The following is a 141637-nucleotide window of genomic DNA, read 5'->3' on the forward strand; positions in this document are numbered from 1 at the left end:
ACCCCATTAGGTAATTAAAAGTAACTCTTGTTAAGACACCTTTTCTTTCATAATTTAAATACTTATTTCTATCTTTGCCAAACCTGCCACTAGGGTTCATTAAAGAGCTTGACAAACTCTTATTCAGTTTTTTGTGGAGAGGAAAATCTGATCGTATCAAAATAAGTCAGATGTGTAACTCATATATGGATGGAGGTGTGAAGATGGTTACTACGGAATGTTTCTTTACTTCGCTAAAAATAACTTGGATATGAAGAATGTATAACAGATTTATTGACGGTGTGTGTTTTAACTATTCTGAGCTGTGCTCCATTCTCAGATTGGATTTTTTTTAGTTATTTATAAAAGCATATTGATTTGATAACGAATCCTTTTTGTAAGGATGTAGTTTCTTCGTGGTGTGCTTTTGGAAGAGCAAATAGATGCTCCAGCAAAGAAGAGTTTTGCTCTGAATTCCTTTGCCACAATGAAGACATTGTAATAAATAAAAACCTTGTTAATTTAAAACAATGGAACCAGAAGGGTGTAAGATTTATAAATGACTTAATTGGGGCAGATGGTCAGGTTTTAAGCAGACACAACATTATTGAAACTTACAATATTTTTATTGACTACCTAACATATTTCATTATAAAAGGGGAGATTGAATTTGATGAAAAGTTCGAAAGTTTTTCACAACTATATCAATACGTCTATGAAGTTGACCAACCCACTTAGACCATATATTCTTAGTATTTTGATGAAACAAATACAAGGATGTAAAAATATTTACGTTTCAATGGTAAAAGGAAGGGTATCAGCTAATGTAAACAGGAAAGAAAGATGGGAATTGGGCAAAAAATTTCATTAAAGAAATGGCGTTATTTTAATTCTGTACCATACCAAACAATACAAAATGTTATACTCAGATGGTTCCAATATTGCTTGATTAATTGCATTACTCCAACAAACTCTTATTTGTGTAAAATACAAGTTAAATCAAGCAGCACATGTACATTCTGTTTATTGCATGAAGAAACCATTGAACACCTATTTTTTAATGTCACATAGTGAGGAAGGTATGGGAATATTTCGAAAAGATATACGAAAGATGTAAACTTGTGTTGAAATTAACAGTCGAAAATGTTCTTTTTGGAATCACACCCAATAAATGTAACAAAACTTTAAATTCACTTATCATTTGGTTAAAATGGATAATTTATAAAAACAAAACAAATTGGGTTTCCTCTCTTCAAATTCATTTTAATCACTATGCATCATATAAATGGCATCAAATGAAAGAGGAGGATCTAAGCTTTCCAGACATGTGTCATTTCTTAATTATAAATGTGAATAAGTTATGACAAAACATCGATAATTCTCGGTTTCGTTTTTTCTGGGACGCACTGTATATTATACACACACACACACACACACACACACACATGCACTCACACATATATGTACCTCTATAATATACGCATACACTGTAATGAAGTACTAGGAATGACTGTTAAATGATGCAATGTGAGCTGTATACAAGGTATGATTATAACCTTTCACTAGCGCTTCATATTTTCTCACTTTTTAAGTCAACAAATTGATATGTGTTTAATTTATATCCTGAATATCAGGGGATAAGTGCACTCCTATGCATGAAGTTTATATTAAAGCATACATGACAGAAGTCATTCTAGCATTAAGCTTATTCGTGGTTGTTGTGTTCTCTGATTAAAATCATAAATTAGATGTCGGTACGTTGTGCTCAACAATTACCAGGTTCACCACACTTTAAAGTTGGATAAATGTATTCCCATTATCTTGTAAAAAAGGGTAACAAAAAATTAATGTAGTAGGTAGTATTTCACACAATTAACATGCTTGTTCCCTTTTTACATATTTCCCCCACCTTTATGGGGTGCATTTATCAGAGCATGATTTTTGGCAAGTCATTGTGGGTGATCAACAGGCTTGACCTTTTAAGATTATACTTTAGACCTTGTTCAGATATGCGGTGATTTTAAAATCATTTTTATGGTGACTTTATCTGTAAGGCGCTTCACATTTCAGTAAATGTCAACACAGAGCTCAGTGGATCAGTATAGGACTTTTTTGCTCGTAGTTGCCATTTATTTATTTTTTTGTGTTTTTCGGAAGTGGTTTACCGCGTCATATTGAAATGCCTTAAGCCTAACCCACACCCGCAACATACATGTGTCGAATAATAAAGTTTTATCAGAATAAAACTGAAGAGAATGTGACGGCCTTTTGTTCAGCTAATTCATTACAAAAACATAAGTCGTTGTATTTGTGACACACTGTTGTATTAAGCACGGTTTTACTAATAAAAGCAAGACTTTTACATATTCCAATTTTGATTGTGTTTCATATGTTTCCATAGTTCAAAGTAAACGGAAGGCACCATCACCAGTTCGTACAAGTATATTTAAAAGTGTAGACATGCGATGATATCACAGTCACTTTGTAAATCCACGTGTAATATTGATGTTCGGATACAATAGTTGTGAGCTTCGATATAGGTTGGTCACGTGGCGGAGAGTGGACCAATCCGCGTAAAGCTGATTACTATCCGAAGCAGATTTAAATGTGACCGCCACCATGCAGAAACGTGTCTTGTATGGGTGGAATAAAGAAAAACACAAACAAAACTCAATACATGTAAATATATGAATGCTTCAATGGGTGCGTAGTAGCTATAAATAGGCCTAATCGATTTTTGATCTCACAATTGACTTTAAAATCAAAATTAGTTTAAGCATTAAGTTGATCCGAGAAAGCTGTTTCACGAAGAAAAGAAATCTGTTTTGAGGCAAAATTATATTTAATTAATGTGAAAAGTCTAGAGACGTACTTGGAAATCTACGGAATTTATAATTAAACGTCTTGTTCATTTGCAACTCCCCCCCCCCCCCTATAATTCATGCACACTTGTGAATTGGGTATCGAGCTTAAAGCTCCTCTAAAATGTTGGGAGCCCCACAAATTTAATGGCAAGATTTCATTTAAATTGTATTATAATGTAAAATGATGTCATTTCTAACACATTTCTGCACGGATTTTAAAAACAAATGTGTTTGAAGTGGAATATTGATGAAAGAATACAAATTTAGGTTTAAAGCGTACAACAGAAAATCCAAATCGCATATTTTTTTAAACAATATTGGTCTTCAAAAACATATTTCTTTTGATGAAATCTTTGCAGAAGTGTGTCTTCAATGACATTCTTTGACACATTATTATATAATTTAAGGAAATTTTGCCATCAAATTTTCGGCGAATTCGGGGCTTTCCCGAATTTGATTCACACACTTTACCAAATGCCATTGCATGCCATCACCTTGCATACATTAGTTGTTGCTACGTCGGGCAATAGACTTACAAGTTTTTCAGTCATCAAGAGAACTTTTTGTTAAAAAAATATGGGCAAAATAAGTAAACTGGTTTATTATTTTGTGTCGTTATTTGGGCATAAGAAATAGATTTTGAGTATGTAGGTATGTGCGTATATGTTTGCGTACGTGAGGTTGTTTATGTTTTTTAAATGCAGCATATTAGATTACAAGGGGCCTATAACTACCGCGGCCTTTACAAGGACATTAATGCCCGTCTATGCTCACGCCATTTAGTTTTTGAACACTCATAATTTTGTATAAAACACAAATTTGGAGAAGAAAAAAAGTCTCGCAGCTCCTGTATCTTGTATGATTAGAGCCCCGTGTTTTTTTTTAAAACACTTTTCCCCTTTATCTTCCCCCTTCCACTAACACACACACGCACACATACACACACTCACGCGTGCTCTCTCTCTCTCTCTCTCTCTCTTTCATGTCTTACCCCATCAGCACCACGTTGTGTCTTCTCAGACGATGCCTTCCCCTTTTGTCACTCTCGCCCACAAAAAGTTATTGGTAGCAATTTTCAAGAGAATCTTTAATTATTCAAAGTTTAGAGAATCAGCATTTTTTCTGAATTAATCACCAGTTTCTGATTTCACCACATCTCGGCAAAAGTAAAAATGAAATAAAAGAAACTGCGATCTTAAAGTTATTTAGGAAACCATGTTAGATAAAAAAAAGAAAGAAAAAAGAGACACAATAAAGAGTACAAAACATTTTACAGCAACGAAACGTACCATTATATGAGTTGGTAGGGCAACAGGTGTTACTTCTTTCTTCTGAAATGAGGGTTTGGGGTTGGACGTGTTCTAAACACTTGCAACTTGATGTATAACAATTTAAATCTTGAAATTTAATCAGAAAGTTGAATTAAAGACAAACTATATATTTAAATTTATTTAATAAACAGATATGAATTTTCTAAAGAGAAAAACATGAAAAATATAAATGTTATAGTCATAAATCCATAATCTAAATCCGTCACCGTCCCAGCCCTTCTCTCTCTCTCTCTCTCTCTCTCCTCTCACCCTCTCTCTGTCTCTCTCTTCCTCCCCCTTTCTCTCCCCTCTTTCTCTCTATTCCCCTCCCCTCTCTCATTCTCTCTCTCTCTTTATCTCTCCCCTTTTCCCATTCCATCGATATTATTTTATGTCTCACTCCCTCACTATCCTTTCTCTGTCTCTTCGTCTCTCCCCCACCCTCTACGATGCGAAAAGAAATGAAAGAATCATGGTTCCGTAGCTTACATCTACATTCCACAATATTGTCCTCCCCTTTGAAATTTGTTGTTAAAAGTTGAACCAATGTCGCTACAGGCGACACCATACTCAACAGACCATTGTAACCTGATATGATGCACATGTCTTTGTGAATGCCTCGATATAAATAGTTCATTCATCTGTAATGAATAATTGTATTTCAATAGATAGAGTCCAAAATGCTTATATTACGCGTTATTAGGTAGGGCAAGCGATAATAGGGACTTTTAGATGCGCACGAAGACAATAGGTCTATGCTACGATCGACGTCCTTTTAATGCACTGCCTTGAACGGACGTCACACGTATCAGTCCACGCAAATCTAAAAGTCCCTAATGTTTATCCTACACGGCAAACACTTATTTCGCATTCTGAATATCGAAATACAATTATTCGTAAAATGAATAAAGTAATTCGTATCGAAGCAATTTTATAAAGACGTATGCGTTAGATTTGGTTATATTGCTTTGTTGTTGTTGTTCTTGGGTTTTAAGGCTGACCAATCTAAACAGATTATTTCTGCCTGGCTTTGCGGTATTTTTTTTAGTTGTTCATCACTGTTGATTAGATGGCGCTGTTTCTTTTCCTCTTCAGTGAGTGTCATGTACTGTGCAGCTTCCGTTTATTCGATGGTGCGGGCAATAATTTTAGGTGTTGTAATGGTACGATCATTTGGGCATCCCATTTAAACTAAAGGGGGCGCTAGAGCCATAGAAGAGCCGGGCTGGGTTGATTAATTGTATTTACCTAAAAGTTAAATAGCATTAATTATGTTTCCAATAGTATGCCGGGAACGGGTAAACAACCACTGGTTTTGAATTCTTGCATTAGATTAAAGTGTTCATTTCGATACGCACATTGGAAATGAATTCCTGCATCAAGATGTACAGGTGTTCATTTCCAATAACATATGGAAACGTTTGCTTGTATTTGTCTCATAAAAGAATCTGACCACGAACTGACTCCCACACGGTGTTGAGTGCTCAGGGGTCACAGGCCACTTTCTTCATCGGGCAGGTAGTTCCATTATGTGAATGGGTAAATTAACTATTACAAAATGAGGGGACTCATTACGTTGTACAATAGGGACACACATTGTTTTTATTGTGCAGAACATACTCTAACTCTAACAATAAAGTACAAAGAATAATAACAGGTGAATTAAATGCATAAACACCACAACACACCTGGGGAGGAAGCATTCATAAATTTGAATACATATAGTTGATAAACGACTCCGATGAAACTAGAAAACCAAAATGAAATTTGCGTTCTGGCAATTGGACTACAAAGAATGATATCAGGTGAATGAAATGCTTCAACAGCAACACAAACACCTGGGAAGCTAGGAAGCATCCATAAATTTGAATAATTTAGTTGATAAACCACTCTACATGTGGACGTTTGTTGGAGCAGAAAGCAGCGGATTCTTAACAACACGAACCCATTTAACAGAATGTCGGAACGTAAATTAAATTTGGCGCGGTTGGAAAATGCATCTTTCTACCCTGCGAATCTAATGGTACGATCCAGTAAATTAAAACAGTAAAATGGGTCTTATTTTAAAATTACTCATTAAATAAAACCCAAAACTTCAGTGATATCAGAAAAAAATATGTTTTATCGTATTAATAATTAAAAAAAGATGTATAAACATTGTGAAAGTGTCGCATTTTACGATAAAAGACACCGATTTAGCAAAGATGACGTCATTAGTGCGCTTACATCAGGGAATTCAAGGTCAAAAGGTCAATTCAGACCCTGATAAGTTATTGGTCGAGCCTTTTTGTTTCCTTTATTCCGACAAAATTATACAATCAATCAAAACAAGTTTGATACCAGAAGAAAGCTAACGATTAGTATTTTCATTAACCGCTTGCCCCAAAGTCTCTTGACCACAGTGAAACGAGTGAGAGCTTGCGAGAGCGGCCAAAGTGTGATTTAAAACTCGCTATTTGCTCTTCTCCAACGCAAAAAGAGACGACATTGTGCTGGATAAATGTATTTATTCCGACCAAAGTACAGAAAATTTGCATATGGTCTTTTTATATTATACTTAATGAAATGTTACCTGAGTGATTTCCGGGCGCCCCAATGCTGGAAAGAAACGCACATTTTAGAAAACTTCACTTTTTCATGGAAAAATGCTTATTTGTTCTATGCACGCAAGTCAGATTGAGCGGATGATACAACGTTTCCATATGACGTTAGACAATAGACTGTTTTGCCGGGGACGCGACATTCTCACAAAGAGATAGACTCCTCCCATTTTTGTCGGTGACTAGTTCAAATCACTCTTATCTATGATGCTTTGTCATTGGTTATAATTAATTAAATGACCTAAGGGTAATTTAATATATCCCGTCTTGTAATTGATTGTCTGCGTAAGGGTCCCCCTGGTTGGCTGGGTATATCATGTGATATCTAAGCCTCGTCGGGTGCCGCAGTATTTAAAGATGAAGTTGAGTTCTGGTCATGCGATTGCATTGTGAAAGAAACGGTGTGGAATCGGCCAGAAAAGGTTGATCATCTAGCAAATAAGAATTTGTGTGTATTGCAAGGTTCTGGAATCATCAAAATGAAAAGAAATTTGGCCAAGTCTTGGTAAAGTTACAAATACAGTACACAGAAAGATGTATATGGGACTACACGAACACGTGGCGTAAAAATCCTACCCCCGAGTTTTACGATGTTACATGACATATTTAGAATATAAAGGCAGTTGAAGAGCCATGCTTTTCAGGGAACATGTCTTATCTGATGTTTTTCCACACTTGCATAATAAGAATGAACACGCTCACAAATTATTTTTCACCTCTTCCCAGAACTCAACCTCTTTAAAATGCCATGTGCGGGATTTTGTGGACAGTTTATTTCATTCCTTTAACATGTTTAGTAGGATGTGCTGCTAGTTACTATCAATATGGCCGCCCAGCCTCTGAGAGAAGCAGCTTATTTAAAATGTTTATACAATAATTACTCTTCGTTTGTAACGATTGGAGCTTCGGCTGACTTATATAATTAATAAAGTGGACTTCAACTGTAATTCCGAGCTTCTTTTGTTTTCATTTATATTTGAACTTGTCGTCTCCAACTCATGAACTGGCCCACCAAAATGTTGACCATGAACAAGGTGCGAGTATTTTCTTTTTAATAATAGGGGTTAACTGTGCAGTGCTAAACTATACTTTCCCTTTCCTTCCTCTCCAAGAGAGTTAGTTATAACTCGTTAGCTATAATGATTGGTATCTACCTGTAGCTTTTATGAAAGCCAGCAGAGTGTGCAGATGATCTTCATTCCCCAGTAAATTCTTTAAACTCTTATCTTTAATTTTCAACCGAGAAAACAACCTTTTCCTCTCTCGTACATATTTCTTACACACCAATAAATAATGTTCGATTGTTTCAGTTTCATAACAAAAATCACAAAGGCCATTTTCATGTTTATTGATAATGAATTTGTAAAAGTTTAATTTGCATTTTCCCATTCTCATTTGATGTAATAATCTTTCATCTTTTCCACAAAAACCAGATACGTTAATAAGTCTCGTTATATATGGATGGATCTGAAATAAGAATCTACCTTTGTTTATTGTTTCCCACTGATTTTGCCATAAATGCTGATAAAAATGACGCACGTGGTTAGTTAATTCAGACCTATTGCGTGGAACAGTTACATCATTGTTCTTTTTGTGTTGCATTTTTAGCCACTTTAGCGAAAATGGTCTATTGACACACGTTGGTCTCTTTGCCAATCCGCTGGGATAGAGATGTCTATCCTCCACAGGGGCCCCACTCACAAGCATTGCTTTTTAGGGTCTCAATTTGGATCATGTTTGTTCGTCATCATGATTACTATGCCATGTGTTTTTTAATAAACTGAACTGAACTGAACTGAACTATTGACCGACACATTGACAAATTTTTAACCCTCATCCATTATTTCTTTAGTCGGGGGCAGATTAGTGTTGTAAATTGACAATCAGCATGCTTCAGCTGGATCCAGCTAATGCTTTGAAGCACTTGTACAGTGCGTCCCAGAAAAAACGAACCCGAGAGTTATAGATGTTTTATCATAACTTAATCACAATTATAACTAATAAATGACATATATTCGTAAAGCTTAGATCAACCTCTTTCATTTGATGGCTAGATTTCTAAAGAGAGATATATAAATATATATGCAATTCATATATATAAATATGTAAGTACTTATGTACATGTGTGTGTTGGACATCATTTTAAACACGCCCACGGCATTAAAGGGACCAGATAATATTGTTCAGATGACAGAAAAGGGTGCTGAGGGGCAGATGTACAATTAAATATAATCTGAAAATTTGAGTGAAAACATACCATTGTAAAACTGATCTGATCGATCCCCTAATTCTAACTATAGTATTACAATTTAATTACATTTTAGGTGAATGAAAATCGGCATAAAGCAATGAATTGGCTCTTTGTACTATTCCAGACATTCATGTGTTGAAGTATTTTTAAGAGCCTGTTTTATGTCCTTTTTTCATGGAAAAACGGTTGGGAAATTTCAAAAACGGATGGAAGCATTTAATAATAATAATATATATGTTTGCTTATATAGCACCTAACACTTACTTTATCAGAAGTCTTTAAGCGCTCTACAATAATGCAGCATAATTACCCTGGCTTTAGCAATGCAGCTGTTACGCGCGCTGCGTTTCAAGGAATGAATTCCTACCAGGTACCCATTTACTTCAATTCAATTCAGTTTATTTAACCATAAAAATGCAACATGTACATACAAATGAGTAACATAGTAAACATAATACGGTAAAGGACACCCTTAGAAGCAAATTGCTTGTGGTGGGGCCTTAAAAAGAAAAACAAACTTCACATAAATTATACAGTTTAAAAACTTTAAAATAACATGATACAAACACACATGCACGCTCACACATATAAATACACACATACATTCAAAATATCCTCCTCAGCTCAAACTTGTTTACATAAATCATTAAATAATAACTGTGTACATCGTAATTTAAATCGAGCTAGAGTTGTACTTTCCTTAATATCATTACTCAAATTATTCCATTCCTTAATGCCATTTAAATAGAAAGAATTTTGTGCATTTGTCGTACGAACTTTAAATAAATGTAAATCATTTTTCTGACGAGTATAATACGAGTGAATATCGCTATTAATAACAAAGTTTATATTAGGAATTTCTGGCAATAGGCGATTTTGAAATTTAAACATAAATATGCGAGTATTAAATTGAATCAATTCAAAAATTGGGACTACGTGTGTTTTAACAAAAAGTGGCCGTGATGGGGCTAAATAATCAGATTTAGTAATAATACGCACGGCTCGTTTCTGTAACAAATAAATCTTAGTCATATATGATGCATAAGTATTTCCCCAAATAATATTACAATAATTTACATGTGGAAAAATCATACTATTATACAACATTAGCAAAATATTTGATGGTAAAACATGGTTTAGCTTTGACCTGGGTGGAGTGTGGCAAATGTAGGTCAATGTCTTGCCAAAGGACATTAGTGCGGCGGCGGGACTCGAACTACGGACCTTGTCATCGACAGTCCGGCGACGTATCCCCTCGGCCTCAACACCTCTACAATTTACTGTTAGAGGGTGTCGCACAGTGACACATTCAAAGAAAACCATAAAATTCTTTGTAGTTTGAGAATTTTTTTCAGGATTTATCTGCATTTTAGAAGGTTAATACAGTAGAAGGAATATGATAAGTAACATTTAATACAAAAATTACGCAGTTTTGTCATCAATTTTCAATATTGTTACCGAGTCATTTTAAGAAAGTTTGATTTCTATTTTCCCAAAGCGCGTGCTCCAGAAGATTTTTTGTTTTGTTATATCGACACATCTAAAGTGCCTGTCTATAGTATGTTTACTCAAATATACTTGAACTATTTTGATTTCAAATGTTGTTTATGTTTTAAACTGGAAACAAATTCAAGACAGTGCAATACGTAGGCCTAGTCCTACAACAATAAGGGTCATAACAATCGAAGTGGCATAGGGCTAGTCATTTGAAAAATGTAATTACACCAATATTCAGCTTAAGTTACGTTGTTGTTGATGTGTTTTTTGGTTGATGTGGTTATATATGTTCATACGTTATCCTTATACATTGAAGCCTGGAGATACCCCCATGCAGACACCGGTAGCATTGCCATTCCTAAAACAAGCGAGCAAGGATACGTTCCTTACGCATTGATTAGTGTGCCCCCTGTTGGTTAAGTCTATATACGTACACCACTGTTGAAGGACGTAATACACGTTGTCAATCCTGTCAACACATTGTCAATACTGTGCATAGAAAGGACAATTTTGTATCATTGTATACGAATGAGATGAATACAATAGCGCGCAGTCTAATTGACGTCAGAGATCGAGGTAAAAGGTTAAAATTGCAATCTCCGGGAAAACCCACCAGCTAGTACTACTAGTATCAATTCAGGGCGCGGCACTTATTTGCATAGAAGGCACCATATACACGTCGTGTACGTTTACCTATTGGTATAGGAGGACTGATGTTATTGTGACGTACACGTATTCCGTAATAATCAGTACAGATATATAGTTAGACCTGCAGATATTGATTGTAGCAGATCTACATATACTTTTCAGGTATAAAACAGACTCTTCATATAAAAGTGGACCGCGTTCGAAACATTTATGCAGGATTTTGTGCAGGCTGAATTGCTTTCTCTTATTTGTCACCCATTCGCGCATCACATCCATGGCCGAGAAACAGGAAGAAGTGGACGTTCCGGTCTCTTCACAAGGCTTAACATGTCCACTGTGTCTTGGTATCTTCGACGATGCAACCCTCTTGACCTGCGGACATACCTTCTGTCGACCCTGTCTCAGGAAATACGACCTATCCCGCCAGGATCTTGATCACATGGTCTGCCCTCTCTGCAGGACGGTGACGAAGTTGTCCGCAAACCGGGTCGACGATCTCCTCCCCAATGTGACGGTCAACGGACTAGTGGACGACCACCGTGCCAGGTCTGGAGGGGCTAGTGCCATCCTGGAGATGCGGCAAAAGTGCACTGTCTGCAACCTTCAGGTAGAGGTCATCGCTTTCTGCAGTACATGTGATGCATACATGTGTGATCAATGCCGCGTTGGCCACAAACAACTGAAGCTCTTCTTCGAAGGACATGAGATCGTATCTATCCAGGATATCGTTGAGGGAAATTTCAAACCTGGTAGTCGCTCCGAGAAATGTTCCGCCCACAGACAAGAGAACAAAGATATGTTCTGTCAGGATTGTAAGATACGCGTCTGTTTCAAGTGCGTCATCATTGATCATCGAGATCACAAGATACAATCACATCAGGACTTCGAAAAGGAAATGCAGGTTAAGGTACGTAGTCCAATGGAAGGTCATTCATGAACGGTCTTAAATATCTTGTTCACTCGAATATTTATTATTGTTAACATACATCCCAAATGTACACCGTTGCCAAATGAATTTATAATAATTTTGTCTTACCTATTATAGTGACAAAACGATAAATGAACATAACATCTCCTCAGAATTGTATTGATCATAGAGATTGATCTATAAAGGTTTCGGGTAATATAAACTTTATCATAAATAAATCATATTATCTCAATAATTGCATGAAAAGGATTAGAAGAAAACAATTCCACCTGATATGAGTAACGGTGTATGCTGTTTAAAACCATGCTCCATAATGGTTTATGGTCACGAATCAGAAAATTCAGTGACAAAACCCTCACTGGTAAATGCTACAACATTCTCTGACAACTAAAATAACATAACAGTCATCAGCCAATGCGTCTCCGCCCCCACCACACCTCGGCAAAGCGACAATATACCCCAGTGTACAAAGAAGACGAAAGACTTGTTGCGTGGCTGTTCGTCAACGAAACGGAATCTTTTGTCAACTCTGTTTGTCGCTACAGCAGGCAGCCAGTGAAAACAAATTCGTTCAATCAAATTATAGAAATGCAAGCATTTTTTCCCTCTTATCCTCAGGCGAGGTTTTTATTTCCATAATAGTAATACATATTTACGTTAATAACTCAATGATTGAGTGAAACATAACAGGCTAAAAATTAAAGTATATTCAACAATTCTTCCAGCTTAGTATTATTTTCTTTGCTAACACATTCATATCTTAAAAATAATAGCAACGACTTGAATTTAAAAAAAAGTATATGGGTAGTAAACAGAACCATTAACAATCTTCTTAACGTAACATTAATAAATTACATATTGCGCATAATTTAAAATAATATTCAGAAGTGAATATTTCTGTTTCCAATATCCTTACCTACAGCTATAATCTTCTGGTCTATTTGTATTTCTTTTTGGAATAGATTATATATCAAATTATTACATATTATTTTCCAAAACAAAGTCACATCCTTGCAATATAACATAAAATGAAAAGTTGAGTCAACTTGTCCACAAGAGTTGCATAAATTATTATTAACAATTTGCCATTTATATAAGTTTTCTTTTGAGGCAATAAACCTGTGAATCATCTTGAAATTAAATTGTTTAACTTTATTATTACGAATTTGCTTAAATTTAAATAAAAATACATCCTTCTATTAAACAAAGTCATTATCCAAATCTAAAAAGGAATTCCAAAAGTAAATGATATTTGGTTCTTTTGATTTTTTACGTATTAACAAACGATAGTAATCTTTCACTTTCTTAACAAAAACATTCACTTTATCCACCGTTTCTATTTCTATAATATTCGAAATATCACATTCTTTTTAAAATTCATAGTTTAATCTATCCATCCAACACTGTGGAAATGCTTTCTTTAATTGTGTATATTTAAAATCAAATAAGAGCTTTTGTGCTTTCACTTTTGTATTTGGTATTGTAGAGTCATTCCAAATACCATTTGTAATCAAATTATGAATTTTCAATAAACCGGCCTCTTTCCATTCTCGATAAAACAATATTTTTTTTCTTAAAAATAATGTTACTATTTTTCCAAATAATTTCATTTGGAATATTTCTTACTTTAAATATATCAATGAATTTTAGTTCTGACTAAGTACAACAAAGATCTACATAGAACTCTGGCAAATTATGTTTAGAGCATAATAAATTCATATCCTTTATGTTAGAATTGAAATGTAAACGAAGTGGCAAACCCCCTATTTTGTCGGACCAGTATCTAAACATATTTTTTCCATTAAAAAAACGAGTTGTCCGTGCCAAACGAAGTGAAGATATTTTACTAGCAATATCAATCATATTCAATCCACCATTTTCAATATCACTTATAATTACATTACGTTTAATTTTGTCTTTTTTGGAGTTCCATAAGAAACAAAATATTCTGCCCTAAAAAGTAAGATCTCTCATTTTCCACATATTTAATACATTTCGAATTTTATCTATTTTTACATTCCAGTTTAAATCTGGTAACAATTTCTTATTTTCGGCTACATATACTCCTAGATATTTTACAGGTTGATCAGTATATATGATGGCATTATCATGAAAAATAATTATCTACAGTATTCAGTTTCATAACTTCTGTCTTATTCGAATTTATTTTCGGACCTGCATAGTCTCCAAAATCGTTTATTTCATTCATAATATATTGTATATCATTAACAGATTCCACAAATAATGTTGTGTTATCTGCATATTGGGACATTTTTAAACTATCAATAACTAAATCAACACTGAATGTATATATCTATCCCTTTAATGTTTTTATTTTGTCTTATTTTGCATGCTAATATTTCCACTACTATGTTAAAATAAAAAGTAATGCCGATAATGAGCAACCGTGGCGAACTCCTCTTTCAATAAAGCAACTTTTTTGAAATCCATCCATTATTCATCACACGACCGATGGCAACAGTATAAAAGGTCTTTATTCAGGATATAAAAGATTCTTCAAAATTGAATTTAGGTAGTAAATAAAATACACCCACAACAAAAAGTGAGTCACCCTTACTCAAATTGATGAGTCACTGGTTTGTCCGTACAGTGAAACACTTGAAGGATCGTGTGAGTCACTATGACTCGATACAAGACTCATTTGTATCGAGTCATAGTGACTCACACGATCCTTCAAGTGTTTCGCTGTACGGACAAACCAGTGACTCATCAATTTGAGTAAGGGTGACTCACTTTTTGTTGTGGGTGCATCATGACATAGACCCCCCTACTCCCTAGGCCTATCACACACATACCATACCATGCCAGAGTCACTGTCCACATTTGCAATGGAAAATATATCCTAAAATATCACATTTTAGCGATGTAATCGGTGGTCCCGCTACCCGAATCTGAAAAATCTACTTTGTACGCACTAAATTAAGCCTTAACTTGAGATTTATTTGTCACCCATACTGTCACGAAACAATCTTGAATTGATTCGTTTTACATCAAATAACAAGGATCTAGGAGTTTCGTTGTATAAAACAATGATGCAAGATCATGCATGTTTTCATTCGACACGGCTTCGTGCGATACAGTAGAATCTATACACTATGAACATGACTGACAATGAGAGCGATTCTCCGTAATCAGCTAAAATGTCAATTTAGGTGAAAAAAATAGATTTTGTTTTTTTGCATTTTCTGAAAGAGTGGTCTTTTTTGTACCTAGTATCAAAATTTGGAAGTCTAAAACATAGTAGAAGATGTGTTTTAAACGGTTTTTCTAGACCAGTTTTTTTCGCACAGCGTTCGGTCTCTTCCAAAATTTGATCACTTTTCCCGAGCGAAATTATCGTAGTCCGGAAATGGTCGGTCGTTGCTAACGGGTCGTGCTACGCGGGCTGTGATTGGTCCGTTATAGCAATCAGTGCGGCGCGCCATTTTTTTTGTATCCGCTTTCACATCCGAGTTCCAGATTTGCGTTCGTCTTATATTCTCCGTTAACGACTTCGAGTAGCTTGAGTTGTTGCATTTTCAAACTTGTGATACAGGATGAGAAAGAGTTGTTGCATTTTCAAACTTGTGATAAAGGATGAGAAAGAGTTGTTGCATTTTTAAACTTGTGATAAAGGATGAGAAAGAGTTGTTGCATTTTAAACTTGTGATACAGGATGAGAAAGAGTTGTTGCATTTTCAAACTTGTGATAAAGGATGAGAAAGAGTTGTTGCATTTTCAAACTTGTGATAAAGGATGAGAAAGAGTTGTTGCATTTTTAAACTTGTGATAAAGGATGAGAAAGAGTTGTTGCATTTTAAACTTGTAATACAGGATGAGAAAGAGTTGTTGCATTTTCAAACTTGTGATAAAGGATGAGAGAGAGTTGTTGCATTTTTAAACTTGTGATACAGGATGAGATAGAGTTTTGACATTCCCTAAATAATTTTGTTTTTATTTCTGTGCTTCCAAATTTATTCTCCCATAAGAGTTTTGAAATCAAGTTCTTATTGCAAACACACATTCACACTCTTGATATCATCATTTTGTTTACAGCTATCATAATTCTCCCCCTTCTTTTCCCTCTCTGTCTCTCTCTCTCATTCTTTCTATTTTTCGTTATTCTATGTTGGTGTCTTTACTGTGTGTCTCCTGCCTTTCTTTATTTTTATACCACTTTCTGGCTGGTATCTATGAATTGCTTCCATTAATTATCATCAGGATGGCTACTGGAAATGAAAGAGCAAGTCATAGTAAAAATACTTTGAACCTCCTGTGAGAAAGAAAACAGTATGGGAATTAAGTATAAAGCAAGTTCATAATGTGGTTACAAATAATTGCCCAGATGTATACAAAACAAGATAGGTGACAAGCAGTGTTATGTAAGGGGGAACAAAAATACTCCGGGTCCACCATGAATAGGCATTGTCTAGTGCAGGTGTCTCGGCACTATGTTGCAGTTCACTTAATCTGTCCAATTACAACTCTATACATTTACAACATAATAACTTTTGAAAGACTTAAGTCCACACGTTGAAACCTCAGAAACATAATGAACAGACTATGTTTGACCATCAGGCCAAGTTTCAGCCTAATCTGAAAATCTCTTCATAGTGGTTGCTATGGTCTTTTGATTCACCCTTCTATTGATTTCCCTGTGGTTTGCTTGCTCCGCATGCTTGAATAGCCCCAAACTTTAAAGCTCTTTTTCTCACAATTTAATACCAGTAACCTCCCTCACCAGCTCTTTTCATTCACTAAATTGAAAGGGTTAGGAAGCTTCAATTTGGACAAGTAATATACCATTTTAATGAGGAGAACTTCTTCTTTCATAATCAGATGAAATCAGGAAAATAATTTTTTGCGACTTTTTGTTGGTTTTGTGGTGCCGGGTCACATATACAGTTCCTCAGGTAGACAAAGGAACATCCCTTCACAGCTATTATGTAAAAAGGTGAATATGCATGTGACACCTGTTCTACACATTTTTACATAATAGCAGTGAAGGGATGTTCCTTTGTCTACCTGAGGAACTGTATATTTTGTCCGCTCTCATTGTCAGTCATGTTCATAGTGATAGTTAAGTTACACACAGCCTCATCAACTCGAGTGCGGATATCGTAAAATGAACGCATGCATCATTTGTATAATAAGCCCACGAATCCAGTCATAAAAAGCATCGTTTAAAACCATATGAATAATTATGCGTACCAATTTTTAACTAGCTGCAGTCAAAACTCTTCTGAATCCAAGATATAAGATGGCGACGTTGCGTCGTCGATCGGGAATTCAAATATGGCTCGAGAATGCGCATTTTGGATGACGTAACGAAAGCATGCGCGCGCATGCATACAGCCTCACTTTCAAGTTGACTCACTTTTTTCTTCTAAAATGCTCTTATGTCGATCTTGACTCATTTTTTACGACCATGTGAGTCAGTCGAAGCATTTTGCAAATGCGTCAGCTCATGATTGACACACCATATCAATTCCTTTCATAGCAAAAGCGCTCCTCACAATTTCTGTAAATTTGGCAGTTTAACGCTACGCGTACCGCCTTGACCGGACTGTGCGGTATCTGTGCAGTTCTGTGTGTAGAGAGGTCGGGCTGTATTCATTATTTCTTGGGGGTGCATAAATTGCTCTAATTATATACGTACGCGTGTAATGCGCAAGTTTATTGTGACGGCACTAAACCCATCCCACTCATTGTTCCCCTATTTTCATAATGGTACTGACCCAATGAAATGTAGTGCAGTGCGCTCGTACGCGCTGCGCTGCGTGTGTACATGTACTGTACTTATGCATGTTCAGTTATATGTGTATGCATAGCATTACGTACATGCATACAGGGCTAGCTGGCACAAAACACTGGGTCGGGCTTCTAAAATGGGACATGAAGCATGATTTGACATGAAAATTGACGGAGCTAAAAATGAATCAATCAAAAATAAATTTATATGTATGAAAAGCTTACGTATCATATGTCATTGTCTGTGATTGAGGATTTACAAATTTGACGCAAAACGCGTTGCTGCAAAGTTAAAGATTGGTTTATTGAAAGGCAATCGAGCACAGTGCGACCGATCCATTGACATTGTGAATGAGAGAGTGATTTTTTTAAATGGATTGTAAAGTTCAACGTCAAAGTGACGGAGGTTTTTTTCAAGTAAGGGCATGGTTTTACATGGAATGTAAAGGAAATGTTTCCTTCTTCTCATATCTCGATTGAGGATATTATTCTCAATTTCGATTTTTAATGGTAAAGAAAAGTGTAAAAAGATGTCGAGAATTTTACCATATGTCATGTAATATAAAATGCGCGCGGGTCGGTTGATCTCCCAAAAGGAGCGCGAAGGAATTGATATGTGGTGAAATATAAATGAGTCAATAGAGATTCATTGGTTGTTACTAATGAGTCAATTTACACCTGACTCACGAAAATTATGCTTAAATGTGTCAAATGACTCACTTTTTGTTGTGGGTGTAGGACAAAATAGGATACATTGTCGAATGCTTTTTAAAAATCCAATTGAATGTCTTTAATTAGTCGATTACATTTTTGTACTAAATGTATGTTTTCTGCTGCGGATCTTTTCTTTATAAAACCTCTTTGATCAGTTTAAATGATACTTGATAAAACGCGTTGAAGTCTTTTAGACAGTACTGAAATTCAGATACCGTCCGCCAAATTAAATTTTTTGTTCCCTCTCTTCAAAATCACTCATGTGTGAAAAATGCATCATATGATTTGCATCAAATGAAGCTTTACAAATATGTGTCATTTATTCATTATAATTGAGATTGAGTTATGATAAAACATCGATAATTCCCTGTTTCGTTTTTTCCGGGACGCACTGTACAAGCATTGTGTTGTAAGATACAGCAAAGTGGAGCGTATTACACTTTACGTCATCATAAAAAACTACCGCGGTTTTACCACGTCATATCTGAACGAGCCTTCACAGTGGTGATTAAAGAATGCGATAGTAATTCCACATTCAAGTGAGAATTATTCTTTTTGCTTCCCTTTTACTTTCGTTCTTCAGGTGAGGGATCTTCTCCATCGATGTAAAGCAAAGAAATCAGAACTGAAGAAGAACATTCAGACTTTGGAGACGCATCGTCATGAAGCACACACTGCTCTTCAGCTACTACGTAAAGATGTCGGTCAAGCCTGTCGTACCAAGGTCAAGCTACTAGAAGACAACAGAGGTGCACTCGTTGAGAAGATCGAAGCTCTAGAACGTAGTTTTGATGAAGCCCTCAACGGTGTCAAATCGAAGGACAAACAGATGATCAAGAGCATTTGTAGTTTGGAAGATCTGGTGGCTAATGACAGACTAGGATGTCTTGAGGCGGACAGTCTGGTTGTTCACACATTTCTTTGCGAAGAGATCGACGGCTTGCTAAAGGAGATTATTGATCAAACCTCTGCAGCATCCATAGAAGAGAAGGCACGGAAGCAGAGGTTCAAGCCTGCAGATGACACCAGCCTTGACCTCGGGAATATCTCAGAAACAGAGACTGAGGCTGCACTGGATGACATGGTGAAGGGGGCTTCTAATGACACTTCTGCAGCAACCAAAGTGGAGGAAGCCGAGAAGAAGAGGTTTGGCAGAGGTTGTCAGCGGATGCCAAGCTATGATGACTACACGATTGGATTAATCGTTTGGTCCAAAGATCGACCGAAACTCCGTATTATTAAGTGTGCATTTTTAGTTGGCGAAGTTATAGCGATGACAAAATACACCAACAACTCAGTGGCAATCGCATATCGTGGTGGTTATGTCACTGATATCGTTAGTTTAAATGAAGAAGTACCGTTAAACATTCCAAAAGGTATGAGATGTTATGATCTTGTGTTCCAAAGTGACATGACTCTATGGGTATCTGCAGGTTATAAACAGGTACAGAGGTATTATTCCAATGGCATTCCTAAATATACCAAAGTGAAAAGTAATGGAAGTCTTTTAAGGCTGAGTAGGAGTCAATCAGATGAAATTCTAATAACCCAATATTCAAATCATGTCTCCATCTACGACCCCTCGGGAACCACACTCAAACACGATGTGCGAACAAGACACATAATCACTGAGCATGCATTTGCGACCAAGTCGGGTTTAATCGTCACAAGTTCTTGTTACGGCAACGAATTTGAGAATCCAAGGATGGTGACGGTCTATGACAGGGATGGGAATGCCGGGAGGCATCTAGAAGCTCCACCTGGGGTCTACCTGTATCTAGCCTTAGACGAGCAGGACAGGGTGTATGTAGCGCATGTTGATCACAATACCGTGCTGATCAAACTATATGACCTTGATGGTCTGAACCTGAAAGACATTGGTCAGTTTAATTGTCTGAACTTGGCAATAAGTGATACACGTTGTCTCATGATTTCTCTCACTCCAGAACTACTTATGTTTGCTAATATCAATCAAGTCTTTTTCTTAGAAGTTAGATGGTTTGTTTCCTAAGTATCTTTCAGTACAGGACCCTTTTGGATGTTACTGTAAGTCACGCGTTGAATGTCAAGAGCGTCGAACATAATCATGCCAATAACGACTCTCTTCACGCATTTCTGAAGATAGTTATATTACGATTGATTGACCTAATATAATTGTAAAAATAAATAATAATGATAATTACAAAAAGAAATAACAATAGTTGGTTCTTATACTGCACTCAACCCCTTCAAATCTGACCCTCTTGGCGTTCTACAATTATTACCGCGGCTCGGGCTTGGCTGCCATCATGGCACTCTAGCATTTCAAATAACTAATTCCTGCCTGGTACCCATTTACCTCACCTGGGTCGAGTGAGGCATATATTGATAAAATTCTTACCAAATGCAATTAGTGACGTAGCGGGACTCGAACCTCGAGATGCACAGACTGGTAACTTATCCACTAGACCACGACACCTCGAAGTGCAATAGAGGTACAATAGTTGGCAGTCGATGATTAAACATTTACGACACTAACACGTGGAGAGTTGTGAAATATATTTGCCATAATTGAGAATCAAGATTTAAATATATGTTTTAAAAGATGTTCTGAAATACATGTGTGCCAGGAGGCATACGGATATGCCCGGAGGAACACGCATGGCATCTTTTTGTTGGGCACCTGCCCCTTTGTACCCCCGTGGATCTAGCACTTCCATTGCAAACAAGATAATATGATATTGAACATGAAATATGATTATGTAAATGTATGTGTGTAAATATATGAGGTAGAAAATGAAACAAATTCACACCAGTTGTTAGTGTTCCGGATATGAATTTTAACGTCACCGCCTTACAGTCATGCCATGATGATGTTTGAAAGTGTAAGCAAACGTATATAAATACGACCTTTGTATAGGCAGCTGAAGGATTTGTAAACATGTTCAATTATCTTACAATAAACCGAGTCTTTGATTGAAAATATATGCAAATCTGTAGATATATATATATATATTCATATATTTTCCATATGTATATATATATTTCATGTAATATAGCAGTAATATGAATGACTGTCAAATAATTTATGAGGATTCGGTACTTTTTGCTCACCATTACCAACGTTACCATACTTTAAAAACAGCTTGGTAAATTTCTTCCCAATATTGTTTACAAAAAAGAACATGTTTGTTGGGCAAGATATGTGATATAAGTACGACTTTTGTATAGGCAGCTAAAGGATTTGTATACGTGTACAAAATATTGTACAATTAGCCTAGTGTTTGCTTCAAATTATATGCATATCTGTATAAATATCTATCTATCTCATATATATATGTATATATATATATATATGTATAATTGTGTTAACTTATTGTGGGCGTTCCCAACTCAAGCTATGCTTTTGGGGTTTTCGTCTCCTTCTGTTATCTGAATTATTTACTGTATACTCTATGTTGAAATCATTGTTACATAAATAATTGATATATACATTGTGTTTCATATTGTAGTGTTAAGAAGGAAATAATAATTATAAATTTATTATATTTACATACATTTCCCATTTGTATATATATTTCAGGTAATATTTTAAGTAAATTAGGAATGACTGCCAAATAATGCCATGTGAGCTGTATTCAAGATTGTATCGTTTTACGAACACATCATATTTTCTCACTTCAGTTTTAAGCCCCTAAATTGATATGTGTTTAATTTCTATATAAGTGCCCTTCTAATTTGTACGAAGTTTTTATTTTATTTACAACGCTAAAATTACAAAAGTTATGTATATGCATTCAGCCTATTCGTGGTTGTTGTTTTTCTGATTAAAATCATATATGAGGATTCGGTACTTTATGCTCAACCATTACCAACGTTACCATACTTTTAAAACAGCTGGGTAAATTTCTTCCCAATATTGTTTACAAAATGGAACATGTTTGCTTGGTAAAAAATGTACTGGGTAGTATTTCACACATAAACATGCTTGGTCCCTTGTTCACATACTTCCCCCAACTGTATGGAGTGCATTAATATTTATTTTTGCAAGTCATGGAGGGTGATCAACAGACATGACCTTTTAAGATTATACTTTGTTCAGATATGCGGTGTTTTTAAAATCATGTTTATGGTGACTTTGTCTGTATAAAGACGCTTCACATTCTTTTCAGTACCTGTCAACACGGAGCTCAGTGGATACGTATAGGACTTTGTTGCGTAGTTGCCATTTATTTATTTTTTGTATTTTTTTCGGAAGAGGTTTACCGCGTCATATTGAAATGCCTTAAGCCTAACCCACACACGCAACACACATGTGTCAAATAAGAAAGTTTCATCAGAATAAAACTGAAGAGAATGTGAAGACCTTTTGTTCAGCTAATTCATTACAAAAACATAAGTCGTTGTATTTGTGACACACTGTTGTATTAAGCACGGTTTTACTAATAAAAGCAAGACTTTTACATATTCCAATTTTGATTGTGTTTCATATGTTTCCATATTTCAAAGTTGACGGGAGGCACCATCACCAGTTCGTACAAGTATATTTAAATGTGTAAACATGCGATGATATCACAGTCACTTTGTGAATCCGCCTGTAATATTGATAGTCAGATAGCTGTGAAACGTTGGTCACGTGGTGGAGAGTTGACCAATCGGCGTAACGCTGATTACTATCCGAGGCAGATTTCAGTGTAACCGCCACCAGGAACGTGTTTTGTATGGGTGGAACAAGGAAGAAAAAAAACAAAAACACAAACAAAACATAATGCATGTAAATATATGAATGTTTCAGTGTGTGCTTATTAATTTTTTAAAAAAATAGATTTCAAGATCAAAATCAGTTTAAGCTTCAAGTTGATCCGTGAGGGCTGTTTCATGAAGAAAAGAAATCCATTTGAGGCAAGCTTATATTTAATCTATGTGAAAAGCTTATACAAGAGACGCTCTTGGAAATCTGCGGAATTTATCATAAACCGTTTTGTTTATATACACACTGAAACCTATATTCCATGCCTACCCCTTATCACACTTGTGAATTGGAAAATCGAACTTAAAGCCCCTCCAAAATGTTGGGAGCCCCACAAATTTGATGGAAAGATTTCATTTCAATGTTATCATAATGTGAAAGAGGATGTCACTTCAACTACATTTCTGCAAGAATTTTCAAAACAAATGTGTTTGAAGTAGGATATTGATGAAAGAATACAAATTTAGGTTTTTAACGTACAACAGAAAATCCAAATTACATATTTTTAAAATCAATATTTGTCTTCAAAAACACCTTTCTTTTGATGAAATCTTTTCAGAAGTGAGTCTTCAATAACATTCTCTTACACATTATTATATAACTTGAGGATATTTTGCCATCAAGTTTTCGGCCAATTTGGGGCTTCCAACACTTTAGTGGGGCTTCAATAGACCTGTTTAATAATGTTCACTTGATACACGTTTATTCCCCGAATTTGATAAGCATGTTTTACAAAAGGCCATTGCTTGCCATCACCTAACACATATTAGTTGTTGCTACGTCGGGCAATATTATTGCAAGCTTTTCAGTCATCAAGAGAATTTTTTGTTAAAAAGGTATGCGTAAAATAAGTAAACTGGTCTATTATTTTGTGTCGTTATTTGGGCTTAAGAAATAGATTTTGAGTATGTAGGTGTGTGCGTATAGGTGTGCGTACGTGAGGTTGAGTATGTGTATCACAAAACGTCTCGCAGCTCCTGTATCCTGTATGATTAGAGCCCCCCCCCCCCGTGTTTTTTCTGGATGTATTCCCTTTAGCTTTACCCCCTTCCACACACACAAACACTCTCTCTCTCTCTATCTCTCTCTATTCATTCTTCTCTTTATCTTGTCTTACCCCATCAGCACCACGTGGTGGGTTTTCAGAGAATCAGCATTCCTTTCTGAAATAATCAGCAATTTCCGAATTAACCATGATATCATGGAAAAAAATAAAGATTAAATAAAAGAAACAGCGATTTAAAGTTAATGGGGGGGGGGGTGATAATGTTATAGTTAAAAATCAATAATTTGCATTTTACACCGTCCCACTCCCCCCCCCCCCCACGTCTCTCTCTCTCTCTCTTTCTCTCTCTCCTTTCTTTCTCTCTCTCTCTCCCTCCCTTCCTCTCCAGCTCTCTCTTTCCCTTCCATTCTCTCTCTCTCTATATACATACATATTTCTCTCCCCTCTCTCTCTTCTCTCTACCCCTCTCTCGATCTATATCTCGGACTCCCCCATTCCCTACAATAAGACTATCGAAATACAATTATTCGTATCGAATTTTTTTACAAAGACGTATGCTTTAGATTTGGTTGCATTACAAAAGTGGTCTTTTGACCGACGGATTGACAAGTTTCCAACCCTCTTTAGTTATTTCTTTAGTCGGGGGCAGATGAGTTTTGTATAGTGACATTCAGCATGCTTCAGCTGAATCCAACGAATGCTTTGAGATACTTGTATAAGTTAGAATAATTATAACCAAATGTAAGGAATTTCCTCGAGAGTTGTATAGTTTATTTCCTTACATTTGTGTAGTACCACAATGATCCGTCATATAAAATATTAAAAGAAAGATACGTATTAGATGTTAAATTGACACTTAAATGAAACGAACATACAATGAAAAAGAACACCCTTTTCTTTTGCTGAATGTACTTTATTGAGTTATCTCGATATTCATATAAATTTTCGGGGCGTCATATATATGTAAAACATTGCATCGTACATGCATATTTGAAGCATATGTATGGAAATAAAAAACGTGATATAAATCACTGGATCGTTCGAAATTACTCAAAACTCTCGTACTCCCGAAATATTTTACTTTTTGACATCTAGTATGTTATATTTTCTCTTTTATCAAAACATTAATGGACTTCGAGCTTTACCAGAAAATCGCAATGATGACAATTATAATGAGAATGCATATACAAATAAAATAATAATAATGATTATTATGATGATAACGATAAGAATACAAGTTATTATAGTGATAAAAATGATAATTGTAATGAGAAAAATTATAATGTAAATGAAAGTATAACTTTTATTCGTTTACTCACTTATTAACATAGACATGACTTTTAAAACCCAATATGGTATTATGATTAAAGTAATCATATAATAAAATGTGAATACCCAACACCATGTACACATATGTAAATTATTGTCACAGGTTTAAGCCTATAAGAAGGGAAATATAAATTTCGTTAAGTTAATCACTCCTGAAACTTAGAAATAAAACAAACAAAAAACTAAATGCAGAAAGACAGTTTGATCAGGTATCTGGCTGAAACTGTGAAAACAAAGAAAACAATTTTTGACTAATGAGGGTAAGCAAATTATGAATTCACAGTTTGATTGTCTGTGTATACATATATAAGTCATATATTTCCAGGCATTCTAAATAGTTCTCTATTTCCTACACCTATATAATTACATTTTGATACATAAAACTGTTATTGCTTAGGGGTAATCATAAAGTCATGAACTCTAGGCTTCTATCAACCTAAACTTTAGTGGCATATGCTGATTCCATCCACTCCGATATACTTTCTCAAGCAAAGTGATTCACAGTTTTTAGGGGGTGCTGTCTGCTGCCTGAAATATACATAATATGATCGAACCCTTAATTTAGCCAATGCACACAGAAACTACTTCGAAATATCAAAGTATAAAAGCCTTGTTCAGATCGATATGACACGACAAAACCATAGCGGTTTTTTTACGATGACGTAAAGTGAGACACGTTTCTTATTGCTGTGTCTTATAACACAGAGATCAGTTGCCATTCATGTACACATATGATAACCGTAGCAGGATTTTTGTGGCGCTATACCGCGTTATTTACTGAACGAGCCTTTATACTTTGTTATGAATTACACTTTGAAAATACATTTTTTTTTTCTGAATAAGAATCAGTACTTGGAACGTGACTTAAATCACTCTCTATCTCTCGGTAAGCTAGTAACATTGATGAATGTCATCTTCGGAAGATGGTCACATGATGGAGAACAGACCAATCAGCGTGAAGCTGATTAATAACCGAGGCAGATTTCAGTGTAATCCTGACCGGCGATATGACCTGTTGGCGCAGAACAGGCAAGAAACAAAATAGTTCCGGGTTACATAATTGCGAACTGGGCGGGACTTGTGGAATAATACCTTCCAGCTCTCTCTCTCTCTCTCTCTCTCTCTTTCCTGAAATCCACTATTTTACTTATTTCTTACACTCTCTTTATCTCTCTCTCTCTCTCTCTCTCTCTCTCTCGTTCACTCATTCCCTCAGTCTTTCTCATCTCCATGTATCATTTTTCAAGTGGCAGTAAAGTTTCCTGCTCCCTCCCGTGACGCTGAATTGCTGACTATGGTGAGCAATCGATGCCTTTCATTATTCAAGGTATTTCAAAAGCTAAATATTGATCGCTGGTCATTAAGGCATTTTTTTGTTGGTGGGGGTGAATATAATTTACAAAAAGGCACCAAGTCTGAACGATTCAAAGTTAATGAAATAAAATCAGACTAGAAGACACAACATTATGATGGGTGTGCATTATCAAACAATTAAATAACGACGAAACTTCTTTGGAAACCTACTAAAGACGGAATAAGCCGGCGTCGTTTCATCGTCATAGTTCTAATGGGATGTCGGACAACATCTGCACACCACTTGAAATAATTTAGATTTTAAAAATATATATATCGATAACAGAGAACATTATTGGATTTTTAGACAGAGATCTTGGACTAAAGCATAGTAAACTATTCAAAATTTAAACTTGGGATATTTTTTTTGATCAGCGAGGGAAAGAGGGAGATAGAAAGAGAGAGAGAGAGAGAGAGAGAGAGAGAGAGACGGAAGGGAGGGGGTAGAGAGAGGGGGAGACAGACAGAGAGAGGGGGGAGTATTTAAAGCATTGCTTTCATGACGCTATAACTACTCACCGTGGCGCTCAGGAATTGCCTCGCAGATTTCATTATAGCGCCCTCTGTCCCTGAGACGCTGGAAGGCGTCATTCCACCAATTCACCAGGTCACGGTTGGTGTGTCGTGTCATGATCGAGGCACCGCCAGCCAGACAGTTGTTATCGAAGTTTGGCGGTGAAATGAGTTTCAGCGAGCTCGTGAACTGACTCAAAAATTCACCGAATGCCACGTCAATCTTTGAAAAAGATAGGGAGGAAGGATAATTTTTAAAAGTATTCATAACATTGCTCAGTAGAACAAAAACGACGTTTTGAAAGGGAGAGGGATTTTACTTCGCATAAGATTAAAATGGATTTTCTACATGCAAGCCAAGGCCTACCAGGCCTCATCGTGCAGTTCTTTTTCATTGGTAAGTTTTCGAAAAGAGGAAAAGAAGAAAAGGGAGATGAAGGGAGAGAAAGGGAAGACGTAGAGGTAGAGGGATAATATGAGAACAAAAAGAAGAAAAATAAAAAGAAAGACCTGAGTACAAGAAGGAGAAGAAGGAGTAGGAGGATATCTGATATGTTACAATGATGGGGATGAAAGTGATGAACATGACGCCGTCGACAATGAGGACGATGATAATGGCAATGATTATAATCACCGAAACGTCACGAGTTACATGTCAAACTATGCAGTATACGCTATGGCTTTGAAAATTAAAAAAGTTTAACTTGTATCATGTATAACTTTAAAGTAATAGGCTGCATTATGTAGTACTTTAGATTTATCATAATTCTTATTCGAACAAGTAGGTTTTCGATTGTTTATCATGCATAATTTCTCGTATTATTGAAAACGAATAATATGATGTAAAATGGCTGTGTACATGTTATTCCCTTTTAAGGTGACTGTCCCCATGGTCTGAGTCTGAGCTGCTGGTCACTCTAGTTAAAACACCAAATAAATACATTTTTAGAAAAGGAAATAATCACCTGTTCATTCAGGATTGCGTTGATCAAGAGCTCAGCTGATTGGTAGTGGAATATCTGGTTGGCACTGAGCGTAGAACCCTGTATGGGGGATGAAAGAACAGTAGAGAGGCATACAAACAGGAGGACAGACAGAGGGGGAGCAGAAAAAGAGGAGGTGGAATCGAGAGAAGGGAACGAGGAGGGGGAAATAGAGTAAAGAAGACGAGGAAGGGGGAAAGAGATAAGGAAACGAAGAAGGGAAATAGAGTAAGGAAGACGAGGAAGGGGGAAAGGGATAAAGGAAACGAAGAAGGGAAATAGAGTAAGGAAGACGAGGAAGGGGGAAAGAGATAAGGAAACGAAGAAGGGAAATAGAGTAAGGAAGACAAGGAAGGGGGAAAGAGATAAGGAAACGAAGAAGGGAAATAGAGTAAAGAAGACGAGGAAGGGGGGAAGAGATAAGGAAACGAAGAAGGGAAATAGAGTAAGGAAGACGAGGAAGGGGGAAAGAGATAAGGAAACGAAAAAGGGAAATAGAGTAAGGCAGACGAGGAAGGGGGAAAGAGATAAGGAAACGAAGAAGGGAAATAGAGTAAAGAAGACGAGGAAGGGGGAAAGAGATAAGGAAACGAAGAAGGGAAATAGAGTAAGGAAGACGAGGAAGGGGGAAAGAGATAAGGAAACAAAGAAGGGAAAAAGAGTAAGGAAGACGGGGAAGGGGGGAAAGAGATAAGGAAGCGAAGAAGGAAAATAGAGTAAGGAAGACGAGGAAGGGGGAAAGAGATAAGGAAACGAAGAAGGGAAATAGAGTAAAGAAGACGAGGAAGGGGGAAAAGATAAGGAAACGAAGAAGGGAAATAGAGTAAAGAAGACGAGGAAGGGGGAAAGAGATAAGGAAACGAAGAAGGGAAATAGAGTAAGGAAGACGAGGAAGGGGGAAAGAGATAAGATGTACTCGTAAACTCTTCACTCGACCCGAACCAAGTAAGTTTTGAGATTGATTTAAAACAAATATTGAAAATCATGAGGATAATGGGAAAAGGCAGCATAAAACAGGCTTTAACAAGATTTGATTTGACGTGGTCAACAAAAGATCTTCTCTTGAAAAGCTTGCCATGATATAGTGCTTTTAAGTCCTAGAAGGACAAAACAGTTACCACCAGTTGAAATTTCCAACTGGTTCCAGTTCAAGTTAACTGGAACCAGTTAGATTCAACTGGAACCAGATAAATTCAACTGGTTCCAGTTGACTCTAACTGGTCCATGATGCACATCAAGCGGATATATGGTGCGACTGCATTTCATTTAACTGGAACCAGTCCTTAATGACCAGTTACACCAGTTGATAACTGCAGGTTTGTTTGCAAACTTCCAGTTGCACCAGTTGATAACTGGTCTGTGCATGGCATATCTCAGTTGCGCCAGTTAATAACTGGCCGTCTGTGTGCCCCGCTGTGGGCATATTTCCAGTTGCGCCAGTTGATAACAGGTCTGTGGGCATATTTCCAGTTGCAACAGTTGATAACTGGCCGTCTGTGTGCCCCGCTGTGGGCATATTTCCAGTTGCACCAGTTGATAACTGGCCGTCTGTGTGCCCCGCTGTGGGCATATTTTCAGTTGCACCAGTTGATAACTGGCCGTCTTTGTGCCCAGCTGTGGGCATATTTTCAGTTGCACCAGTTGACTGGTCCGTGGGCATATTTCCAGTTGGCCAGTTGATAACTGGTCTGTGAATTTCAACTTGACCAGTTAGAATTTGACCAGTTGAATTCCAACTGGACCAGTTAGAATGTGACCAGTTGAATTTCAACTGGACCAGTCAGAATTTGACCAGTTGAACTCCAACTGGACCAGTTAGAACTTCAACTGGTCAAATTCTAACAGGTCCTTGGGCAAATTTCCAGTTGACACCAGCTAATTTGCAAAATGGATATGGGGTGCGTGTACATCTATGTTTCAAAACAATTTATCTGAATTTACAGCACATTTCAATATGCAGGGTTATCAGTTGGCTTCAACTGGTTCAACTGGATTTTTCTTCTGGGGTGAAAAGAAAATATCAGTAAATTTGATGACGAATAACCTTTCTTTACAACAATAAATTATAATGTTGTGCTCTACAGAACATCATAACTCTATGTATTTTACATCAGCATTTAATACATTGACATTTATTTGGTCATTTTATTTACCGCGATGTTTGTGTAGCGGGCGAGGCAAAATTCGTCCGCATTCCAGCCATCCAGAAATCCAACTTTCAGATTGGTCAAATTGTTATACGTCACTGTGCTGTCATTCTTGGCGTAGAGGGCGACAGAGCCTCCTTTGTTGTATGGCACTGTGAAATAATACGTCAGCAGGCGATCGAAAGTTTGGACCCAACCTGAAACAAAATATGTAGGATGCTAAAATAAGTTGAGAAAATAAATCATTTTTGTTTTACATGACGATTAAGATAATAACGTCAGAAGAGTAGGTTTTGATTGAAATCATAAATTCAAAAATTTCATTTCCAATTTATTTAAAGCTACGCATTTTCAGATGTAGTCTCATTTTCCACTCAAGAATATTTTTTGATAATTAAAATTTGCTATTTTTCCCCCCGAAAGGCAAGAAACTACAGGATACAGTGAAATAAAGATTAAACAAGTAATTTGTTGTTGATAGGTGATGTCACAAGACGAATGAGATCAGGAGCAATTTTTTCAGGGTGGAGCTTAGCAGGTCTGAAACAATTATTTAAAAACATATCTAAAAATCTATGAAATATATTTAGATGTTTGAATAACATAATATGAGTTGTATGCAGCCCTGCACATCAACAGGAATCAACTTATATTTAGCTCTCACCCGACCTTTAATGAGAGTTTAAATATAAGAGAAAGACACATGTATCATGGTAGCATTCATAATTATAATATTATTGGATATTTATATAGCGCACATATAGATCAAGACGCACCAACATTGCCCCGGTTCTGCTAGGCAGCCGATTTCGGCGCTCACAGCATTTAAGGAATTCCTTCCTACCGGTACCCATTTGATACATGGGTGGGGAGTGGCACATTGTAGGTGAATATCTTGTCAAATGGCATTAGTGCCGTGGCGGGGGTCGAAACGCGGACTCTGTGATTCACTGTCCGACGACTTATCCACTAGAACACAACATCTCTAGGTTTATTATCATTTTCTATGTTATTCAAGAAAATTAGTTCTAATCAATTGAAGGCAAAGATAATATATGTCCAAATATCAAAATACGGTAGATATATAAATGAATAAATGAATAGATAAATGAATAGCTTAATGAATTAATAAATAATTCAATTAATCAATAAATCAATAAATAAGAATAATAACTCACCTGTACACCCATCGTACCATCCGCCCATGAGCCCTGGGCCACCCCTGGGCCGCTCACCCGCTTGGCTGTCCCAACAATGTTCGTAGACGTCATAAACCAGTTGACAGTTCTTGTTCGCTATCGAACACACTGAAAAAAATAAAGTAATAATGGAGCATTACATGTAATTCAAAAGAACCTTAATAGTGGTGGTTATTTTACCTGACAGCTAAGACAGCTAAGAAAGCAATTGCATAAAGATGATTAAAATTGTTTATAATATGATGAAGCAGATCCTAATCAAATAATTGGTTGAGAGCGTACACGTGACCAGGCATTTATTTTGCCTAACACGTAATTTTACTAATGACCGGTCATTAGTAAAATCATGTTTTAAAACATCCTTTCATAAAACAATAAAACATCATCTTATAAAACTTTGTCTATATCCCCTCTTATTCTCCCCTTACTATATCCCCCTCACTCTGTGTTCCGTTTGTTCTCTTTCTTTCTTTAACACAATCACAACTTTTTTTCGAAAAAATCAACTTAAGATCAATCTCGATAGCCTATTGTATGCCGCAAAGATATCATGTTCGGATTGTGTTATACGTCATTGTCATTGTCGCAATGATCAATAGGCTACGCACAAAGCCATTACAATTGCCTGAGGTTGTTCTTTCTTTACATCCATCCCTCTTCTTACCTGCATCCACCATGTCTGGGCCAAATCCCTTGATTGTGTATGTCGTCTCATCCCTGTAACCATGTAAACGGTGACATGGATTAGATTAGCATGACCACTCAACTATTTAACCTATTTCTAAAAATTAGCAATATGCTCTCACATACACTCTCACACACACACACACACACACACAAACATATTGACATTATATACGCCCACAGTTACTCACGACCTCGAATACATCAGTGATCCGATGAGATCGGTTATCAACAAATCATATCGCCACTATCACTATTACAAACATCATTAATATCATTTCATCACATCGCAATCATCAGTATCAACATTTTCATCATAAATGTTTTTTATGAAAAAGCAGCACTAAGCAAAACTACCACCGCCTACTCCACTAACACCATCATCGATATCATCATCATCATCATCATTTCCATGCATGATCATCACCAGCACCAGCACCACCACCACCACCACCATCATCATCATCATTATCATCATCATCATCATCATTTCCATGCATGATCATCACCACCACCACCATCATCATCATCATTATCATAATCTCATAACCATCATTATCGCTAACATGCTCTAGCTACGTACGCCCACTCAAGGTACACTTACAAATATTCCAAGATATCATCATAGTGACCGATGGCAAAGAGCCAGACCTTGTCATCACTGCTGCCTAATTCATGAAAGAAAATGAAAACAAAATGAAATGCTTACTCAATCGACAGTAAAGTTATAAGACCGAGAAAACAAAGACCTTATGCCTTAAGCCCCTGGCACACTATACGACCCGACTCCGATCCGATTTTGGAAGAATTTGCATTAGGATTTGATACAAACATTTATACATGTAAAAGATTTATGACCTAGGATCTGACTATTCATATGATTAAGAAAATCATATCGACATCAGGTTGACACCAGATAGACATTAGACCGACACCAGACCAACATTAGACATACAGGCCTGAATTCACAAAGGAGGTTTCTCGACAAACCTAGGTTTATGTGCGTCATGTGACGCGTTTTGACGCGTTTTGACAAACCTAGGTCTGTAAAAACGCGTCAAAACGCGTCATAATGACGCACATAAACCTAGGTTCGTCGACAAATTGAATTCGGGCCACACAGTCCAAAATCAGACCAACAAAAATGTATTATTTAGGCTATAAGGAGTCACAGACGGCATGCAGTCTAAAATGGAGTCGGTTAGGCAGTGTGACTGAGGTGCAGAACCCCATTCCCACAAAGGGACCGACACGAGACTGAAACCTGATCGAACAAAAAGATACATGAGACTGAAAGGCCAAGAATCAGTCGGTTTGGGAGTCGGTTTTGCGGTGTGGCTGGGGTGTAAGACCCCATTCCCACCAAAGGAACCGACACGGAACTGATACCAGATCGAACAAAAAGATACATGAGACTGAAAGGCCAAGAATCAGTCGGTTTGGGAGTCGGTTTTGCGGTGTGGCTGGGGTGTAAGACCCCATTCCCACCAAAGGAACCGACACGGGATTGATACCAGATCGAACAAAAAGATACATGAGACTGAAAGGCCAAGAATCAGTCAGTTTGGGAGTCGGTTTTGTGGTGTGACTGAGATGTAAGACCCCATTCCAACCAAAGGAACCGACACGGGATTGATACCAGATCGAACAAAAAGATACATGAGACTGAAAGACCAAGAATCAGTCAGTTTGGGAGTCGGTTTTGTGGTGTGACTGAGATGTAAGACCCCATTTCCACCAAAGGAACCGACACGGGATTGATACCAGATCGAACAAAAAGATACATGAGACTGAAAGACCAAGAATCAGTCAGTTTGGGAGTCGGTTTTGTGGTGTGACTGAGATGTAAGACCCCATTTTCACCAAAGGAACCGACACGAGACTGATACCAGATGGAACAAAAAGATACATGAGACTGAAAGACCAAGAATCAGTCAGTTTGGGAGTCGGTTTTGCGGTGTTACTGGGGTGTAAGACCCCATTCCCACCAAAGGAACCGATACGGGATTGATACCAGATCGAACATAAAGATACATAGGACTGAAAGGCCAAGAATCAGTCGGTTTGGGAGTCGGTTTTGCGGTGTGGCTGGGGTGTAAGACCCCCTTCCCACCAAAGGAACCGACACGAGACTGATACCAGATGGAACAAAAAGATACATGAGACTGAAAGGCCAAGAATCAGTCGGTTTGGGAGTCGGTTTTGCGGTGTGGCTGGGGTGTAAGACCCCATTCCCACCAAAGGAACCGACACGGGATTGATACCAGATCGAACAAAAAGATACATGAGACTGAAAGGCCAAGAATCAGTCGGTTTGGGAGTCGGTTTTGCGGTGTGGCTGGGGTATAAGACCCCATTTCCACCAAAGGGAACGACACCAGTCTGACACCAGATCGAACAAAAAGATACATGAGACTAAAAGGCCAAGAATCAGTCGGTTTGGGAGTCGGTTCTGCGGTGTGGCTGGGGTAAAACTTCTAGGTCTATTGTCTATTTTCCAGACTGGTTCTTTTGAACCATAAACAAGTGAATTGCCTTTAACGTTGTATAGAGCCAGTTTCATTATTCCATTCCCTTTATAAAGATGAATTGGAAAGCATTAGAGTGTACAAATGTAGGGGCGTGTACTTCACCGCTGAATCACTTTGAACTTTATCACAAATAACTACAATAAAATAATTTTAACCCACATACAACATAATGCGCAGTGTCAACAACATACATAGAGGCCTGGTAGTGACGTACATGTATATCAAATACTTCACCAAATCTGCCTTCGCAATGATGATTATATATTGATCGACACAGACTTACTTAAAGGGATCCGGTAACTTTGTCTTAGATCCTTTAAAAAAAATGTGTGTTCACTGCATGCATATACATGTACGTGCTTTTGTGTGATGTGTTAGGTGTGTTAAAATCGGATTTTAAAACACCTCTTGAAACCTCTTATCAACATGGATTTGGTAATAAAATGATGGATAATTTAAAAAAATCAAGTTGATATCAAATTCATTGAATTATGTAGCATGTAAAATATAAATTTTGAGCCGAAAATTTGTTTTGGGGGATAACTTTTCCCCTAAGTTTGGCCAGTATCTCGGACCTTGATTGGGCATCACCAAGTATTGCAGAAAGATCAAAGGATTAGGGGTGTTCATTGCAATTGATAAGCACTTCTTCTATGCTCTGTGATTTTTCAGGAAATGTGGGCATGGGCAGTCGCCCCTCCCCCCCATTCCGCCCCTTCCAGCCGCTTGTTTTATAATCGTGCCCACGACTTTCCAAGAGCCGTTCTTTTTTTTTGCCGGATCAAGGTCCTGTCGAGTTGTGGTCTAATGGCTACTTCATGTATGCATCTTATTGAGAGGGCTGGTCGCACCAAACTTTCAAAAAAAAAATTCAGTCCCAGTCCACCCCCGGAAACATCAAGTGAATTTTGTGTCAAAGACATGATGTAGAAAAATATAGAGGCATATTTGGACACCGTAGTCCTGTTGTTATCTGGTTATTTGATGTTTCAATAGAGCTGTAATAGTTTTAATTGCTTTAGGACCTAGTGGATAGCCATTTGTTTCTGTTTGATTTTACCACATTGAAATGACATCCAAAGACATAATAGATTAATTTCTATAGTCAACTTGTGATAGGAAGGCGAGGTAAAGCATTTTTATAATGTCACGCCTTTCTGCTTAGGCGAATACGAGGTAAACAAAATGGTCACGGTCCCCCTCGTAGAGAAAGAAAAAAAATAATGAAAATAATGACATTTTTAAAAAAAATCTAGGGATAAAACACTGGCCTGCGAACCCCTCCGTTTCAGAACCAAGGTGTTTAGTCCACTCCCTCTATACCCAGGTGTCAACGGGTACCTCGCAATGCTGGGTCAATCGTACTCGTTAGGACACCGGAAGAGCAGGTGGTACCGTGGGTAAATAAAACCCAATTATTGTATACATGAATAAAGATATAAATCTCCCCAATAAGCCCATTGCACACAAGGCTTCATTTTGGTTCTGCTATTCCCTGCTATTAATCAAGACTGTTAATGCAATAAACCCCATACGCCAGCTATTAAAGGAATTTTGCTTTTTTAGTGGGGGCGAGGGCAATAATTTCTGCACGGTGTCATTCTCATATGACCACATCAGTCAATGGCGGCGTGATACATCAAGAAATTAATTGACGCATCATATGTATCTTTGACACCTTTATTAAAGCGAATGTGTAATGATCAGCGCAAACGTTGCTTTGAATTTGCTTTCACATGTGTCGTTCGGGACTTTTAGATTTGCACGTCGACATAGTGGACTGCTACGTGTGACGTCCTTTTAAGGCAATGTGACGTGCACACCTTTAAGGCACTGCCAGTGCTTTAAAAGATGTCACACGTAGCAGTCAACTTTGTCGACGTGCAAATCTAAAAGTCCCTATACTGACGCAGGGATGACGCACATAATAACGCAATCAAAATGATGCCCCGTGAGCAAGACGACTGGCATAAATTCATACTTACTACTGCTCGCCAATGACGATCCACTAGATGATGACTGGCCAGACTGGGTATAGATGTTTATCGGCTGCCCAGATCCAGTCTCGCCCCCTGATTGATTCAAGCTGATTATGCCGAGAACCAAAGCGACGATGCTCACGACAGTCAAACAGCAGACCAGTATCACGGTCAAGAGGTTCCTATCCTGGGCCATAATAGTTAGATTTATGCGAACTTCAAGATCAGGGCCAAAAGAAATCCGGTTGTGTCCTAGCTAGCGAGCTGCAATCTAGGTTGCTCAACACTCAAGTGCCGAACAGGTACGCCAGTGCAGCAAGATAAATCGTTCATATTCTTGCATTAATATTATCGGCTTCATCATCTCATTTTATTGTCTTTCCAGGCCAGTAGCTCAGAATAGATTTTTTTCGGAGAAAGGTACCCGTTGGTAAACACGTTTTGCTTTGATGATTTATTATGCATTTGGTTGGGATGATATGCCAGACGTCGCGTCGTCTCTCCTATAGGTTGAGTCCGCCACCACAGCTTTATGTCATTGAGTCGTCATCTTCCACTCAACGCACAGTCAGCGGCTTTGACGCACCACAATGACATCGTACCCAACGTTTACCGATAGAAAATAGATCTGCCTTGATTTATCTAGGCATGCGATAATCACCTTCATAGGTTTTTTCAGTTTAGAATATGTTGGTCCATTAGATATTTTCTTCTTTATGGGTTTCTGTTGGTCCATTAGATTTTTTCTATAGGTTCCTGTTGGTCCATTAGAGATCTTCCTATGGGTTTCTAATGGTCCCACATTCTGAATTCCCTATTGAAACCAATATAGGCATATTGGTTTATAGTGGTTCAATATTACGTTGGCTTCTATTGGTAAATCAATAATGATAAATCAAAAATCGAATTTAGCAACTGTACACCAAAAAGGTATATTCAAGTGTCAATTGCATTAACTCCATCACAAAGATCATTTGAAGTGAGTTTAAGAATATCCTTTATTTAACTAATGGCTTGTACTATTCTATATAATAAACATACATGTAGTTTCTTGGTTAGTAATCATTATAATCAATATATCTATTGCTAGAACGTGAATGTACTTGTAACATGGTCAGACAAATCATCTATTGGTCATTAGTTGCCGAGAGAAAATAAAAATCACAAAATTGATGTGCATTGTCATCAGTTACTTAACAATAAGTAGATAAGTTTAGCTGTTGGTTTCTATTGGTTTATATAGACCTATTGGTTTCTATATTTCTTAATTATATTGGTCATATTGGTTTATATTGGTCCCATTGGGTTATATTGGTCTCATTGGTTTTCTATTGGTCCTATTGGTCCTATCTGTCATATTGGTTTCTATTGGTCCTATTGGTTTATATTGGTCTTATTGGTTTCTATCGGTCCCTTTGGGTTCTATTGGTCTCATTGGTTTTCTATTGATCCTATTGATCTTATTGGTTTCTATTGGTCCTATTGGTTTCTATTGGTCCTATCGGGAACATTTTTAGCGTTTACTAGAACGACGTCTATGGGCTTGACGAGACCGAAGGCTCACTAAAATGGCGTCAGTCTCGCAAGCCTTCTGGTCCCTTTTCACAGACTTCATTATAACGACGCCCTGAGATGCCTACAGCCGACTAGAACAAATAGTCGGCCTCGCGAGCCTTCTAGCCACTTTCCAATTCGGGTTCACTACAACGACTGCCTATACAGGACCGATATTTTCTGTGTTTTCTTATGTATTTCCTTGTTTTTGTCGGTCCTGTGGGCTGTCTTCTCATGGGCTATTATGTCGAGGATCATTGGAAATTATTTTAATTCCTTGTCTGTCTCATTGGCTGTCCGTCTAGTACGGGTGTAAGTCTAGTGCACATGCTTGTCTTGTGTTCTGTTGAACTACTGGGATGACATAGCAGTCCCCAATCCACTGCATCGCAAGCCTGTTTAATAGAAGCACAAATGTAAACATGTTTTTGACAAACAGCCCGAACTGAAATGCCTATCTTCCCCATAAAGAGACAAACCTAACCCTTTTCATTTCATTTATTCATCATTGATAACAAGAATGAATAGAGCTAGCTCAAAAGGGAAGGTTCCCATGGATGTTTGTCTCTAACCCGCTGTTTCTATTCACCCCATTAGGTATACGGTGCGTTAAGAAAAAGTGTATACAAAGTTAAGACATATGTGACTTTGAAATCTATTTCATGAAGAAAAGTGAATTGTTTTCTCTTAAATGTTATTCATAATGATTTTGCTACGGGTGACTGGTGAGCAACAAAATCTTTAAAAATTGTTCTCAAAATTGCTTGTATTTGGTATTTGATACCTGATGATTTTGATAATACTTTTTTATAGTCATAGTACACGACAGCACAATTATGAACATGGTATTTTTAGACAGGGTATTAGTTACTCTTTAACATGAAATAGATTTCAAAGTCATATTGATTACGACCTTTTAATTAGGAGCTACCAAAGTTGGGTTCACTTTTTTGTTTACGCACTGTATACCTGTTTTACCCAGGCACCTGCTGCAAAATTCATGAAAAGCATAATTCGGTCATGATAATCATGGTTTCTCAGCCATTGAGGCTTTGGTTTCACGCCTCATATCTGCTTTTGTATCGGTAGACAAAGAAAGAAAATTGGAATCTGTTATTGTCAAGCACAGTCGACTTGCTAAACGTAGAAGGAATACAGAAAAAAAAAAGTTGACATTCAAAGACATGCTCCCCAAGGCCTCTGCACACAATAGGAGATGAGTTTGCAAATTTGTTTGAGAATTTGAAGGTACCTGGAATCAAAAGTACTATCTGACCTTTATTGTGCAAAGACAGGAAATTATTGAAGTTCGTATACAAAATAATGTAAAAAAAGCATCGACATTTGGAGAAGTAGATTACCAAGTGCATGTATATGAAGGAAATAAGTTTTGCTTCTTTCTTTTCTTCTGCTTTTTGTTGTTGTTTGTTTGGTTTGGTTTGGTAAGTGTGTGTGTGTGTGTGTGTGTGTGTGTTTGTGTGTGTGCGTGTGCGTGTGTGTGTGTGTGTGGGAAAGATCGAATTAAGAGATTAATATTGTATCAAGGTTATAATGAAGGAGGGTTACGAATGACTAATTTTGACTCGTTTGTAAAAACCCAACGGGTAATGTGGGTGAAAAGACTATTGTACGGAGAGAAATCTATGAGATGGAAGCTATACTGATTTCTACTGCAAGATGGTAGGGGCCAGGGGGTAGAATTATTTGTTTGTGTAACTATGATTCCAGGTTATTAAGTTTCTCATCTCCTCTCCCTACAATGATAAATAAACTGACAGAATTAGGTTACTAAGCTTACATCAAAATTCCACATAACTGTCCTCCATTTTGCATTGGTTGTAAAGGTTGAAAATATGTCGCCACTAGCTACACCAGATCCAATAAACCATTTCGTAATGCAACCTGATGTAATGCACACGTCTTTTGTGAAGTGCCACAATACAAGTAGTTTATTCGTCTGTGATTTATAATTGTATTTCAATAGTTAGAGTGCAAATTGCATATATTACGTGTTGCTAGGTAGGGCAAGCAATAATGTTTGTCCTATATGGCTTCAACCAATGTATGCTGTTCATATTCTGACTATCGAAATACAATTATTCGTAACATGAATGAGATAATTCGTATCGAAGCATTTTACAAAGACGTTTGCATTAGATTTGGTGACATTATGAAAATTGCTTTTGACCGACAGATTGACAAGTTTTCAACCATCATTACTTAATTCTTTAGTCGGGGGCAGACATTCTTCAGCTGGATCCAACGAATGCTTTGAGATACTTGCATAAGTTAGAATAATTGTAAACAAAATGTCAGGAATTTCCTTGAGAGTTGTCAAAAGCTGTTGTATAGGTTATTTCTTAAGACTTCAGCATAAGTCCGGTGTGTATTAAAGTCAATACGGGCAGATCTTTTTCTTAGTTACGAGCTGGAGATTTTGGGAACATGCATGCGGTCCCTCCGTTCCCGGAGTGGGGGGGGGGGGCACAAGGATCCGTCATATTTAAAGTAGATATTCATTGATTTTAAAAACTAACTTTATTTTCATTATTGCAAAGTTGAAACTTTAATTCGAGAAGGTTATCAAAATTCAATGCTTGGAAACATTCGAAGTAATGATTATTATAAATTACAAAACGCTTAAATACAGTCCCGGCATATCACCTGAAGAGCTCTCCGAACGCTGCTGAGATGTGTGAGATCACAGTATGGACACGACTTGCACAAGCAGACGATATCCCATGACATCTCACACATTTTCAGTGCCTGTGTTTTCATCTTCTCTCGAGTTCTTTCTCTTACTTCACTACCGTCAGGCTAAATTATAATCTATTACCTCACTCTAATCCCCGCGCATAGTTTTATTTTGATGACAAAATTAACGCAGCGATACAAAAATAAAGGAATCTGTCGCCTGTAAACAAAATAAGACGCCATTGTATATTCAGCTGCACACACCGGGGTATGTTCGGCGTTTCAAGAGGGAACAAATGCCGTCCTTAATATCATTCCGGGGGTTTTCAATTTGAAAGTCTGGTTTCTTTGATTGTTAATTAACCCCTATCTTGTGTATTTACAAGCAAAAGATTTTAGTTATCAGAATCGGGTCATATCCCCCTTTGAATGGTTTGACATGCCATTACATTTATATACACTAAACTCATTATAATTTGAGAAATAATAGCTTTGCAATTATGTTCATTCTCTATGGGATGTCGTCTGCTTGGGCTGTGTTGGTCCATATAGTGACGTCATTAAAACATCGTTATTTTTCCGGCAAATCTCTCGTATATCCCAGCTGCTATGGAGGTGGCTGCATTTGTATTTTTCTTAATCACCCGATATGTAGTTGACCTAAGCCTTGTACGATGGCCATCTGTTACCTTACCAGTTTCTAATGATACATTAGTTGACATATTTGTGATCTTCTTTGAATTTCACCTTTAAAGTATTCAAAGAAAGACGCGATGTAGACGAAACTTGGCACATAACTGAGACGAATATACATTGAGAAAGAACACCCTTTCCTTTTGGTGACACTATTTTATTGAGTTATCCCGATATTCATAAGAATTTTAAACATTTCATCGTACATGCACATATGACGCATGTGTATGCACATCAAAACGCGGTAAAAAAATAACTGGATCGTCCCAAATTACTCTAAATTTTGGTATTCCCGAAATATTCTACTTTTCGATATCTAATATGTTATATTTTCTCTTTATTCGAAATATTATGGACTTAGAGCTTTACCAGAGAATTACATTGATGACATTTATTATAAGAATGAATATAAAATAAAATAAGTAGAGGTGTCGTGATCGAGTGGATATGTCGCCGGACTGTCGATCGCAAGGTCCGCGGTTCGAGTCCCGCCGCGGACCTTTGGCAAGACATTGATCTACATTTGCCACACTCAACCCAGGTGATGTAAATAGGTACCTGGCAGGAATTAATTTCTTGAAATGCTGGAGCACTGTATAAACGGCAGCTAGGCTAAATCCGGGGTAATATTTAAATGCGCCTCGGAATAGCATTATCTAGATAGACGGGCAATAAAAATGCCTATTATTATTATTATAATAAGAATGAGGACAATTATGATGATATCAATTTCAACGATATTAAAAAGAAGAATAACAAATATGATATATTGATGATGATGACAATAGTAATAATAAAAATAGTCATTATAAAAATAATCATTATAATAATACAAATGATAATTATAATGTAAATGATAGTAGGTCTATCATTATTCCTTTACTCCCTTATTCACATAGAATAATTATAATTATTACAGTAATCAAAACATGTGAATACCCCACACCATGCAAATTTGTGTAACTATATTCACTCTTGTAACCTAAAAATAAAACAAAACAAAACAAAATCCAGAAAGACAGTTTTATCAGGAATCTGGCTTAAACTGGCAAAAGAAAGAAAATAATTTTTTACTAAATAAAATGAGGTTAAATTATGAACTTACAATTTGACTGTCTGTGTATACTTCTATGTGTCATATATTTTCAGGCATTCTAAATAGTTTTCTTTTCCCTACACCTATGAATATTAAATTAAATGTTGATACTGCAAAAAAACTGTTATTGCTTCCTCCCACCTAAACTTTAGAGTCATGATTCCATTCACTCCGAAAGACTTTCTCAAGCCAAGTGATTCACAGTTTTAGAGGGCTTGTGTTGTCTGCTGTTTAAGATATACATTATGATCAAACCCTTACTAAAGCCAATGATCACAGAAACTACTTCGAAATATCAAAGTATAAAAGCCTCGTTCAGATCGATATGACACGACAAAACCATAGCGGTTTTTTACGATGACGTAAAGTGAGACACGTTTCTTATTGCTGTGTCTTATAACACAGAGATCAGTTGCCATTCATTTACACATATGATAACCGTAGCGGGATTTTTGTGGCGCTATACCGCGTTATTTACTGAACGAGCCTTTATACTTTGTTATGAATTACACTTTGAAAATACAATTATTTTTTTTCTGAATAAGAATCAGTACTTGGAACGTGACTTAAATCACTCTCTATCTCTCGGTAAGCCAGTAACATTGATGAATTTCATCTTCGGAAGATGGTCACATGATGGAGAACAGACCAATCAGCGTGAGGCTGATTAATATCCGAGGCAGATTTCAGTGTAATCCTGACCGGCGATATGACCTGTTGGCGCAGAACAGGGAAGAAACAAAATGGTTCCGGGTTAAACAACTGTGGGTGGGACTTGTGGAATAATACCTTACAACTCTCACTCTCTCTCTCTCTCTCTCTCTTTTCTCTCTTTTCTGAAATCCACTCTTTTACTTAATCTGACACACTCTCTCTCTCTCTCTCTCTCTCTCTCTCAATAACACCTTCCCTCTTTCTCATCTCCATGTATAACTTTTCAAGTGGCAATAAAGTTTCCTGCTTCTCCCTCCCATGACGCTGAATCACTGACTATGGTAAGCAATCGATACCTCATACATTAAGCTTCCATTTCCTTTTTCATTCAACGTATTTCAATAGCTCAATATCGATCGCTGGTCATTGAGGCATTTTATGTCAATGGCAGATCGAATATTTGTTGTTGTTTGCCGATGGGGGGGGGTGAATAGAATTTACAAAACGGCACCAAGTTTAAACGATTCAAAGTTAATGAAATAAAAATAGACTAGAGGACACAACATTATGATGGGTGTGCATTATCAAACAATTAAATAACGACGAAACTTTTTTTGGAAGCCTACTAAAGACGGAGTAGGGCCAGCGTCGTTTCGTCGTCATAGTTCTAATGGGAAGTCGGACAACATCTGCACACCACTTGAAATAATTTAGATATCGATAAGGCCAAAAAAGTTTGAGATGTTCCTAGAAGGTAAACATTTACAGAGAACATCATTGGATTTTCAGACAGAGATCTTGGAGTAAAGCATAGTAAACTATTCAAAATTTAAACTTGGGATATTCTTTTTGATCAGCGAGGGAAAGAGGGAGAGAGAGAGAAATAGACGAAGGGGAGGGGGTAGAGAGAGGGGGAGACAGACAGAGAGAGGGGGATTAAAGCATTGGTTCCATGACAAAATAACTACTCACCGTGGCGCTCAGGAATCGCCTCGCAGATTTCATTATAGCGCCCTCTGTCCCTGAGACGCTGGAAGGCGTCATTCCACCAATTCACCAAGTCACGGTTGGTGTGTCGTGTCATGATCGAGGCACCGCCAGCCTGGCAGTTGTTATCGAAGTCTGGCGGTGAAATGAGTTTCAGCGAGCTAGTGAACTGACTCAACAATTCACCGAATGCCACGTCAATCTTAAAAAAGAGACGGTTGGTGGTTAATTTTCAAAAGTATTCATAACATTTCTAGGTTAAAATGTAGCAAATCCCCTTTAAGCTTGTTTTGATCCAGGGGTGCCAGTAGAATAAGGACAGATATAGTGATTTGACTTCATACAAGCTTAAAGGGGATTTGCTACATACAAACAAGAGCCCAACAGACCTCATCGTGTAGTTATTTTTCATTGGTAAGTTTTCGAAAAGGGGGAAAGAAGGAAAGGGAGATCAAGGGTAAGAAAGGGAAGACGTAGAGGAAGAGGAAAGATGAGAACAAAAAGAAGAACAAAACACAAGAAAAAAGAAAAACCCGAGTACAAGAAGGAGAAGAAGGAGTAGGAGGATATGTAACAATGATGGGGATGAAAGAATTGAACATGACGCCGTCAACAATGAGAACGATTATAATGGCAATGATTATAATCACCGAAACAACACGAGTTACATGTCAAAAGATGCAGTACGTTGTGCCTTTGAAAACTAAAAAAGTATAACATGTATCATGTATAACTTTAAAGTAATAGGCTGCATTATGTAGTAATTTAGATTTATCATAATTCTTATTCTAACAAGTAGGTTTTCGATTGTTTATCATACATAAACGGTATTATTGAAAACGAATATGCTGTAAAATGGCTTTGTACATTTTGTGATTGCTTTTGAAGGTAACCGTCCCCATGGTCTCAATCTGAGCTGCTATTCACTCTAGTTTGTACACCAAATAGATGAATTTAAATAGAAGGAAATACTTACCACTCCATTCAGGACTGCGTCGATCATGAGATCAGCCGATTGGTAGTGGAATATCTGGTTGGCACTGAGCGTGGAACTCTGTATATATGGGAGATTTGTAAAAGGTAGAGAGAAAGAAAAGCAGGAGGACAGACATAGGAGGTGGGGGCAAGAGACGAGGGGAACCGAGAGAAGAAACGAGGAGGGGGAATAGAGAGGAGAGTAGAGAGAGAGAGAAAGAGAGAGAGAGAGAGAGAGAGAGAGGGGGGAGGGAACAAGAAGGAGAGAGAGGGAGGGGTGGAAAGAGATATGATACGAAAGACAGCGGATGATGAGAGAGGGGAGGGGTAGATGGGGAAAGAAAAAGGAAATACATACAGAAAAAGGTAAATGAATAAACAAATATATTAAAGAATATAGAAAGAGAAGATCGAGATATAGGGACGACAGGTGTAGAGAAAAAAAAGAAAGAGAGATAGAGAGATAGAGACAGGGAGAAGATCCAAACAGGGTTGATGAGGAAAGAATATAATAATAACATTTAAACGTTGTTTTACATAGTGCAAATGAGGATAGGAACAAAAAAGAATAGAGAGAGAGGGAGAGAGAGAGAGAGAGAGATTCCAAGGATGGAGACCGAGAGAGTGAGGGGAAGGGGCCAGAGAAAAAAGTGGAAAGAGCATGAAATAAAGTTTGTAAATATATATACACATGGGCAAGTAAATATCACATAGAGATATAAATATGCAAGAGAACCAATGGACTCGTAAACCTCTTCACTCGACTCAAACTAAGTAAGGTTTGAGATTGATTTAAAACAAATATTGAAAATCATGAGGATAATGGGAAATGGCAGCATAAAACAGGCTTTAACAAGATTTGATTTGACGTGGTCAACAAAAGACCTTCTCTTGAAAAGCTTGCCATAATTTAGTGTTTGTAAGTGAAAAGAAAATATCAGTAAATTTGATGACGAATAACCTTTCTTTACAACAATAAATTATAATGTTGTGCTCTACAAAACATCATAACTCAACGTATTTTACATCAGCATTTTACATTGACATTTAATACATTGACATTTATTTGGTCATTATATTTACCACGATGTTTTTGTAGCGGGCGAGGCAAAACTCGTCCGAATTCCAGCCATCCAGAAATCCAACTGTCAGATTGGTCAAATCGTTATACGTCACTGTGCTGTCATTCTTGGCGAAGAGGGCGACAGCGCGTCCATTGGTGTATGGCACTGTGAAATAATACGTCAGCAGGCGATCGAGAGTTTGGACCCAACCTGAAACAAAATATGTAGGATGCTAACATAAGTTCGGAAAATAAATTCGTTTTGTTTTATATTACGATTAAGGCTATAACGTCAGAAAAGTAGATTTTGATTGCGTTCATAAAGCTGAGCATTTTGATCATTGAAATTGTTACTGTTTTTCCACCCGAAATACGAGAAACTACAGGATACAGTGAAATACAAATTAAACTAGTAATTTGTTGTTGATAGACACCATAGGTTTTTTGTTAAAGGTGTCGTTTGTAAATGCATACTTATAAGGAATAACGCGCCCGGAGATTCTCCCCTGTGACTCGTGTTAGCTCACTATTGTTTGACATATGAACAAGATGAATGAGATCAGGAACAATTTTTTGTTAGGGTGGAGCTCAGCAGGTCTGGATAAATTATTTTGAAACATATTCAAAAATCTATTAAATAAGTACATAGATGTTTGAGTAACATAATATGAGTTGTATGCAGCCTTGCACATCAACAGGAATTAACTTATATTTAAATTGATTTGATAAAAGAAAGACACAACTAAGCATATATCATGGTGTCATAATAATAATAATAAAAATATTAAATATTTATATAGCGCACATATCCACCATGCATGGTGCTCAAGGCGCTCCAACATTGCCCCGGCTCTGCTAGGCAGCCGATTTCGGCTCTCACAGCATTCAAGGAATTCATTCCTACCGATAACCAATTAATGGGTAGGGAGTGGCAAACGTAGGTGAATATCTTGCCAAAAGACATTAGTGCCGTGGCAGGAGTCGAACCGGGCATTCTGTGATTCACTGTCCGACGACTTATCCACTAGACCACAACACCTCTAGGTTTATTATCACTTTCTATGTTATACAAGAAAATAAGTTCTAATGAATTTAAGGCAAGGATAATCTGTATCGAAACAATAAATAAATTAATATATATATTATATATTATATATTATATATATATATAATTCAATTAATCAATAAATCAATTCATCATTAAATAAGAATAATAACTAACCTGTACATCCATCGTACCATCCGCCCATGAGCCCTGGGCCACCCCTGGGCCGCTCACCCGCTTGGTTGTCCCAACAATGTTCGTAGACGTCATAAACCAGTTGACAGTTCTTGTTCGCTATCGAACACACTGAAAACATGAAGAAATAATCAAGCATTACATCTAATTCAAAAGAACCTTGATAGTGGTGGTTATTTTACCTGACAGCTAAGAAAGCAATTGGATAAAGACGATTAAAATTGTTTATAATATAATGAAGCAGATCCTAATCAAATGATTGGTTGAGAGTCTACACGTGACCAGGCATTTATTTTGCCTAACACGTAATTTTACTAATGACCGGTCATTAATATTAATGAACGGTCATTAGTAAAATCGTGTTATAAAACGTCCTTTCATAAAACAATAAAACATCATTTCATTAACACAATTACAACTTTTTTTCGCAAAAAATCAACTCAAGATTAATCACAATACCCTATCGTATGCCGCAAAGATATCATGTTCGGATTGCGTTTTACGTCATTGTCATTGTAGCACCTTTCAATAGACTACGCACAAAGCCATTAAAATTGACATATGCCTCGTTGACACTTGCACGCATTTTGGTCCCGCACTGCCCCGCTATATGGCGTGCCAATGCGTGCCAATTAGTGGCACGCAGCGGCACGCAGGGTCACGTCTAATTTACGAATAGTTCACGCAATGCGTAACCACCAGGACACGCATTCGTAGACTATGCGCATGGCATGCGAAAACTGCGCGGGAAGTATTCGCAGCCAATGCGCAAATTGTGCGCAAATTAGTCGTTAACTAGTCGTGAACATGCGTGTCACTAGGCTATCGGACACGCATCGGCGCGCACTGGCACGCCTAGGCAGCGCATAGGATGCGCATAGTTCACGAAGTGTTCACGAACGTTGCCAAACAAAATTGTCGTGCCAAAATTTTGAACATTTTAAAAATTCTGTCACGCATCTCACGCACGGGCCGCATTCGCCCGCATCCTCCTGCTCGCTACCACGAGTATTTCCCGCATTGGCACGCAAGAGTATGTGTCTATGCGCAAACTATGCGCAAACCAAAATGCGGGCAAGTGTCAACAGGGCATTAGGTTGTACTTTCTTTCTTTCCATCCCTCTTCTTACCTGCGTCCACCATGTCTGGGCCGAATCCCTTGATGGTGTATGTTGTCTCATCCCTGTAACCATGGAAAAGGTGACATGGATAGCATGAACACTCAACTATTTACCCTATTTCTAAAATATTAGCAATATGCTTTCACCCACACACATAATGCCACATATACACGCCCACACTTACTCACGACCTTGAATGCATCAGTGATCCAATGAGATCGGTTATCAACAAATCATATCACCACTATCACTATTACAACCCCGTCATCATTAATATCATATCATCACATCGCAATCATCACTAGTATCAACATTTTTTTAAAATCATAAATGTTTTCATGGAAAAGCAGCACTAAGCAGAACTACCACCGCCTACTCCACTAACACCATCATCAATATCATCATCATCATCATCATCATCATCACCATCATGCATGATCATCACTGCAACCAGCCAAATCACCGGGTCCTAACAGCCATCACCGCTACCACTATCACCTTCATTATTGTGATAGCCATCAATTTTATATCAGGATCATCATCAGCAGCACCCAGGGGCGTCGCCAAAGGGGGGGGGGGGGGTGTGGGGGTGCGACACCCCTCCACCTGTCAAGATATTGTCGGTAAAATTGCGCTGCCGTCGGGAAAAAAGAGAAAAAGGGGAGGGGAAAAAAGAGAGGGAAAGGGAAAGAAAAGAAAAAAGAAAAGAAAAAAGAAAAGGAAAAGAAAAGAAAGAAAGGAAAAGAAAGGAAAGAAAGAAAAAGAAAGGAAAAGTAAGGAAAGAAAAGAGAAGAAAGAAAGAGAAAAAAGAAAAAGAGGGAGGAGAGGAAAGAAAGGAAAAGAAAGAAAAGGGGGAAAAAGAGAGAAAAAGAGTAAAAGGGAAACAAAAGAAACGGGGGTGAAAGAGAGGAGAGAGAGGAGGAGTGGGAGTAAAAGAGAGAAGGGGGTTGTTGGGTGGAGTCGTCTCGTCGAGGGAGCAAGAAAGTCACGGGTAAATATGTTGCTATGTCGGGTCAGCTGTGTTGGTATTCTTGCTCGATCCTCGTGTACTATATCAATGCAGAAGTTTGAAGTCGGTGAGATGTATATTGTCGGTCGGACGGCAAGTTTTTTTCACTACGAACTGTGACTTTTTATCCGCTGTGACGACTTCAAGAGTGACTACAACTACAATACTTGTATTTTCTCGAAGTTTCACTTTCCTATAATATCAGCTAAAGAAATCAGAGGTTTAAAATTTTCGGGGAAACTATATTCAAACAAGGTTTAAGAGTCAACAACGGTACGACGAATCGTCTTCCTTTCTCTATATTGTGATGAAACGCCCAAAATTCCGCGCTTCGCGCGAAGGGAGAAAATGTCATTTAGACGAGTCGAGAACGGTACAACGAATCGTCTTCTTTCTCTAATAATTTAATGTAACGTCAAAGCTTTCGCGCTTCGCGCGAGAGGGGAAAACTGAATTCAGACAATTAGGGCTTATTAAGAGTCGAAAACGGTACAAACGAATCGTCTTCTTTCTCTAATAATTTAATGAAACGTCAAAGCTTCCGCGCTTCGCGCGAGAGGGGGAAACTGAATTCCGACAATTAGGGCTTATTAAGAGTCGAAAACGGTACAACGAATCGTCTTCTTTCTCTAATAATTTAATGTAACGTCAAAGCTTTCGCGCTTCGCGCGAGAGGGGAAAACTGAATTCAGACAATTAGGGCTTACTAAGAGTCGAAAACGGTACAAACGAATCGTCTTCTTTCTCTAATAATTTAATGAAACGTCAAAGCTTCCGCGCTTCGCGCGAGAGGGGAAACTGAATTTCGACAATTAGGGCGTATTAAGAGTCGAAAACGGTACAACAAATCATCTTCTTTCTCTAATAATTTAATGTAACGTCATAACTTCCGCGCTTTGCGCGAGAGGAGGAGAAACTGAATTCAGAGTCGAAAACGGTACAACGAATCATCTTCTTTCTCTAATAATTTAATGGAACGTCAAAATTTCCGCGCTTCGCGCGGGAGGGAGAAGCTTTATTCAGACAAGGATTAAGAGTCGAGCACGATTCAACGAATCGTCTACTTTCTCTAATAATCGCGCGGAAGGGGGACAACTGAATTCAGATAAGGATTAAGAGTCGAAAACAGTGCACCAAATAGGGCTTATTAAGAGTCGAAAACGGTACAAACGAATCGTCTTCTTTCTCGAATAATTTAATGAAACGTCAAAGCATCCGCGCTTCGCGCGAGGGGGGGGGGGGAACTGAATTCCGACAATTAGGGCTTATTAAGAGTCGAAAACGGCACAAACAAATCGTCTTCTTTCTCTAATAATTTAATGAAACGTCAAAACTTCCGCGCTTTGCGCGAGAGGGGGAGAAATTGAAATTCAGACAAGGATAAACGGTTGAGAACGGTACAGCAAATCGTCTTCTTTTCATAATAATTGAATGGAAAGTCAAAGCTTTCGCGCTTCGCGCGGGAGGGGGGGGGAAACTTCATTTAGACAAGGATTTACAGTCGAGAAAGGTACAATAATCGTCTTCTTTTCCTAATAATTTAGAGGCCTATCACCCACACCCCCTAATGAGCGCTCTTTAAGTGAGTCGCTTGCTCACTACCGCCTTCCCTAAAATAAGATCCCAGCTCCGCGTCTGCATTAAAATATATCAGCTATGATGCTGTCTAAGTTGACGAAATAATTCGTATATTTATGTCTTCGAGGAAAATTACCATTTACGCATATGCAAGTACTATAGATAGTCCATAGGAAAAACAATTTAGCCTTCGGCCCCGGGTTTATAGGGTTATATTTGTAGATATTGGACATTTAATTTTGTCGGTAATTGGCCGCTAGTTTTGTCGGTAATCGTTGGCCTCTACACCCCCCCCCCCCCCACTGAAAAAGGTCTAGCGACGCCCCTGGCAGCACCACCATCATAAAATTCACCTCAACCGACATCACTACCACCACGGCACCACCGATCTTACCATCAACATCAACATCATCATCATCATCATAATCATCATCATCATCCTCATAATCATCATCATCATCAACATCATCATCATCATCATCATCATCGTCGATCTCCAGTCATCATCAATATTATCATCCTCAAAATCATCATCAGCAGCATCATCGTCATCATTATCATAATCTTCATCACCATCATTAGCGTTAAAATGCTCTACCTACGTCTACTCAGGGTACACTTACAAATATTCCAAGATGTCATCATAGTGACCGATGGCAAAGAGCCAGACCTTGTCATCACTGCTGCCTAATTTATGAAAGAAAATGAAAACAAAATGAAATGCTTATTTTTTGGTTTATTATAATATGTTTTGCAAAAATAGAATATGTATTAAAGCCCCACCGCACTACCTATTGCTACTTGCGCCCTATATACAGTGCGTCCCAAAAAAACTATACACTTTTGAAATGGCTGCCGAATAAAAGAATATATGATTATGGGGGAAAAGTTATATATGTATGGAAAGCTCATAAACTCAACTTTCTTATGACACCAAAAGGTCAGAAAATAATTCATGATTGGGTGAGCACTGCTCACTTTTGTAAAGGGTATGAAAATTAGGTTGCGCAGGAATTAGCCTTCCAATTTGTGAGAGTAAATCCTTTGGAGCTTACAAAATTTAGGGTGATATCATACATTCATGATTTGCTGAGTGAATTTCATGGTTTATTAAACCAAACTTTTACTCATGAGTGAACAACGTTCCCTGGTAGACTCAGTGGTGTGTTCATGGGAGTTAGGATTGGGTTATGGTACATGTTGTAATTTCCATGTTACAAACTGTTGTTTTTTACATCTGTGACTTTGAATAAAAACCTTCACCCCACATTTCAGTTACCATTTACCTGAAGAATAAGTAGCCGGCATCTTGGACATTCCTTTTTTCAACAAACCGTATTTGAATATTCAATTTACATAATAATCCCTACCTGGGTATTAAGTAAATCAATGAGATGTTCAACTAATCTTACAATAATTGAAATGTGGGGTGAAGGTTTGTATTCAAAGTCACAGATGTAAAAAAATAAAATAACATTTTGTAAATTAAACATGGAAATTACAACATGTACCATCACCCCACCCTGACTCCCATGAACACACCACTGAGTCTACCAGGGAAAGTTACAATGCTACAATACAAAATGCAATTCATGTTCACTCATGCATAAAAGTTTGGTTTAATAAACCATGAAATTCACTCAGCAAATCATGAATGTATCATATCACCCTCAATTTTGTAAGCTCCAAAGGATTTACTCTCACAAATTGGGATGCTAATTCCTGCACAACCTAATTTTCATACCCTTTACAAAAGCGAGCAGTGCTCACCCAAGCATTAATTATTTTTAGACTTTTTGGTTTCATATGAAAGTTGAGTTTATGAACTTTCCATACATATAGAACTTTTTCCCCAGAATCATGGATTTTTTATTCGGCAGCCATTTCAAAAGTGTATAGTTTTTTCTGTATAGCAAACAATGCCTAATCGGTGACCATTGGTACCCCATGGTCACCTTTTTCTTATGTCAACTGAGAGCTGATTTGATGAGATAACCACCTTACGGTGACCATGCAGGAAGGTCTAATCCCTCCTGGCCAAAATAGTACAAATGGGATTTGAAACGAGAACCACCAAAGACCATCGTGTACTTTATATATACAGCTGAAAAATATAACGAGCATTATGGCAACAGCGGACAGGCCGATATATGGGCTTGCACTTTAATAGTCGGGTGATGATATACGCCCCCCCCCCCCACCCTTCCCTACAACCCCGCCCTCTTTAACCAGTCACTAGCCTAACAAAAACAAGAACAACAAAAATAAAAGCTTAATTAAATGAGAAGAAAGTTTCTAAAGGTCTTCAAGATTGACAGCCCATTGAATAAGACCGAGAAAACAAAGACCTTATGCGTTAAGCCCCAGGCACACTATACGACCCACTACGATCCGATTTCGAAAGAATTTGTAATAGCAACTGATACAAACATTCAAACATGTAAAAGCTTAATGACCTAGGATCTGAATAGTCATATGATTAAGAAAATCATACTGACATCAGATTGTCTAGACATTAGACCGACAACCAGGGGCGTATGCAGGGGGGGGGGGGGGTTGGGGTTTAAACCCCCCCCCCCCTTTGTTTTTTTGTTTTTTGTTTTTTTTTGTTTTTGTTTTATTATTTAAAAAAAAAAAAGTGTCCGCTTACCCCCCCCCCCCCCCCCCCCCCCCCCCCCCCCCCCACTGAGCAACTTTTCGGCCGGCGCGATTTTCAAATTTTCGGGAGCAAAATATTTTAAACCTCCCCCCCCCCCCCCCCCCCACTGAGCAACTTTTCGGCCGGCGCGATTTTCAAATTTTCGGGAGCAAAATATTTTAAACCCCCCCCCCCCCCCTTGAAAAAATCCTGCGTACGCCCCTGCCGACAACAGACCGACATTAGACATACACAGTCCAAAATCAGAACAACACAAATTTACTACTTAGGCTATAAGGAGTGCAGTCGGCATGAAGTCTACAATGGAGTCGGTTAGGCGGTGTGGCTGAGGTGTAGAACCCCATTCCCACCAAAGGGAACGACACGAGACTGAAACTAGACCGAACAACAGATAAACGACACTGATAGGCCAAGAATCAATCGGTTTCGAAGTCAGTTTTGCGATGTGACTGGGGTATAACTTCTAGGTCTATTGTCTATTATCCAGACTAGTTCTTTTGAACCAGAAACCAGTGATTTCCCTTAAACGTTGTATAGAGCCAGTTTCATTCTTCCATTCCCTTTATAAAGATGAATATGAAAGCATTAGAGTGTAAACATGAAGGGGCGTGTACTTCACCGTTAATATCACTTTGAACTTTATCACAGATAACTACAATAAATTAACACACAACATAATGCGCAGTGTCAACAACATTGAGGCCTGGCAGTGCCGTACATGTATATCAAATACATCTCCAAATCTGCTTATACGCAATGATGATTATATATATTGATCGAAACAGACTTAATTAATGTAACGAGCCATGTACATAGTAAGCGGAGGGCCAAAGTAAAAAATAAAGAGGGCTTTGCCTGCCACTACCAAACAAACTTTAATAGCAAACCTTGTTTATTCAAAAGGTTTTATAATAATACACAATATGTCAGAGATTTAAACGGTCACCCTTATATAGGAAGGGGGTCCACTGAAATAGCGGCACTTTTTACGAAAAATAGTATCTTCTAAATAGTATTTAACCTTGAACCTCCATGAAATTCGTCCTATGTGTATTAACTACAAACATAGTAATTAGGATGTGTTTGGTGTTTTTAAGTCGGTTTTTTTTTAGATTAATTTTCAGTGAAACCTCTTATCAACATGTATTTGGTTTCAAAATGATGGATAATAAAAATAAATCAAGTTAATATTAATTTCATGGAGTTATGTAGCATGTAACATATAAATTTTGAGTTTCTTTTTTTTTGGGGGGGGGGGGGAATAAGACATGATGTAGAAAATATAGAGGTCTGCTGAAATGCAGTAGTCCAGTTGTTATCTGGTTATTTGATCTTTCGATAGAGCTGTAATAGTTTTAGTTGCTTTAGGACCTAGTGGATAGCCATTTTTTTCTGTTTGATTTTACCTCATTGAAATGGCATCCAAAGACATAATAGATTAATTTCTATAGTCAACTTGAGTGTGATCGGAAGTCGTCCAAACTTAGAAATCTGAATCTGGCTACCATCCAATTTTTGAAGAATGTGCAATGACCTTGAGAGGACACTTTTTTTCTTTTTTTTGGTCCCAAAAAAAGAAGTAACATCTAACGTGTGATTGTGCACGATTTGAAGCCGATTCGGCTTTTTATTTTGACTAGAATAGTCCAATGCTGTACAATTCCAGTTGTTAGAGTTCTTATCATTATTAAGAACTTAAACGATGATGAAGATTTTCTTTCTAACATAACTGCCACTTTTTTGAGAATCGGATCGCAGGAGGATGGTAACGTGTGTGGTGGGCTTTAAACGTACCATTTTCTCAGTCATCAATACCTATTAATATTCCTCCATCCCTAGCAGGCTTTTAACCTGAGGAATGCCCAACAAAGACATTAACAGGAAACAAGAACAGTTGGAGCACTGGGGTATAGTTGGTAAAGGCTTCATTCGAGGGTTTCCGGGTTCGATCCTTGCTTGGTGCTTTCATTCTTGAACAAGGTGTTTAGTCCACTCCCTCTATACCCAGGTGTCAACGGATACCTGACGACGCTGGGTTAACCGTACTAGTTAGGACACCGGAAGAGCAGGCTACCATTGATTAATAAAACCCAATTATTTTATACAGTCATGTAGGCTATATACATCTCCCCAATAAGCCCATTGCACATAAGGCTTCATTTTGACTGCTTTTAATCAAGAGCTGTTACTAGGGATTTTTAGATTTGCACAACGGAGAACGTGGACTGCCCTTTTAAGGCAATGTTACGTCCTTTTAAGGCACTGAGAGTGACGTTACATTGCCTTAAAAGGGCAGTCCACGTTCTCCGTTGTGCAAATCTAACAGTCCCTAATGCAATAAACCCCATACGCCAGCTATCAAAAGAATTTTGCTTTTTGTATTGTGTCACTCTCATATGGGGCCTTAAAGACCACATCAGTCAATGGCGGCGTAATACGTCAAGAAATTAATTGACGCATCATAATTAGCTTTGACACCTTTGTTAAAGCGAATGTGTAATGTTCAGCGCAAACGTTGATTTGAATTTGCTTTCGCATGCGTCATTCTGGACTTTTAGATTTGCACGTCGACATAGTGGACTGCTACGTGTGACGTCCTTTACTGACGCAGGGATGACGCACATAATAACGCAATCAAAATGACGCCCCGTGTGCAAGATCGACTGGCATAAATTCATACTTACTACTGCCTCCCGATGACAATCCACTAGATGATGACTGGCCAGACTGGGTATAGATGTTTATCGGCTGCCCATCAGATCCAGTCTCGCCCCCTGATTGATTCAAGCTGATTATGCCGAGAACCAAAGCGACGATGCTCACGACAGTCAAACAGCAGACCAGTATCACGGTCAAGAGGTTCCTATCCTGGGCCATAATGGTCAGATGTATGCGAACTTCAAGATCAGGGCCAAAAGAAATCCGGGTGTGTCCTAGCTAGCTGCAATCCAGGCTGCTCAACACTCAAGTGCCGAACACGTAGGCCAAATGAATGCAGCAAGATAATTCGTGAACATTCTTTTTTTTCTCTCTCTATGCATTATTATCCTCGGCTTTATCATTTCATTATGTTGCCTTTCCATGTCATTAGCTGAGAATGGATTTCTTTTCGGAGAAAGGTTGCCGTTGGTAAACATGTTTTACTTGGATGATCACCTATGCATTTGGTTGGGATGATATGCCAGACGTCGCGTCGTCTCTCCTATAGGTTGAGTCCGCCACCCCAGCTTTACGTCATTGAGTCGTCATCTTCCACTCAACGCACCGTCAGCGGCTTTGACGCACCACAATGTCATCGTACCCAACGTTGACCGATGAAAAATAGATCTGCCTTGAATTATCTAGGCATGCGATATTACCTTCGTAGGTTTCTTCAGTGTAGATTATGACGCAATGAAAATGGCGCTTCGTAATGCTTTTTCAGATAAGAAGTGGTCAACCGCTGCGAATATATTTGTTCATACTTTTAAAAAGTCGCAACAAACCAAAACGGGAATGTCGTCTCTCCTATAGGTTGTGAGCACATTTTTTGTTGTCCCTCGGAAATTTAAAAATTTGCACCCCCCGCCCCCCTTGAGCGCCAGGGGGGGGGGGGGAGGCCATCCTCAAAAAAAGGTAAAAATCAAGTGTTTTAACACGTTTTTTCCCCAGGGCGGGGGGCAGGGCCCCCCTGCCCCCCCCCCCCCCCCCCTGGATCCGCCACTGTACAGGACCGACATTTTCTGTGTTTACTTATGTATTTCTTTGTTTTTTGTCAGTCCCGTGGGCTGTCTGCTCATGGGCTATATTATGTCGAGGATCGTTTTAAATTTCCTGTTTCCTAAGTTTTCTTGATTATTCTATTTCCTTGTCCGTCTCATTGGCTGTCCGTAGTACGGGTGTAAGTCTAGTGCACATGAACCTTTTGTTAATGCTTGTCTTGTGGTCTGTTGATCTACTGGGATGACATAGCAGTCCCCAATCCACTGCATCGCAAGCCTGTTTAATAGAAGCACAATTGTAAACATGTTTTTGACAAACAGCCTGATCTGAAATGCCTATCTTCCCCACAAAGAGAAGAACCTAACCCTTTTTATTTTATGTATTCATCATTGATAACAAGAATGAATAACGCTAGCTCAAAAGGGAAGGTTTCTATGGATGTTTGTCTCTAACCCGCTGTTTATATTCACCCCATTAGGTATACAGTGCGTTAAGAAAAAAGTGTGGTAGCTTCTCACTACAAAGTTAAGGTATATGTAACCTTGAAATATATTTCATGATGAAAAGTAAATTGTTTTCTGTTAAATGATACCTTATTCATAATCATTCTGCCACGGGTGACTGAGCAACAGGATCTTTAAAAAGTGTTTTCAAAATTGCCTTGTTTTGGTATTTGATACCAGATGATTATGATAATACTTTTTTAAGAGTCTGTTGCTCCGTCATAGTACATGCCAGCACAATTATGAATATGGTATAATTAGACAGGGTATTAGTTACTGTTTACCATGAAATAGATTTCAAATTCTTATTGATTACGACCTCTTCATTAGGAGCTACCAAATTCGGGTGCACTTTTTGATACACACTGTACCTGATTTATCCAGGCACCTTCTGCAAAATTCATGAAAAGTATACTTCGGTCATGATAATCATGGTTTCTCAGCCATTGAGGCTTCGGTTTCACGCCTCATATCTGCTTTTGTATCGGGAGACAAAGAAACAAAATTGGAATCTGTTATTGTCGAGCACAAGTCGACTTGCTAAACGTAGAAGGAATACAGAAAAAATTTGACATTCAAAGACAAGCTTCCCAAGGCCTCTGCACACAATAGGAGATGAGTTTGCAAATTTGTTTGAGAATTTGAAGGGACCAGTCCTGGAATCAAAAGTACTATCTTACCTTTTCTATGTAGAGAAAGGGAAATTTTGAAGTTCGTATAAAATGTAAAAAAGCATGTAAGTTCAGAAAAGTAAATCACCAAGTGCATGTATATGAAGGAAATAAGTTTTGCTTATTTCCTTTCTTCTGTTTGTTTTGTTGTTGTTTGTTTGGTTTGGTAAATGTGTGTGTGCGTGAGTGCGTGTGCGTGTGCGTGTGTGTGTGTGTGTGTGTGTGTAACGCGTATAATCACTAGGTGAAAATACCAAACTCTCTAACAAAATTGTTTCTAGGAGATATCTCACCCTGTCACTCTTTATTGTGTATATTGGTAGTCCAAAAAAATAAATATGGATGAACGAATCATGTGCCCCTCCCCCACAAAAAGGTCAAAAGGGTAAAGATTATATTTAAATCGGAATTATTGGGAGTTATAAAATGCCAGCCCCCCCCCCAAAAAAAACAGAAACAAATCAGAGAAACAGAAGAAAACAAATCTTAGAGTGAAAGTGAAGGAACGAAATGGACCTATCTAAATGATAACACGTCAGAGGCGGCCCTCCCGGGGGGGGGGGGGGGGCAGGGGGGGGGGCACAGTGCCCCCCCCCCCCACTTTTTCAGATACCCCAAAAGTGCCCCTTTTTAGATAGGAAAAGTGCCCCTTTTATTTTGTAAGAAGTGCCCCTTTTACTTTGACAAGTGCCCCTATTACTTAGTAAAAGTGCCACTTCCCCCTTTTCACCTCTGACGAGTGCCCTTTTTATTTTTGACACGTGTCCTTTTTCCTTCGACATGTTCCCATTTTCCTTTGCAATAAGTGTCCATTTTCCATTCTCATCAATCTTGAAATTATCTTGAATAAGTGCCCTTTTTAATCTCTAGTAAGTGCCTCTTTTCAGGTACGAGAAGTGCCCCTTTTCACTTTTAATAAGTGCCCCCTTCACCTCTGATTATTGCCTTATTCAAAACTGAGAGGTGCTCCTTTAATACTTTGACAACTTCCCCTTTTTTCCTTTGTAAGAAGTGCCCCTTCTCCTTTTAATAACTACCCCTTTTTTAAACTCGGATGAGCACACCTTTCATTTTAACATGTGCCCCTCGTATTTTCGAATAAGTGCCCCTTTTCCTTATGATAAGTGCCCCCATTAAAAAGAGAGAGCTCCTTCCCCTTCTCACAACTACCCCTTTCCCTTTCTAATAAGTGTCCCTTTTCCTTATGATAAGTGCCCCATTAAAAAGAAAGAGCTCCTTCCCCTTCTCATAACTGCCCCTTTTAAAAATCTGAACAGTCCCCCTTTTCATTCACCAAATGCACATTTTCCTTTATTATAAGTGCCCCTTTTACATTTTCATAAGTGCCCCTTTTCATATCTGGTCAGTGCCCCTTTTAACTCTGATAATTCCCCTTTTAATAATGATACGTGCCCATTTTCCTTTCTAATAAGGGACCTATCCCCTTTTCACCTCTTATAAATGCCCTTATCAAAATCTGATGGGTGGCCCTTTTCCGTCAACAGATGCCTATTTCCCATTTTCGTAAACGCCTCTTTTTCATCACCGGTGAGTGCCTCTTTTCAGGTGAAAAAATGCCTCATTTTCACCCTTATAATTATCCTTTGTACTTTGACACGTGCTCCTTTTCTTTTCTAATAAGTGTCTTATCCCTTTCGATAATTGTCCCCTTTTCATGTAATCATTAAACGTGCCCCTTATTTAAAGCGACTAAGAGCAATTTCCCCCAAAGTTCGCTCGCTGCGCTCGCTCGCATTTAAAGATGATATAATTATGTTACTTATCAAAGGTCTTTTCAGTCTTCCGTTATGAGAATGTGCTTATAACCCCATCACGATTGGCTTTTTTCCTCTCTATAAGATGTCATTTTTCACACTGCGACCTCACAGATCTTTAAAATTTTTCTCGCTCGCTTCGCTCGCTCGTAAATGCATATTCAGACATCACACCCAGCTGTAAAGTATGATGCTTAAGCGATATCTTGTATGATGTATGAAGAGAAACAAATATTGAAATCATCCCTGATAATGTAATCACAATGTAGGGGTATATACCAATGTCTAAAAAATTGTATATTTTCGCTTTGAGATTTCCCACTGTAGGTGCCCTTTTTTTTCCAGAAAGTGCCCTTTTTTGTTGGTGCCCCCCCCCCCCACTTTGGAAGTCGCTCGGCCGCCCCTGTAACACGTGTCAACTTTTAAAACCTATTATCTAATAGTACATGTGATATTCCACAGTCCGTTTCTTTCTACGTCCACCCATGAGTCTACAATTTATTTAGTTGGTTTTTAATTTTATATATATATAAATGGGACGGTTTACCAGTTTTGCAAAGGACACAAAGTCGTAAAGGGGTCTTTCCTTGTTATTCTTTCAAACTTCGATAATCATATATCCCAAATAGGAAGTTAGTTGTAAGAGTAGCCAATAGGCCAAGGCCGGGCATACTTCAGCTGATTGATTGATTGATTTTTATTCGACAAGCTTCCAACATACAACAATATACAATAGTAACAGATCAAAAATAAGTCAGCTTGAACAGGATAACCCACGAAAGCTCGAGAGCTTATTTCCAGTGCATGGGGTCCCTTACAGACCTGTATGAAATTAATAAGTTAAGATAGTTATATTTACAGACAGATAAGAAAATTAAAAGAACTACTTATTAAAGATAATAATAATAATAACAACATTAAACTGATGATAGAAATGATATCAATTACAAGAAGAAAAAGAAGAAGGAGAAGAAGAAAAAGAGGAGAACTGTATACCTCCCATTTCCCAATGATGTTCAAGTCGACAGTTTTGCGGGGGTATTCCGTTACTGACGACAGGGAATTTCCAAAATCAATTTAGACAACCTAATACTAACCGTCAAAATATGTTGCTGCAAACAACATGCTTTTGAGACATAGGCTATAACATTTTGTATGTTGTCACATCCCAAATCCCCATTCCTACCCAATTATTCACAAACACACAAGCAACGCGCGCGCACACATTTCTATTTTATTTTGAATAACCATGTAGCTGTTGTGAACTATTCGTCATTTTTATCATCGCCATTAAGGTTTGATTTCGGTTTGATGTTCCGACTCAATGGTGCATCAAAACATGTTCTTTCATTCCAAAGTGTATATAGAATGGTATTGTTATGGGCCTAACAATAGCGTTTTTTAACAACAACCAAAAGGAACAAAAATGAGAAGGGGGGGGGGGGCATCAATGCTGCCATGGAGAGATATGATAATGTCGCTAATTTCTAGGACATTCTAAAAATAGTGGGAGGGGGCCAGGAGAGCGACAGCCAAGCAGACTAGACTGACAATCCACTAAACCGTTCATGTAGGTCTTGTAAACCCTTAGAAAAATTGTTAGAAGGGCAATGACACGGGCATGTCGGAGGACTGTCGATCTCGTAAGCCTTTAAGTCATCATTTGGCTGGTCCATGCATATTAACTATCATACATGTATTATAGAGATTATTATAGTGATAACCGTATCCCACATATCAAGAAGAAACGTGGATTGCTTACAATTATTATAACTCATGTCTATCATCACATGCATCTTTCATTACGCTTGCTAGTGCCTAAATTAGCAGACCCGGGGCAGATCCCACCCCTGCCCCCCAAAAAATATGTTTTTAGTTTAAAAAAATAAAATTTCAATTCCACTTTAAAAAAAAAGAAGAAGAAGAAAACGGGCTCCCATGCATCCCTGGCTAAATTTATATTTAAACAAAGTACTTTTTGGCCCCAGGTAGTAGGGGGGGGGGCGTGTTGAGTAAACACAAAATAGTGCCCCCCCCCCCCCCCCCCGCTTATTCACCGGCTGGCTGATTTGCCGCTAAATATTTTCTACTAATATTGTTAGGCCCATAACAATATCATTATATACACTTTAGAATTCAAAAAACGAATTTGATGCACCATTGAGTCGGAAAATTAAAAAATTAAACCGGCATCCCGAAATCAGAATTGACGAATAGAGGTTCAGCTATGGTTATTCAAAATAAAATAAAAATGTGTTTGCTTGTGTGTTTGTGTATAATTGGGCAGGAATGGGGATTTGGGATGTGACAACATACAAAATGTTATAGCCGTTGTCTCAAAAGCATGTTGTTTGCAGCAACATATTTTGACGGTTAGTATTAGGTTGTCTAAATTGATTTTGGAAATTCCCTGTCGTCGGCAACGGAATATTAATATGACAACTCAACTTAAAATGTACACTTGACCCTCATTGGGAGATATGCGGTTGAAGTATGCTCGGCCTATAATTAAGCTAGCCCTTATGGACAATCACAATGTTCACATCGTTGTCACAGTAAGTTTCAGACCATGTGGTTTACCCAGTGGCGTACGCAGAATTTTTCCAAGGGGGGGGGGGGGGTTAAAATCGGGCCAAAATTTTCGCAACGACTCAGCCAGCCGCTGAATAAGCGGGGGGGGGGGTAAGAGGACATGGCGTCCCAAAAAATCGCAACGACTCAACCAGCCGCTGAATAAGCGGGGGGGGGGGGGGGGGTTCCCCCCAAAAAGACACAAAACATACACATTAAAACAATTCAACGGGGGTTAGCCCCGCCCCCCCCCCCTGTGTACGCGCCTGGGTTTACCACATAATATCCACATAAACTGACATACTAAACTCAGAGTACCACATATTTACCACAGTGGTATATGTATTGAAATATGTGTTAACTCTGTGGTCACAGTATTGTCACAGTGTGGGGTTCAGATCATGTGGTTTACCACATAGTCGTACATATTTAACACAGAGTGACACATTATACCACAGTGTGGTACGGAACTGTGTGTAAACTCTGTGTTCACAGTATTGTCACAGTGTGGGGTTCAAATCATGTGGTTTACCACATAGTCGTACATTTTTAATACAGAGTGACACATGTTTACCACTAAAAACAAAAAAGAAAAGCAGCTAGTAAAGGAATAATAATAATAATGTTTTCATCGTCTAATTGCTCCAGTGTGGAATGTTCTTCAAAATCCACAAGAACATGGTGAACATCCCACTTACACCTGGTATTCACCCAGTCTTGCACCAGAGAGAGCTACGTGGACACACCACACACCCATTTATTTTTCACCAGCTTCCCTGCAGAGTGGACTGCTATAAGTACAGTTTTTTCCCCCGAGTTATTCCCATATGGAACAGACTCCCAGCAGTAGCTGTAACATCTAGCTCGATTGCTGGTTTTCAGACCTCCGCAGTCCCGTCCATCATAGCCATGATGGGCATGCCCACCTGGGCCGTGTAGGGAGGGAAGCCATGAAGCCGACATTAATGTTCTCACCAGATGCACCCTACTTCTTCGTACTCTCCAGTTTACATGTCTTCTTCTGCACAATGTCTGGCTTCTTTTACTTGCACGCATCACGCACTCACACACTACCACTATTACTCCACCCTGGACAGCTGTCAACGTAGCTTTTTGGGTGCAACAAATTCAAGATTCAAGATTCTATGGCTCATTTAGTCTATAAATTCCCACTAGTTTTGGCTATTGAAATGCCCATTAGTCTATATTATTCATATATACAATAATAATTTAGTCATAAATAATAATAATAATGATTTAATGAATTAACCTTATTTGCATGGGAGAAATAGGCATTAGCCAAACTGGGGATTAGAACATTTTTTTTTTTTTAACATGTATTAATAACTTAACTTCACCATACTTTTCGCGTGTTAGCGTGCTAGCTAGCTATAATTGATCGATAATTTCAACTCTTTCTGAGGTGACATCTGCCCAAATTTTGCTACAAATCAGGGTTATTCTTCTCATTTAGTAAGCCGAATTTCAAATTAAATAAGGTGAAAAATCAAATGTTGATGCTATGAATTGTAAATGGCTTAAAGGGATTTATTTGACTGTTTCTGGATGACGGTAAACTACGATTAATTTAGGTCGTATCGTCTGTACAGTCCCACGCTATTGTATATTTGTGTTGTTTAGCTGTGGCGGGCCGCGTCTTTTTTTTAACCTAACCTTGCCGGCGCTTGTTCAGAAACCTATCCAAAATTTGACCCGTAACTCCGGCGTGGGGATGCCCTACTAAAACATCCCCAAAATGAAGTAAATATTCATGAAATGTCCAAATAAAGATCATGAGTTAAAATTTGTTATGTCTAAAAAAGTTAGACTAGATTCTACTTCTACATGTTCTAAGTCTAGATTCTAGATCTAGATCTATCTAGACTGTAGACAGCAATAACCATCTGATTTGGGTCATTTCTTTAATAAAACTGACATTTGTTGTCATTCCCCAATACAGATGGCAACCCAGAGATCTTGTACCGTGGGGGTAGCTATAGCCAACAATGGCAGCTTTTTGTGTCAAAACATTTTCTCCCCGATTTTCTTTATTTAGATCTAATTTTCTGATTTCTAAATCAGATGTAAATTAGGTCGGTATGTCATTTGTCCTAATTACAGTTATCAAAATTTGATAACTTAATATTAAATGTATAATTTACGGACTTACTTATATGAATTATCCAATTTGTATTTCCGAACTGTGAAACGGTACGTTCATGCATTCGAAATATTACCCGGCGGCCGATATATTTCCGGGTCCACCTACCAAAACATAGCCAAATGGCCAATCAGAGCACTCGTTTCGTGGGAGTTCGTTGGTCAAGCTGGGCCGACTCGTACGTAGCTACGGTAGCTATTGGACGTTCGAAAAGAAAAAAATGAATATTCATCAACTAAAACCAAGACGGATAATGTTGACGACGAGACTTTCTCGGATTAATAATTAATTTAGGATCTAAATGAGCAAGCTATCGTAAGTCAAATAAGCTATATATATGTTATTTTTAATTTGTGTTGTAATTCCAGCAGTTATGAGGATGTAAAGAGTGAAAATCTCGTTGCATATCTCATTCATCGCGGTCCGGTCGAACCGAACCATTTGTTCCGTACAGTGCCTCACAGAAAGAGGTCCCCAGACTTCAGTCTCTGTAATCGGAGGTCTAGTGGAGCCAGACGTAGCCTCAGTGGAACAACCGACGATTAGAGAGACTGAAGTTTTCGGTCTAGATCTATCTACCTGTTTCGTATCAATTTTCATGATATTTTTGGAGTATTTTTCGGAAAAATATTGATAGGGTCTATTACAAGTCTAGAACTAGAGGTCTAGATCTATACACTTTTTCACAGGTTTCACTGCAAACCGCTGCACAATACAAGTACATACTGATAGTGGGTTGCGGGCGGGCGCGCGCCTGTGTAAAGTTATCTACCGTAATAAGGATCTGAGACATTACGTTTACATTATTTTCTTTCAGACCAATCACCATGTCTATCGCAGCTCGTCAGACAGCGATCAGCTGTCCAGGCCACACCCGACCTGTCGTTGACCTCTCCTTCAGCGAGATCACACTCGAGCATGGCTACTTCATGATCAGTGCTTGTAAAGGTGAGTCTGAAGCCTGGGGAGTGTTTCACAAAGACTAAGATTGACTTTAAGTTGGACTTAACTATGGGGCCATTCATGCCACTAGTTCCTCTAACCATTCTTGGCATTGGTTTCTCAAGGGAGGTATAAATTGTGGTCACAAATCCACAGAATTTACATTTGTTGAAAGTTCATTATTTGAGGAAAAAATATTATCTTAAAATAATTGAGAAACCATTGGTGACAGCAACCAGTGGCATGAATGGCCTGCCATAGTTAAGTCCAACTAAAAGTCGATCTTAGTCTTTGTGAAACACTCCCCGGTTCTCAGAAGACTGGTGAGGCCGGGATAAAATGCCCTTATTGCCTTTTCAAGCAGTTGAAAATACATCGAGGGTTCAGTGACACAAAGACGTACAGTAACTCCATATTTTGCCAAAATTAGTATTTGATATCAAAATGTTCAGAAAAATGTAGGCTTTTCAGGAAACACAAAAACTTAAATACACCCAACACCCCATTGAAGCCAATGGCTAGTGAAACATAGACTTACATGAAACTCCTTATGGCCCAAGTGCTCAGTGACACATAAACTACTTTTCTCAAAATGGAGTTGCGTCTTTATGTCACTGACCCCTCGACATGTACTATTTATGTTCAGGGCATTTGAATCACTCTCAAAAGAATATGTGGTGTAATCGAAAGCTTTGCTCACATCTTTCTTCACCATGGAAGCCTTCAAAGATTTATGTACTGTAAGTTAAAGCCCCTCTGCATGTTGGGAGCCCCAAATTTGCCAAAAAATTAATGGCAAAATTTCACTTAAATTGTATCATAATGTGAAAGAGGATGTCATTTAAGACACTCTTCTACACTAAGCAAGATCCATATTGCTGACAGATGCATCAGGACTTGCTGCAGACAGAAATACCTGTCATACCATCACCATACAGAAGCCATCACAAGGCCCCTTGCCTGCGTGGACGGCATAAGTCAAGTCTACCCTTATTCTTTGGGGTTAGTCCCACTTTAATCGATTAACTAATTAATTATGTTTATCACTATTTCAGATGGCCAGCCGATGCTAAGGCAAGGTGAGACTGGGGATTGGATTGGAACCTTTAGTGGCCACAAGGGGGCGGTGTGGGGTGCGGCTCTGAATAGAGAAGCTAAACTGGCCGCGACAGCTGCTGCTGACTTCTCTGCGTAAGTAGTAATGCTCCAATGGTGTTTTGTGACAATCTGGGGGGTGTTTCACAAAGATCCGAAGTCAAACTTAACTCTAAGTTGGACTTAAAGTTTAAACATTATGGAGAGCCATTTGAAGCCTTGAAAATGAAATATTCAAAAGCAAAAATTCAGGTGTTTTAGACTTTTCATAAATTCCACATCATTTGAATAAACTTTTGATGCCTTTTAAAATAACTTTTACAAAATATTTTTAAAGATGCTAACCTCTTTTTATAATTGTTAAGTCCAACTTAGAGATAAGTTCAACTTATGATCTTTGTGAAACACCTCCAAGGTTAGAAAAAGAAGATGAGGTAACAAATATTTCTTAACGTTAGAATTCAAATGCAAGGGGAACATGTCCTTTTACATACCGAAATATACTCCGGACCCCCATTTAATCTTCCTCCTTTTTGGGGAATTTCCCTGTCTCATCCCTAGTGCAGATTGAGTGAAATAACTTTGTTCACCTCCATACCCGTACCTGGGTTAGTTCATATGGATGGTGGTGGTTATTTTACCTGCCTGCTAAGAAAGCATAAATGCTTGTAAGTAAAGCCTCGGTCACAAATGCCATTACGAACTGCTACGAACGCCGTACAAACGATTTTCAAACAATGGAAATTGGGGAAGACAATGGAAAAACAGGGAGATTCGTACGAATTATCGTTCGTACGAACCTTTGTGACTGTAGCATAAGCAACCAGACTGAAGGATTTTGTGTGTATCATTGGTGTATGGGGTCATGTACATGAGTAAGGGAGGAAATTATTATTATTTTCAACTTAAAAACCCCTCAAACCCCGATTTGTAGCAGGGTATAGCTGGAGAGTCTCTGAATGAGCTAATCTGGAAATAGTAAGTCATTTAAATCCTCCTTAAGTTAATTTGGTGTTCCTTTTACACCCTTGCGGTTCATTTACATATTGAATTTACACCAAGAAACTTTTTTTGAGGCTTGTTAGATCAGGCTCATATGTACATCACTCTTTTCTTTTTTCTTTTTTCTTTTCCTTCCACCATACAGTAAAGTATGGGATGCCGTTTCTGGTGAAGCCCTGCACGACTTCTCTCACAAACACATAGTCAAATCTGTGGATTTCTCATCAGTAAGTTTAATAGCTGATCCTTATTTTTTAAATTCTTTTATAAACATTGCATGTTACTTTGTTTGAGCAGGCATTATTAAGGATAATCTTACTTTGTGTTTTTGAAAAAGAAATACATTGAAAGTCAAGACCAATTTGTATTCTTGCATTATTCTTAAATGTGGCAGGCCGTTCATGCCACTGTTTGCTCTCACATTTACTGGCATTGGTCTCTCATGGGACTTACAAATCATGGTCACAAATGTACAGAATTTATATTTTTTGATAATTCAAGATCGTAATGGTGAGAGCAAACAGTGGCATGAACAGCCTGCCATAGTTAAGTCCAATTTAAAGTCGATCTTACTCTTTGTGAAACACGTCTAGGTGTGTCATGTTTCATTTTGACAGACATTAGTGCTATACCCACTATTATAATTATTATTATTTCTATTATTATTATTATTATAAAATGGAAAAAATGCAAACATCCATAGCTGTAGAAACGTTTGAACAAGTCTACTGGAAGAGGCATGTACATGTATATCTTCATTATAATTTTCTTTGCCGTTGGTGTCATAGGATAGCTGTAAGCTTTTGACAGCAAGCAACGAGAAGCTCTTGAGGATATTCGACCTGAACGCCCCTGAGGCAGACCCAGTTGTATTCAGTGGACACGAAGACAACATCAAACACGCCCGCTTCCTCCCTGACGGAAGGTCAATCGTGAGCTGCTCCGATGACAAAACTCTCAGGTTTGTTCTTGTTAATCGTAAAATTTAAAAGATAAAGTTGAGTTCTGGTCATGCGATTGCATTGTGAAAGAAACAGTGTGGAATCAATCAGAAAAGGTTGATCATGTATTGTAGCATATAAGTATTGGGGTGTACTGCAAGGTTCTGGAATCATCAACATGATAAGAAATTCGGCCCATTCTTGGTAAAGTTACAAGCACTGTACACAGAAAGATGTATATGGGACTATACACGAACATGTACATGTAGGTCAAATGTTAAAGTTTACCTGCAAGATTCTCTTTGCGACAAATAACCTAGCAGCCATTCTTTATGGTCACCCAATGCATGCCCATAAATGCATTCAGAGGACCTGCATATGTTATAGTGATGTAACTTCAAAGATTTTTTTAGGTTAAATGCAGTTTCTTAACCTCAAGACTCTAATGAATAGTAACCTTCCGTACATTCTTCTGGGCCTTGTCCCATAAAACGTTGCGATGGATACAAATTAATCGCATCTCATGGCTCTTAAGTTCACAGTTGCGATTAATTCCAAGTTGTGATTGATTTGAATCAACAGTTTTTAGGGTTGACAACTTCTGATTTGGAAAGCTTTAGATTTGGAAATTTCAGAGAGCTGTTACTCGTCTGACCGACGTTAAAATACCCAGGCCTTATAAAAACCCGCTTTTTTTTCTTCTTCCCGATTTCAATTTTGTTATTTAAAAAAAAAAAAAAAATTAGCAAGATTTTTTTTCCTTCCCTTTCCTGATTTTCCCGATTTTTTCCCAATTTTCTCACTCGAAAGAGGGGAATTTTGCTAGATGCCATTTTCCCCTGTGAATCCTCTTCTTTCTTTTTTACTCAAGGGGGCATGGTTTAGTGCTCACTATCACCCCTGAATACCATATAATTGATATTATTGCAAACGATGTCTCATAATCTATCTGTCGATACAATGTATGTATAATTGATCCATTTTTTTGTTCATTTCCGACAGGGTCTTTAACTTTAGGCTTTCATTGTTATATTCTTTCCTTTTTTTACTCTCCAGGATATGGGACATAGCGTCCAACTCCGAGGTTAGAAAGATTCCTCTCAGTTCTAGCAGTTCCAGCTTAGACTTGGTCAGTGATGGCTCTACGCTGGTCGTTACTCACGGCAAAAACATATCTTTCTACAGCGCAGACAGGTAAAGAGATTCAAACCCATTGGCCCAAATTCATCAAGGAGGTTTGTCAACAAACCTAGGTTTACGTGCCCTTCGACGCGTTTCAAACCAAGGTTTGTACAAACATTGGTTTAAAACGTGTCAAAACGCGTCATCTGACAAACCTTGTTTTCAAAAAGCGTCGAAACGCGCCGTATGACAAACCTTGGTTTGAAAAAGTGTCAAAACACGTCATATGACAAACCTTGGTTTGAAATGCGTCGAAACGCTTCACATCACGCTCATTAACCCAGGTTTGTCGACAAACCTCCTTTGTAAATTTGGGCCATTATGTGCATGATAAATACTGCGCAGACAGGTAAATTCAGACAAGAAAAGTAGTCTTTATAGTCAGGTGGTCTTTGTGTACAGGTTCTTTTTATATATACATGTATATGAAACCTGTGTATATAAAGACCACTCAATGGAAGCATGAAAAGTGATCTGAGGCAGGTGGTCTTTGAGTACAGGTTATTTATACATACAGTGAAACATGTATATGAAGGCTGTTCAATTCAGACAAGAAAAGTAGTTTTTATAGTCTGATCTGATGTCTTTATGTACAGTTTTTTTTTTTTATACAGTGAAACCTGTATATAACGACCACTCAAGGGAAACATGAAAAGTGATCTTTATAGGCAGGTGGTCTTTATGTACAGGTTCTTTTTATGTGAGTCAAAAAAAAGTTTACACCTAGAAATTTGCTAATTATTTTAAAAATCATCTATGAACAGTAAATTATTATACATTTTATGAAAGAGTATTTTAACCTATATCATTTGGTATCATTTTTGTGTGGTATGTGTTCACGCTTGAATGAACAGGAGGCATTGTTTACGAGAGTGTAAAAAATCAACTTGCACCAAAGTGATGCCTACAGTATGTGATATATTGGGATTAAATTAAAGTGAGAGAATGAAATGAATGTATCAAATGAGATGCATATTACATGTGCTTTTGCAGAAGCAAAGTCGCACACACATGCGCACAAAATGTTCATTGATATTTTGATACTCGATATTTGATATGTGTGACATGATTAATTTTGTTAGGGATGTTATTTGGATCTGCAATGACCAAATTAATACCCAAACCCCAATTGTTTTATTCAAACATCATATAAGCAACTTTGACATACATGTTTGAAAAATATAGTACTCAAGAGGGCAACATCAAAGGTGACCGGCCAGAAAAGTATAAGGTTTTGATCCTCGCAGTCGATATCACGTGACCCGCTGTGGACCAATCACATCTTGGTATCTGTCTAAGCTATCTAATGTATTTCTATACTGCTTTCATTTTTCAACCTAGATTTGAGGAGATCAAGAAATACAGCACAGAGACGGCTATGTACTCTGCATCGCTCAGTCCTGATAAGAAGACGTTTGTTTCTGGAGGGGAAGACTTTAAGATCTACCGGTTCTCATATGAAGATGGCAAAGAAGAAGGTGAGCACACAGAATTTATTGTGATTCTTGATCTCCCAAACAATGACAGCAGTCTAGCTATTAAATGAGGGGTCATCACTCTCTGGGGGCTCGTACCCCCCCCCCCCCCCCCCTACCCACCTCCTAGAGATTTGATGCCTAGTTTAACACTGCTCCACAATTTTATATGTGGTTTCCCCCACCCCTACCCTAGAAATGTTGCATCAAGTTTAAAACTGCTTCCCAATGGTTAATGCCTCCCCCAAGAAAAGCATTGACCTCCTTATGAGCACTCTCTCCTTCCACTGAAAAAGTGTGGCTACACCACAGTCCGCCCCCCCCCCCACCCTTATTTGGTCATGCAAGAAATATACAGTCTGGAAGGGAAGACTTCTATTTTGTCAGGATTTTCATATGAGCTGGGCAAGGAAGAAAGTTAGTACACTGCATCACCTCCCCCTCCCTCTCTAGGTGCAGACACGAAATCATGTGTTTTGATGGGTAGAGACTTAAAATGTTACAGGTTCTCATAAATGTATGAAGATGTTATAAAGGAGAAAGATTGGCCCTTTTTTTTGTTTCTGTTATCTCCATGCCCCCCCCCCCCCCTCCCCTAGTTAAAAAATAACACATAATGGTCCTATCCCCATACCGGCCAACTCAGGTACCCACACTGTATAAGCATTGATTGGAATATTTCGATATTCCAAAATGCACATTGTTTTTCTTTATAGCTATGTTTCTTCTCAAAACAATATACCAATGTTTAATTTGATGCTACTCCACAACGCTTTTCCTTAACGATTGAAAAAACTGTATGTTTACAGGCGGCACATAAAGATAAAGTTGAGTTCTGGTCATGCGATAGCATTGTGAAAGAAACGTTGTGGAATTGATCAGAAAATGTTGATAAGCATTAGTGTGTACTGCAAAGTTCTGGAATCATCAAAATGATAAGAAATTTGCCCATTCTTGGTAAAGTTACAAGCACTGTACACAGAAAGAAGAAAGATGTATATGGGATGCCACAACGTGTGGTTCAAACATCTGTCCCAATTTTTATGATGTTACATGCCATATTAAGAATATGAAGTCATTTGAAGAGCCACCTCTTCCCAGAACTCAACCCTCTCTTTAAAATACACTTGATTCAATAATACTTGTTAACTCTTGCTCTTTTATATTCTCCACACTTCTCCCAGCTTCGTACAAGGGTCACTTTGGTCCCGTCCACTGCGTGCGTTTCTCGCCCGATGGTGAGATGTACGCCAGCGGCTCGGAGGACGGCACGCTGCGACTCTGGCAGACCAACATCGGCAAGACCTACGGTCTCTGGAAGTGGATCGATGACAGCGAAGCGGAAGGCGTGCCCGTGTGTAATGTCGCAAATGAGGCTATGTCGCCCCCAACGGTTGTCAAGGCCGAGAGCTAACTGATCGTCTCCATGCCGATTTAGTTGATGTCCTATACAGTCAAACCTGTCTATAGCAACCGCCCAAGGGAAATACAAAAAATGGTCTTTGAAGACAGGTGGTCTTTGTAAACAGGTTCCCGTAGTACACATTTCAATGAGAAACCACTTTCAAGGGAAACAAAAAATGTGGTCTTCGTAAACAAAGGGTCACGAAAGCAGGTTTGACTGTATAAATCGCATGGCGTAAGCTTTTCGTTGCAGCGTAGAAGGTCTGCTGATGATACATCCCTCCAAGAGCGCTTTGAACATTATGGTTTTGTGGCATTTGATAAAACTGAGGAACAAGAGACAACCAGAGGGAACTGGCCGTGTCTATCATTTTCAAGTGAATCCAGTTATATCGAGGGGTCAGTGACACAAAGATGTAAATCCATTTTGGCCATTTTGAGAAAAAGGGGTTTTAGTTTCACTGAGCACTTGGGCCTTTATTAAGGAGTTAAGTCTATGTTTCACCAGCCATTGACTTTCAATGGGGTGTTGGGTGGAGTTAAGTCTTTTTTTCTTTGGAAAGCCCACATTTTTCTGAACATTTTGATATCAAATACTCATTTTGGCAAAATATTGAGTTACGTCTTTGTGTCACTGAACCCTCGATATGTTGAAGTTGATGGAGAGAAAGAGAGGAGTCGTATTTCTAAGGAAACATTACCAACATTGTCTAAATTATTTCATTATTTGGTCAAGCGTGTTATCCTGTATGCTGGCAGCATTGTGAATTACCAGTACTCCAGAAATTCCACTGCTGGCCAAAGCGAAAGAATCAAAATATATATTTGTGTTTCAACACCTGTGAGCTTCAAAAGCTTGCTTTTATTTGACTTATCAACGTAAAACCCATTTCGATTTCTAATCAGTGTAATATTTTAAGACATATGCATTCTACCACCCGTTGTTACGTTGCTCATAACAATTTCTGCTTGTGAATGTCCACTTGTATTTCTAAGTATTTCTATTGAAGTCAATGTGACAAGCACGTTATCACATGATTTTATTTACGTACAGGTACAGTATGTGCTTTTTTTGTACTTAAGCTCAGCTGCAAGCCAGCGTTTCAATGTCTAAAACAGACTGAGGAATTTATTTATTTGTGTATGTCCTACGTGAAACTGGAATACTATTGTTCAGGAAATAGTCTGTACTATACTAGGCATTGACGATACTGATAGAATGCATTTCATGATATACCTTTGTATGTACATGTAAATTTATTTTACCAATGTAAATGTAAATTTATTTACTGATGTACGTGAAATTCTTCTTTTACCAAAGGAATGCTACAGGGAAAAAAAGTGACTCTGTCATACTTTTTAATTTTGTCTGTTACCCCCCAAAAATCTGATTGCCAATACAATCTGCAACCAATATGCTGCACTGCATACAGGCACCCAGATTCTCAGTATGGACCCCCTTCCAAAAAAGTTTGTGTGGAATCATTAATTGTTAATTGTTCTGCCATGTGTGAAGGTGTGCAAAGACAAATGAATGTACAGCACCAGTATGTATTTTGGTCCCACCACCTCCCCCCCACAAAAAAAAAAAAATAGGCAAAAAGTAATGATAATTGTAATACCATTCCATATAATTAACATAATCTAGGGAAGGGATTATGCACTATGGAATTGGCAACTCAAATTGCTGTTTAAAACTTTTAATTGCTATTTTTCAAAAATTGTGTAAAGTATTGAAAAATAAAATTGTCTTTTACTGTTACAAGTTTGTTCCAGAGAGATGCCAGCTCTTTATTGTCACTATGAATGTGCATTAAAAAGTTATTCAATATTGATATGTTATAAAGAAACAGACTTGATTTTTTGTTTTACCCGACTGCTGAGAAAGCATGTGTGTGCTTGTATAAAGTAAGCAACCAGGGGCCGGAAGGGGCTTCAAGTCCTCTCTGAGGGGCTTGGGAATCGGGATTAATGCCTTACCAAAGGGCGCTAGAGCAGTGACTTGGTTTCAAACCCAGGCCCTTCCAGTTACCAGACCACTGCTCTACCACTGAGCCATCGCACCTCCTCGATGCTCTTTTACTTTTAATTTTACTTCATTTATTCTTGTTTTTTCATTTTTTCCCCCTTTATTTATTCATCATTTATTTGTTTATTTATTTATACATTCATTTATTAATTTTAATATTTATTCATTCATTTCTCATTCTCTTACGCATTTTCTTCTTCCCTTCGTCTATCCATATATACCCCTCCTTTCTATCTCTCTTCCTCAGTCTCACACATACCCATTTCTCTCTCACATATACCCCCATTTCTCTCTCTCTCTCATATACCCCCTTGTCGCTCTCTCTCACATATACCCCCTTTTCGCTCTCTCTCTCATATACCCCCTTTTCGCTCTCTCTCACATATACCCCCTTTTCGCTCTCTCTCACATATACCCCTTTTCTCTCTTTCTCACATATACACCCTTCTCTCTCTCTCTCTCTCTCTCTATCTCTTGTTTCACACATACCCCCCCCCCCCCCCACAATAAAAAATAAGTACAAAAACAACTCTCTTTCTCACTTTAACCCCCTTCTCTCTCTCTCCTTTTCTTCCTCTTTCCTTGTGCAACTTTCTTCCTTACCCAGCCTAGATACCTTTTCTTCATTGAAAAGTTAAGTATAACCATACACCGACAGGGGCAATAAAACATCACTTAAAGAAACCTTTATATCATAGATTCGTAAATCAGCAATATATTCAAACTGCTATAATATATGCACATAACAATAAAAAAAGCAGATCCCAATATACAGAGCAATAAATCAATCAATCTCAAGTACTAGTCAAGCATTTCTGATAAAAATGTCTGACTTTTACAAACTTGATAAACATTAGTCTATATACATGTGCGTTTCAAACAAAGTTTTCATCAATGGCGCCAAGCTATAGAAAGGGAGAGAGAGAGTATATGCCAATGGTTACATAAATCAATAAATCTCAAAAAGTACTCGAGCGTTTCTGACAAAAATGTGTTACATTTAAAGACTTGATAATATCATTAATCTATACATGTGTTTTCAATGGCACCAAGCTATAGAAAGGGAGAGAGAGAGAGAGAGAGAGAGTATATGCTAATAAACCCTAAATCAACCAATCTATCAAGTACTCAACAAGCGTTTCTGATAAAAATGTTCAACGTTAAAGACTTGGTAAACCATTTATCTAAACATGCATTTCAAACAAAGTTTTCCTCAATGGCACCAAGCTCTAAAAAGGGAGAGAGAGAGCCTGGCTCTGTCGGTGTCAGCTTAAGTACAGAGCCTATGCAGTATGAAGTAAGCCTAGTCTCACAGTGCAGACACTGTTACGCACAGCGACGGACGAGGGGTTGGGCCTGCAAGCAAGGTGAGCCCTGCTATAAACAGCTCGAATATTGTTAATGTCCATCTATTGATAACCATGTTTGCACTCGCCTCAAAACTATTTGTTGCCATTTCAAATGGAAGTGGTTCAAGATAGTATCCCTTTAAACGGGCACATTCTACAAAACAAATTTGTTTTTTAACATGAAAACAAACAAATTTTAATAGGTACTGGTAGCTGTTAATAGCAAAATGTAGTGGCAAGAAAAAAAGAAATGTCAGGAATGCAGAAGGATAGGGTAATAGTTTGAGATGTCTGTTATTTAATGAGGGACTGCACTACTAGGCCCTCTACATAGCAAACAATGCCGAAGCAGTACCTGTTGGTCCCCCATGATCCCCTTTCTCTTATGTTAATTGAGAGCTGATTTGATGAGATAACCACGTATCAGTGACCATGCAGGGAGGTTTAATCCCTCCTAGCCATACTGGTGCAGACAGGCTATAAAAGTTGTTTTTTGGGGGACGTTGTATCTGAATGAAAGTTTAGGAAACTTTAACCCTCATCAAGATAGTACTTGTATCAATACCAGCTCCATTTCCTAATTTTTTGTTTCTCCCTCTGTGTGACAAACCAATGATTTTCAACCAATTACGCATTCTTGCGATGGACTTGCTTTTTGTGTTGCTACATTTCGCTATTAAAGCTACCTAAATGAAAGAAACAAATAGACAATACAAAAGATTTCAATACATGTTAATTCTGACCATTAGTCAATCTTTTGCAACAACCCACAGAACTAACAAGAAAATACACAAAATCTAAATATGTTACACTTAGTATCATCAACTTGTTACCGTTTTTGTATATATATATATACAAGACAACAATAATTGTATATTGTGTACATGTCATGTATTTAAGTCATTGCATATAAAGTGTGTGATTTAAACAAAAAGTCTCATCAGGAAAATAACCCAAAACAAAGAGAGAAAAAACAAGGATCCAAAACTAACCATCAAACAAACAATATTAAAGGATAGTATTGGCAAATATTTCAAGAGTGTTGAAAATTAAACATGAAATGTCTCAAAATCTTCCAGTGATGCGGCTAACAGAATTACCAACTACACTAATAGATGGCAAGTAAAACTCTCCCTTTTTTTTACAGTAAATATACAATCATGTAGTTGTAAAGTTGTTCATTGAATATTGAATCTTTGGTACATTAATACATCAAACATGACATCGCGAAATGTCAAACAATACATGCATATGTACAAGATTCACCACATGTGGTGTTTCCTATGTTTGTTGATTGATGATAGTGATGATAATGATATTGATCATGATGACAACGATGATCAAGACCACGATGATGACAACGATGATCATGACCACGATGATGACAACGATGATCATGACCACAATGATGACAACGATGATCATGACCACGATGATGACAACGATGATCATGACCACGATGATGACAACGATGATCATGACCACGATGATGACAACGATGATCATGACCACGATGATGATAATGATGATCATGAGGACTATGATGACCAAGATGATGACAATTGTGTTGATGGTGACGATGATGATGATGATGATGATGATGATGATGATGATGATGATGATGAAGAAGATGACAATTGTGTTGATGGTGATGATGATGATGATGATGATGACGTTGATGATGATGATGATGAAGAAGATGACTACGTTGGCAACGAAGATGATGATGATGATGATTGTGATGATGATGACGATGAAGATAATGGTGATGATGATTGTGATGATGATGATGATGATTGTGATGATAATGACGATGAAGATAATGATGATGATGACGATGAAGATAATGGTGATGATGATTGTGATGATGATGATGCTAGTGATGACGATGATGATGATGAAAACAATCACATCGATATGATGATCAATATAACAGTCATAATGATGGCGGCGGCATTGATAATGATCTTAATATCAGAGGTTTTGTTAATGTAATCGGATAGAGACATACATGCACTAGCACCATGCATTCATCAGTTGTTCAGATTTCAACTGAAGCCGAAAACTTCCAGTCAGTTAATACAATACTTATGCAATTAAGTACATCTAATTGCCCAAGCATACATGTTTAATACACCCCAAACAAATACTCTGGCTATACTCACAGTTAACAACTAAATTATTTGTACTTCTTGTAAATTTGATATGTTTTTGTGTTTTTCGTATATATATATATATATATATATATTAAGACTGAAAGTTAGATGTTAGCTGTACATATATACTGTACGTTCATCCATGTACATGTATTACCATGTGATATTGACGTTAGTGTTCTAAAATTCAATATGAGCAGATTTGCGACCCGGCCTTGAACTAAATTCCTTCCTTCACACTTTATCTGTTTCCCGACTGTCGCTGAATAATAATAATAATAATAATATTTTAATTTTTATATAGCGCTTAATACGAATGTCTCTAGAGTTTTACAAATATACTATTACCCCGGTCATTGGATTCAGTGCTTGCCCGCACACAACGTGTGCACAAACTCCACTCCCTCGGGAGCATTCCAGCCAGGCATTTCTACAATGTACCATACACTTTACACCAAATTTTCACCAAAGTTTTAACATAGAATTTTAAATCGTACCTTGAAAACAGACCCAACTAATCAGGACTTGCCTATAAGGACCAAACTTTTTGTTTCTCACTAGCAGTGTTTTAAAATTATTACACATGTACGTACAGTATTAAAAGAAGCTATGCGTACAGATAAAGAACACCTGTCTATAAGGAACACATATTTTGTTACTAACTAGCAGTGTTTTAACATTATTACACATGTACGTACAGTATTAAAAGAAGCTATGCGTACAGATAAAGACCACCTGTCTATAAAGATCATGTTTTTTGTTTCCCCAATGCCATGTATCTCATTAAAACATGTATTAAAGGAACCTGTACATAAAGACCACCTTGCCTATAGAGGGCATTTTTCTTGTCTCCCTTGAATCAATTGAGTAGTCTTTATAGACAGGTTTCATGATGAGGTAAGGACTGCTTTCTTTTCTCCCTGGAGTGGCCTTAATACACAGGTTTCACTGTATCAAGAAACATTGCATTAAGATGAAGAATAAGAGTCTAGAATACACTCAACAGTGGCCTGTATTTACAGCGAAGCACAATAAACATAAGGGATTGGAATGAATATAGAGAATGATTCTGGGGGTGTTTCACAAAACTTGTCATCAGTGACAAATGACAGTTTTTGTTATAAGCTACTGAAATCCTTGCTTTTGATTGGTTATTAGCAGATTTGTCACTGATTTTTATCATTTGTCATTGAAAAAAGGCTTTGTGAAACGGATCACTGAATGTAAATCATATTTACATCGATCCACACCACATTACAACAAAATACAAGAACAAAAAGAAGAACAGACAGCATTTGAAACACTTGATTTGGCAATAAGTCACAAAGGAGGATGATACTTAAACCCATAGTTTGAACCTCAATATAACCGTAGTATTAAAGTGCACGTCCTCATTTCCAATGGAAAGACCACACACCGATATGAATTTTATTTAAAGACCATGGTTTAAAGCCATAGTGCACAACCGCTAAATGCCCTCTGGCGCCATCTCGAGTTAGCTGTGGCAGTATGGTCCCGTTACTCGCTGCTTCCCTAGATGTGCTGTTCGTTCTTGCATCGAGTCCTCCGTCTGCAAAGTGGAAATTAGGTCCTGGGTTTATACGCACTGTTGGCAAGTTGACCTTGAGATGGCGCTTTGCAAACTTCATCAGTTCAGTATCGCTTTAAATCTCCTACTCCTTCATGAACTCGGGCCAATTATAAAATTCAACAACACAATAAACAACAATGTTCCAGTACGATACAAAATTTAGATACTGATTAAATAGTTGCAGTCCTGATTATAAAACCAATGACTCTCAATAAATATTCTTTCCCACCTATCTACACGTACATGCTTATAGCAATCAATGATTACCCTCATATATTTCAGCTCATACCTTTTAATACGCACTGACAATGAACAAGAACGCTTCAGGAAATATAGTCTGAAAGTTCACAGAGATAAGTTTTGTCCAATCAGAAGAGAAAAGTATTCCAAAGCTTTGGTCAGACACGGAACGGTAAAAAGCCTCAAAGAAACTGCTGCAGCAAAATAAAAACCATCTCATTAGTAATAGATAGGTTAAGGCTCGTTCAGATATGGTGCTGTAAACGCCCCCAAAACGCTGCCATTTTTCGTGTACGTGTAAATGAACGGTAACTGCGTACAAAAAAGTTTTTTCACTTGGCTCTGCGTTACAAGATACAGAAATGGGAAGTGTATCGCACTTGAGGTACACTGTAACTTAACAAAAATCTGCCACTGTTTTGCATCATCATATCTGAACCAACCTTTAAAGGGATCGTTTAACAATGTTAAATCTGAGATGCACGGCCCTACGTGTTATCAGTGTCTGTGATATGGTGTTATATGGTGTTATATTGAAGCCCTAACAAACATTGCGCTTCAAAATGATTTTTGAGAGACAGGTTTTACCATACTTGTTTTCCCCAATAGACTGTAGAGTTATGAAAACCGTTTGGCAAACTCAAAATTTGATTTCGATTTTCGATCATAAATATCTTGATGATCAGACAGGCATTCGGCTTGTAAAAGTCATGGGGTTCCTGACTGACCTAAAGGTTTATAATTATCATTGCAGCATGAGCTGAATCAAGGATTTTTTAAAAGGATCTAAGACAGAGTTACCGGATCCCTTTAACAGGCCCATTGCTTATCTTAGCTCTTTGTATGACTCATGGCAGAACACTCTAAAGTATCCTCGTCAACATGTTCACAAAGGGTCAGTCATATCTTATAGGACCACCACCACGACAACGACAAGTAAATGAATGGCTAGTTGGATTGAAAAAGTGTAGCGCTGCATACAATGAAGGCCCTGCATTCTTTGTATGTTTCTCATTTAGCTGCAGCACTGTTTTTCAAAAATGTAGATGGTATATTGCACTTAAGTCCAGCCACAATTGCTCCATGCCATTTCCTACACTGACCAAATTCTTAACACTGACCAAGTTCTTAACTTCATCTCTGGACAAAACACAATACCTAATGCCATGTAACACTAAACATAACCCTAACGGTTAACCCTATGCTTTTGATGAAATAAAGGCCAGAGCATTTGTCACAGGACACTTGGTCCTGGGGCAATCGCTCCATGTCAATTTCTTACACTGATCATACTCTGAACTTTATGAACCCTGGACGCAGCACTATACCTAACCATGACCCTAAACCAAACCTAAAACCCAAGTGCAATCCTAAGCCTAACTCTAAACCTTTAAAGAAATAAACCTGGAGCAATTGTCACAGGAGCAAATGTGAGGTCATCGGTTTACCATGTCGAGTGTGGTCTGAGAAGGGAATAAGTACGGCTGCCTGAGTTAAATATACACATCACGTCTAATTGAGTTCATACACTAGAAAACATTCTCATAGAGAACCAAGCTTAAATAAATCTCTACCTACAGAGTATTGAACGAGCTCATACCGCCGGATCAAATTTTAATTTCCCTTTATCCAGTCCACTTAATAGAGATTCTATATTGAACATTTTGAACATCAAAGCGTCATGCGACGTGACGTTCCCCGCTTCAAATAAAACGGCAAAATTTTGCGACCTGAGTCCCGTGACCGGGTTTCGCATCTCAAAGTACGTTAAGTCGGAATATCCGGAGAAATTTGAGAAGACGTTCCACGGGGGACTCCACGACTTGCAGCCGTCTTTGCTGAGGCGTACAGAGAGGCGCTCGCGGAACTTGGGCGAGGCGGGGTTGGAGAAGAGGACCCACGTGTTGGAGTCGGTGACGTAGGGGCGGGGTGCTGGGAACCCTATCATGCTGGCCTGGGATAGGAGAGGAAAGAAAAGAAATGATTGACGATTAACATTTGTTTCTAGGTGCTTTGTTTCTAGGCGCTGTACATATTATTACCCCGGTCGTCGGATTCGGGCTTACCCTTACACAATGTATGCACATTCTCCACTCCCTGGGTAGCATTCCAGCCAATCGCCATTTTACACGCGCCACTTGCTCATCCAACCACATTAAATTTTGCATCCTACCAATTAAGTGATGAAAGAACCATAGGGGCTTACTTATTTTTTACAATTTAAAGCCTGTTTGCACTAGTTTGGCCAGGAGGGATTAGACCTCACTCCGTGGTCACTGACAGGTGTATGACAGGTGGTTGCCTTATCAAATCAGCTCTCAATTAACATAAGACAAAGGGGATCATGGGGGACTAATGGGTACCACTTAGGCATTGTTTGCTATACAGAGGGAGCAAGTAGCTACAAGTAGTACAGTGGGCCTTTAATGCCCTTTTTAGAACTTTTGATATAAAATAGAGTATTCAAAGATAATACGTGTACCTGGCAACCGCCAGCCTTTGATGGTATGACGAAGTTATCATCGGTGAGCTTGTACCCCGGTTCCACGAGCTCCCTGGCTAGACGCCCCGCCCCGAAGGTTTCACCCCCGTTGTCGCTGAAAGAGACGACCCGCGTCAAGTCAGCATGAAGGGTTCTGCCGTTTAAACATACCTGTCCCTTGTCTATTTCTACTGCCTGTGAAGGGAAAGCAGCACCAAGAACAAACAAGAGATTGTTAGCGAAATGATGACCCCAACATAAATATCAGATGAACATATATTTAATAATGCAATTTGAAAATCCATCGCTACTGCTATATAATTCAGCTTTGATTTCGGTGGGCTCTCTTTTTGTCTTGCTAACTTCAGTCCATTTCCAACATCACCCTCCCCCTTTTTAATCTTGCTCTCTCTCTCTCTATTTATCTATATTCCTCTTTTCTTCACTTTCTTCCATTCAGTCGTTAAACTGTCTCCTTTCTTTTCGCCCTTCACTCCCTCCAGGTGTGTACTAAAAGTGGGTGTTTGTGTGTATTTTTCTACTAGTCATGTCCACTCCCTCCCCTCTCTAAAATGTATGTCACACTCTCTCTCTCTCTGTTTCCCTCTTTCTTTCTTTGTCTTTCTGGCTTTGTCTTTCTTTGTCTCTCTCTCTCTCTCTCTCTCCCTCTCTCTGTCTCTCTCTCTCCCTCTTCGATACTCACTGTAGCTTCATTCCCATGTATGGGCCTCCAGAAGGGGTCCACCCCGAAGGGTATCCTGCCCCCTAAGAACCATGCGACTCTCCCTCCATCTCCCTCCCTCCCCCTCCCTCCCTCCCTCTGTCTCCCTCCCTCCCTCTTTGATACTCACTGTAGTCCTGCCCCCTAAGAACCATGCGACTCTCTCTCATTGTCCCTCCCTCCTCCCTCTCCCTCCCTCACTCCCTCCCTCCCTCTCCCTCCCTCCCCCTCCCTCTGTCTTCCTCCTTCCCTCTCGGATACTCACTGTAGCTTCATTCTTATGTATGGGCCTCCGGAAGGGGTCCACCCCAAAGGGTATCCTGCCCCCTAAGAACCACGTCTATCTCATTGTCCCGCTCTCCTCCCTCCCTCCCTCCCTCCCTCCCCCTCCCTCTGTCTCTCTCCCTCCCTCTTTGATACTCACTGTAGCTTCGTTTCCATGTATGGGCCTCCAGAAGGGGTCCACCCCGAAGGGTATCCTGCCCCCTAAGAACCACGTCTCTCTCATTGTCCCTCCCTCCTCCCTCTCCCTCCCTCCCTCCCTCCATCTCCCTCCCTCCCTCTCTCTGTCTTCCTCCTTCCCTCTTTGATACTCACTGTAGCTTCATTCCCATGTATGGGCCTCCAGAAGGGGTCCACTCCAAAGGGTATCCTGCCCCCTAAGAACCATGCGACTCTCTCTCATTGTCCCTCCCTCCTCCCTCTCCCTCCCTCCCTCCCTCCCTCCCTCTCTCCCTCCCTCCCCCTCCCTCTGTCTCCCTCCCTCCCTCTTTGATACTCACTGTAGCTTCATTCCCATGTATGGGCCTCCAGAAGGGGTCCACCCCAAAGGGTATCCTGCCCCCTAAGAACCACGTCTCTCCGTTGTCATCGCTAGCGATCACATTGGCATAGTTGGTGGTGTTGTGAAAATTATCTAGATAATCTGGAAAACAAAAAGATAAGATAACAATGTACCCAGTTATCAATGGCAATAACATAGAACAATCCATCATAAACAGAACCATCAATTGTCAATCACAGAAACAGATTATGGAAAGACAATTATAACATTATTCTAGATTTCTTTGGATAACTTTGCAATTAGACAGTGAATTTTTTTGTATAAATCTTCTTCTTTTTCGTTGTTATACCTTGAATGTTTCTTTCGATTTACTACATACATTTCAGAACATAAAACTAACTAAGAACACAATAAAAAGGGGGAACATAATACATGAGAGCAGGGAACGAGTCCCATGACCCATTTAGCTTTGCATACCTATCAAAGAGGTCCGATAATCATTTTAAAAGCAATAAAATATATAAACATTGCTGTAAGGAAATTTATTATAGGATTAAATAAATAAAATCATCCATACAACCAAATCAATACATATACAGAGTAAACCTATCAGCTAGGTCTGATAACAAATTTAAAAGCAGTAAAATATATAAACATTGCTTTATGGAATTTATTTCAGAATGAAATTGAATTAGATCATCCATACAGACAAAAATCCATGCACATGTATATATTTCCACTGGTCCTGAAATTGCAATTTCTAAAATTGAATACAAATAGCTGCCTTTCAAAACATATACTGTGCCATCGCCTTGCATGTGCACTGTTGCACATAAATGGAACAATTTTTCTTATCTTTTTGAATGAAGTGATTGTGAGAATGTGGTTTATTCATGCTAGATGAAAACTTTACAGATCAATGTAAAGAGTGAAGGCTATTGATGAGTTAAGTTCTGCAAAGATATGAATTATAGAATCAAGAATAAATCATATTCTCACAATCACTTCATTAAAAGAGATAAGACACATCGCATCATGAAAAAGGGGTAAGAACATATTAATCTAATTTTATGGGTAATAGTGCATAGCCCTCTTGAGGACAATTTTCCATTTTGCTTTGATGCATTTCCATTTACAGAAATTTTTCATTGCAATAGGTGTTCCTTGCCTTCCAGCCCGACTTACGTAATAACGGTCCAACCTCATCTTTCACAAAATAATTTCCAGCCACTAAAAGCCTTCCTGATTTCAGCTGAATACCATGTCCAGGTCCTAATGGAGAAAGAAAATGTAAATATGTGTTATTTATATGAGGCTTCCAAGTGGTACAATAAATCAGTGTATTCAATATCTTTAGCGCAGTACCTGGATGACTGACCAATATTGTTTTTTGTATTGCTCAGTCATCCGGGAACTTCAACTATCGATATCAATATCATGGAGATATCACGCGAAAATAAAGCCATATTTACCAAGGTCAATCAAATTTTGTTATTTCCCTAGTCAGACTAATATAGATAATAATAATAATATAGTATGGCTTTGTTTTCGTGTGATACAAGAAAATATTGTCATAGCTCGAGTAATACATTCTTGTATTTAACTCAAAGCCATCCAATATTATAGTATTTTGGTAATTTGTTCCTAGTCTTCCTGCATTCCGTCTCTCCCCATTAATCTGGTCATCCCTCTCTCTCCCTCTCTCTCTCTCTCTCCCTCTCCCTCTCACCCACTTACTCTTTCTCTGTCTCTTTCTCTCTCACTTCTTCTCTTCTTATATTCTTTCTACACCAGTGAGTTTTTTGCCTTATGTTAGTCTTCCAGATGTTATCCACAAAAAAGAAGTCTTCATATATTTGGTTGTCTCTGTCCCTCACCATCTTGGAGTTTCAATTTCCCCTTTTCTGTCTCTTTGTCTCTCTCTCTTTGCGATCTCCTCATTACACAATAAAATCATATTTTACATCTTTGTCTCTCTCTCTCTCTCTCTCTCTCTCTCTCTCTCTCAGCATCTCGCTGCATCTCTCTTCCTTTCTGCCTCTCTCTCTCTCTCTCTCTCTCTCTCTCTATATATATGTCTATCTCTCTGCCTCTCCCTTTACCCTGCTATTGCAGTCCTGTTTGTATCACACTCACTGCCACTATTTCTTCTTCCCCTTCTTTCTCTTTTATACCTATTTCCCTATTTCTTTATCCCTCTCTCAGAGTCTCTCTTGTCATTCCCCTTTTCTCTCTCTCTCTATTTCTCGCTCTCTCTCTGTCTTTGTATCTCTCTTTCTCTCCCTATTTCTATCCCCCTCTCTCTCCCTCACTAGTTCATCTTTATCTCTCTCTGTATCTGTCTGTCTGTCTCTTTGTCTATCTCTGTATCTCTGTATCTCTCTGACTCTCTCTCTCTCTCTCTCCATCCCTCCCTCTCTATTTCTTTCTGTATCTCTTTCTCTCTCTCTATCTTTCTCCCTGTCTGTATCTTTCTCCCTCCCTCTCTCTGTCTACTGCTCACCTGGTGCATAGAGAGCAGGGGGAGGTCTCATTTGTCCCAGTGTTGAAGCAGTGATATCTTTGGCTATCGTCCACGTCTCTCCATTATCAAAACTCTGCCAAAAAAAAGGGGATAAAATTAATAAGAAGAGAAAGCAAGTCACCAAACTATAAGATTGGTTGGTTTTACTCAACTGCTATTAGAAAGCAAGAAAGCATGCGTATGCTTGTAAGTAAGCAACCGGGGGACCAAGGGCTGTAAGTCCTCTCCTAGGGTTTTGGTAATGACGATTAATGCCTTACTAAAGAACACTAGCACAATGACTTGGTTTAGGACAAGACCACTGCTCAAAGATATAGGATGAGGTGAGGAGGTGCAAATTTTTTTCTGGGTTAGGTTAAGGGCGGGAGTTAGGACTAGATATTGTGATGGGAAGCTGTTTGAATTTATGAATTTGATTAAAGTAATAAATGGACCACGGAGTGATTGATGTAAGAGTATCTGCCATAAGACCTTTATCCACTCTGCGGCGTTTCACAAAGATCCTAAGTTGGACTTAAACATTATGGAGAGCCATTTGAAGCCTTAAAATAAAACACATTCAAAGCAAATATTGAAGTACTAAATACTTTTCATAAATTTCACATCAAGAACATGAAATCTCCTTGATAATAGAAAATATGAATGATTTGATTCAATTTTTTACGCCTTAAAAAAAAACTTTTACAAATTATTTTCAAAGATGCTAATGGCTTTCCATAATTGTTGAGTCCAACTTGGAGATAACTTAAACCCTATGGATATTTGTGATAACAGGGAAAAAATACACAGGGGCTCTGGGCAAATTAGCCCCCAAAATGCCCAAAAGAGCCCCCAAAAGTCATAAAAGAGCCAAACAAAATTTGCATAGAATTCAATGCAAAACAAATTAAAGAGTGTTATTTTGATGCAAGCAAGCTTGAAAAGTAGCCCCTCAAATTGTTTAAATATATATTTTTTAGCTCACCCTAGAAACCATGAGGTATTGGTTGTAGACGCCATCTCGGACCAGCTTCCATTGGCTGACCCAGGCGGGGATCAGCTGGTACACCAGCAGAATCACGTCTAGGACTTTGTCCACGATCGGCACTGGGTTCATGGCCCTGTCAAAAGGGAAACAGCAGCAAGGAAACAATTGAAAGGAAACTGAGGAATCTAGAGGTCGCTAGAGGTCGCCGTGTTGGAGGATGTGAATGAAGTGGGTCTTAATGCGCAGAGGTCATGGACACATTTGTCCTAGTGTGTGCATTTTCTTACAATGTTTTAAATAGTATTTAACACTTTACACTTCTCATCATTAATACAAATAGGGATCATACACAAAATTTATTTCATAATTTTGCCATTTTAAGCAGTCTGGTAAATTTTACCTCGTGCAACCAGGGAGAAGGGAAGCAAAAATTGGGGCTCTATGTACATTAAAAAAATATTTTTAAGTGATTACCGCAAATATACATGTACCAGTAATTACCATTAAAGTTATTCGTACATAACACTTTAAAAATTATTCAAAGTTTTAATATATGGTGATTACAAATGTTTTATCAAACGAATATCTACCTGGCTATGGTTGCATTCATCGAATTGGCAACAAATATAACCTCGTTCGGTGCATTTTCCTCTCTCACTTTACAGACATGAAATGCTTATATATGACATCATTAACTAAATCATTATTAGGCTGTGCATTTATAATGTCTCGAAATCATCAATGACAACAAAATTCATTCTTATTTTACCTGTAACCATGCCGCGATGCAACGACCTGTAACTGTCCCCATTCGACTTTCCAATCTGTTCTCTTCCCTCTCCGTAAGACGATGTGGATATTACCGATGTCGTGGCTCGTGTCTTTACGGGCTTCGCAGAATGCGAGGAACATGTTTTTGTGGTGGACAATGGCAGGTATTCTGAACGTGTTTGGAAAGGCAAGAAAAATGTGAGATGTTTAAATTGTTTAGTGTCAAATTTGTTGACAGAGACAAGACAGCAGTATTTATATTCTGGGTTTAGTATCAAAATATAGCACTTTACACATCAATACATCAGCAATGTCTCTCTAAGTGCTTTACAGATAATTACCGCGGTCATCAGATTCAGGCTTGCACAAACTCATTGAATGCACATTCTCCACTCCCTGGGGACCATTCCAGCCACCTTGGATTTTAAAGACACTCTCTTTTGGTGAAATATCAGCGTGTTTCTATTAGTTATACTGAATTTATCCGGTTAAAGACAATAGCGTATAATGCCAGGGAAGGGCAGTTTCTATCTATGCGCATTATCCAATTACGCGGGTTAAAAGGCCATGAATAAAAGTTCATCGAACTCTGGCTAAGGTCACTGCAATGTATTGTGGGACTGCTAGGTCAACCTGAGATTGTAGTGTCGCGCACGTCGGGGTAAAATATTCTGATCACGTGATCACTCCTATTTCCGGTTTCTCTCCACTATGTGCACTCAACCGGAATGGGGTTAGCTTCTACTTACATTATCCAGTTATCTTCCCCTACATTATCCTTTTAAAAGAAGGATAATTTTGCCGGTCAACGCGTCACAACTCTCACTGCCATTATCTTGATAATGGCGGAGAAAGTCAGTTTCTATAAGAAAAAATGTATCCCTAATCAGCCATTAACCGGATAATGGCTTCTAATAGAAACACGCTGAATGACAGGTTTTCTATACGTGTTTGGAAACATAAGGAAACGTGAGATATTTCAATTGTTTAGCATCAAATTCTTTGTCGCAGACGAGAAGCAATAAAGTAGAGAACACGCACTTGCAAGAGTGGAATCGCAAATGCATACTAGGACTCTAAAAACCTTTGATTAATTACAAATACAGAACAGGGACATGTACCTTTAATTGCAAAAGTTCTGAATAAAACTAAATATTATTACTATTTGTGATATTCCTTCTTTCAGGTAATATGTACACTAAAATGTGTTGTGAGACCTGGCTATAGAAACAGCCTGTAGTCATTTCGCTTTTGTCCTTTTAGTGCTCTGTTTTTCTATGATATCTTTCTTTTTTCTTTTCATTCCATATGCTAAAAATTGGGGAAAACAAATTAGCACAATAAACAGACCAATGCAAACATTTTTCATAGAAAATATGTAGTAAGGGCTGGATAATGGCAATGGTTTTACGATGAATTGAAGATGATTCTCATTTTCTCTACCAACCCTGATCTCGCTGTGATATGTATTCGTTCTTTTTCATGCCCAATTAGGGTGCCAACCACAGACAGATGGAGCACAAAAGCCACGCTACAAAAGATCCTTAACCCATCGACCACCGAATACTGTCATTCCCAATAGCCTTTGTACAGGAGTACCAGGTTCCAGAAGGCAGTGGGTTCCAATTTCATTATATTTACACAACCTGGAAAACATAGGATTATTTATTCATGCAGTGTAAATAAACGATAAAGAAATCTGAACTAACAGGGCATGCTCATGATGGAAAGAAAAGACGTTCACATTCATTCCATTCAATGAATAAACAATACAAACATGTACCATATATTCCTTCTTATTTCAAGAAAACTCATGGAATTTTTTTTTTATTTTTAAACATCACTTTATTGTTCAAACTTGCACAACAAAGGAGAAGATACAATAGCCCAGGACATGCATACAGTGTATAATGTTTTATATAACATCAACAAAACAAAAATTAACTAATTTTACAACATAGCGAAGACTGTGGAGTTATGGATATTCCTAGCTGTAGATGAAATTCATGTAAGAGGAGCTAAATATTGAAATTTCATTTGATATATCAACTTAATAAATACGAAGCATACATAATGAGAATTACAAGAGTTTCATTTGAGTTAATGTTTAATACAAAGAGGATTCTGTCAGTGCCAAGCAATGCAAAGAGGCGAGCAATAGAAAGAAAAAATAAGATTGGTTACAAGGTGTATTAACCAATTTGTGTGTGTGAGTAATTAGTCCCTTACATGTACATACTGGAAATGCGCAGGGGAATTTTGATTTCCCATTTATTGGCATTCTTTGAGTAATAGTATTAGTTTATATGGAATATATATATATGTTTTGCTGAATTATTCAATAATTTAAGAAGCATGCATTTCTTCAGAAAAAGAAATGACACTTGTGGGAAATATAAGTGTTAATCTTTGCAAAATCTGATGAATAAATTCACTTACCTTGATGTGTTATATTTGCCCATTCCAGACTTGAATATGACTGTATATAAAGAATTTAAACAAATGTAAAAAAAAACACATAAATTTATGTTTGAAAATCATCAACAAAATAATGAAAATGTACAGTACACATGTTATTGTTAAAATCAAAATGATATAACCGTACAATTAAAATGACACACTAGGTGTAACATTGTATATCTAGGAAACCCTTTTCGTTATTCATCTTGCAATTTTACAACAAGATACATGTACAGTAACTCATATGAATAGGATTATTTTCATGTCATAAACATTCTAGGCAGCTGGAATATTTCCAATTGCTTCTTTTCATTCAGAATTCATGATGTTTTGTGTTTTTTAAGAAGTTGATTTTGTTGAAGAGTCAAAATTCAGATAAGAGTCTGACCTTGCAGACTACATGGATTTTCAAGGACTTGAAACTAAAGACACATTTTGTTGACTTAGCACTTTCCATGACACTTTGTACATTGCACTTAAAATATCATCGAGAGGTAATCCAAAACATGGCGCAGCATTAGCAAACATTCAAAATCATAATTAGCACATGAGCATTTGTAGCTTCATTCCCTCTGATTTCGATTAAGTGTAAGCTGAACATAAACTTTGCTTCATAAAGACCCATCACCTCAATTCATAACAACACGAACATTTCATTGTCTACGTGTACACTATGTTTGATATTGATTCATATTTCAATTGAAACTGTACGGTAGGTACATGTATGTATATGGATGTGGAATATCAAATTCGTTACAATAATAATTTTCTGAGATCACGCACAATGTGATATACTGTCTTCATCTGATTCTAAAGGACTTTGGATATTATTACTCAAGAGTCGATTAGCTCAGGCAACCATAGCCTAGGGCATCAGGAAATAGACCATTTTCGTAATGTAATAACATTTAATGCACAAATCATTGTATTCATTGCTGCTAGGTAGAGCAAATATTATGGCTTGTCCAACCTAATATTATGTTAGTACATACATGAACAATGCATAAGATTGGTGCATCAAATGTGAGTTAACATAACAAAAATGGCCTATTCAATGTCCTCCGCACTTCATGTCTTCATTCGTTTCCAAAGGACTTTGGACATTATTACCCAAGAAATAGAAAGCTCGGGTCAGTGAATTCAAAGAATATCAAACAATCAGGTGCTGACTACATGAATAAACTACACCTAATGTATGTCCAGTGTCATAATGTACATTGCACCCACCCCCCCCCCCCTCCCCTTGATCCAAAACAAAATGGCATTGGACAACATTCCTCCCTTTTTGAGTAAGAAAATTCGATGAAAATACAGTGTAGGGGTAAAATTGGAAAAAAATCAAGAAAAAAAATCAAGAAATAAAATAAATCACAAAACCAATTAAATCTTAAATCAGATAATTACCAGGCCTGACTGTATAAGACCACAACACCGAGCTATGACCAAGGCCGTAACCATGTAATTATAATCACAATACATCTGGCGTACATTTTACAACCTTGGATCGTTTGGTTGCACATTCAGACAATTGTGCATCTTATCGATCGATCGATCGAGGCAAAGCGAGCTAACCAACATTTTAGTCACAAATGAGATGTATTAACAAATTTGGTCGTTGAATCTTCCAATACTAAATTGACACTATAATGAGGAATGTATTTCAACATTTAGTCTATCTATTTCCTTCATTATAGGAATTGCATAGATTTTAACATTTGAGCGAGGCCTGCGGTTGCACCATGTATTCTTTTGACAGCTAGGATTAGAATACCTGGGACCCGTTTCACAAAGCCTTTTTGCAATGACGAATGACAAAAATCAGTGACAAATCTGAAAAATCAGATGACCGATCAGAAGCAAGGATTGCAGTAGCTTATAACAAAAACTGTCATTTGTCACTAATTAGGCCTAAAAAAAAAAAGATGTTGTACTGCCCTTTAGGTGCCAAAACATGTGTCAGTCAGTCGGTCAGAATTTTTTTTTTTTTTTCTAATTTAAAAAAAAAAAATTCTCCCTCAGTTTCTAATGCTTTAATATTTTTTCTCTCTAAAAACGGTAAAGAAAAAAAATTATTCAGATTTCAAGATTATTGGGTCGGTCGCAAAGGGCAATACAACTTCATTTTGTTTTAAAGGCCTTATGACAACGACCATTTTTATGCATCCTACCTTCTGGTTCTGTGTCCTGCGGCGTCATCGTCGCAAACATATCCTTTGGCCGGACGATCTGTTCCTCGATGACCACGTCCATGGGGCCCTGCATCTGGCGGACGACGATGACCACCATCATGACGCTCCCGAGGATGACCAGGAGCTGGGTGCTGATGCACGCCCGTATGTCCCTCAGGACAGCCTTTCGTACCCCCACCAACATGGCTCGAAGCAGCGCCCTCAGAAAACGCATGGGACCAGACGGCCTGCCTCAAAACCCACTAGGCCTAGAGTAAAGAAATGATTAGATGTTAAGAAAAAATTAGTAACACAACAATAAAATAGCCCTTATTACTGATAAAGACCTACATGTACATGTCACGCAGAACAGCCTTCCATACCCCAACCAACATGGCTCGAAGCAGCGCCCTCAGAAAACGCATGGGACCAGACGGCCTGCCTCAAAACCCACTAGGCCTAGAGGTTAACAACAGAAAATTAAAGACAAAAACATTAATAACACAACTGTTGTGCAATACATGGCCCACACGCAGCCGAGAAGCCGGCACAAAATGGCATTGCAAATACCTGGCAACAGGGCTCCAAGCAGCATCCTTGAAGCAATCATTAATTCAACCATAATGGGCCATTTTCGTAGTGAAATCAAATTCAATGAACAAATCATTGTTGAGTGCCTCGTTACAAAGTATTTTATTATGTCACGCAAAATTGTATTTTCTACCTCTGGGTCGATAAAGACAACTAAAGTGTACATCATTTGAATTGAGTTACAGCGTCTAAATCTAGGTATGAACATACACCACACCAAGGATTGACGTACACCTGTTTGTGTAAAACACCTCTTGAAAGAATGTCGAGATGGGAGAGAGTGGGAAATATATGTATACGTGCAGCTGACAAGTTTCACACATCAGTGCAAACAACCGTTTATGAGGAACCAAAGTTCAGGGTTAGCTTACAGCTCTAATGAACAAATACCCTGGAGTAAATAAAGCTTCCCTTCTTCTACACAGGGAAGGGAATCTGACTGGTAAAAGTTAAGTCAGAGATCAATTAAAAAATCAACTTTTGCTCGTATTGGGGGAAGGGGCAGGGTCACCCCCCCCCCCTTCTTGAAAGGGAGGGGGTAGGGAGCCAGGCAGAGACAAAGAAAAGGAGACAGGGAAGGTAGCATAAAAAGGAGATGTCATGGCCACTTTCTACACCCCAACCCATCCCTCCTCCCAGAAGGGGAGGGGGGGGGGGTATTTGGAGACAGACAGAGAGAAATAAAGGGAAGGGGACATGAAAAGGAGATGGTATGACACCCCCCCCCCTCCCCCCCCCCCCCCCCCCCCCCCCCCCCCCCCCCCCCCCCCCACCCAATAGAAGGGGAAAGAAAGATAGGGAGCCAGACACAAAGAAAGGGAGAGAGGGAAGGGGGCATGAAAAAGAGATATGACCCCTTTCCATACCCCCCCCCCCTTCTCTGTGGCTCTTCTTGCATTTTATCAATGTACTGTTGTATGAACATGTGAAAAAGCCTGGAGTACCCCCCCCCCCTTGACATCAACACACCTTGAATGGCTACATTATGTTCATTTGAAAATGTTTACAGTATACCCCATGCTGAAGTACACTACCGTAAATATCCATGTATAAGGCGCACCCCTATTTTGAAGCCAAAAAATTAAAACAATTAAAAAATAAAATTAAAAATCTTTTTTTTTCTTTCTTTTTGCCAAAACGAACACACGCGGAGAAGGACTTTCATTTAACATCGAGGTGCAGTTCAAGGCGACGATTTGTGCTTGTGAACTTGTCAGAAATAAAAGTAATAATGTCGTTTTTAGAAGAATGTGTAAGATCATTAAATATGTAAAATAAAAAAACAGTAGAGTACCTAGGATAAAACCTTGTGGTATGCCAAAGCAAAATTGGAGGAATTATTATTATAGACTACATATTGAGATCTATTAGAAAGATTACTTTCAAACCAAGATGACAGACAAATTTGAGTGTTGTTCTAATTTCCGAGTGGTGAGTCAACACACCGATTACTGAGCTGGGAGACATTGCCAGGCATGGCGCCATAAATCAAAACTTTTTTTTTTTTTACCTGTGTTTAAGACGCACCCCCAACTTTCAATTTTTTTCAGCGGCAAAAAAGTGCGCCTTATACACGGAGATTTACGGTACGAAATAGAAGTGATAAATAAATAGGGTTGAAAAAAATCAACAACAAAAAACATAAACATGTACATGTAGACCAGGTACTCTACCAGTATACAAATTTATTTTAAAAACTTTACCATCAAAAAGTAAGAATATGAACATATCTGTACATGTACTACATGTACACTGTTGCCAATAATGTGGGAATAATTTTTTTCAATTATTTTCAGGAAACGATTGCACAATATGGTAAGTATTTGACATATTCTCATAACTCTCTGAATCTTTAGATTGATCAATATTATGATCTAAAAACATACTGCATATAAACTTTATCTATCAAGAGTAGACCATATTGTCACAATCATTTGTAAAAATATGTTAAAGAAAATTTGATTAATTTTGTGGGCAACAGCAATACAGCATACATACCAGTACGTATATGCAGGGACTTGGGATAAGTGTATCCCAAGTCCCTGGTATATGTATACAAATAATACACAGCAGTGAAGGCATTGGTAAGAATTATCCACACAAGGTACTTTTTGGACAGTCTAACACGCCCGAGGCGGCAGCCAAGGGTGTTTGGACTGTTTTGAAGGTACAGAATGTGGGTAATTTTACTAATGCCCAAACAAAATGATGTGTATTATTTGTTTTTATAAGATTATGTTGTTGTTTTTTTTAATAAAATGATGTTTTATAACATAATTTTACTAATGACCGGTCATTATCCAAATTACGCATTAGGCAAAATCAATGCCTGGTCATGTGAACGCTTTCAACCAATCATTTGTTTAGGATCCACGTCGTCATCTTTAATGCATTATATCTCCTACATGTAGACTGCAGACAAATCACAGTATGCAATGCAGATTTGACTGCAATTATATCTACATCTTCTCCTTGAATACAAAGTCCATCATGAGATTTACATTTATGATTGGTATGTAGAGGGCAATTCCTGACCAGTGACTCATTGTGGCTCTATTTACACTACCGATATCTGTATGAAATCATTCTTTACTATTATATGCCCCATACATGTACATTCATGTACAATCATAAATTCAAGTGTGACCCAATTCACACTACAGGGCCCGTTGCATACAACTTATCAATTGATGCTCAACAGCCAATCAAAATCAAGTTTTCCATGGTAGTTACATGTACATACGTGTAACTTTGATGGCAAAGTTACCATAAATGGTAAGTTTAGTGCAGGGCAGGTCCAAGCTATTTGGATTGTGACGTACGGGACATTCAGAGACTTTAAACAAGAAATAACAATGGATGAAATTATTTATATGCCTATCTTTTGGTATGAGTCTGTGGCTATTATGGGCTAGTTCATTTGTGGAAAGTTTTAGTTCTGACCAATTCATAAATTAATGTTTAATGTAATTAATGGGCTGCGTGACGTACGTTACCAGAGAATTTCAGACTTTTTCATAAATAAGTTCATCATTTAAAAGTTCTCTGAATTTAAGTTATGAGATTTTATGGTAATGATATCTTAATTCATTATGGAACCAAGCATTAATCACAACTATTACCATATTTTTCTGACCTTTCGTTGTTATGTAATATACATGTACCAAAACAGAAATGTGTGTATGTGACGTACGGGACAACTTTTCCCAATGGGAAAATACATTGAAATGAAGAATTTTCGTCAAAATTTGTTAAATGTGAACAATTGTGACTTAAATCAGTGACAATTAGAGTGTTTTAGAACCCAATTAGATCCTCTGACCATCACTTAATATTATCTGTGTTAATTTATGAGGTAAATCAATACAAATATTGCTTTAATAAAGAAAACAAATTGAATTACATTCATATACACTATATTAACATTTTTATTCCATTTACCCATCTATCATGTGCAGTCATGCTTCTTTTCTCATTTCTTTCATCCAATCCATATTGCTCAATGTTTTTAAATAATAATTAATGAAGATGAACTTAAACTTGAAAACTTTTATGTAAACTTGTTTGAAACACAGGGGCACACTCGGCACATCATATTTTGTCAAAGAACATTTCTTATGCTCTAAGTGTTTGTGAATAAAGATACATTACAAACATGAACTCTTTTCTTCATAGCTTGTTTGAATTTATACTTGATAGTAATATCATAGAATTTTGAAAGAATTCAAAGATAATGCTGAACATATTGTCTTTTTTTATCTTTTCATTACAGATTAGAACATGTACATGTATATGTTGCTGTCATATATTCAAGAATTTTAATGTAGATGAACTCTGTGACAAATTCGTGATGAGATTGGAGACAAGGAGAAAGATTTTCGGACACTACTATGACTTATAAGATAGTTCACTAGCTGTTATGTTGTTTCCGTTCACCCTTTTTAAAATTCACGTCATTGTATCTTTATTTGTGTTTTTTTTCCACTCATTTTATTTCCTGATATTTCCTAAAACATTTTTCATTTTTGGAGAAAGATTATTATGTCACAACTTATTTTTGTTTTATTGAAAAGCTGATGTAGGCCTATGTCACTGGCGTACTGGTGGGGGGGGGGGGGGGGGGGGGGGCTTGGGGGGCGCTAGCCCCCACCCCCAAATAAAATTCAACCATGACTTATTTTCAATTTCATACAAGTGATTTTTACATGTTTGTGATATCACATGATTTTCAACAAAATTCGCGTTTCTCCATTTCTGTTGCAAACTGACACATTCCAAAATAGCCAGGAAGAGCATATATTTTGTATAGTTACTGATGGGCCTAATTAGTGGCCGTTAACACTAACAGAAGTATACAATTCCTTTCCAGAAGCTATTGCGACAAGCACTGCCAGGAGATAACATGCTATCCACCACTCGGGCTGTGCATGCAAAGATTTGCGAATGAACGTTCCATACGTACATCATGTGGGGAAACTGAATTCAGACAAGGATTAATATAGAAAACAATACAACGAATCGTCTTCTTTCTCTAATAATTTAGTGAAATAGCAAAGCTTCTGCGCGGGAGGGGGGGGGGCAACTGAATTCAGACTAGGATTAAGAGTTATAATTAAATGAAACGTCAAAGTACACCGAATCGTCTTTTTTTTCTAATAATTTGATGAAACGTGAAAGCTTCTGCGCGGGCAAAAATGAATTCAGACAAGGATTAAGAGTAATAATTATTTGAAACGTCAAAGCTTCCCCGCTTCACGCGGGAGGGGGGGGGGGGAACTGAATTCAGACAAGGATTAAGAGTCGAGAACGGTACAATGAATCGTCTTCTTACTCTAATGTTTAAATGAAACGTCACATAGCTTCTGCGCTTTGCGCGGCAGGGGCGAAACAAGAATTCAGAGTCGAGAATGGTACAACGGATCGTCTTCTTTCTCTAATAATTTAATGAAACATCAAAGCTTCAGGGGGGGGGGGGGGACTGAATTCAGACAAGAATTAAGAGTCGAGAATGGTACATCAAATCGTCTTCTTTCTTTAATAATCTAATGAAACGTCAGTAGGGGAACTTGATTCAAACAAGGATTAAGAGTCGAGAACGTTCCAACAAATCTTTTTTTTCTCTATTAATTTAATGAAACGTCAGAGCTTCTGCGCTTCGAAGGGGAGGGGGGAAACTCCCTCTCCCTGCACCCAACCCCCTAGGGAGCACGCTCTGTAAGTGATACGCGTGCTCAATACCGCCCCCCCCCCTAAAATGAAACCCTGGCTACGCGCTTGAGGGATAATTAGTTCAAGTCGCAAGGAATATGTTGATGTTCTTTTTTTTTCGCTAGCCCCAAGGGATCACGTAGGATTTAAGTTAGAAAATACCCTTCCCCCACTTTTTGCATATAGCCTAATGCATTAGAATGCAGCTGTTGAGCAAAAAATGATAATGCCAAATAAAAAAAAAAAAAATGTTTAGCGTCCTGTTTTTTCGAAAAATAGGAAGAAGGAGGCCCTTTTTTTTTTTTTTTTCTTTAAAAATGGCCACTCAAAATGGCCCGCTCGGTACATTTTCCCTGACAGTCGGGCTATTTTACAAGATGGCCGCCGACATTTTTTTTTTTTTTTTTTATAAATCAGAAATAGACCCATTTTAGCAGTGTTTTTCATGTTTTTTTCTTTTAAAAAAAAAAAAATCAAAAAAAAATTCAAAAAAAAAAAAAAAAATAGGAGACGGCCCCCAAAAAGGAAGCAGGCGGGGACGCTAGACATGTATATTTTTTTACATATTTTTTTACACTTTTTTGTCCATTCTAAACAAAATGCTATGAATATTGCAGAGTTTTTGAGGGGCTGTATCTTTTGATAGAAACATCGGTGAGTCTTGAAATTTGAATTCTACAAAAATGGTGAAAAAACGATCCCAAATTGAAAATTGAAAAATCGTTCAGACACCCTACCTCTTGGCACACATAGGAGCATCACTATCCTGGCTGTGTACTAGTAAAAGCTGTGCTTTTGATTCTCAACATTTCAAACACCACTGTACAAAACTCAACTGATTTCACTCAAAATCGGTACTTAAGTGACAATTGATGACACCTAAATAGCAGTAAAATACATTTTTTTTTAACTAATACTGATGTTAAAAAGAATAATTTAAAAATTCAAATTGTAAGTCTAGTGTCAAACTTTGCTTACAGCTGCATCGACATGACTGTGTACAGTCTATGCAATAGACTACGATCGAAATCGCTGAATATGCACGAGGTTGAGAAGGCTCTGTTTGTTCGAGTCGTGCATATTCAGCGATTTCAAGCGATCGGCGCTCGATAGCATGAATATTCATATTTTCTTCGCCACTGCCGCGCATGCGTACCTTCTCATCGCTATTTTGAATCAACGCTGCGACATGGAAGAATCGTTGGTGTAGTACCCCGAATTAACCCTTTTTTCCCATCGAAGACTTCTTCAAATTATACATTCAAGTGATTGGAGTTGAGCCCTGAGGAGTCGTGCACCCTATGATGTAAAAATTGTAAGTACTCCCTTTGCAGATTTAACGATAATATCACCCAATCGGCTGTTTTTACTAGCCCCCACGAGAAACCAACAAAACCACCCGAAGCTCCGACGCCTGCGGCGCCGGTGTTGGAGCTTCCCGGAGTTAGACTAGACCTAACGTTAGATCTACATGTATGCTTTGCTGGTGTGCCTCTTGGTTGCTTTGATCCGTTGCCTAAAATATTTTGGCACCTATCATCCACGGCTACAAATCTACACCCTTGGACCCATGCATTGTAGACTCTATTTGTAAATTGTAGAAGTGACGATTTGAAAATATTGATTTAAATTTAGCAGACGAGAACATTAACACGCGGGACTACACAATACACATCAACACACGATCAGACAACACCTTACGGTTTTTACAAATTTAACGAGCAACATATCAAAAATAAATGCATTAATTTTAAACAAACAATCAACACGAGCCATAGATTTAGAAAAAATCTACGGATATTCAGGACTTACAATGATCAAATGAGGTAGCAATCAGACAATTCTTGTCCATCAGTGTCAGTGTCAGTTTTGAGACGTCATTTTTAAGTTATTTATACAATACTGCCATCTTTCGGTTGAGACATTACAGTTTTGGTAGATACGCATTGTTATACTGCATATTCAGTGTAATTATTTTCAGTTTTTATTAAAAAGCAGTGTAAATTGTACTTTATACTCACATAATGCCTACATAATCTATACCAATAATCATATCTTCCTCACATTTTGTTACTGAAAAATTCAAAAACTAAAAAGACAGAGAACAAAAACAACTCATCATCATGCATATCCATTATCTTATTCATCTTCATCATCGTCTCCAATATCTCGGCATCATCATCATCACTATGATAATCACAAAAAATACGCGATAGATCAATGGTGAGGACTGAGGACATTACAATACTCCCTTCCTTGGAACAAAAAAGAATAATAAGGACGTGTCCTCGGTTTATTTCATAATATGCCTGACATCAGTGACGTAACGAGGCCAGTCTAGATTGAGAGGTATAGAGGGGGAGCTGGGGGTGGAGGGAGAATGGAAGGAGGGAGGGAGGAGAGGGAGGGAGGGGAGTAAGAGAAAAATGGAGGGGGAAGGAAGGAAGGAGGGAGGAGAAGAGAGGGAAGAGGAAGAGTGGAAGTGAAGGGAGGGAGCATCCGCTTTTAATATGTGGATGGAATGTAATTTAAAAAGAATATAGATAAAGGCGGAATTCCTCCCTCTCTCACTTCCTCTCACTTCCACTCGGTCCACTCCCTCTATCTCACTCTCTCTACATCCCTAGCTCTCCCCCTCTCTTTCTCGATTCTTTTTAAATTAACGTCTTTCTTTCATTCTCTTTTTTGTTTCCTTCTTTTTCAGAGCCACTCGATTGGGGGGGGGGGGGGGGGGGGGGTAAGAGGTCACTTTTTTTTTTTTTTTTGGTATCGAAATTTGAAAATTTGACATTTTGCTCCGTTTGGGGGGGGGGGTAAGGTCATCTTTTTGAGGTCAGCCATGGGATTTTTTTTTTACATCAAATAAACCAGATAAGACAGGCAAATTTTATCATAATAGATACTAAATCTGGATTAATAGTAATCCGAAATGCAGTCTCCTATAGCGCTTACGCGGTTATCGGATTAATTCAAACAGAGAGTGTGCACCTTGTTACCCATTGGTGATTTTACATTTTCAGGGGAGAGGATTGGAGCTACACCCCCCCCCCCCCCACCCAGTGGCGTACGCAGGATTTTTTCAAGGGGGGGGGGGGTTTAAAATCGGGCCAATCAAAAATTTCGCAACGACTCAGCCAGAATAAGCGGGGGGGGGGGGGGGGAGGGGGGGTGTAAGAGGACACTTTTTTTTGTGGAGTCCCCAAAAATCGCAACGACTCAGAGCCAGCCTCTGAATAAGCGGGGGGGGGGGGGGGGGGGGGGTAAGAGGACACTTTTTTTGTGGAGTCCCCAAAATTTCGCAACGACTCAGCCAGAATAAGCGGGGGGGGGGGGGGGTGTAAGAGGACACTTTTTTTGTGGAGTCCCCAAAAAATCGCAACGACTCAGAGCCAGCCTCTGAATAAGCGGGGGGGGGGGGGGAAGGGGGGGGGGGGGGGGTTAAGAGGACACTTTTTTTGTGGAGTCCCCAAAATTTCGCAACGACTCAGCCAGAATAAGCGGGGGGGGGGGGGGTGTAAGAGGACACTTTTTTTTGTGGAGTCCCCAAAAAAATCGCAACGACTCAGAGCCAGCCTCTGAATAAGCGGGAGAGGGGGGGTAAGAGGACATTTTTTTGTTTTTTTGGAGTCCCCAAAAAATCGCAACGACTCAGCCAGCCTCTGAATAAGCGGGGGGGGGGTTAGAGGTCACTTATTTTTATTTTTTTTGGTCTCGAAATTTTTTTTTTAAATATTTTTTTTAAATAAAAAATAACAAAAATAACAAAATAATTACCAAAGGGGGAGGGGGAGGGTTTTCCTCATAATTACACACATAAAAAAATACCAAAGAGGGGGGTTTAAACCCCCCCCCCCAAGATTCGCATAATACCAAACCCACCCACTTGACCAAAACTCCAAAATCAAATACATGTTAGTTGTGGTACGAGCAATTTCAACTACTGCGATCGCAAGTGCGTAACTTCTTATCCAGCCGCGCTCCAGCTTCTTCAGCAGAAGACCATATTGTGAGATGTACCCCATACCAGCGGAACCACCAGGTAGCGCGCCGAGAGTTGTCCATTTGCAACCTATACACACTCCGTAACTATATACTAAGGTGACGTGTGCCGATAACTCCATTAGGTGCTGTATCAACATCTTCTTCAGATGTATATTTTTTTAAAGTAAAAATCTAGCCACCAGTTAACCATACGAATCATGCAAAACCATGGCTAGGCTGAAGAACAAGCGAGTCCGTTCGTTCTAACTTTCGCTTAATTTCGAGCATCCAGGATAACGAAGAAAATCACATTTTCTGGATTTTTGAAAGGATTTAAGAAGCTGCGAAGAGAGTTTAGCGACGCGCCAAGATGATGACGAACGCTAGCCCGTTCGGCCGGCGGAAGAAGTCGACAGGGCAAATGGATTTTAAAGTCGTGATTACTGGCATAAGAGGTGTGGGCAAAACAGGTATGGATATTGTATATGCTTGGTTTTAGAATTTGTAAGTGCTGTTTGTGTATATGGTCTGCAAAGTTTTAACTTTATGACTATGTATGCCCTGCTGCCTCTTTAATAGTCAATTAGAATGTGTTCTTCACTTCTAGACTTTTGCTTCCTCCTCTGGCATTTTTCTGTTATCCATTTTATTTTGTGTAACCACGGGTGAAATGGCTTATATTAGTCGTTTTGCATTATCCAAGGATTTATAAGAAGTATAGAAATCTGGAGCAGAAGGCCTTAATTGTAAATGCGCTGATGAGTTCGTTAATTAGTAATGACACCGTTAATAATAACTTCTGATTTTTCTAATTAAGGATGCTTCAAAGGGAGAGGGGCGGGTAGAGAGAGAGGGAGAGAGAGAGAGAGATAAAGAGACATATATTGCAAACGAGGCGCCATTTCCATTTTCATTTGCGTTATCTACCTATGCGGCTTCTCGAGCAGGCCCGTAACTTGGACTGAAGTGTGTGTGTTGGGGGGGGGGGGGGTGCAGACAATATAAAGGATGGGACCTTTCGAGGGCGCCCTGGCGGGGAGGGTCTGGGAGGTGGGGGTCTTGCCTCCTTGGGTAGAAAAAATGTTGGCATCTTTCTTACTGAAAATCAAGTTTTAGGTACAATTTTGTTGTTGTGCTCGAGTCTCTGAAGGAAAGATAAGCCCATGTTTGCAAAATTTTAAACTTTGACGTGAATTTGAACAATGTCACTCTCACAAGTCATGGTGAGCCAAAGACCAGTCCGTCACTATAACACACTTCTACGTCACACGACTGACGTAACTATCATGTGCGACCGTAGTATTAACTAAATCCCTAATTAATTAAAAGTTGATGTGCACATCAGTGTCTGGAGTCTCAAATATTCGTATTGATCTCAGCCAATATTTACTCTCGTCTTCGCCTTCATCTTATTGAGGCCGCCATCCTAGTCAAGCATCGCTAATATTGCGGTCTCCTCCACTTTTTCCACAAAATCTCGGATAATACTTTGAATTTATTATGTTATAGAAACATTAAATTAGTTATTATAACAAAAATATGTATATATGTAAATAACACTTTGACATGCAATTGTTATTGTTCGTATAGTTTGTATTGCATCTTACGTTGACATGTTGAACAATACAATAACAAAGAACTTCTTTGTTATTCAGTTATTGTATTTGGAAAAAAGCAGAAAATAACATAAAATCAAACATCTCTTTCTTTCTTTTTTGGGGGGCGGAGGGGGGGGGGGGATTAGTGTTCATAATCCATTATAGATCGTATTCATCTTAATTCAGATGATTCAACGCTCACAGAAATTTGTCTGGTATCCAGTCTACTTCGATCTTGCTTGCGTGATACTTGTATCCCTTCAATCGTCAGCGGCTCTTTAGTCCTCCTCAATGGTTTCATCATCTGGCATCCCAATATCTCAATCCCTAGCAACCCTTCATAGCAACGCACCTCATCTCTCTGACACCGCTAGAGAGATGCATCTTGAAAGCAATACAAGAATGGTCCGCAGACTCCGATTATACTTGTGGGTGCCCTTTCACGCGCAACTGTAGCTTCGTTTAATAACCCATTCCCCGCACATTCGGTAAAAAATTATATTCCCATGTGCATGATAGAGGCAAGCGCGCCTCACAGCCCATTCTATTTCGATAAATCTTGGTATCCGATGGATTTTCTCTTTTGTCTTGGGGAGGGGGCGTCATTCCGAAAGACAAGCGCGCCTCACAGCCCATTCTATTTCGATAAATCTTGGTATCCGATGGATTTTCTCTTTTGTCTTGGGGAGGGGGCGTCACACCGAAAGACAAGCGCGCCTCACAGCCCATTCTATTTCGATAAATCTTGGTATCCGATGGATTTTCTCTTTTGTCTTGGGGAGGGGGCGTCATTCCGTATGGGTATGGTATGGTATTTATTGAAACATGCATCGCAGTTACATATACTGAATTGCACATGGATATACATTGCATTTTAAAAACGAGAGTACAATTAAAAACAGTATCATTTACATAATTATAAGTACACGTATTATGTCACATAAAGAAAAGAGGTTAAAAAGGGAAAGGGAGAGAGAGAGAGAGAGAGAGAGGAGAGAGGTAGAGGAGGAGAGAGGGAAGGAAAGTAAGAGAAATAGAAAGAAAGGATAAGAGAGCGAGAGATATAGTGAAGAAAGAGAAAGAGCAGGAAAGATAGAAAGATGGAGAAAGAGAGAAAAAGAGAGAGAGAGAGGTGAAGGAGAGAGAGAGAGAGAGAGAAAGAGGAAGAGAAAGAGAGAGAGAGAGGGAGAGAGAGAGGCAAGAGGTAAAGAAGGGGGAGGAGAGAAGGGGGAACTTGCCAACAATTAAAAATTACATACAAATTGACGATAAAAAGATAAAAGTATGCATTGCAACATTGACATTACGAATAGTATTAATAAGAAGAACAAAAATCTGACTGACATGAGCGCTATCCAAGAACCCACTATTATTATTATTATTTTAGCTCACCTAAAAATCTTTTGGTAAGTTGTAAAATGTATAAATGAGAATGTTTTCTTTTTTAACGCAGATGGTAGTAAAAACATTTTAAAAAGGATAATAACAACCTTTTTAAGAAAATATTTATATATAACAACTAAATACAGGCGGATATAGCACAGAAGCAAGATTCAAAAGGAGTAATTGCAGACCTGCGTAAACTAATAGTGTTAAGATAAAATAACGGGCAACCAGAGGCAATTTAAAGTAATACATGTAATTATGAAATCGACAGTATACAATGCGAAGAGTAAAGATAATTAACTGATAAATTGAGGTAAAGCGTATTGCAAATATTTACATTATGTTTCTACATTTAGCAATAATATAATTGTTCAATCCAAGATATTTAATTGAATCTGAAATATAATGCATTAAGATTCGGCGAATTGTAGATGTGTTCAGGCAAAGATTGCAATTTGAGAATGAATTATAATAAGCAAATTGTGATTTAAAAGAGGCTTTAGATAACTGGCAATAATTCATATAAAGAAAAAAAAACATGGGAAAGAAATGAGGTTACTAAAGATGACCGTATTTGTATCTTGATACAGAAATTGAAGTTATATTGACAAAAATACATGTAATTCACAAAGTTTGGCAGTATTATGCTATCAAAAAAAATTGAACAGACCGGATGCCACATCATGGCTGGTTTAAAAGCCTTACTAGATAGGGTAAAGCACTTTTTCTGTAGCGTTCTGTCCTACACTTGATTTCACGTAGCCTATTACTATGTCTCAATTGTCTTCGAGAACACTGGCTTTCAGGTAACCACTCACGAAAGTTACAGTAGAGGGACCTAGCGAAGTTTAGACAGAGCTCTTCTCTTCTGTCTCTCAGAGACGACAGATTACACACTGTGAGAGCCTGACGGTAGGATTCATATCTTAGTCCTAATATTGTCCGCAGGGCACGCTTCTGGATTGACTCTATTTGAGCTTCCTGGTTTAGAGTTAGTGAGGAATGCCATACTACACAACAGTATTCTAGCACCGGTCTTATGTAGGACGTAAAAACTGTGATCAAATCTTGAAGTGGCATAGAGAAACGTTTGAGCATCCGTAGCAGATAGAGTTTCTTGGCTGCTTTTGATGTAATGCAGTTGACGTGTTCCAACCACCGAAGATCACTGCTAAGAACGACGCCAAGCAATTTCACGTGTTGCTTGTCCGGGATTTGATTTTCGCCGATCATAACTTCCGCTGGTGGGAGCTGTCGACGAGCAAATGATACCCTCATGAGTTGGCATTTGGATGGGTTTAGACGCATATTCGAGTCCTTACACCATTCTTCAAATACAGACAATGTAGCATTAAGACAACTTGGTGAATTTGATCGGCGTGTTTCTGCAACAGTAAGGTCATCTACATACTTCCATCTAGAGCAGTCAGATGACTGGAGGGCATCGTTGACAGTGGCTAAGAAAACCAGAGGTCCAAGTCGCGTCCCTTGAGGAACACCGACTGAAGTGGCGAGTGTTGTTGAAAGTTGGTCTTTGTACCGCACTTGCTGAGTTCGCTCACCAAGGAAGCTGCATAACCAAGGAAGTAAGGATGGCCGTGCACCCATTGTGTAGATTTTTGTGATTGCTACGTTATGGTTTACTAAGTCGAAGGCTTTGGAAAAATCCGTAAGCACCACACTCGTAATTGATCCAGATTTGTCAGCATTCGAATGGAGGTATTCCAGCAGGCTTAAAAGGTAATGGCTCGTTGACCAACCAGGACGATTGCCGAACTGCTGAGGATCGATTTCGTGAGATATGTCATTCAAGATCATCGCTCATTCCAATTGGGGCAACAATTTGTATGACAGAGTACAAACTCTTCATATTGGTAATGATCAAGTCCAGCATAGAAAGGTTACGCGTTGGACGATTTACTACCTGCTTCAGGCTGTGTCCAGCAAGGAGGGGAGATACATCAGCTCGATTAAAATCACCAGAGATGATGATTCCTGCCAAAGGGTGTCTCAGAAGAATATGATCAACAGCCCGTGTAAGGTAATGAATAAGGCTATCCACATGAGCATTGATTGGGGGTGAGTACACTGATGCCACAAATATTGAAGAGACGTTCCTAGGTAACCGTGTTGGTCGGATGTGCGTCCAAACAACCTCATGTTCTTCCGGAACGTCTATGTGGGTTTCAGTGGGGTTCATAGTAGATTTCACATAGATGGCGACTCCTCCACCTCGTTGGGAAACTCGGCTCTTGTGCAGTAAGTTGTAGTTTGGAATGCTGAACGCGGTCTCTGGAACACTATCTTGGAACCAGGTCTCACTCACACAAACAATGTCCATGTCATAATTTTGAACAACAAAAGTGAATTCGTCGAACTTATTATTCAATGATCTTGCGTTAAGCATGTACATAGAAGGTAGAGATGGTGATTGATTAGGCAGGGTCTCAATGTGCCTCAATGTTCTTGTCCTGGTCACGATGGGCTTTTCGTCTTGATTTAGGTGGCGAGAATAACAATCAACAACTTTTATTCGTCGCCGGATCTTTTTTCCTGCCCGACATCCTCTTTTACGAGCAATTCCAAGTTCATGTATAGTTTCAAACGCATCTCGAGGTATACGACTTTTCGGTTGAGAGCGTAACCTGAAAAGTTCATTACTCGTATAACGAATCACTCTGTCCTGTCCGTCGACCGACGGGTGGCTTTTGTCCGGGGGATGGCTATTGTCTGGAGCCATTCCATTGTCAGACAGCACAATGCTTGCTGAAAGTAACAAAAGCAGGGTTACAACCCTGTACGTCCAGCTATCATGGCCAGTAAATCGCCGATGGTATAACATGTCACTGCACGGTTCAATTTGGTATATATTGACATATAGAGTCAGAAGTAAGATGTATCAATTAGTATCAAATATAAAACTTAAGACACACATAAAGTTACCCAGACGAATCCACACAGTCCAATGAACACAAAATTCCAATCAAGTATCCACAGTTCAGTTCCAAAAGTAAGATTTAAGAAGAAAAACTGCATGTAAAAGTTCAGTAATAAGAAGTTGATGCTTGCTGCTAAACAGCGCCCTCATCCGAAAGACAAGCGCGCCTCACAGCCCATTCTATTTCGATAAATCTTGGTATCCGATGGATTTTCTCTTTTGTCTTGGGGAGGGAGCGTCACACCCAGTTATAATGCCATACCCCCTCCTAACTTGGTCCTTAAATTTAGAGGAGTGGAAACCACTTTTTGAGTCGTAAATTATTAGGGGTCACTTCGTGTGGGATGGAAATGTATGCTTGAAAATAGTGAAATCCACTCTCAAAAGAGCTATTTAACTCCGACCCTGGAGTGGATTCCATTCTAATTTGGAGTGTATTCGACTCCGAAGGAAGTGACTTCTGTGACTCCTAAACCTCTATCAAATATGAAGCGGTAAACCGCGGTGTGTGTATGGTTTGTTTTCCTCCATGACGTAACATGCAAAACGCGTCACATTTCTGTTATCATATAACGTAAATCTAAATAAATACCGAATCACATTCGTGGCGCACATACTGCTACATATTATTTCATCAATCTTGTTTATTTTTGTCATGTTCGATATCACTTTTGTTTTGGCGCATTGCATACATTTATTGTCATTGTTATTATCATTGTCGTTGTCATTCCCGTACACAATTTGTTTTATCATTACTTTTGTTTTGCAGCGGTGTTAACCGCTTCATTCATTCCGTGCACTGTTCTGCATTAGAAGGGTACCTCTCCCCAACCCCTCACCCTCTCCTCTTGACCCATCATAACGCCCCCCCCCCCCGCCCCACTCCGAGAACGGACGGACCCCATGCGTGTTGCCAAAATGTCCTTTTCGTAACAAAAGAAAAAGGTCGGCCCGTATTGACTTTACACACCGGACTTTTGCTGAAAAGGGGGGTGCTGAAAAAGGCTCGTATACAAAAGAAAAAGGTCGAGCCGTATTGACTTTACACACCGGGCTTTTGCTGAAAAGGGGGGGGGGGGTTCGGTTGGAACACGCATATGCGTACCCTAAATAAAACTGAGTGGGGGGGGGGCGGGCATAACGCCCGGAAACAATCTAACGTCACAAGGAGATAAACGGCCTTACTGAAAATACAGTATAATATAAACATATTTAAATATAGCGCCTCTCTCTTGCACAGTACTATCATTGTCTGAGGAGGTCAAAAATATCTGATATCTGATAATGACACTCATAATAGGTAAACTATATGGATAAATTGTGGATAGCCATCTGGTCTAGATTTAATAGATGAGGTATGCATTTGCAGATAAACACAAAAGTCCATGATATCGTAACAAGTCAATTTGAAATATTGAGAAAAAGGCATTTTCGCCATGCTGTTCAATGCTCTCTTTCGTGCCAATAACAATGTCAGTGAAGATGTTGTGCCCATCTTATTGGCAACTTTCCAAAATATTAATGATCGTAGAAATCCAAATAATTAATTGGTAACTTTAGGCTAAAACGGGATGCTAGAAATGACAAGATTTGAGAGGCTGCCAAATTTCATGCCTAGTGGTTTTAATCTGCTTCTTGATATTTGTAGCAATCCTAACCCGAATCGCAAACCCATTTTTATTGGCAACTTTCCAAAATATTAATGATCTAAGAAAGTCAAATATTTTAATTAATAAGTTTAGGCTAAATTGGGATGCTGGGAAAAAAAAAAGAAGAAGCGGGATTTGAGAGGAGCCTGCCGAATGTCATGCCTTATGGTTATGACACCCTGTAATTATCATTTTGTATAATAGTAGTGTTAAGTTCCCTCTGTTGGCAACTGTCCAAAATATTAATGATCATAGAGAGTCAAATATTTGAAAGATAAGTTAATATGGGAATCCCAAAATGTCAGGATTTAAAGAGCGTTACCAAATTCCAATCCATGCCTTTTGGTTTCAAGAGACATTTGCTTCCAATTCCCTCGGAGTTCTGTTTTCTGAAGATGCATTTCCCACACCACATGATCACTTTAATACCAATGTCCATTATATGCATTTCTCTCCCCCCCCCCCCCCCATTAATTTTTTTCTTTCTCTCTTATTTCCCCTCGATACATGATTGCCTTCGATACTCTACCGTAACTTCACAACCTCTCGTCTTAGTTATAGTAACATTTTGGATTTTTGTAAAGGGAGGGGGGGGGGGAGGTGGGATGGCGGGCCGAGGCGGGGATCTGCGTTCTGAAAAAAATATTATGGTTTTATGTCATTGCAAAATAATGATATGACATTATTACCTAGATAAGACCTGTCATTGCGTTTTATACAAACACAACATTCATTAAAATAAGTTGCGGACTATACCGTAACGGTATACTTTATAACATACAGAGAGAGAGAGAGAGAGAATTTTAATCTTCAGTTCAATCTGATCCTATTCTCGATTAAAATGTAAATGTTGTTTTTCAAAAGCATTTCTGCATTTCCTTTGTCACGCCGACTAGCGGCATATCATGGGGGCAGATATCAAGGGGGCACCGGCATGATGGGGGAGGGGAGGGGGCCGGTCTACACTAGACGAATGGATGAACTTGACTTACACGGCAATTTATAAGAGGGGCGGGTGAGGGGTCGGGTCGTAATGTCTTCCTTTCGCAGTCTCTTTACTCTTTTCTATCCCCTTCATCTCTTCTTTCCTCCTTTTCATCGCCACCCTACCAATAGCTATGTTACGGACACTCTATCGCCCCCCCCCCCTCTCCACACATGAAATTACAAGAGAATTGATAAGAGGGGAGGGTGAGGGAGGGGGTCGTACTATCTTCCTTTCGCGGTCTCTTTACCCCTTTTTTCCTACCCCTTACATCTCCTCTTTCCTCCTTTTGATCGCCACCCCTACCCATAGCTACGTTACGGACATTCTACCGCCCCCTCCACAAACGCACACACACACACACATACACATCTCCCGAAAAATTCTTGGATCATTTTGCTTGACCATCCTATCTGTCTGCACGAGTGCATCAAGTAAAGCCAGCATCACTCATCACAGCTCAACAGCTCGTCTCGTTTTAGTTAACACCACAAAGCTAGATATAATTTTCAAGCGTGTTCCCAAGTAGTGTACCCGGATACCTCGGAGGCTATCTTGATGTTCGGTAGATGAGTGTTATAATCACGGTGTACTGTGAATCTCTTTTCATTTACACCCAATGCTAAATGAAATATTGAGACTTTGTCTCTTGATTAATGATATTAATCGCAACTATAGTTCATTTGGGCACCTTTCTGTTTATAAGTAATGCCCAAAGCATTGTGCAGTGTATTTTTTGTACACCGATTGCTTTCTTTATTTTATTTACTAAACCGATTTATTACACAGATTTCGACCTCCTTTACCAATGTTGACACCTTTCGATTTACAATTACTGTTCAAAGTACTTTCCAGTGTATTTTTAAACCAGTTTCTGTGTTTTGTATATTACACCGATTTCGATCGTTTGCACACTCGTTGGCACGAGTGTGCAAACGGTATGAATACAGACAGTGTGGTCATCAATGAATATGTTCCCACTCATTGGTAATATATTCTTTGATTCTCTATGTGGTAACGATTGTGGCACACTGTGTGCAATGCAGTGTAAACATGGTTATTATTTTGTGGACAAACTGTAGAGTGTAGGCATACTGGTCACAATGTGTCATCCAGTGTTAAAATAGTGTAAACACAATATTTGTCTTGACCACAATGTAATTTGTACTCACTGTGTAACTAGAGTGACCACAGTTTTCCATCAAGTGCGAAAATGGTGTGAAAACATTGTACTCATGAACACATTCCAAATGCGAGATGTGTTCATACTTTGGTACGAACAGTAAGCACCACTCTATGATATAACTATGGCCACAGTGTGTTACACTGTTTCACAGTGACAGCTATTAATATGATAATCATACTGTGGTCTGTACACACAGTGTTTCAATATCTTGCCATATCGTGTTACTAGTTATTGGAATCCACTTCAAATTAGGAGTTGAATAGCTCTTTTAAGAGTGGATTCCACTATTTCAAAGAATATGTTTCCAACTGATCCAAAAATGAATAATTGATGACTAAAAAGTGGTTTCCACTCCTCTACATTTAATTAAATGTTATTAGTTTGAAAAAATTGTCTTCTCATGCAATAATTTCTGTGGTATCATGATATATTTATCTAACCACAGTGTCAAGTCGGCTGTTACTGATTTTCTGGAAAAGATCTACAATATGGGAAAGCTGTTAATGTCTTTCTCAGATAACAACTACTGTTGCGTGAAATGTCAGATCGTCGTGGATGGACGACCATGTGCTTCCAAATACCTGTCTGATTTGCAGACCGTATTTCGATTTGTACGATACCGTATTCTCAGTACTTCAAGATAACTAAATTACACATTTTAATTCTAGATCAAACACCATACTTGAAGAATCAACACAAATGGCCGATAAATAGATTTTTGTTTTTCTTTTCGAAAACAGAAAAAGTATACAGAAAACAAAATTAGCTAAAAATATCAAACAAATACTTCCTATAAATTACAAATATAATATATACGATGCGAATCCACGGGAATAACTTGATAAGATGATGACGCGAAAAGAAAGCGAGAGAAGTTTCATGCTTTGTAATCCACAGCTTTTTTATTTAATTTAGCTCACAACTTTTCGTTATTACCTAACATTTTGCTCAAAAGTATGGACACACACACGCACACATAAAATATATAAAAGAAGATATTGCTCTGCGACGGAGGAAATCTATTGAAGGAAACTCAACACATGAATGAACAAATATCATTGGCATTGTAACAATTGGATAAATAATAAATAAACAGTTGGATAATTTTAAGATGGAACTCGGAAGAATTATTATCTTTACTGTTTAGATGAATATGATATACACATGAACGTAAATTTAGCATTTTGAAGAATAAGAGAACTACGTTTTTCCCCCTTAATTTAGGACAAGTCATTTTGAAAAGTATCACTATCTTTTTTTTTAAACACCGCCTCACATGACCGATTTGTGACTTTCGATCCGTTACGCTCTATCTCCTCTGTCCCTAGGGACTAGGGGAATCGTGCATACGGGTCGAACCTTCAATAAATGCAAATCATGCCCAGTTTGAAGAAGTTGATGTTGGTCAACAAGTAGTTTGGCATAATTCATTACGACTGGTAAGTTGTGCGAAATCTAATATCTCGATTGCTCGACTACCCCTCCCTCCTTCCTTATTTTTGGAAAAGCAGACAAAATTAATAAAGATTTTGTTTTTTCCCCTAATAACTGTGGAAGATAGATATAGGAATATTAGAGAGAGAGAGAGAGCAAAAAGGAGAGAAAGGGAGGTGAAGAAGAGAGGGGATAAGAAAGAAAGGAAAACAGTGGACAAGTGTGATTAACCCCTGGATTCGGAATCTCCGAGGTAGATATGGGATAGACAGAAAATGAAAATAACAGAGCACGGATAAAGAAAAAGGAAAAGAAGTTCGAAACCTCATCATGGAGCATATGGGACCAAACTTCATACACATAAATCAAAAATACTTCCCGGGCAGTTACAAATTCATAAAATTCACTCGTAATACAATTTGTATTTTGCTTGTGCACGCTCCAGCTGAATGAAATAAATGATAAATTGACATTCTGTCCTGTGACAATTGCTCCGGACTTTATTTCTTCAGAGGTATTGGACCAGGTTTAGGGTTGTGATTGGGTTTAGATTAGGGTTATGGCTAAGGCCAGGCTTAGGGTAAGGTGTAGTGCAGTGGCGGATCCAGTGGGGGGGGGGGGGGGGGGGGGCGTGGATTTTTACGTTTTTTAACGTTAATTTTACTTTTTTGGGAGATGGCCCCCCCCCCCCCAACTTTATATCTTCAAAGGTATTTGGTTAGGGTTAGTGTTGCGTTGGGTTTATTAAATCAAGAATGTTGAAAATGTTGGGAATGGAGGTTGAAGGTTGGTTGGTTGGTTTGTTTTACCGGACTGCTGATCGGGAAGGCATGTGTATGCTTGTGAGTAAGCAACCAGGCAACTGACGGCTTTATGTCCTCTCCGAGGGACCTGGTAATGGGGATTAATGCTCTCCCAAAGGGCACTAGCGCATCGAATTTGTTTCGAACCCAGAACCTCGCGAATACGAGTCCACTGCTCTACCACTGAGCCATCACGCCTCACCCAATGGACATGGAACAACCTTTGCAGTAGCAAGGGACCAACGACCACAGTAACACATCGGTGGATATAATTCACGATCACTCGTCAGAGATGACGACAGATTGAAGGAGGCCGTAAAAACTTCGTCTAGACTAATTTTATCGGGAGTAAGAATTTACGATGTTCCCCTCGTGGTTCGCCAGATGGTCCATGTTCTCGTTCACGTTTGCTTTTAAAGTGACTCGGTAACACTGTCGAAGGTTGATGAAAACACTGTGTATTTTTGGTATGAAATATTACTTATTATATTCTTTCTACTGATAACCATCTAACATCCAACAAATCCTTTAAAAATTCTCCAACCACAAAGATATTTATGGTTTTCTTTGAAGGCGTCACTTTGCACACCCTCTAACAGTAAATTCTCCTATTTTTTGAATTTTCCCAACCGTTTTTCCATGAAAATAAGACTAAGACAGGCTTTTAAACATCTTACAAAACTTAAATATCTTGGATGGTATATAGAGCCAATTCATTGCTTTGTGACGATTTACATTTACCTAAAATGTAATTAAATTGTAATGATATAGTTAGGAGCATGAAGGAATCGATCAGATCAGTTTTTTCCTAATTTCATTAATAACAATGGTCTGTTTTCACTCAAACTTTCAGATTATCTTTAATTGTACATCTAGCATTGAAGTCACTACCTTAGCACCATTTTCTCTAATCTGAACAATGTTACCAAGTCCCTTTAAGGGAGAGTTTACCCACGGAGCTATATTTTAGCACCATTGTTTATTCAAATAGTAAAGTTGATTTCTAGAAAAGAGTATATGGAAACATACGAGTGAGTGAAAGGTTGAAGAAAAAAATTCGATTACAATTCAAGAAATTTACAGAATCACTCCCAAAAGTAACGACGCAAGTTGGCAACAGTGTAATATCTATTGCGAGCTTCTCTCTTTGTCATACCCTTCCCCTTTTTAATGGGTGAACACAATATTTGTTAACCTGCTTCCAAACAGTGCATCCTTACATCCAAGCTGATTTTATTTAATAGAAATCAGTAAACATTAAACAAACGAGTGAGCAAAAATTTGAAGAAAAAAAAAGAAGAAACATATATAACACGACAAAAACTGGCAATATTCTAATATCTATCGCGGGCTGCTTTTTATTTTTTACATACTCCTCCTTTTTTTATAAAATGTGTTTTAAGCGTGCGCCCAAACAATCTTACTTATCCTTAGTTTTATACACTGTTGCCCATAAAGATGAACTTATTTTGTCAACCTCCTTCATGAAAATAATGATCGTAACAGTTTGCTTTTTTCTTGACAGACATATTGTATGTATTCTCAGAATTTAATTAATCAATCTCTGTGATTTTTTAGATTGATAACACAAGTTCTGAGAAGATATAAACTTTAGCTTTCAAGAATAAATTGGTTCATGAGAAAGGTCTTTCATGTGTGTCTGTCAATAAAATAGTATTTCATAAATCATAAGCATCTGTCTAAAATACCATTTTCCAGAAAGATTGAATATGACGTTGTAATCACTGAAGCCCCTGCATATATTACGTGCTTGTTGTGCCATACAAATGCGAAGAAATTCTTACTGATGGCTAAATTCGACACAAACTCGTTAACAGGGTGCAAAACGGTTTTGAATAGTAATTGGGCCCTGATGTTTTACCGATAGTGTCTTAAAAGGTCGGGAAATATATCACTGCGTTCACAGGAAGGAATAAATGTGACATTTAAGCTCTAATGTTGCCCGCAATGCGAGATGATTTATGCGTGATATACTCATTTACTTATTCCTTTCGATTAATTGTTTATTTTATCAAAGAGGATTTATCTGCATTTATTGTACTGCTTACATGGCAAGGAATAATGCAGTACATTAATCTATTATATCAGATGCATATTGTTTTGAATAGAATACACCAAACTAGTGCCTGCTACCATTAAAATGCCAACATTACACAAATTGATAAAACCAACAAACCTTTTAGATACTACCGAAATTTGGATACAAATCATTACCTTCGCCACCACAACTAACATTAATACCTACCACCTTGACTATTGCAGCCACCGCTGTCATTACCATCCCATTCACCAATAATACAACCACTACCACCACCACCACCACCTACAACATCATTGCCACTACCAACAGCTTCACCACCCATAGCATCATCATCACTACCAACATCATTTCCGCCAACAATACGTCACCACCATCACTACACACACCATTACCATCAGTATCAACATCACCACCACTTGACTTATACCTCCATCACCACCACCAACAGCATGCCACCATCATTAATACTAACACTATCGTTACCGACAACATCACTACCCCATCACTGTCATCACCGTCAACACCACTATTACCAACACCAGCATCACCTTTTCCACCACCATCAAATTTGTCGTCCACCATCACCACTTTCATCACCACCACATAATATTCATGTACCATCATTACCACAGTAAACATGATATCTAGACCAACAACACTGAACAACACCAATATGTCATCAACACTACCACGACACCACAACCACCACCACTACCAACAAACTGTCATCCCAGCATATCCCACCCTTAGCCATGCTCACATCCCCACTCTAACTGGAGAAATCGACAATAAGCCATCCTTCGTGCCTTCCCACACACCCCTTTGACAACCCTTAAGAAGCCCACATGATTAATGGCATGACAGTGTTTATCCACAGAATAATGATGACATAGCTCCCTGTAAACATACACATGGCAGAGGGATGATGGCACTTAATTGTCTCTCCCTCCGGGGCAAAGTCATGAATTTCAGGATTTTTATGAATTTCGGTCAGCTACCATCTAAACAGCAGAGTTTAGAATACGTTTAAATAACCCACATAAAATATTGATTTGTGGAATCCTTCGCACCATGCAATGATTCAAATGGAAGTCAATAATCTTATTTGTGTTATCGCATGTCATTTACCACTTGCTTACTTGCAATAAATTCTTTTATAGTTCAACAAAAAAAAGGTAAATCTTTTAAACATGTTCATGGTATTCTGAATTAAGGTTATATTATTATTTCACTTTTATTCATATTTAATTGGTCTCCTAGCTTTGCGTTGACCGTAGCATACCACCTCTCACAAGATAAATTTCATATTCATAGAGACATTTTGTGTAAAATCAGTCACTGGCACAGAAATGTCAAGACCAACCACCCGCCCTTCCCCTCCCCACACACACATTAATATACACACACATACACACACATACGCACACGCACGCACACACACGCACACACACACACACAATGTATCCACGCACAAGCTTATTAAAAAAAAATGACGATTTGCAATTACTTTCACAAGTTTTTTACTGCGTACAAAAAATGTAACGGACATGTTCTCTCACTTGTTTTTCCTCTTTCTCTCTTTCTGTTCTTTGAGTTATTGCTTCCTCCTCTTCTCCTCTCTCGCACCCCCTCCACACGTCTCCCACCCTCTCAAGGTAAAGGAAGTAGCAATATTTTGTTCAAAATGATATATATGGGATGAAGAAAATAATGTAAACAATAAACCTTTTTTTTCTACGCCCTCATTATCGATTGTTTTTAAGTCGTATGTTTTGTTAAAGATAAACTTGAGTTCTGGTAATGCGATTGCATTGTGAAAGAAAAGGTGTTGAAAGGATCAGAAAAGTTGATCATATAGCATGTAAGTAATGGTGTGTAATGCAAGGTTCTGGAGTCATCAAAATCATCATAAATTTGGCAGAGTCTTGTTAAAGTAACAATCACTTACACAGAAAGATGTATATGGGACAACACAAATGGTGTCGGGGCTAGTACTACCCTGATTTCCTTATCTTTATATGCTCATTACTCAGCCAGTATACATTTTCTTCCAAAATTGTTTGGCACATGACATTTATTTGTAATCTTGAACATTCAGTGTAAGTTTCGTTAGATTCTGTGAGAATTCATTTTCTTTTTTTACCAGAACTCAAGTTTATCTTTAACGTCCAATATTGCTGTTTCATTTACAAAGAATTGGGGGCCTTACGGGTGTAGCATATGTGTTCAATAATACTTTTCTTTTTTTCAGTATCACTAATTCACCCACCGATGTCAATTTTGTTCAAATTTATTTAAAAGCATTGAATGAATTGAAACAGTCGATTGACCTTTTTCAAAAAAACATGTGCAGGATTCATGGGTCGATGGGCTGTCTGCTGATACTAGCACACTGCCCCTACAACATGTTCAGCTAAAGGCCTTCAATACACCACTCGCGTGCATCCAGCGACTGATGACATTTAGAATAAATATAAATTGAGAAAACAATTACAAATATTTACCACAAGTGCATGCAGCTATCCCCTTCTATCCCCATCACTCAGGGAGGGAACCTTTTCTTGACAAGTTTCAACGAAAGATTCCAGTCCAAAGCACGCGATTCATCTCCCTACTGCTTACACAGCAAAGCCTCGTTGAGAAATGACTCGATAAACTGTCTTTAAAGGGATCCGGTAACTTTGTCTCAGATTCTGAAACAAAATCCTAGATTTAGCTCATGCTACAATGATAATCATAAACCTGAGGTCAGTCAGGAACCCCATGACTTCTACAAGCCGATCGCCTGTCTGATTATCAAGATAGTTATGATTGGAAATCGAAACCAAATTTTGCGTTTTCCTAACGGTTTTCATAACACTACAGTCTATTGGGGGAAACGAGTTTTTTACTTTTTTGTAAAAAGATTTTTTACTTTTTTGAGGCACTTCTTGATCATTTTGAAGCTCGATTTTTTTTTAGTCCTTCAATAATACACCATATCACAGACTCTGATAACACGTAGGGCCGTGCATCTCATATTTAACATTTTTAAACGATGCCTTTAAATCCCGCTGCGCCAAAGTGACATTAGCGTAACGTGATTCATATCTCACTGTATTCAACGCATTCTTTATCATAAAGATAAGTGGGTGCTCGGAGGGGCATTTTTTCACCTAAGTAACCATGTCTGGAGAGAGGCGTAAAACATATTTTATATGCCATCTTCATGTCGTCTGATTATGAAATGAGACAAGAAAATCGTTTTCCTCCTTCTTCCACAGGAAATGTTTTCCTCCATATTCAAGAAAGTTGGGCACTGGTCATGCGAATGCTTTTGGAAATAAACTTAAAGGAAGAAATAGACCAGTTTATTATTAAACATATTCAAATTATATGCATAGCTTATAAACAAAGGGTATTCTTGACAATCTTGCCCGAGGCTTGCCCAATATAGCACCAATTAATGAATGCAGACTGGATTCCGGATGTTGATATTGAGCCAAAAGCAAAACTTTTTTATTCATTAAACTTATATTTGTTAAGAAATGACAACAATGGGAAACTTTGATTTATGCTACGCAAACTATTCCTTTCGCATTGCATTTATCCGTTTTATTTCCACGAGAGTTGCTACTATTATTGTTGGATACTTTATTTCCTCACATTTATATACATGATAATTAATAAATACGGTTTTAAGTCCAAGTGTTCGCATGTCTGTCATCCCGCAAGAAAATGAAGTACAGACGTTTCATGCTTTAAAGGGAAGGTTGAGTTCTGGGAAGAGGTGAACAAATAATTTGTGAGCGTTATCATTGTTATTTAATAAGTTGTGGAAGAACATCAGAGAAAAAAATGTTATCTGAAAAGCATGACTCATCCAGGCCTGATAATTACCCGATTAAAAGCCGTTCTCGTTTTTTTTCCCGATTTTTTTTTCTTCCAAATTTGGACAGTCCCTGACATTGACGTAAATCCATGTAAAAATGTGTAAAAAAACGTGTAAACATGAAAAAAAAACGGGAGGGAGAGATGGGGAGGGGCGTATTACCATGCCCTTGCTTGAATGTCTCGCGAAAGCGGAGGTTGAGGGGGGGGGGAGTGGGAGGTGCCGTGACTTGCTTGATCGCCTTGCGCAAGCGCTCGAATTTATTTAAAAAAAGCTTTTTTGTTTGTTTAGCGCTCACTATCACCCATGCTCTTCAAAAGCCTCCATTATGACAAGTAAAAGTTTAAAGATGAGGCCTGATTTTATGCCACATAGTTGGGTAGTCCCATATAATATATCTTTCTGTGTACCGTGCTTGCTAATTTTGGGCCAAATAACACACCAATACTTATATGCTACACGATCAACTTTTTCTGTTCGATTCCACACCTTTTCTTTCAGAATGCAATCGCATGACCAGAACTCATCTTTATCTTTAAATACAACAGTTTTTTGGTTTGTTTGTTGCACAAACACCCACGCATTATGTGCGGATGCGTCCGTGTGTTTACACGCATAGACAGGGAAAGGTTTTTCCCAATGGAGTACAGCGTTACAAGACTAACGAAGTCCACCATAAATCAGCGTGGGACGTACGTGCGCTAATCCTCAACCTGTCTACCATCCTACTCGGACAGTTCGAGGTTAGTCTGCAAACACAGAGACCCTACTTTCACATCTAAAAACAATTCCGTAAAGTTTCGGGCGGAGCCTAGCTCTGTCAGTCTCTGGCCGTGTCAGAACGGAGACACGCCTACATTAGAGAGCCTATGGTGTGCACTATAACACACAGTCGGCACAGTCTCCTAGTTCAGACGCTATGTAACACACTACCTCTGACAAGGGTCTGTGCATACAGACTATCCCGTGGTTGTGGAAGCAATTCATTCACATCTCACAGAGATAGCTTCGGCATGAAACAAGTGACGGATTTGTGTGGCCCTTTTAGCAGGCTAAATCTTTTGAAAGCTACGTCGCCCTGGGGCGTCGAAAGAGGGGATGTGGGGACATCACACACCCGTTTAGAGTTTGCAAAATATAGATTTTCTTTATTCAATAATCTATTTGTGTTCTCCATGTTCTGTTCGAGGTTTTTCAACTATTAGAGCTGATTCGAAAATCAGGTATCTACCCTACGTTATGAATGTCAGAAGGTTTGGTCCGACACAACCCCTCGCCCCAGCCCCTATTCATAATGTTCTGGAGATGCCCCTGGTGTCAACTAAGAATAAAACGCAGATCGTGCTTCCGAAGATGGGTCTGATGCAATATATGTACGTAATATACGGCGAATGGTGGATACAGACACATTGCATGAATTGAGTGAATTTATGTGACGCTGTTTTGTGTCTGAGACCTATTGGAGCTTATTTAACAAAGGCTGTCGAAAACATTCAGCCAGTTTTATTGAAATGGTTATGAGGCACAGTTACTCAGTGTTGGCTCAGTGGCAGAGCAGTGGTCTCGTAACTGGGAGGTCCCATAGTCGGAACCAATCCAAAGAACTAGTGAAATTTGGCAATGCAATTTTCATTCTCAATTAAAAAATTCCTCGAATAGGGTTTAAATTGCGGGTCCTCTTGTTGTTTAATAACAGACATATATTTATTTCTCTTCCAGCCAGGGACAATCAATCTTCAATCAATCAAACCTTAATCTGCACTTTGTCTCTACTTCAAAATTCCGTTCACATCAAGCGTTAATGGGAACGTTTAGATTATGCACGACGAGAACGCGGACTGCCCTTTTAAGGCAATGTGACGTCACTGCCAGTGCCTTAAAAGGACGTCACATTGCCTCAAAAGGGCAGTCCGCGTTCTCGTCGTGCAGAATCTAAAAGTCCCTACTGTGAACGCTCTAACCTCAATTTTCATTTCATTTGAACGACAAGGGGGAGTGATAAGAACGGATGCGCATTGATAGCATTGTACTTCAGAGTTGAAGAGGGTAATTATCTCTGACCCCAAAGGTACTCGGAGGGTGAGAGAGAAGCAAACATCGCACTTTGGATACCCCTGGTCGCGATGCACCAGAGATGATAACGATGGGGCAAGGGATCCGGGAGATTAAGGAGACGGAGAGGTTGAAGGAGAGGGCAGAGAAAGAGAGAGAGAGAGAGAGTAGGGACGGGAGTGGTATAAAGTGGGGATAGAAAAAGAAAAAGAAAATAGTGAGCATGGTGAGACAGATATAGATAGAAACAAAAAGACACAAACAAACACACAAACAAACAAAGATAGATAAAGACAGATCCTGAGCATACCTTTAAAATAACTAGCGTAGGTTGAGTTCCAAATTATGAAATGTTTTCAAATCAAAAGAGGAAATATTTTGTGAGGACCACTATGCGAATACCAATTATGAATCAAGACAATTCAAAATTAGCTCTATTATGACGAACTTGAATTTGTAAAAAGTAATGTGTCTACAATTGGCTTTTTAATATGCGGAATTTTTCGTGAATCAAACTTGATTCAAAATCTCTTTTTTTTTTTTTATTACTTCACAGTCCATGTGGTGTTATACTCCAGCGGGGGTTATTTTGTCGCTGGTACTGTTGTTGTTGTTATGTTTAGCATACCTAGATATCACACGACAACGGACAGCATGATTTCACCCCAGCCTTACATGCGATGGAAGGTAAACTAAGGTGTGTTCAGAGTCAGACTAACGATGTGAACTCTCACATCGTATGAACAGTGAACATGATTCAAATCATGCCAGCTAATTTCAAACTGAATATTCCATCGTTAGAACACATTGAAAGAGTAACTACCTGCAGAGTTGCACTTTATACCATGACACCTTATAACACACCTATCTTTAACAAAGTGATCCTTAGGCTTGACCTTTGGGTATACTATTTCTCTCGAGAAGGCAATTATCATTATCTGCCTTTGGCTAATAGCGAACAATTCCGCGATACAATACTACAATTTCACAAAAGGACGGGGGTGGGAAATCATATTCTTCGCACACTCCTGCTCTGGTAAGTGTCTGCTATTAAGAAATAAGCTGGCAGGCATTATCGAATTACCAGGTTTAATAGCGCTCATAATAGCTTCATTATTTTGTCTTCTTTAATTCATTCATTTTTCATTTTAAGGCGATGTAAACACGAGAGCAAATTACAGCAATAAAATAAAAAAAAATATGTTGGGATACTGTGAAGAGCAAAGTGCTTCTGGGCAGGCTCCGAGGTTTAAGAAATGGTGGACAACAATATCGGAATATGATTAACAAAATTAAACAGTACAATGAAAACATAAACTATTAACAAAGTAAAACAGTACAATGATACATAAAATCAACACATAGAGCATTTTCACATCACTCACCTGAACGAAACAGTCATACTAGACAAACACAATCACACACACACGCAACATACATACCGTCACATTGATGATAAGAGAAGAAAGGTGATTAGGAAAGGGAAAACAGGAATAAGGATGATGAAAACAGAAAGAGAAGGATATAGACCATTTAAAGTTGGGACGAAAAGTACATTTCCTCCCCCCCCAAAAAAAAAGGTCATTTTTCTTCCCAACAAAACGTCCATATCGCCTTTTTGTCAAACGTAAGTAGAAATAATGTATTATAACGTGAAGTACAAAAAAAAAAATTAGTTTGATTTAACCCAGTTCAGTCTTCTTTTAAATTGAAACTTTTAGGACATTTTTCTACTTTTCCAAACTTATTTAACGATAAGTAGTGTAAACAAGTTTGTCATGCAATATATCCAATTTCTAATGAATTAGGAATAAGGAAATGATTATAATTATACATTAGTTGATTTGTATAGATTGATATCTTTCTATCATTCTCTTCATGACAATTCTTTCTGTGTGGGCGCAGTTGTCCGGGAGGGGATTGGGGTCCGGCTGTAATGTTCTTGATAGGTAAATCAAGATGATAACGATTCACCGAGTGGGACTGTCATAGCCCTTTTGACCCCTCCCAAAGGGACCCCGAATTGGCGGCCATAGAATATGGTTACAGTTCTAGGGCTCCCCTGCTATTAAGTCTCCATTTCCTCGCACAAATATTCCAGATTCGATTTGTCCATGATTTAGTCGACTTGGTTCGATAAAGCTCGGGACCTTATATTTCCCTGTGGAATATTGAACATCCGCAAGAAAATCAATACGATAACTCGCAACTTCCTTCACGGAGTAAACTTGGAAATGAAATGGGATTCATTTCAAATTATTAGAAGGTAATTTCCTCGAGTGTGATGAAATATATATAGTCTAAGATCGGGAAAGGTAGCAATATGCCTGATGAATAATGAAAAGACTGGGTTGCATAAATGACGCAGCTACAAGGGGCGCCCCCCCCCCCCCCCACACACGCACACACACATCAAATGTAATTTTTAAGAAAAGGGAGACAAAGGAATAGACCGAAAACAGCGAAGGGATATACATTTATATCACCATTATTCTAAATATATTTTTCTATATTGTTAAAAAAAGAAAATATATATAATTATTAAGGTAGAGTGTACACATTTGTTAAATAATTTACTTATGTTTATGTAGTTTTACTTGCGAGTTAAGAATTGTATTTCACAACGCTCACTTGTTTAGAGCTAAACAAAAATATAATACGCTGAACATAATGTGCCAGGGCTCATTGGCAATATTTCAACTGAATAAAATAAAATATGGAATTAAGAATATGCTAATGAAAATCTTTAGAAATGTAATATCAAGAAAGGGAGAAAAGGGAATTAAAAATGTATTAGATTTATCAGTCAAAGGAGAAGAGAAATTAGTTAATTTTCACACTTCTTCATGAGTGAACCTGTTGAAAACTGAAAAATGTTACCATTTATTTCGGGATGGCAGCGATGTCGCAGGATGAAATTGAGACATCTGGCGAAGAATTCAGATCGATTGCATCTTCGTGAAAGATGTCATTTCTTTCGGCAAGATTTAATTTCATGCAACATAGATTTACCGCACAACGTGACACCAGTCTAATGGCGATCATAATGAATTATGTTATTCTTCGCCCTACATGTCGCTCGTCCTTTTGTGACGTAACACCCCATCATACCGACTTCACCGACATAGCATGCACTGCTCTATTTTCTTTTTCTTATGTCTATTTATTTATTGTGGTATAAAAAAAACATTGTACATGGCAGCCTTTCGGCTGAATTGAGTGCAATTTACATAAATATTAACACAAGGATACTGCACAAAATACAATAGTATTACAAAGTCATTAAAAATAGTACATTCATAACAAACAATTATAGGTACACCTTAGATCAAAGAATATTGATGGTGGGATAACGGAAGTGGGTAATGGATGTGGAAAACTAAGTGTTTTATGATATGACTTTAAAAGCAAATTCATAGGAGGGATATAACAGTTGAATAAATTATGATCAGTGCTAGGAAAAATTATCTGTTTTGCATGCTTCAAAGTAGGACTATTGTCATGTGGGTGCAAGGTACATGTATATGGAGAACAAAATGGACGTATAATTCACCTAAGACGAATGGAGAGTGAAATTATGAAGTGTGAATGCTCATACTTCAGAGCAGAGCATGTCTTTATTTTCTATATCCGTATCTTTCTTTCTTTCTTCCTTTTTTGGTATTTTTCTAATATAGTCATCCTCACACATACAAGCTCTGCATTTTAGTGGATTTGTCAGGTGCCTTTTTAATTCAACTTAATTTATGATAAAAATTATGCTTATATATTTTGCATCTTAAAATGAATTGATTACTTATTGACATTCAATATTGTATAATTACGAATAACTTTTCATTTTCTGTATAATTATTATTGCAAATGTAATGTTACATTAATTTTATGTAATCGTTTTTGCCCTTTTTTGATTAAATTATAGAAATAAAATTATTTGAATTGAAAAGAAAGTTGAATTGAAAATTAATATTAAATGACCCCGCATGGCCAATTGTTGTCGGTTATCAGGCGGTTCGGGTTTGGTCGTGCGGTGTGAATGGGGTTTCAGAATGTGTTAAGATACACTGATTATGAGAGAGAGGGAGGGATAGAGTGAAGGCGGGAAAGATAGAAGAAGCTAATGAGGGGAGAAGGAGGAGGAAGAAGAAGATGAGGAAGAAGATGATGATGTTGATGAAGGAAACAAGGAAGAAGAGTAAGCGAAAAGTAAAAGGTCGAAAATTAAAATGCAAATGAGAGAGGTGATCCAGAGAAATAAAGGGACAGATGGAAGAGAGAGAGAGAGAAGAGGATAAAAACAGGAATTAAAAAAGACAACTTGGCAAAAAATGTTCAGTTCATAAACCATCCGTATTTAACACTTAGTATCATTTTGGCTATTGGAAGCTGAAGGGAAAACGTTTTTGGAAGGACTCCAAGGAACTCGGATAATAGCAATACAAATTTGCCCTATAAAATGGGATGACCTTTTTCTATTTCTATTTTTCCCCATTAGTTTTTTTTCGCCAGAGAGAAAGTTTGATGTACACTAATGTCTCCTCCAGGTTTTAAAAGATCCATTTCCGCCTATAACCTCATGCAATATAAGTAAGATCATTGATCACCCAAATTGTGATTAATGGTGATGGTAAAAATGACATCAATTTCTTCTGGTTGTAGCCCTTAGATTAATGCCCTTGTCAAATGTAATGGTAAAAACGTGCAGTTTCTGAGACTGGGACCCTAGCCGACGGATGCCCCCTTTTTCCTGTGTAGCATACGTGCTTTTTGTCTTAATTCCTCAATAAATGTCAGATTCAAGTCAAGTCAACGACTCCATTATTCTGCTTATGAACACGCAATAATAATGTTCAGAGATAGATTAAAGAGAAGGTTCAGATGTAGAAAGGGTGAAAATAATTTTGGGACGTTTCTCTTTCCTTTAATTCCTGTGTGTGTTGTAGCATCTAAGAAATTGCTCTTGAAATTGCCTAATGATCCAAATATTACAGAAATAGTCGAACACTTTTGACCGAATTCGATGCCATGTAATAAAATATGTGTAGTCCCGTATGTACAGATCTGCGTGCTTTCCACTGTTACAAAAGATTTTCAAATAGATTGAGTTAATTTCACAATTTAGAAAGATCGTTCAAAAACTCAAAAACTCAAAATCACACAATAATCTTTCTCCAATAACTCAGTGACAGTTTTTCTCGAAGTGCAATCCTCACACGACCAGTACTATATTTCACCATGAAGTGAATTATTTGGTTAAATCCGTAAAGATATAAAGTAGACGTGATGCTATGCCTTTCAGAGGGGCATAAAAACCAGACTGGCCGCCAGGACAGTGACAAAAAACATGAAATAATTGAATTAAGTGCTTTCACGGCAGGGTACTGAAAGTGGCGTATTTCAAACACAGCTTGCAAAAGGACACAGTGGTTTCTTTAATCTCGTTTTTTCATAGGTTCTACAAAAAAAAAAGTTAGCCTGTCTGTGTGAGCAAAGGTCGGATCCAGGATTTGGTGAAACATATGAATTCAAAATCGAGTTTTAACAAGCAAAATAGTCTCCTTTTTGTTTACTAAATGAATTTCAGATTGGGGCTAATAAGGAGGTGCGGGCCAGATATGCTTTTTTTGAGAATCCATCAGTGCAGTGGTTAGAGCTAATAAGTGAGTTGAGCGCATTTGAATTTAAACGCGCCCTCAATTTTCCGAGACATGTTTCTTGTTTAATATTCTACTTTTTTTCTGTTTACAAAATCATCACTTAGCCTTCATCATATCCAGTTTAAAATCTAAAGGAAGTGCCGGAGCAGCTTTAGAATACCCCATCACAAAAATTGACCAGACGTTCGTCGGTTAACTAAGGATTAACCAAGGAAGCTACATCTAAAGATTTAACTTTGTCTTAAATGTAGCTTACCCTGAACCTAACACTAAACATAACCACAACCCTAACCCTACTCCTAACTGTTGCCCTATAGGTGTTTGACGTTCATGTACACAAACCGTATTGATAGGGTATTCTAAAGTTAAGGCGGAAATGCCTATAAATTGAAATTAGATTGAGTTACTGGTGCAAAAGGCACGAGCAAAATCATCCCTCTGGCTCATTAGACTATTGGTGTTTGAGAGCAGTCCCACATGCTGATATGTGTGTTGGGAACCGTGAAACAAATGCCCACTCATCCACAACTCTCTCCGCGAGTCAAGGTTGTGATATAGCCTACTTGTCTTAGATGCATCCAAGCTTGCAAGGTCGAAAACACTTCCTGTAATACACGGCTAATAGATGGCGTAGCCATCATGGGCATGGGGGCAATTACCACCAAAAATATGACATACACATCATGACGAGTTACGTGAGTGGGGTCAGACACTGGGGTGGGAGAAAAGGGATCGTTTAAAAAATGCTTTCCGCGCATCGACGCGACATCCCCTTATTCTTCGTATGATATTTAAAGCCCCTCCCCCCCCCACACACACACACACACCCCACACACACATACACACACACACACACACACACGCACGCGCGCACACACATACACACACAGAGAGATACCTTCATTTAGTCCACCTACAGAGCCCCTTCCCCCATTTCCCTCGACGGCTCATTATTAATCAACTGTAAATGCGATCGGACACTTCATCTTATTTTCACCCTGCCTTTACATTGGATCTCCTCTCAATTCCATTACAATTCAAAGCTAGCACGGTGCCCGATTAGTGCTCAATTGAAGAGAATATATCATCGGGCTCAAGATGTCTTAATTTAAAGACCAAATGACAAAGGTGTTGAGGTGATGTGATCGGCAATTAGACTAGCGTAATTGGATGTTTAATTCAAAGGTGTAAGCTTAAGTTGTCCAAATAAAAGAGCTATAATGACCGTGAAACACTAGGACTGTACAAAGGTTATTTGTTTATTTAGAGCGTCTGATCTGTTATGATAAATGCATGAGCAAATTGTGTGATATATATTAGCCAGTAAACATATTTTTGATATAATAATTACAACATTGTATAAGAAAGACAATGATTGTTACAACCGGTTCTTAAATTTTAAAAAAAAGTCTATTTCAGGACTTGCTACTATCCAAGTTTCCATCATTGTTTAAAAAGTGATTCTGGTATTCTTCATTCCATGTTGTTTCTGCTTGTTTCCTTTTATCTTAATGTCGTCAATGCCATTATTGTGTTTTTCACGATTTTTCTTTGATATTTTGATTATATTTTGATTTCACCGTAGTTCACCCTTTACTTATTTCTATTTCATTCGTTTTATTCATTTGAACTTATATCAGTGGCTGACGGGCTCACGATCAATTGGGCAAAAAGAATTTCCATTTTCGGTTTAACTTAATCAAATTTGGAGTGGACTTTAACAGATTATTATTAAATAAAAGAAACTTTAAATGAACGTATGATACATTTATTGTTTCAAAAAGATTGTCTATGTTGGAAAATAGGATGTACATTATTCCGGAAGTAGGAGATAGGTAGGCTTATGTAAAAGTAGAATTTGAAGGATGCTAACATGGCCAAGTTCAAAGTAATCTTGCCTTTGCTCTATTAGTATATAGTAGTTGGCGTCACCTGTGCCTGGGGCGAAAAAGCGAACTGAATCAATAACCCTCGGCTCTCTCCTCCCGGTATAAAAGATTGGGAGTGTGCAGGTGGACCACTTCACCTGGGTGTTCCCCTACTGTTCTACGAATAGTGCAGTGGGTTCTTAGCGTGCAAAAATGATGACTCTCATCTACACGGGGCCTCCAGTTACCGTCCTATCCGAGAGACGGAGTGTTTTCCACGTTATATAGCCTGCGTCTATGAAACAGGGTAGGGACACGGTATCACAACGCAGGCCACAGTCACCCGCCTGGGTTGGATTCGAACCCACGATCTTTAGTACGACAGGCAGACCATTTATCCGACTGAGTCAACGTGCCTCCTTGACCGACACATCATCAACCCCGATTATTCTATCAAGTTTATACCCCTATACTACAGCTTGGACCTGACCCTTTAACGAGTACAATTTCATTACTGTGATGTTGAGTATGTATTAATCATAATTCCTAGTTACGTATGCGGAGAGGTTTTTTCCTTATCCTAGTGGATCTACTTGAAGGTGTTCTTCAGGGATCCGTCATCGGCCCTGTATTTTTTGTTTTTTACACTGTACCACTTTATTAAAGATGTTATTGAAGCCCACGGTTTAGCCGAATGATAGATGCAGATGACATCCGAGTTTATGTTGTTTTGAAACGTGATTCCGACCATTCTGTCATTACCAAACTTGAAAGATGTAAACATGATATCAAAGCTTGGTCCACTGCTAATGATTGGAAATTATATGAGGATAAAACTAAGATTATCCATGTAACATCTCGATTCAGAAAGTCCTCCCATTTACCATCTGTCGAAATTGCTCATGTTCCAATACAGCCAGTCAAAAGTGCAAGTAACCTCGATTTCATCTTTGAATATGATATTAGGATGGATGATTATATACATGATTTTTGTCGCTCAGCGTCATATGCCTTGTACAAATGTGCCTTGTCGTATTAGAAATGTTCTTGATCAAAAATCCACCGAAACGCTTATACACGCATTTATCACATGCCGTCTTAATCAATGCAATAGCCTTCTTTGTGGCCACACATGGCAAAACTCCAGAGAATCAAAAACTCTGCTGCCAGGCTTGTAACACGCACATGTTCTTTTGAGCACATCACTCCAGTACTTTGCAAATTGCATTGGTTGCCAGTGATGTACCGCATTATGTACAAAATATTTGTTTTAGCCTATAATTGTAATAAATGTTTTCATGAATTAGCACCCATTTATCTGCCAAAACCAGGAATACAAACCCTCACACAATCTACGGTCATCTTCAAAATTTAACCCCGTGTCTACTTCGGTGTCAGCTCTTTCTTATGGTCATCGCTTTTTTGCAAAGCTTCTGCTGAACTTTGGAACAAATTACTTTTACATGCGAAAAAAAATCGGACTGTCATTAACCAATTCAAAACTTGTCTTAAGACTCATTTATTAAAAACTGCTTTTGATAATTAACTTACTCTGTCACATTGATGTATATTTCATTTGTATTGTAATTTGTAGGTTTTTTTTTGTAATTTTTAGTTTTGTTCAATATGTTATTGTTCATAATTGTATTCTGTTTATAATAGCGCTTAGAAACTTCGGTGGAAAACGCTTTATATATAGTACCGTTTCTATAATTATTATCATTATCAAAGTAAATTAATATAGTACATGGTTCGCGTCCAAATTTGTCTTTTAGCAAAATGTTAATCTTGATTTGCCGCTCCTAACCCAGGTGGTCGTAAAAGGTATGAAGTAATTCCTTAAACACTTTCAAAGCGAGGGTAATGATACTACTTTGAAGGCGCCTCGAAATTTCCGTTAGATGGATCTGTGTCAAATATATACGCAGCTATCATCATTATTATAAGACAACGAATGACTAAGTAGTATTACCCCCCCCCCCCCCCCCATAACAATAATGGTCGTGGTACTCATGTTTGTACTCTTTTTCTGAAACATGAATGACGGATATCATAGTGTAAGCAGTAAACTAATGTAATCGTACACTGTGGGTCGCTGTTTCCTCTCAAACTAGACGATAGATGAAATCAGACAACTTTAATCTTGTTTCCAGTTTTGATCTATGACTCAAATTCGAGGTATTTACGCATTGGATGTAACAATGCAGACCGATGACCCTAAGACCTCGAGAGCTAGACTGAAATCTCATTACGTCACGTTTCATCAAACAATATACTCTGCTCTGACAGAAAACAAATGTGTCATAGTGCATGGGACTGGGTCGGTTGCATCACACTATTCTTCATCTCTCCTTCTTAATCTTTCTCTCCCTCCCGCCAGCGCGTTTCCGTTTTACACCCTGCCCTAGGCTTTTCGGCAAGAAATTACACGAAACATGCTGTATCCGAAGTCTAAGTTTGTTTATATCGACGTCAAGAATAGCGAAGCCAAAGCTTATGTACAATTTCAATTGGGGATGCGAGGGTCTTCTTGTTCAAGACGGTTTTCCCGATATATTACTGTTTTGTTATCGCTGGGCTAAATTTTGCGAGCTGATCACGCATCCTCACGCTCTTAGAGTATTGCGTATTAATGGATAAAAATAAATGATACGACTAGGAAGATCAACTAGTATAGAGAGTTAGCTAGCGCTACGTGACGTTTTCAGAGTTCTGGTGGTGTGCAGAGCGCCGAGGCAAGATGTGGACGACTAGACTCCGAATACCAGTCGGTTTGTAAAATTTTATTGGAGAAAAGCCTAGGGCAGGGTGTAAAACGGAAACGCGCCTCCCGCCACCATCTTCCACTCCCCTCCCTATCTCATCCCGTCTGTCCGTCTGTCCTTCTTGTTATATCTCTCTCTGTATCTTCCTCACTATCAATGTGAGATAGTTAGTATGGCCCACTCCATAACCAACCCAACCACTCACACCCACCCACGCACACTCACTAACTCTCAATATTTCCTTGCCCCATCTCTCTATCTTCTCTCTTCCTCTTCATCATCATTATACCGCTTTTTGTCTTCCGTCTCCCCTTCTCTTCCCCTCTCTCCCACTCTCTCTCTCTCTCTCTCTCTCTCTCTCTCTATATATATATATATATATATCTTCATATCTCTCCAAACACGGATATCCGACGTGTGCCAGTGGTTAGCTCTGTCTCCCCTTTCTCTCTCTCTCTCTCTCTCCCAACTCACTCTCTCTTTCTCCCCCTCTCTATCTCTCTTCATATATCTCCAAACACTGATATCCTACGTCTGCCAGTGGTTAGCTCTGTCTCCCATCTCCCTCTCTCTCCCAACTCACTCTCTCTTCCTCTCCCTAGTTCTCCCCTCTCTTTGTCTCTCTCTCTCTCTCTCTCTCTTTCTCCCCCTCTCTCTCCCTCTCTCTCTCTCTCTCGCTCTCCCCTCACTCACTCTCTCTCTCCCAACTCACTCTCTCTTACTCGCTCTCTTTCTCTCCTCTCCCTCACTCTCTCTCTCTCCCCCTCTCGCTCGCTCTCTCTCTCTCTCTATCGCACAGACTATCAAACGCAATCATGCGCTGGGTAGATTATGATCCGAACTATTTTGTCAGAGAGACGGTTTGTATATTGCATAGGATTCGACTGACTGCCTTTCCTATTAATAATAAAACTTTCCAAGAAATGAACAATCAAAAACCTTATTTCTCATTTACGAATGAATACTTATGTACCATTAATCTCCCTGTCTTTATTTCATTTATGGTCGATTGCGTGTGTGTGTCCCTGTATATGTGCGTGTGTGTGATTTCTCTTCCAGCAAGATCCTTTTTAAAATTTCTTTACCGAGACATAATATTTCAGCATGCGTAGAATATATATGAAACTAAAGCTAGACGGAAACTTGATTTTCTCTCGTATAATTACCTGATAAATAATCTTCCTAGTTTACATTCCTCTTGAATATCATTTATTCCTTTGTACCCTGTAACATGATGACATAAATATTGTGTTACATTACATGTATAAGTATATCTGGTTTCTTTGCCATGCGGTGATGCGATATCATTTGGATTGAATGAGAACTAAATTCTGTTTCAGTGCCTAACTGATAATTTTACTTTGTTTGTATTCCATTGTATATTTTAAAATGAAGATTATATCTACTACAACATAAGATTGCATATCTTACGTTGTAAGGATACATATATATTATTGTAGGATTACATCTTACTAAGTATTTTTTACAGATTTTACAATGTAAGATTACACATTGTTAATGATTGATCATGCTTAGATGTGAAAGTATGAGCAGATTTCGTCTTCGGAAAAAATGCAATAGGTCCCAAAATAAATGTTAGTGTGTTTCTGAAGCTAAAGCATTTGGGGAGAAATAGAATATAATATTGATGATTATTTGAAGGAGGTGCTTGATATATTCTCCACTAAAACTATACATTTGACATCATTATGTCTTAAGCTCGATTAAATACATTTGTAAAGAAGACAACGAATCTAAATCTAGTTTCGTACCGCATTAATTACTTTCAATCACCTTCTTATCTATCGAGCAGCACTGATTTACAATCATCTTGCTTACTATAAAATTAAATTAAAGTCATACTGACGATTTTCTTTCATTTATACACAAAGAATGGTACATAGACTTTAACCCATTCCATGCCATGGGGTCTATTTGACTCCACATTTCCGGGCTAAATGAGGTTCTAGCGCCTTGGGAGTTAATTAAGTCACTCCTATACTTCGGTATCATCAAAGCGACTGGGCGGTTACAAGTCTTATATTGCCAAGGGCTAAGGGTTCTTCCAACAAAATTGGGGCAATTAGATAATCTTTTTATTTGTCTTTGCCTACTTTCACCTGACATCATCATGCTTAAATATACATGAACCCCTACACCAACCAATACCTCGGTTTCTCCCTCTTCTTCTTCTTCTCGTCCTCCTCCTCCTTCTCCTCCTCATTGCATACAATTTCTAAAGCTTATGTGGGTTTTACACCATTCGAATGCTTTGTATGAAAAATCATTGAAAATTGACATACTTCCCTGTTATCATATTACTAAGATCATCCTTTTTGTTCTTTTTATTCTTGTTATATTGTTCTTTTTTTCTCTCTTTCTTTTTCCTCTTCTCTTCTTTCTCCAAGCACCTACACAAGTACTTTTTCTACCTCATTTTTCGTGGACCTACCGTACATGTACTTCTAGTTTATGCTCGTGTCTAGATAAACAATACTAAAAGGACATACCAATCAGTGACATCTTCTTCCTAAGCATGCTAAAGGCCTAGCCTGATACAAACATACATGCTCCTATTATTACCCATTCCCTCTATATATTCCATTATGATTATTTGCCTGAGGAAACGACACATTAACGCTGTTTCAACACACTTCCCCCTGGATGTCACGAAAGTGCACTCCCCTCCAAATAAGATGGATTTAATACGGGGAAGATTTTCTGGTGTAAGGATTCTGTACAAAGGGGTAATGCCGGTCGTTCTTATGGGGTCGCTGTGGCCTTGGATGCTGCAAGAAAGGGGGTCAAACGATGGGACGAAATTAGGATTTTCGATTTCAAATTGAACTTGTAATTGGAAAATGAACAAAAATGGTTGAACTCTAAATTTCATACTCGGCAGCTTGAAAAACTAAAACGTAGAATGATATATCCACAAATTTTAAAAAAGTGTTTGCTATTAAAGATAAACTTAAGTTCTGGTAATGCGATTGCATTGTGAAAGAAAAGGTGTGGAATGGATCAGAAACAGTTGATCATGTAGCATGTAAGTATTGGTGTGCACTGAAAGGTTCTGGAGTCATCGAAATCATAATAAATTTGGCCGAGTCTTGGTAAATTAACAAGTACTGTTCACAGAAAGCTATATATGGGACAACACACATGGTGTCGGGGGCTAGTACTACCTTGATTTCCTTGTCTTTCTATGCTCATTACTCAGCCAGTATACATTTTCTTCCAAAATTGTTTGGCACATGTCCTTTATTTGTTATCTTGAACATTCAGTGTTAGTTTCGTTTGATTCTGTGAGAATTACTTTTCTTTTTGTTTTACCAGAACTGGAGTTTATCTTTAGTCTTGCTTATTAACACAGCTTTAATGCTATATGTTCTTACTATCATTTAGACATTTCTTGCGTTCTTAAAGCAATCCTCCCCCCCCCCTCTCTTTCTCTTTCTCTCTGTCTCTCTCTCTCTCTCTCTCTGTTTCTCTCTCTATTTTTCTATCTGTCATTTGATTCTGCTCTTGCTCTTTGGTTCCCGTATAGCTTACATTCTCCCTCTCAATCTTTCAATATCCGAAGATACATTTTGGCAAATACTGTATTTAGCTACAAACCAATGGTTGAGTTCGGAAACTGATTGACTACATCTCGTCACTTACATCATGTGCTTGTGTTGGCAGTCGGTAAAGCCTCCTGTTTATACATATTAATGTGTGTGACGTGATGTTCTTTGCCCGCTCACGGTCATTTCAGTCACGTGATTGCCGCAGGCGCCGAACCAAATATTCGGCGCCTGTTTTAACACGCCACGTGTTAAAGATAGGTCTCTGGAAATGTTATTCTTGTCAGTCAATGTACCTTTCGACCTCACCCGTATGCCACTCCCCCCCCCCTCCCTTTCTCTCTCTCTCTCTCTCTCTCTCTTTCTCTCTCTCTCTCTCTCTCTCTCCCTCTCCCTCCCTCTCTCCGCTGTTTGTCTCTCTCTTCCCCTGTCTCTGTCTCTCCTTTTCTCTTTCTCTTCCTGTTAATAATGTCTCACTATCTCTCTCCTCTTTCTCTCTCTCTCTCCCTCTCTCCTCTTTCTCTCTCTCTCTCTCTATCTCTCGTCTTCTCTTCTTCTTCATTATATTTCCTCTCTCACCTCCTCCCCCTGAACATGATGTTTAGTAAATGGAGTAGTCTACATCACTTAAATAATGTTCGGTTCAGCCTTCGAGCTGCGACGCGATTATATCTATTAAACACATAGTGTTTTCATTCCTTACAATTAATGCTCACACCTTTTCTCTTTCATGTATTGCAGCTATAACAGTGAGGTATCTAACAAAAAGATTCATTGGAGAGTACGGTCAAGAAACAGGTAAGTTTATGCGCAAGTAATAAACAAAAAGTGATAATAATAATTATTTTTAGGGTTCTCATGGTCATGGAAAAATCTATAATGTCATGGAAGTTCTTAGAAAAAAAGGACACTCCAAATGCCATTGAAAATTTTAGGGGAGGCGGAGGACATCACAAATATGAAATAATATATCACTGCGTGGTATTCGTACGCCGTTTGGATACCGTAACCCATACCAAAATGGTACTTTTCTGGTCATGGAGAAGGGAACATGGGTCATCGGAAGCCATGGAAAATCATCGAATTTGGTTCTCTCTTTTTTCGGAGACTTCATAATTCAAGATCATTGTTTTATTTTAGGTATTTCTAGACCACATATTTTAACTAAATTAATTTTAGTGAGATTGATCGTCAAGGAACAAAAAACGTAGAAAGTGATTAAAATTGAAGTCCGATTGACATATGAATGAAACAAAGAAAGGGAAGAAAAAGAAAAAGAAAACAAAATGACAAATAGAAGATATCGGAGAAAAAACACTTAACTGCTTAAAATGAAGAAGAGTTAAAAGAAAACGAAGAAGAAAAAAGAAGAGGAGGAAGGAGGAGAACAAAAAAAAGGATTATGATAATAATAATCAGAAGAAGAAGAAGAAAAAGACATAAGAGAGACTAATAGGCTTATAAAGAAAGGCTTTTGATACAAATTATATGCAAAATACTATAAAGAGTTAAACACGAACAAAATTACCAAAGATGAAACTGGGGAAGAAGCAACAAGAGCTGAGGGCAAACTGGAAAAAAGTAGTAAGAAGGTACGTTCAAGAATTCGGAAGTGGCTCGTACTCGACCTATATATTTTTCCGGCCATATCCCTACACCCTCCTTTCCGTCACTGAAGCCTAAATTAGTTTTGCCCCATCTTGGATAATTAATGAGCTCACTTAGGGGACCCGGTGTCGTATTTCCTTCATTGGGTGGGATCGTGTGATAGATGAAGGCTATGGCCGGTCAACCAAATGGGCATTGACCCGGCCTAGAGCGGTGGTGACGTCGCCTGATTACATGTGTACATCGCCTACGAACGCGTGAACGAGAATATGTAATTAACCTTACCAAATCGGTATTGGAATGTCAGAAAATGAAAGAGAGATTTGATAGGAAATGGAATAGATCATGGCGCATAATAAATGCTATGTTATTATCATATTATCATTATAATTAATACAATCTGAATACTAACCATTTTTCAATCATTCAAAGAAACTTTTGAGAACTTGTCATGCGATTAGGTTTTGAGAGAATTCGATGTAAAAATAGGAAGTAAAGGTTGATGATGTAGTTCGTACGAATCAATGTATACTGTGAGGTCTCTTTTAATCAATGATCAATGTGATTGACGATTGACGATTGACGATTAATTCACTTATAACCAAAAGACACCATTGACGAATGAAGTACACAGCGACACCCTTTTGTGATACCAAGACTCCAAACTGGCAGGTGCAAGGTTCAACCTTTAATAAAAGATAAAAAACACAATCATAAGCATTACTAGAATAATGCATCCAATATGCTACTTAGCATAGCTGATATGACAATCAAATAATCTATCCAACATTTGTTTATCTTATCCAGTCAAATAATAAACAGGTTTGTAAATAACTGTAAATAAATGGCATAATATGAGTTAGGAAATATCTTTACATATTTCTGCTAAGATGAGTTCATAGCTCCTTTGATACAACCTATTGACTCACTATTAATTACCAAAGCATAATAGGCCCAACATATCATTTAGTGGTAACCTAAATCTTAATAACAGGCTGCACGAAAGACTACCAATCTATAATGACCCCTGGCATACCTGACCTACTTTCTGTCAACTACTCTTTATAGAACATTTTGTCTTTCATACTAATCCAAAAAAACCAACTGAATATTGGACAGCTTATACTGTACATACATTTCTAACATAATCCACTGAAACTAATAATAATACAACTTTTCTGTCATATTCATATCTGTCTTCTTTACGTTTACCGAAATTAATTCTAACCCAATGACTTTATACACAACTGCATGCCCACACACAACGTGAATTTACGTACGTGAGTAACAATTTTCTTACTTAATTTTACACTATTTGCATTTCTTCATTTTTATCACCAATAGCATCAAACACAACAATAGTCATCATATTTCAATAAACAGAGGTAAATAAATACTCACAACATTGGGCTTGTGTCAAAATACCAAAAAATGGTGCACTTTCAGTGCCGATAACTAACTGCAACAACGTGTTTTAGTTTCCCTCACAAATTCGCAACTGCCCTCTATGGCTAAACCCAAAATAACCAAAACTTCGCTTCTGACGTCATAATACCCCACATCGTATGCAACATTCCGGCCCCTTAAATGTGAACATTCAATGAACATTTACATAACTTATCCTATCATACAACCCTTTCATAGAAATTGTATTTCGGTTAATAACACAAACATCCCATTTAAATCTGTTAACATACTATGAAAAAGCACATAAATGTAAAAATAAAACGTACTCCACTATTTATATACATATAAATCAAACCCTTTCATCTACGGTAAAGGTATTTCTTATGCAAATAACTTCCATCGTGTATGTAACTGATAATAACATTTTCTAAATCTTCACTGGCTGTACTTAATCATTTTCTCCAAACTGTATCAAGTTTATATTAACATATATACATATCTTTGAAATTTCAGACAAATTTTCCTTTCCTTTTACTCCTAATACAAACAGTAGCTTTGGATACATTTTAGGATTTAACTACTCTTGATGAAAATTCCTTTTCAGTCTCCATATGTCACCATATGGATTATGTTGTCAAGCAGATACAACCTGCATATAAACATAACATAGAAATTTCTGCACATGTGAAATAACTGCAACCCTTGTCATGTTTTATTTGTTTGTTTGTTTGTTTGTTTTTTTTTCTTTTATAACCCCAAATCTGATATTTGGCCTCAATGCACAAAAAAAAGGGAAACAACAGGAGTTGCATGTATTTCTACCAATATCTTATGTATACATATTATAAAACATATTTCATGCATGGATTAATATTTAAATATTCAACTATCAGTCCTTCCATGGGATATATCTCCAACAATCCTTTTTCTGATTGTCATTGTTCGATGTATCAAATTTCACTCTTATAGTGTTTATCAATCTGAATGTTAATGTTTCTTTGCGAAAGCGTTCAATCTCGGTATGGTCAGTTCTCCCTTTTG

At 38.2% G+C, this 141637-nt stretch overlaps 6 protein-coding genes across 6 annotated transcripts; 2 read left to right on the forward strand and 4 right to left on the reverse strand.

Moving 5' to 3' along the window:
• The first annotated feature begins 11236 nt into the window (after positions 1-11236).
• LOC115924915 lies at positions 11237-21208 on the forward strand. The gene is made up of 2 exons (XM_030987776.1): positions 11237-12056; positions 19126-21208. Exons 1-2 carry the CDS (start codon positions 11424-11426, stop codon positions 20551-20553), a joined length of 2061 nt encoding a protein of 686 aa, XP_030843636.1. The 5' UTR covers positions 11237-11423; the 3' UTR covers positions 20554-21208.
• A 3645-nt stretch (positions 21209-24853) lies between these two features.
• Positions 24854-37414, reverse strand: LOC115918712. The gene is made up of 8 exons (XM_030987777.1): positions 37002-37414; positions 33090-33153; positions 32466-32518; positions 31781-31909; positions 30609-30799; positions 28438-28515; positions 27479-27695; positions 24854-26618 (listed from the first exon to the last, which is right to left on the reverse strand). Exons 1-8 carry the CDS (start codon positions 37189-37191, stop codon positions 26572-26574), a joined length of 969 nt encoding a protein of 322 aa, XP_030843637.1. The 5' UTR covers positions 37192-37414; the 3' UTR covers positions 24854-26571.
• Positions 37415-42736: 5322 nt separating this feature from the next.
• LOC753335 lies at positions 42737-57195 on the reverse strand. The gene is made up of 8 exons (XM_001181889.4): positions 57003-57195; positions 52283-52346; positions 49082-49134; positions 47934-48062; positions 46732-46922; positions 45650-45727; positions 44659-44875; positions 42737-43746 (listed from the first exon to the last, which is right to left on the reverse strand). Exons 1-8 carry the CDS (start codon positions 57193-57195, stop codon positions 43700-43702), a joined length of 972 nt encoding a protein of 323 aa, XP_001181889.1. The 3' UTR covers positions 42737-43699.
• A 7733-nt stretch (positions 57196-64928) lies between these two features.
• LOC590059 (serine-threonine kinase receptor-associated protein) lies at positions 64929-74091 on the forward strand. Its single transcript, XM_030987778.1, has 8 exons — positions 64929-65013; positions 66519-66649; positions 67699-67834; positions 68886-68967; positions 69529-69701; positions 70738-70875; positions 72205-72341; positions 73523-74091. The coding sequence occupies exons 2-8, from the start codon at positions 66529-66531 to the stop codon at positions 73750-73752; spliced, it is 1017 nt and encodes a 338-aa protein (XP_030843638.1). The 5' UTR covers positions 64929-65013; positions 66519-66528; the 3' UTR covers positions 73753-74091.
• Positions 74092-81829: 7738 nt separating this feature from the next.
• Positions 81830-101640, reverse strand: LOC100890472 (sialidase-4). Its single transcript, XM_030987779.1, has 10 exons — positions 101596-101640; positions 93985-94253; positions 91796-91835; positions 89355-89525; positions 88583-88718; positions 87598-87691; positions 86280-86366; positions 85093-85235; positions 83590-83784; positions 81830-83061 (listed from the first exon to the last, which is right to left on the reverse strand). Exons 2-10 carry the CDS (start codon positions 94217-94219, stop codon positions 82702-82704), a joined length of 1461 nt encoding a protein of 486 aa, XP_030843639.1. The 5' UTR covers positions 94220-94253; positions 101596-101640; the 3' UTR covers positions 81830-82701.
• Positions 101641-108552: 6912 nt separating this feature from the next.
• Positions 108553-109089, reverse strand: LOC115925077. The gene has a single exon (XM_030988237.1). It carries the CDS (start codon positions 109087-109089, stop codon positions 108553-108555), a length of 537 nt encoding a protein of 178 aa, XP_030844097.1.
• Between the last annotated feature and the right edge of the window lie 32548 nt (positions 109090-141637).

Source organism: Strongylocentrotus purpuratus, unplaced genomic scaffold, assembly GCF_000002235.5.
Source record: "Strongylocentrotus purpuratus isolate Spur 01 unplaced genomic scaffold, Spur_5.0 spur5_scaffold_17, whole genome shotgun sequence".
Classification (NCBI taxonomy): domain Eukaryota; kingdom Metazoa; phylum Echinodermata; class Echinoidea; order Camarodonta; family Strongylocentrotidae; genus Strongylocentrotus; species Strongylocentrotus purpuratus.

Excerpts from the sequence above, each read along its gene's own strand:
- LOC115924915 (XM_030987776.1), top strand. The coding sequence starts at position 11,424 with ATGGCCGAGAAACAGGAAGAAGTGGACGTTCCGGTCTCTTCACAAGGC. Across the intron at positions 12,057-19,125 it reads AAAAGGAAATGCAGGTTAAG|GTGAGGGATCTTCTCCATCG; the intron begins GTACGTAGTCCA and ends TTCGTTCTTCAG.
- LOC115918712 (XM_030987777.1), bottom strand. The coding sequence starts at position 37,191 with ATGGCCCAGGATAGGAACCTCTTGACCGTGATACTGGTCTGCTGTTTG. Across the intron at positions 33,154-37,001 it reads ATCGTCATTGGCGAGCAGTA|GCAGCAGTGATGACAAGGTC; the intron begins GTAAGTATGAAT and ends TTCATGAATTAG. Across the intron at positions 27,696-28,437 it reads ACGCAATCCTGAATGAACAG|ATTGACGTGGCATTCGGTGA; the intron begins GTGATTATTTCC and ends TCTTTTTCAAAG.
- LOC753335 (XM_001181889.4), bottom strand. The coding sequence starts at position 57,195 with ATGGCCCAGGATAGGAACCTCTTGACCGTGATACTGGTCTGCTGTTTG. Across the intron at positions 45,728-46,731 it reads CCCGCTACAAAAACATCGTG|AGTTCCACGCTCAGTGCCAA; the intron begins GTAAATATAATG and ends CCATATATACAG. Across the intron at positions 43,747-44,658 it reads GGCGATTCCTGAGCGCCACG|GTCATATCGCCGGTCAGGAT; the intron begins GTGAGTAGTTAT and ends CTGCGCCAACAG.
- LOC590059 (XM_030987778.1), top strand. The coding sequence starts at position 66,529 with ATGTCTATCGCAGCTCGTCAGACAGCGATCAGCTGTCCAGGCCACACC. Across the intron at positions 68,968-69,528 it reads AATCTGTGGATTTCTCATCA|GATAGCTGTAAGCTTTTGAC; the intron begins GTAAGTTTAATA and ends TTGGTGTCATAG. Across the intron at positions 70,876-72,204 it reads TCTTTCTACAGCGCAGACAG|ATTTGAGGAGATCAAGAAAT; the intron begins GTAAAGAGATTC and ends TTTTCAACCTAG.
- LOC100890472 (XM_030987779.1), bottom strand. The coding sequence starts at position 94,219 with ATGCGTTTTCTGAGGGCGCTGCTTCGAGCCATGTTGGTGGGGGTACGA. Across the intron at positions 89,526-91,795 it reads GGCAAATATAACACATCAAG|AATACCTGCCATTGTCCACC; the intron begins GTAAGTGAATTT and ends AAACACGTTCAG. Across the intron at positions 83,785-85,092 it reads TACATGGGAATGAAGCTACA|GCAGTAGAAATAGACAAGGG; the intron begins GTGAGTATCAAA and ends TTCCCTTCACAG.
- LOC115925077 (XM_030988237.1), bottom strand. The coding sequence starts at position 109,089 with ATGGACATTGTTTGTGTGAGTGAGACCTGGTTCCAAGATAGTGTTCCA.